General features: G+C 53.8%; 8 protein-coding genes, 1 non-coding gene and 1 pseudogene across 26 annotated transcripts in view; 7 read left to right on the forward strand and 3 right to left on the reverse strand.

Annotated features, from left to right (window-relative positions):
* The first annotated feature begins 4,118 nt into the window (after positions 1 to 4,118).
* On the forward strand, positions 4,119 to 15,601 carry SLC1A5 (solute carrier family 1 member 5). Its single transcript, XM_022585280.3, has 8 exons — positions 4,119 to 5,322; positions 7,664 to 7,706; positions 8,149 to 8,196; positions 9,410 to 9,576; positions 11,435 to 11,668; positions 12,454 to 12,648; positions 12,812 to 12,946; positions 14,719 to 15,601. Exons 1-8 carry the CDS (start codon positions 4,754 to 4,756, stop codon positions 14,951 to 14,953), a joined length of 1,626 nt encoding a protein of 541 aa, XP_022440988.2. The 5' UTR covers positions 4,119 to 4,753; the 3' UTR covers positions 14,954 to 15,601.
* Positions 15,602 to 16,779: 1,178 nt separating this feature from the next.
* On the reverse strand, positions 16,780 to 30,187 carry FKRP (fukutin related protein). 8 transcript variants are annotated; one of them, XM_089902672.1, is made up of 4 exons: positions 29,427 to 30,187; positions 29,015 to 29,076; positions 28,555 to 28,616; positions 16,780 to 28,445 (listed from the first exon to the last, which is right to left on the reverse strand). In XM_089902672.1, the coding sequence occupies exon 4, from the start codon at positions 24,378 to 24,380 to the stop codon at positions 22,893 to 22,895; it is 1,488 nt and encodes a 495-aa protein (XP_089758798.1). In that variant the 5' UTR covers positions 24,381 to 28,445; positions 28,555 to 28,616; positions 29,015 to 29,076; positions 29,427 to 30,187; the 3' UTR covers positions 16,780 to 22,892. The 8 variants fall into 8 exon arrangements, with proteins under 8 accessions (XP_089758798.1, XP_089758797.1, XP_022441001.1 ...); XM_089902671.1 differs by having other exon boundaries at positions 29,015 to 29,118; XM_022585293.2 differs by having other exon boundaries at positions 16,780 to 24,420; positions 28,376 to 28,445; positions 29,015 to 30,187.
* On the reverse strand, positions 18,011 to 18,114 carry LOC115802606 (U6 spliceosomal RNA). The gene has a single exon (XR_004023108.1). It is a non-coding gene; the product is annotated as a U6 spliceosomal RNA (small nuclear RNA).
* Positions 29,832 to 58,133, forward strand: STRN4 (striatin 4). Of its 8 annotated transcripts, XR_016390908.1 has the most exons (19): positions 29,832 to 30,143; positions 36,922 to 37,025; positions 37,526 to 37,599; positions 38,551 to 38,629; positions 40,473 to 40,670; positions 42,671 to 42,812; positions 46,355 to 46,514; positions 47,100 to 47,213; positions 47,554 to 47,669; positions 49,510 to 49,685; positions 49,792 to 49,839; positions 50,202 to 50,323; positions 51,510 to 51,680; positions 51,837 to 51,977; positions 52,431 to 52,529; positions 52,712 to 52,798; positions 54,124 to 54,359; positions 54,466 to 54,517; positions 54,630 to 55,398. XR_016390908.1 is itself a non-coding variant. In XM_022585284.3 (17 exons), the coding sequence occupies exons 1-17, from the start codon at positions 29,862 to 29,864 to the stop codon at positions 54,291 to 54,293; spliced, it is 2,283 nt and encodes a 760-aa protein (XP_022440992.1). In that variant the 5' UTR covers positions 29,832 to 29,861; the 3' UTR covers positions 54,294 to 55,398. The 8 variants fall into 8 exon arrangements, 2 of the variants coding, with proteins under 2 accessions (XP_022440992.1, XP_089758793.1); XR_002646264.3 differs by lacking the exons at positions 54,466 to 54,517; positions 54,630 to 55,398 and adding an exon at positions 58,022 to 58,133; XR_016390907.1 differs by having other exon boundaries at positions 54,124 to 54,517.
* A 10-nt stretch (positions 58,134 to 58,143) lies between these two features.
* Positions 58,144 to 89,817, forward strand: PRKD2 (protein kinase D2). 3 transcript variants are annotated; one of them, XM_089902668.1, is made up of 19 exons: positions 58,144 to 58,212; positions 58,681 to 59,100; positions 61,303 to 61,441; positions 64,786 to 64,917; positions 68,011 to 68,165; positions 68,280 to 68,502; positions 70,165 to 70,242; positions 70,318 to 70,471; positions 73,067 to 73,184; positions 73,486 to 73,563; positions 74,984 to 75,242; positions 76,715 to 76,767; positions 76,913 to 76,985; positions 77,454 to 77,560; positions 78,435 to 78,596; positions 82,632 to 82,730; positions 86,279 to 86,546; positions 87,950 to 88,035; positions 88,370 to 89,797. In XM_089902668.1, the coding sequence occupies exons 2-19, from the start codon at positions 58,861 to 58,863 to the stop codon at positions 88,580 to 88,582; spliced, it is 2,637 nt and encodes an 878-aa protein (XP_089758794.1). In that variant the 5' UTR covers positions 58,144 to 58,212; positions 58,681 to 58,860; the 3' UTR covers positions 88,583 to 89,797. The 3 variants fall into 3 exon arrangements, with proteins under 3 accessions (XP_089758794.1, XP_022440990.1, XP_089758795.1); XM_022585282.3 differs by lacking the exon at positions 58,144 to 58,212 and adding an exon at positions 58,221 to 58,393; XM_089902669.1 differs by lacking the exons at positions 58,144 to 58,212; positions 58,681 to 59,100; positions 61,303 to 61,441; positions 64,786 to 64,917 and adding an exon at positions 65,205 to 67,367 and having other exon boundaries at positions 88,370 to 89,817.
* Positions 89,818 to 95,796: 5,979 nt separating this feature from the next.
* On the forward strand, positions 95,797 to 106,065 carry DACT3 (dishevelled binding antagonist of beta catenin 3). Its single transcript, XM_022585296.3, has 4 exons — positions 95,797 to 96,101; positions 101,477 to 101,573; positions 101,741 to 101,893; positions 102,880 to 106,065. Exons 1-4 carry the CDS (start codon positions 95,853 to 95,855, stop codon positions 104,265 to 104,267), a joined length of 1,887 nt encoding a protein of 628 aa, XP_022441004.2. The 5' UTR covers positions 95,797 to 95,852; the 3' UTR covers positions 104,268 to 106,065.
* Positions 106,066 to 112,092: 6,027 nt separating this feature from the next.
* LOC149744584 (uncharacterized) lies at positions 112,093 to 115,002 on the forward strand (annotated as a pseudogene).
* Positions 114,882 to 116,514, forward strand: GNG8 (G protein subunit gamma 8). The gene is made up of 2 exons (XM_022585300.3): positions 114,882 to 115,505; positions 115,820 to 116,514. The coding sequence occupies exons 1-2, from the start codon at positions 115,422 to 115,424 to the stop codon at positions 115,946 to 115,948; spliced, it is 213 nt and encodes a 70-aa protein (XP_022441008.2). The 5' UTR covers positions 114,882 to 115,421; the 3' UTR covers positions 115,949 to 116,514.
* A 5,319-nt stretch (positions 116,515 to 121,833) lies between these two features.
* PTGIR (prostaglandin I2 receptor) lies at positions 121,834 to 130,323 on the forward strand. Its single transcript, XM_022585303.2, has 2 exons — positions 121,834 to 123,696; positions 124,740 to 130,323. The coding sequence occupies exons 1-2, from the start codon at positions 122,929 to 122,931 to the stop codon at positions 125,124 to 125,126; spliced, it is 1,155 nt and encodes a 384-aa protein (XP_022441011.1). The 5' UTR covers positions 121,834 to 122,928; the 3' UTR covers positions 125,127 to 130,323.
* A 1,420-nt stretch (positions 130,324 to 131,743) lies between these two features.
* The window catches only part of CALM3 (calmodulin 3), a 9,368-nt gene continuing 4,232 nt past the window's right edge, over positions 131,744 to 136,879 (reverse strand). The window contains exons 1-6 of one of the 2 annotated variants that reach the window (XM_089902674.1): positions 136,746 to 136,879; positions 136,617 to 136,647; positions 134,235 to 134,378; positions 133,964 to 134,070; positions 133,560 to 133,695; positions 131,744 to 133,427 (exon numbers count right to left, since the gene is read on the reverse strand). The exon at positions 136,746 to 136,879 is cut by the window's right edge and continues 1,162 nt beyond it. In XM_089902674.1, the coding sequence (XP_089758800.1) occupies positions 133,399 to 133,427; positions 133,560 to 133,695; positions 133,964 to 134,070; positions 134,235 to 134,378; positions 136,617 to 136,647; positions 136,746 to 136,763 (465 nt within the window). In that variant the 5' untranslated portion in view covers positions 136,764 to 136,879 and the 3' untranslated portion in view covers positions 131,744 to 133,398. The remainder of the gene's footprint in view (positions 133,428 to 133,559; positions 133,696 to 133,963; positions 134,071 to 134,234; positions 134,379 to 136,616; positions 136,648 to 136,745) is intronic. The other variant, XM_022585304.3, reaches the window with a different exon arrangement.

Below are 136,879 nucleotides of genomic sequence, written 5' to 3' on the forward strand. Positions count from 1 at the left end.
TGATAGGGTGCCCTGTCCTATATTCCCCCCAACCCCGTATCCTGCCTTTACCTCCTTAGCAATATTTCTTAATTAATTAATTACTTTTTGGCTGCATTGGGTCTTTGTTGTTGCACTCGGGCTTTCTCCAGTTGTGGCGAGCTGGGGCCACTCTTCACTGCGGTGCGCTGGCTTCCCATTGCAGTAGCCTCTCCCATTGCAGAGCACAGGCTCTAGGCGCGCGGGCTTCAGCAGTTGTGGCTCTCAGGCTCTAGAGCGCAGGCCCAATAGTTGTGGCACACGGGCCCAGTTGCTCCACGGCATGTGGGACCCTCCCGGACCAGGGCTCAAACCCATGTCCCTTACATTGGCAGGTGGATTCTTAACCACTGCGCCACCAGGGAAGTCCCTTAGCAATATTTCTTGACCACCTGATTTGGTACTGAAACCTGCTCTCCACCCATTTCCCCATCTGTCTCATTCTATTTGATGCCTCTCAGCATTCCGTTCACTAGACGTGGTTTGTTGAATGATTGAAGGAATGTAGTACTGAATAGACAGATGCCTGGCTAAAGAGTTTGGACTTTATCCCCAGGGAAGTCACTGGGGTTACTAGATTAGATCTGTGCTTTCAAACATTCCAGGCCCTTCTCAACTCTGAGGCTGTGCATGTACTTGTCCCTTTACTTGGAATAATACTCTTTCCCTGGGCTTGTCCAAACCCTCCCTATCCCAACTGGGATTTCTCCTCTTCCAGGAAGCCCTCCCAGTTCTGGTCAAGCATCCCTTCTGGGCCCCCTCTGGACTGTGCTTCCCTGGAGGATAGGGCCAGGACTGTCTTGATCGTTGCTGGGTCCCTGGCACCTCCCAACATAGGACCCAACACTGATCAGAATAAATTATGGTCCCTTGAAGGAAATGTCCCTGCTTGGGGAGGAGTCAATTGCAGGGTAGCTGGCGTGTCAGATAAGAGTTGAGGACGCAGAGACACCTGAGGTCAAATCCCTGCCCAGGTTGGGGTTAGGCCGCAACAAACCTCATTATCCCCTCTGCTTCCAAGTCACTAAAACAGGATTGATCGCAAAGATTAGTGAAGATAATGATAACTTTTTTTTTTTTTTTTGTGGTACGCGGGCCTCTCACTCTTGTGGCCTCTCCCGTTGCGGAGCACAGGCTCCAGACACGCAGGCTCAGCGGCCATGGCTCACAGGCCCAGCCACTCTGCGGCATGTGGGATCTTCCCGGACCGGGGCACGACCCCGCATCCCCTACATCGGCAGGCAGACCCTCAACCACTGCGCCACCAGGGAAGCCCAGATATGATAACTTTTGACATTACTTCAGACAGGGTCAGAAGCCTCTCCTGCTGCCTTAGAGCTTTGCACCTGATCTTCCCTTTGACTAGAAAGTTCTTCCCAGATTGTCCCGGGGGCTTCTTCTTGCCATTCTGGTCTCATCGCAAATGTCACCTCCTCAGAGTGGTCCATCCTGACTGCTCCCTCTCTCTCTTCTGTGCAACGGTTTCCTTTTCTCCAGCTCCTATTCCACCTGACAGCCCAAGTTCATTTCCTTGTCTCTCTTCACTAGAATGCTGGCAAGGCGTTTTGTCTGAGCTTTTATTTTTTTATTTTACTAAAAAAATTTTTGTATTGAAGTATAGTTGACTTAACAATGTCGTGTTTGTTTCCAGTGTACAGCAAAGTGATTCAGATACACACACACACACACACACACACACACACATTCTTTTTCATATTCTTTTCCATTATAGGTTATTATAAGATATTGAGGGAATTCCCTGGTGGTCCAGTGGTTAGGACTTGGCGCTTTCACTGCCAGGGCCCGGGTTCAATCCCTGGTCGGGGAACTAAGATCCCGCAAGCCACGGCAGCATGGCCAAAAAATAAAAGATAATGACTATAGTTCCTGGGTTTTTATTTTTAATTTTTTTCTCACTGTGGAATCCCTAGAAACTTAAACAGCAGTTGGCCCTTAGTAAGGGCCCGAGGAATATTTGTGGAGTGAATAGAGTGCTCAGCAATTGTCCCCTCGTGTTTTGATCAAGGGTCACCGTGTGCACCATCAAATTTACGCTCACACTGACTCTAGGACAAATGAAGAACCTGATGCTTAGCTGGTAAGTGGTGGCGCAAGGATTCGAACCCATGTCTGTGTGGCTTTAGTGCCCATGTTCCCGGTGTCTAGCACAGAGCCGAGCACGTGGGAGTTTAACATGAGTTTGTTGAATGAATATGACTTCAGACTTGGAGGGTGGAATGGGGAATGGGGGCTTTCTGAAGTAGGTGGCGTGGAAGCTGGGAGAATTTGGGAGGGGAGAGCGTCCAGGAGACACAGCAAGGAGGTCTGCAAGGCCACTGGTGCCTGGGTGGTAGGTCCATCAGATCCTGTGCAAATTCTCAGCCTGGCTTGGCCCCTCAGATCCTGCAGGATGCAATCACAAGCTCTCAAAGCTCTTTCCCAAGCAGGGCTAGGGCTAGGGCTGGCAGTGACCAAGTGACCAATGCCCAGCAGTGTCTGGAGCTGGTTGGGGCCCAAACCATGTTCTTCAATAATAACGACAATAACAACAACAGTAGTAGTAGTAGTTAACTTTATTAAGGGCTAACCTATACCTTGTCTAAATGCTTTGAACATGGGATCTCATTTGCTCTTCAGCACCCAAGGAGGTCTGAGCTACTATTATTCTTCCCATTTTACAGATGTGGAAACAGGCTCATAGAGGCAGTGACTTGCCTAAGGCCCCACAGCTGCTTCAGAAGGAAGCCTCTGATGATCACTATCGATCTTCTTTGAGCAAGTGTGAACACCTGATATGTTATCAGAGAACAGGCCAGGTGGGGAAGGAATTAGGATTTCAATATTGCCAGGAGGAGTAGCCAATCACAGCTGATTCCCTTTAAGGTTAGGGCCTTGAGAGGCAGGCTTGCAACTCCCAGCCTCCCCAGGTGTGGCCTCAAGGCGAGTGACTTCCTCTTGCCATAAGCCCCAGTTTTGCCCATCTGGAGAATGGGTAGAAGAGTGGGCCCAACCTCACCAAGCAGTTACGAAGATTCCAGTGAAATCAGGCATATCATCTGTCAAAAACCAGCAGATGTCACTTACGGTTTGTGCATTTTGTGAAAAAGAGGACTGCAGACAGGGAATTCCCCGGCGGTCCAGTGGTTAGGAGTCCGTGCTTTCACTGCCCAGGGCATGGGTTCAATCCCTGGTCAGGGAACTAAGAAGACCACGTAGAAATATTGAACTGTGATTAATAAATGCATACATACTGAAGTGTTTAGAGGGAAAGTGCGCTGGTATCTGCAACTTTGACATGCATCAAAAGGAGGTAAATGGGTGGATGGCTAGAGAGGTAGATGAATGGTTAGAAATTTTATATAGAAGTACCGTGAAATAATTGTAGACGCTAGGTGGTGGGTATATGGATGTTCACTCTAAAATCCTTTAAACTTTTTTGTAGGTTTGAAAATTTTAATTAATTTTTAATAATTAAAAAAGGGGAAAATATCTGGTGAAAGCAAAAACATTAGCACAGTCATTAAACTGAATTATAATTTTTAATGGATGAATTGCAAATTGCGTACCTAGGGGGAAGTGGATTACAGTCCTAATATAATAACTGCCATTAATTGATACGTGTGGGGCTCTGAACTGAGAACTTTTATTTTGAAAATTATTAACATTATTAAATAAATCACTCCATCTCATTTAACTCTTACACCGATCACGTGAGGGATCTGTATTTTACATTCGAGGAATTGACGAGAAGGGACAAAAGACCGGAATTTAGGGCGGAAGAGGAGTTTCAGGCTAAATTGATTTGCAGACCCGCGGATCACCTGGCACTTTCTAGAGACCCTCGCGCCAGGCACTTTTGTGGCTTAAAGGCCCCCAACCCAATACCCTCCTCCCAACGCCCCGCCCCCTTCGGACCCTCCACCCCCACCCCACCCGGACCCCGCCCCTGAGTGTAACCATTGTTTTTCTGCCTTCTGTATGGGTGACTTGGCCCTACTCCAGACAAAGCCCCGCCCTGGAGGGCCCTGAACCCGACCGAGCCAATCGGCACCGGTGGGTTTGTCCCCGTTCTCTCAAGCCTCGCCCCGGGTGCTTAATCCGGGCAGCTTCCGCCAAACAGTCTCAGAGCCACGCGGCGAGCCCGGGTGGTCCGGTCTCGGCTAACAGCTGATTCTTCCCGGGATCCCGGGCCGCCGCCTTCGGCACCCAGGGGACCGGATCTTCCCTCCTGGACCCGAGAGCCTGGCCCCCCCCTCTTCCCGGAGCTCTGTTTTCCGGCCCCCAGACTCAGGCTCCCCAGCTCTCCGTTTCCAGGACCCAGGCACCCCAGGTCCCCGCCTCCCGGATCTGCGCCACCAGGACCTAGCCTCTTGAAGACCTCTGCCGCCTGGGCGCCTTCAGCCTTCCGGAGCCAAGGACCCCAGGTCCCAGCTTGAGAAACTCCCGTATTCCTAACCCCCAGGGTAAAGAACCCCAGGTGCTCCCGCCTCCCAGCTTTCAGCGCCGGGCGCAAACGAAGAGCAGAGGAGCCTCAGCGCCCAGCCTAGGGAATCTCAAACACTCCAGCTTCCAAGAGACAAGGAACTTAAGCGCTGTGAACTCACAACTCCAGGGAACCCTCCAAAGTTCCAGCCTCCAGGCTCTGTTAACAAAGTTTTAAGGAACGAGAGCGTCCTGGGAAGGAGCCCCAAGCGCTCCCAGCTTCCAGGCTCTGAGGAACCCCGGGGCGTTCATCATGGTGGCCGATCTGCCTAAGGGAGACCCCAAGGGGTACGCGGCGGCGGAACCCACCGCCAACGGTGTCTCGGCGTTGGTCCCCCTAGAGGACCTCGGCTCGGCAAAAGGCGGCTGTTGCGGCTCCGGGGACCAGGTGCGCCGCTGCCTTCGCGCCAACCTGCTGGTGCTGCTGACGGTGGTGGCAGTGGTGGCGGGCGTGGCTCTGGGCCTGGGGGTGTCAGGGGCCGGCGGCGCGCTAGCGCTGGGCCCAGCGCGCCTGGAGGCCTTTGCCTTCCCGGGCGAGCTGCTGCTGCGCCTGCTAAAGATGATTATCTTGCCGCTGGTGGTGTGCAGCCTGATCGGCGGCGCGGCCAGCCTGGACCCGAGCGCGCTCGGCCGCCTGGGCGCCTGGGCGCTGCTCTTTTTCCTGGTTACTACACTGCTAGCGTCGGCGCTCGGCGTGGGCTTGGCGCTCGCACTGCAGCCGGGCGCCGCCTTCGCCGCCATCAACAGCTCCGTCGGGGCCACGGGCTCCGTGGAAGAGGCCCCCAGCAAGGAGGTGCTCGATTCGTTCCTGGATCTTGTGAGGTCAGACCCCGCCCGCCCGGTGGAGGGGTTGGGGGAAGGGGGTGGGTGCTTCAGCCTCGTGGGGAGGGACGCGTGTTAGGGTTGGCCGGAGTCGCCACGTGGACGGAAGAGGGGTTTTGGGTCCTCCGTGACCGGGACATCCCCAGGGCCTCAGGAAAACAGGATGGGATAGTTGGGGGGAGCTCTGGCCTCTTGAGGGTCAGGGCACGGAGGGTGAGAACAGACTCCTGGAGATTTCTAAATATGGGGGCCTGCGTACATAAGCGGGACCCCACAGGAGGGTGATAGGGGCGTGGAAGTCTTATAGAGGGAGAAGTGATGCTTGGTGGGGTTGAGGGGGACATAAGAGGGTCTCTGCTGTGAGGGGGGAGGATCCTGTGGGGAACTTGGAGGGGGATCTTTGGGTGGCCAAGGGCCCCAGGATGGGGCTTCTGGATAAAGGTTTAAGTCCCGTGTCTGGATAAAAGTTCTGGGAGCCCTGGGTAGGGGGCCCCTGCAGGACCTGAAGAGATCAGAATGACCCCCCCACCAGGCCCTCTTCCCACATGGTTCCCCACACCACGTGTCCCCCAGACAAAGCCAGGTCCTTTTTTCAGCCTCTTTTCTCCACCCAGTTCAGCTGGGCAGGACCCTGGCTTCCCCTTTATATGTTCCTGGTAGGTAAGTCCTGCCACCTCCACAAACTTTCCATCCCATTTCCTACTCTGTCTGGTACCCGGCCGCCCTCCCCTCGCACTAGGCTGCCCAGAAAGGGGGCAGATTCTTTTCTTTTGGGCCTCTGCTCCCCTCCCCTCAAGAATGGCTCTTTCCCCCCTTTTAAGGAGGGCAGACTGCTGGATCCACATGGCCTTGCCTTTGAGGCCTGCTGATTCATTGTCGCCAGGTTGGTTGGGGACTTCCTGGAAGTGGGGGAAGGAAATGATGAGTCACGGAACAGGGTTCCCCTCAGTCTCTCGGGGCATCAGTGCAGGCTGATATTGCGGGGAGGCTTGGTGTCCAGAAATTACAGCAGATGGGCCCCTTCTGGCTGGGGGAGATTAGCTGTGTCCTGAACCCAGCCCTGGCTGGCCTGGGTGGGTACAGGCCGACCTGCAGACGGGCACACCCACTTGAAGTTTGTTTATGTGTGCAAGCTTCCCCGTTGTGCCCAAATCCACGTAACTCATCTGGCCAGCCACTCGGCGACTTAGCTGGAACATCTCAGAGCCACCCGACTTTATGAGCCACTGACACACAACTGGACACGGGCACGCAGACGCTCACTGATGCCACTGACCACACCAACATGTGGAACACTGCCTAAACACAGCTCAGGAGCACATGCACACTCCCATACGTGCCTCCAGGGCCTCACACCAACAGGGTCACACATATCTGAACACTTAACCTGCGCCCCCCAACCGGATACCAACACCCGATAGACTACCGACCACCGCCAGCAGCTGTGCACCCACGTCTTTGGTGAGAGGGAAGATCCGAGGTTGCCGAGTGGTTGGGACTGTGGCACCAGCTGGCTGGTTTCAAATCCCAGTTTTGCCACTTCCTAACGGCAAGTTTCTTCACCTGTCAGTGCCTCGGCTTCCTTTTCTGTGAAATGCGGATAATAGTGCAGGGCCCTGAGGGCTGTCAGGAGAATTAAATGAGTTGATTTATGTAAAGCACTTAGTACAGCGCCCATAGTCACCTTGGCTGTTAGTTTTGTCTTGCCCTGAGGCACACGGGGCCACTGTCCGACTTCTTAACATGCTCAGTGGGGTTTAATGCACGCTGCTGCACGCTTAATCACACCCAGACACCCTCACACGAGAGTGGCTGCATAAACACAAAGGCGCATTCACAACAACACAGTCAATCCTTGTCGCTTTCTCACCACCTCTTCCCTAACACACCCAGATCTTCCCCACAGCCTGCAAGCCCCCAGGCAGCCCCCAGGGCCAGCCCTTTCCTCAGCCCTCCCAGGCCTCTAGGAGGAAGTGGCTGATGCAAGATGTCCAGAGTATTGAGGGTGCTGAGTGTGGGATGGAGCCAGGCCCCGTAACCCTGCCCCAGCCTGCCTTGGGAAGCGGGCATTCCTCACCCTCAATCCACATTCCCTCTGGGCTAGAACACCAGCCTCCTGGGCCCCAGGATTCCAGCTGAGACTCTGCACACCCTGGAAAGATGTGCAGGCCCAGGTCCATCTCTGCCTGTCTGAACCTGGCTGAGGCATGGGTGAGGACCACATTTGGGTAGAGGTGGGGCCTCCAAGGTTCCCCTCACCCCAAGAGGCCAACCCAGTTCCCCTGACCTCCTCCTGTGGTATCTAATACTCCCCCCCCCCCCACCATGTTTATCTCTGCAGAAATATCTTCCCCTCCAACCTGGTGTCCGCAGCCTTCCGCTCAGTGAGTCCTCTGGGGTGTCCCTCAGGGTTGGGGGGTGGGCAGGGAGGGAGACAGCCAGTTCCAGCCCCTTGGTGCCTGATTTTGGGTGGTGCCTGGAAAAACGCACGTGCCCACATATTTACAGGCCATATTGCAGGGCTCCTGGGTGATTTCTGAATGAAACCCATCCACGGCCCTCATGAGAATATGGGTTCTGAGCCCCCTCTGGGTTCTAATTCTAGCTGTGTGACCCTGAGCAAGTGCCTTTACCTCTCTGAGCCTCAGTTTCCGCCTCTGGAAAATGGGGGTATGAATAGTCCTACTGCAGCAGGGTTGCTGGTGGGATGGAATGAGATCACGTTTAAGGGAAGCTTAGGGCGGGCTTTGAGTATTGTCAGTGCCAGGATGGGGTGGGGGAGCCTCGATGACAATTGATGCTGACTCTTCCCAACCCCACCTGCAGTACGCTACCTCCTATAAGGAGAGATTGTTCAACGGAACCCAGGTGAAGGTAAGAGCTGGGAAGGTGGTGGGGGGCCCTGCACCTTGGTTTTTCCATTTTGTTCTTACCCTGGCCTCGTCTGCCTTCTGGGTCTTCTTTTTTATTTATTATTTTTATTTTTGGCTGTGTTGGGTCTTCATTGCTGCGCTCTCTAGTTGCGGCGAACGGGGGCTACTCTTTGTTGCGGTGCGCGGGCTTCTCATTGTGGTGGCTTCTCTTCTTGTGGAGCACGGGCTCTAGGTGCGTGGACTTCGGTAGTTGTGGCACGCGGGCTCAGTAGTTGTGGCTCGCGGGCTCTAGAGCACAGCCTCAGTAGCTGTGGTGCACGGACTTAGTTGCTCTGCAGCACGTGGGATCTTCCCGGACCAGGGCTCGAACCCGTGTCCCCTGCATTGGCAGACGATTCTGAACCACTGCGCCACCAGGGAAGTCCCCTGGGTCCTCTAACATTTGGGCGCAATTTGTTTTAAACTCTCTGAAGCCCCTCCCCAATTTCTGTCTTTTCTGCCTTTCTGGAATCTCCATTTTGTCCTCTCTTCTCCCTCCCCACAGCCACACTCAGGTCCAGGCTCCTCTTTTCCCCTCCCTTCCCACCCCCTCCCGCCCACCTTCAGCCTGGCAGCTGGAGAATTCTTTCCAAAGCACAAACCTGACCCAGCCTCTTTCCTGCCTAAAGCCCTGTCATATTCCCTAGTGCCCTCAGAAGAAAGCCTAAGCTCCTCGCCGTAGTCCCCGGGGCCCCTGTGAGGTCCTGCCCCTGCCCATCCACCCACCCAGCCTCATCTTGTGACTCTGCCTGGCCCATTCTGCTCCAGCCACAGTGAATTTCTTTCTGTTCTTTGAATGCCTAAGTTAGAGTCATTTCAAGGTTGTTGCATATTGTTAACTCTCTCTAGAAGAGGTAACAATACCCCTCCCCTCCCTTTACCTTGTTCACCCCCGGTCTCCGGGTCTTAGCCCCTTCCTCTAGGAAGCCCTCCCTGATTCCCCTCCTCCAAGCTTGGCAGCACAACCTTCCTTGGTTCCCATACTCCCCTGGGTTCCCCCGTCCCAGCCCTGTCCACTCTGGGTGGTCCCTGGACCTGGACTGTGAGCCTTGGGAGGATGGGGCCTGGGGAATGGTCTTGTCTCTGCTGGGTCCCAGCAGTGCGCAGGACAGGCCCTCAGTCACTGTGCAGGTTGACTGAATGGCCCCGCCATCCCCATGTGTTCTTGCCCAAAGGTGCCCGTGGGGGTTGAGGTAGAGGGTATGAACATCCTGGGCCTGGTGGTGTTTGCCATCGTCTTTGGCGTGGCCCTGCGGAAGCTGGGGCCTGAGGGAGAGCTGCTCATCCGCTTCTTCAACTCCTTCAACGATGCCACCATGGTGCTCGTCTCCTGGATCATGTGGTAAGTGGTGGGAGAGGGGGCTGGTGAGGCGGGGTGGGGCGATCCTCTATCTGCTCCTTCGAACCAGACGGCCTAGATTCAAATCCAGCATCGACTATTCCCTGGCTATGTGACTTCAGGCAAGTGACTTACTCTCTCTCTGTGCCTCAGTTTCCTCATCTATAAGGTGAGGACAGTACTGTATGCCGTGAGAGCTAATACTGATCCTGGAACCTTCTTGATCCTATTGGAAGGTGACAAAGAGACCGCCAAGCTGTGGCCGCAGCCTGGCTAATGCATCTCGGTTTCTGAGATTTCACTGTCATCAAATGTTTGCCTTTGGATCAATAATGGAGAATAGCGCCTGCTTCATAGGTTTATAATTAAGATGACATGAGTGACTGAGGTGTAAGTAAAGCACTTAGAAAGTGTTTTAAATGTCTAACACCTACTGAGCATTCAGTTAATGTCAGCTACGATTATCACCATTATGTATGAGCTTTTGTTAAATGGCCTCAGATAATGAGGGAAAAAAACATGTGCAGAGGCCTTCAGCTTCACCCTTGCCACCTCCCCTGTCTCATCTCCACATGGTGTCACACTGATTCTCAGGACCCATCCTGGGTCAGAAGGTCAGAAATCAGGAGGTTGGTTAGGGCTGCTGCATTTTTACCAAATCTCCCCCAACCCCAACCCTGATTCCAGGGTAGCTGACATCTAAGAATCTGCTGTGTGGAACTAATAGAAACACTTGGTGTGTGGGTAAGAGCAGGCTCTGCAGCTGGGCAGCCTGAGTTCCTATCCCGGCGCTACTACTTCCCAGCTGTGCGCCCTACGACAAGTTACTTATCCCGCCGTGCCTCAGTTTCCCCATCTGGAAAACGGCGTTGATAGTACCAGGCGTGAGTGAGTTAATACGTGTAAAGTTCTTGGGACAGTGCCTGACCTATAGCGTGCCTACAGTAAACAAGCTTAGTTAATATTTGTCAAGTACTTGTATAATTTCTGGGCACATCTCACTGGCTAGAACTTGGGCATTTGGCCAAACCTAGGTGCACAGGTGGCTGGGAAATGGTGCTTTTCTTCTGTAACTAAAGAGGAGAAGGGGTTTGGAGACAAGTAGCCATAGCGATCAGGCAATCAGGGAAGTGATGTTGGGAGCCCTCCTGGCTGGGAGACACATGCAACCCCTGGGATCTTCCCTCCAGGAGAGGGTGATAATAAATCCCAGCGAAGTCTATAGACTTCACTTACTGTGTACAAAAAGCTTTCAACTCATTTCAACTGGCATCTCATTTCATCCTCCCAAGATTCCTATGAGGTTGGTAGCATTATGGCCCCTATTTTACAGACCTATTTGATTTTAATTCAATGATAGCGGCAAGAGATTCAAAATAGGAGCTCCCTTGTGGGGTTGTGGTGAAGATTCAATCCCGTTCAAGGGCTCAGCACATCATAAATGCTTCATACCTGGGAGTTGTCATTAAGACATGAGCCACGGTTTTTATTTTTCATGGTGAGAGAGTGTATTGGTTTATGTCATATTAGCTGCTGTAACAAACAAACCCAGAATATGAAAATGATATGCATGGTGGGTGTTTCTTTCCCGGTCATGTGTTAAGTCCAAATCTGGTGGGTGACTCTACTCCAAGTGATTGATAGAACCACCCAAACTTCTTTTATCTCCCAGTGGCGCTATGTTCAAGGGGAGAGAATGGAGGATGGCAGGGGAGGTGCCGGAACATCAGCCCACATTGCTGTGGGCGCTTCCTGACTTTGAGGGAGGCTGAGAAGTGTGGTCAGGCCATGTGCCCAGCACAATGCCTGGCCCTGGGTGGGCACATGGTCAGAGGTGGTGATCTGTCTCCTGGGTAATTAGGTATGCCCCTGTGGGCATCTTGTTCCTGGTGGCCGGCAAGATCGTGGAGATGGAGGACGTGGGGATGCTCTTCGCCAGTCTCGGCAAATACACCCTGTGCTGCTTGCTTGGCCACGCCATCCACGGGCTTCTGGTGCTGCCATTCATCTACTTCTTCTTCACCCGCAAGAACCCCTACCGGTTCCTGTGGGGCATCGTGACGCCGCTGGCCACTGCCTTTGGGACCTCTTCCAGGTGTGACCTTGGGGCAGACCAGGGCGGGGTTTTTAAGCTTAAGGGGCCTGGAGCAGGCATCAGATGTCTAAAGACCCCTGAAATTTTGTCTAGGGACATGGGATCTGGGTAGAGGGAACCGCGCCCCCCCCCCCGCATTAGGAAACTACTGCCTTGGAGATTTATTTCTTCCTTCCTGAGAACCCCTCCCCATCCCAAGGCCTGGCCTTGGGGGACTCTAGTGCTTTACCCTGGATCCAACCTCTAAAAGCTCCTTCCACCTCTCCTGAGTAGTTTGTCCATCTCTGCTGGCCCTGTCCCCTCAGGATCCAACCCTCCCTATAGCAGCATCCCCAAGAGTATAGTAATTCTTAGTCGAGGTCTGTTATTGGTAGAGATGGGGAAGGGGTGTGAGTCAGTGAGCGCTCAGACATTCTAGAATTTAGTTATGAATTTTTATGTGTATTTTAAGGAGTCGCCGTTGGTAATCTCCCAGGGGTCCAAGATTCCCTATATTTTGGAATGCTTCCATTCTGTGGGATCCCTAGTGCCTTCTGGCTCTGAGAAGAGAAGGGCGTGGCGAGCCGGGACAGGCTAAGGGGTGTGGGTGGAGGCCCCGGGTTCGTGGGAAGCAGAGGTCTAGGCCGGTGGGCAGAGCTTGCGCCTGAGATGAGGTGCTGTGTGGGTGGGGCCTGGTCCAGGGGAGGGTCAGGGGAGGTGGGTGGGCGTGGCTTGGGCGGTGGGCGGGGCGCGGTCGGGCTGGCCAGGTGAGCTGGCGCCAACTCAGATCTGCGGTCCCCTCGCAGCTCCGCCACGCTGCCGCTGATGATGAAGTGCGTGGAGGAGAAGAACGGCGTGGCCAAGCACATCAGCCGCTTCATTCTGCCCATCGGTGCCACTGTCAACATGGACGGTGCCGCGCTCTTCCAGTGTGTGGCTGCAGTGTTTATTGCACAGCTCAATCAGCGATCCTTGGACTTCGTGAAGATTATCACTATCCTGTGAGTGCGCGGGGGGGGGGGGGGGGGGCGGGCTGCGGCTAGGACCCCCAAGGCACCTGACCCCTCCCTTGAGAACGGACACGAGCTGGGAGGAGCAGCCCCACCCCCACAGCTTCTCCCATTACCGAGCGGCCTCTCCCTGACCTCTCCTCTCCTCCCCCAGGGTCACCGCCACAGCATCCAGTGTGGGCGCCGCGGGCATCCCCGCCGGCGGTGTCCTCACTTTGGCCATCATCCTCGAGGCGGTCAGCCTGCCGGTTCACGACATCTCCTTGATCTTGGCTGTGGACTGGCTAGTGTGAGTGTGGTTCGAGGGTTCGGGGGGCTCAGGGGTACTCCTGAGAAAGGGGACGAGCAAGAGGGTCATTGAGAGCCTCTGAGCAGAAGAGAGGAAGGAAGGGGTTCTAGAAGAAAGGGGAGGGGACCTTACCTTGAGTGTTCCAATCAGAGGGAAGAAAGGGATCTTTGGGGTTCCAAGAGGAACCCCAGAAAGGTAGCATGTCCCAGTGGTTAATAGAGCAGACTCTTAGACCAGGCTCCCAGAGCCACTGTTGCTAGCTATAATGACCTTGGGCAAGTACTTAATCTCCCTGTGTCTCAGTTTCTCCATCTGTAAAATGGAGAGAATAGTTCCTCCTGGAGGATTAGATGACTTAATACACACAGCTTTCTTAGAACTACTTAGAACAGTAAGTAGAAAATGCTACGTAATTGTTAACTATCATGATTAAGCTGTTAAGAATGTAAAAGATTAGAAGACAGTCTGGCTTCAAAAGTTAGAGAGTTACCATGTGTCTTAGCAATACCACTCCTAGGTTTAAACCCAAGAGAATTGAAAACATGTCCACAAAAACTTGTACGTGAATGTTCACAGCAGCACTTTTTTTTTTTTAATTCAACACCTTTTTAAAAAAATTAATTTACTTATTTGGCTGAGTCAGGTCTCAGTTGTGGCAGGCGGGCTCTCTAATGGTGCATGGGTTCTAGAGCACAGGCTCAGTAGTTGCGGCACATGGGCTTAGTTGCCCCGAGGCATGTGGGATCTTAGTTCCCCGACCAGGCATCGAACCTGCGTCCCCTGCATTGGAAGGCAGAGTCTTAACCGCTGGACCACCAGGGAAATCCTCATAGCAGCACTATTCATAATAGTGAACAGGTAGAAACAACCCAAATACCTATCAATTGATGAATGGATAAACAAAGTGTCATATGTCCACACAATGGAATATTATTCAGCAATAAAATGGAATGAAGCAGTGATACAAACGTACATGCTACGACATATGACCCTTGAAAATATTATGCTAAGTGAAAGAAGCCAGACAAAAAGGACCACATTGTATATGATTCCATTTATATGAACTGTTCAGAATAGGCAAATCTATAGACAGAAAGTAGATTAGTGGTTGCCTAGAGCTGGGGGATGGGAGGAAATGGGGGATAACTGCTTAATGGATACGAGGGTTTCTTTCTGGAGTGATGAAAATATTCTGGAATTAAATAGTGGTGATTGTTGCACAACCCTGAATAAACTAAAAACCACTGGGTTGTATTCTTTTAAAGGGTGAATTTTATGATATGTGAATTGTATCTCAGTTTTTTTAAATGGGAGGAGAAGGATCTGAGGGAGAACTTAGTATTTCAGAAGAAGAAAGAGGCATTGATGGGTCCTCTGGGGCCCCAAGGAAAGGGAGGCATGATTTTTTGAGGTTCCAGAAGGAACAAATCTTGTATTTGATTGGAAGAAGGATCTTTGGGGATCCAGGGAGGATGGAGGAGATCTTTGGGGTCCTAAGGCAGAGAAAGCCTGATGGGACACTTGGGATTGTAGGGGAAGGAAGGTGGGTAGGAGGCTTCTGGGGTTCTAGAGGAAAAGATCTTTAAGGTTCTAGAGGAAGGGATATTTGGGATCCTGGGAGGATGGAGGGATGAGCTCCTAAGAGGAATAGAACAGGGTTCTGTGAAGGAGGGCATGATGGGGACTTGAAGGTAACAGGCAGGGAGAGGGGAGAGAGTTGGGCCCTAACCCTTCCCCTCCCACTCACTTCCCCCTCACTGTTCCCCCTTCAGCGACCGGTCCTGTACTGTCCTCAACGTGGAAGGTGACGCCTTTGGGGCAGGACTCCTCCAAAATTACGTGGATCGCACAGAGTCCCGCAGTTCAGTGCCCGAGCTGATCCATGTGAAGAGTGAGGCGCCCTTGGCTGCGCTGCCGGACCACACCGAGGAAGGGAACCCTCTCCTCAAACGCTGTCCAGGACCTGCTGGGGACGCTGACACCTGTGAGAAGGAATCAGTCATGTAAATCCCAGTAGGGACCCTCCCTGCCCCAGTCGGGGGGTGGGGTGCTTTGGACATTGGAATCATGTGGCATGGATGAACGGACAAACAGGGCCTCTTGGAGAGTCCCACCCACACACTCGGGGAGCCACAGGCCTCAGCTTCCCTCCCTGCCATGAGATCTGGGAGGCCTCACTGCTGGGGTATATGCGTTTGCTTGTGTGTGTGTGACTGTCTGTCCCCAAATCTCCCCAGTCGTCAACTCCTGTCCTCACCCAAGGCTAGGAAACAGCAAGATGGAGAAGTAGCGGCCTCCACACCCCATCCTGGGAGCCTGCATGGCCTCGTGTCTCAGGGCACAGGGCACCATGGGAAATTCTTCCCTCTTCGAGCAGAAGGATGTTCTGACAGGTTGCTGGCTCCTTTGATGGCTATTTTGGTGGCTGTAGCTCTAGCTGTGTGTGTGTATGTGTGTGTGTGTGTGTGTGTGGGTGTGGGTGTGTGTGTGTGTTTTCTGTGACTCTCCACGAAACAATCCCACCCTGTCCCCAGGCCCTCTGTTCCCTTCACAGTAACAGAAACACTCCCGGGAACCCTGAGGGGAGACTGAGGACACACACTGCTGTTACTCCAGAGGATGCTTTTCAGCAATAAAATTGTCAAGTATATCTAATCAGATGTTTTCAAGAGTTTGACTAAAAGTGCTAGCCACACAGAAAACAACAACAACAAAATGATAAATTGGACTTCATTGAAATAAAATATCTGTTCGTCAAAAAACACGCAGCCAAAAAATAAAAAAATATATATACACACACAGCACTGTTGGAAACCACAGTGAGATACCACTACACACACTTATTGGCATGGCAACAAACAAAAGCAATACCAAGTGCTGATGAGAATGTGGAACTGGACAGAGCCTATGCATTGCTGGTGGGAATGCAAAATGGTCCAGTCACTTTGGAAAATCACTGGGCACTTTAGGGCTTCCCTGGTGGCACAGTGGTTAAGAGTCCGCCTGCCGATGCAGGGGACATGGGTTCGTGCCCCGGTCCGGGAGGATCCCACATGCCGCGGAGCCGCTGGGCCCGTGAGCCATGGCCGCTGAGCCTGCGCGTCCGGAGCCTGTGCTCCGCAACAGGAGAGGCCACAGCAGTGAGAGGCCCGCGTACCACAAAAAAACGCCCCAAAAAACTGGGCACTTTAATATCAAAGTGTATTTTAAAATATCTACTTACCATGGGGCTCATGAGTCCTGCTCCTGGGGATTTACCCAAGAGAAATGAAAGCTCCTATTCACACAAAAGCTGGTACACAAATGTTACAGCTGCTCTCTGTAATTGCCAAAATTTAGAAACAAATCAATTGGATTAGCTGGTACACTCATTCGATGGAAGCCTGCTGGGCAGAAAAAGTATTGATACACTTAACACGATGCATCCCAGATAACATTTTGAGTGAAAGGAACCAGAAATAGCACATGCCTTATAATTCCATCTATAAATGAAAGTCTAGAACAGGCTAAACTGGTCTATGGTGAGAGAAATCGGAACAATGGTGACCTACGAGGATCTATATAGAGATCAGGAGAGGGCACAAGGGAACTTTCTGTGACACAGCAAATGTCCTGTATCTTGATATGACTGATGCTTATACAGGTGTAAACGTTTGGAAAAATAAACTAACCGGTACACTTAAGACGTGCGCATTACGTACCCTAGGAATGTTAGCTTCCAGTTAAAAATTTTGTCCCACCTGTGGTAAATTCATTTCCGACTATAACCACCTCCATAGGAATGCAGTTACCCCTTGATAACTCACTATCCTAATAGTCCCAATAATGACTCGTTCTTTCTTTTTTTTTTTTAAACCCCCAATTTGCTGTGAATCAAAAACCTGTTCTGCAACTGTTTTCAGTTCTATCTGAGTCCCGGACGCAGATGACACCAGTCGAGACTCACCTGTTCTAACAGGATCCTGTCTTGTGCATTGTTGAAGCACGTTACTCGTGACCGATATTCTCTCCCCCTTCCTAGGTCCCTGTGTAGACTTCTGCCAGGTGCCTGGAGGCACCACCAATTACAGATGTTACAGCTTTAGCACCTTTTTTGGGTTTATGTAGTTACTTCTGATCATTGCTGTGTGGCAGGGAAATGTCATTCATATCTGATTCTGTGCAAAATTGTGTATTGCACACAAACATAGCCACTAATGAGTTCATTAAGTGTTGAATAAATTAAGTAGTTGTTTTCAATGATTTCTATTATGCCAGAAACCTTAGTGGGTTGTTACAGAAGTGTTTAATAAGAGTGTTAAATGATATTTGGGGAAATCAGTTGGGGTTTTTGGATGGAGCTAGGAGTGCATTATTTTCCTCACTTGAAATAGCTGTTTACTGCCCAATTTTCTATTTCATGCTTTTGGGAGAATGGATGAGATTTAGATGATGAGGGATGCCTATTTAAAGAGATACACACCTACATATGTAATATTTTGCATGTACAATCTATGTAGAAAATATATGTACATACAACTGGGCCATATTTCACCAAACAGTACTTACCCATTTTTTAATTTTCTTAAAAATTTTTTTAATTAAAAAAATTTTTTTTATTTTGGCCACGCTGTGCGGCTTGCAGGATCTTAGTTCCTCGACCAGTGATTGAACCCAGGCCATGGCAGTGAAAGCGCAGAGTCCCAACCACTGGACCGCCAGGGAATTCCCACTTACCAAATTTTTTCTATTCCATTTTTAAAAATTGAAGTATAGTTGATTTACAATGTTGTGTTAATTTCTGATATACAGCAGAGTGATTCAGTTACACACACACGTATACATACATATATACATTCTTTTTCATATTCTTTTCCATTATGGTTTATCTCAGGATATTGAACATAGTTCCCCATGCTATACAGTAGGACCTTGTTTATCCATTCTGTATATACCAGTTTGCATCTGCTAATCCCAAACTCCCACCCATCTCTCCCACACCCCCTGCCCCCTTGGTAACCACAAGTCTGTTCTCTATGTTTGTGAGTGTGCTTCGTAGATAGGTTCATTTGTGTCATATTTTAGAAAGATATGGAACGCTTCGCGAATTTGCGTGTCATCCCTGTGCAGTGGCCAAGCTAATCTCTGTATCACTCCAATTTTAGTGTATGTGCTGTCAAAGCAAGCACTCTATTCCATTTTTTTAAAGTGCTGAGCACATGCCATTAGTTTGCCTAAAATGCTGATCTAGGTCATATAGAAAGACTGGAGCCATGTCAAGCCTCCTCGGTATTGATAGGGTCTCAGGTGACTCCCAGACCCTGTTCCCCACTAGAACGTGCACTCCAGGAGGAAGCCACCTTTGTCCTGCTCGCGGCTGCATGTCCAGAGCACAGCAGAGGTCCTGGCACATAGTAGGTACTCAATATTTGCAGAAGGAATGAATTGGGCTCCAGCTACAGAGCCTCCTCGCTACAAGAGGCTGTTGCCCTGGTGCAGACCCCGCTTCTGCTACCTACCAGCTATGTGACTTTGGGCAAGCACTGCCAGGTGTCACCATCTGGTGACAATGGCTCTGTTACGCCTCACCCAAAGGCCGCTGATGAAGGTTACATAAGAGCAGAAGAAAAAGCCCTGGAGAGCCACTCTCTGGGGCCTAGCCTCCATCTCCTCCCCACCCTTTCTCCCCTGCTCCACCCACTCCTATTATTGGGACACCCCTCTTGCTTTTTCCCAAGGAGCCTGGCATGGGAGGAAGGGCTCGGGCTGGCCTTGGACTGGTCTTGGGCCCGGGTTCAAGCTCAGAGTGACAGTCTGGCGGGCAGGCAGCGTCATGACTCAGCTTTGTCTTCTAGTGACAGATCAGTGTTTCTAGGCCATTTGGCCCCTCTCCGCCATCTGCTTTTTGGGGGTCAACCCTTATTGAGGTATAATTTACATACAATAAATTGCATCCCTCAAAGCAGACAACGGGATGGGTTTTGACAGATACATACACGCTTGAAAATCCACCACCACAATCAAAACACACAGCATTCCTACCTGCCCCCAGACTTCCTCGTGCTCCTTTGTTGTCTTTCCCTCCATCCCCTCCCAGGCCCAGGCCACAACTGATCTGCTTTCGGTCCCTAAGGATTCGTTTGGACGCTTCTAGAATTTCACATTGGTGGAATCATATGGTATATGACTTTTTGCATTGGCTTCTTTGACTCAGCATAATGCTTTTGAGGGTTAGCCCTATTTTTACACGTATCAGTAGTTCATTCCTCCCCCCCCCCGTGGCCCCCCAACCCATCTTAATCACTGAGTATTCCATTGTCTGGATGTACAGTTTGTCTCATGTGTTCACGGACATTGGGTAGTTTCCAGTTTGAGTTAACGTGCATAAAGGCGCATTTGTAAACGTGTCTTTGAGTGCCATTCACTTTTCAGAGCAAATATTTTGTAATGTCCAGGGGCGATACCCGGAAGATTTGTTACTTGGTAAATGCGTTGGCTCATCCCACAGTCCCTGGGACCCCCTTTCCTCCCACTGTGCCTAGTGTTAACCCCTGGGCTGCTGGGTCAGGGGGAGACCCAGGGGGTCCCCAGGGAGAGCCAGGAGGGTAATAGTAGGGGACTCTTGGCAGTGACCATTTACCAATGGATTAATAACCCACCATTTAATGCTTCTGTGTTTAAGTTCACAGATGATATAACCCACGGGCACGTGATATTAAAAATGATTCCAATAAACAACAAGGTCCTACTGTACAGCACAGAGAACTAGATTCAATATCCTATGATAAACCGTAATGGAAAAGAATATAAAAGAAAAGAATGTATATATATATATATATATATACAACTGAATCACTTTGCTGTACAGCAGTAATTAACACATTGTAAATCCACTATATTTCAATAAAAAATAAAAATAAAATAAAAGCAAATACTTCACACACACACACACAAAATGATCCCATTGCCCCAACTGTAAGAAAAAGGAGAAATAAAAGGATAGGAATTTAAAATATGCATTTCAATATGCAAATGTGCGGGGCCACCTTCCTAGAACCCGAGGAGGGAGACAAACATTTACACCTGAAACATAGGCAGCTCCTAACGCGGCTGTAAACATGCGGTTTAGGTGTTGAATTACCAAGAACCAGGTGGAACGTGGTTTTCTGATATTGTTGACAATCCTTGGCCAAGTTTCGAACAAAACACAAGCTTCCCTCATCTTACGTGGTAGTTGCACTTCCTGGAAAAGTCAGAACCTATGAAAACCATCTAAAAAGACTTTGTGTTTGCCTAAGGAGAGTTAGGTTCTAGGCTCAGATCATTCTTAACCAGGTTTTTCCAAGTAAGGCTAAAATTTCATTAGTTTGCACTAGTATGGATGGGCTGGTTGTTAAAGTATTGAAATACTTCTGGCTGGTGAACAGTATAAGAGTGAGTGAGAAAGTGTAAAATCCAATAATACATATTGCGATAAATTAGTTCAAGTTAGTTGTTGTGATGGGTTTTCTGTCATCCCATTACTTAGTTGGTAATAAACATATTGAATAGACAAAACTATTCGACAATATTTTAAGGGCTAGGAAAGTTTCAGATGTAATTGCTGTTAGTTCAGGAACAGCAAAGAGAGGAGAAAAACACCAAGACACCGCAGTTGCTGCTAAGAGAAATTCTCTATCTATTGAGATCTCAAGTCCTAAGGAGTCTCGATTTAATGGGAAGTTGCTAAAAGCATTTGATGCAGTTCCCTTATCAAACCACAGCTAAGACAAGGTTATTTTAAATATACATATGTACATATATAACATGTTATTTTATGTATATATAGCGGTGCCAATCAAGAAATCACACCAACAATTTCTAAATGAAACAAAACCATTACAATAATTTACGAGTGATTTGAGCTTCAACTTACGTTCTTGGCAACACCTTAAAGAAATATGTATATATAGATAGCTAATATTGATTATTTTGAGAATTAAAAAATATTTTAAGATGTGACACGGATATTGATTTATGTATTTATATTACCATGCCAGTTGCAAAATATTTTGAACATCATCGCCTTTCATGAATGCCCAATGGGACATTTTAAAATAAATAGTATGTGACAAGGGACCCTGCTTCATTGTGTGGAGGTGCCCCACATATATTATAAGACATCTCCATCCCTGGGCCGTGCCTTCCAACAGCCAAGAGCACGGTCCGATCACAGCAATAACCCAAATCATCCCCATATGTTTCCAGAATGCTCCCTGGGAACCCAACAGACTGCGAGCCGTTGGCAGGTTCAGTGGTTAAAAACAGAGGCTGCGTTGTAAGTCAGGCTTCGTATGTCTGAGCCTCAGGAGTCTGGGCCAAATCGGCATTTATCTTCTCTTGCTGGTGTGTGAAGCCCCCTCCTCCAAGGGTTTCACGCTTCTGCAATATCACCAATCCCTGTCACCCATTCAGTGAAGCAGTGACTTGCCTAAGGTCACAAAGAAAGTAAGTAGCCAAGCCAGGAGCCACACCCAGCCCTGACTCCCGACCCCTTTACCACCCAAGTGCCTCACAGCACTCCTGTGGGGCGAGGGTCACCATTAGCCCTGTTTCCCAGGTGCAAAGCCAAGGTGAAGAGAGTCAGAGTCACTGGTGGCCCAAGTTCACAGTGGGATTTGGATTTGAAGCACTTGGATTTGAACCCAGGCCTCTCCCACTTCAGAGCCCGCGGTCTCAAAGCCAGGTGCATACACCCAAGGGATGTGCGCGACAAGTCACTGGGATGAGGCTGGTAATCAAAACCCTCTCTATTTATTTTTAATTTTAAAATGGAATAATTTAAGCCTTATTACTAATATACAGAATGCTAGTAGTACCTGGATATAATTTATAAATAAATCTACCTATTGGAGGTACATGCCCAAACAGTATTTCCTCTTAGGTGCACGATCAAGAGGAAGGCTGCTGTCGCTTTACCTGCTAAGCCGTGTGGCTTCCCAAAGCCCCCCTTGGGTACTATCACCAGAGAGGGGCATAGCAGGCAACGGCAATGCAGGCTACAGACGGACAGCCTGGGTTCAAGTCCCCTCTCTGACACTTCCCAAGCTGTCTGACTTCGGACAAGTGGCTTTACCATTCTGGCCTGTTTCCTCATCTGTGAAATCAAAATAACAGCAGCTCTCACCTCAGAGGGGCAAGGTGAGGGATAAGCCGGTTACTCCGTGTGAAATACTGAGAACGATGCCTGACACACACTAAGTGCTCAGTAAATGTGAGCTATGATTATTGTTTACCCCGCCTTGCGAGTGGCTAACAGGTGCAGAGAGCTAAAATAATGAGGTAACAGTTAAATGGAGGGGGCCGGGATCCAGAACCCGGTTCTTAACCACAGCCACACCTCAGAGCCTGTTTGCTTCTCTGCAAGATGGGGTTACGAGCAGCATGCACCTCACAGCGCTCTCCCAGGAGGGAAGGAGGTCGTTTTCAGAAAGAAGGGGATTTAGTCATCCTGTCCTGCCAGGCACGGGAGGCTAGAGGGAAGACCAAAGGCTCAAGAGACGTGAAAGCCGCGGAACAGAGGTCCCGGGCGTACATTCGCCTTGGCCCCAAGGTAGGACAAGGGCGCCCTCTAGTGGCAGAAGCAACCCCAATGGCCAAGTGTCCTGGGGCTCTTTGTGTGCTAGACCCTGAAGGCACACACTGAATCCCGGAGGAAACCGAGGCGCAGAGAAATTGGGACACAGCAGTCTGGCCCCAGAACCTACACTCTTTCTCCCTCTCTTTCCAAAACTTTGCCCCAGCCCTGGAGCCCCGGTTCTGGAAATTTGGGGCAGGGCACACCTTTGAGGTCCCGGGCTGTGCTGGGCCCAGCAAGGTGGCTTGGCATCCCTGGCTTGCCCACCAAACGCCAGCAGCACCAAGACAAAGGACAATGAATGCCCTGTGCCTGAATGTGCTCCTGACTCCAAGATCAGGCGCTGGAGCTTCAGCTGCTTCCTGCCAAACTCAGGAGTGCTGGGTTGGGGTATTCGGGGTTCTCGATGACCCCGGGGCCGAACTTGAGCTCCAGGAAGCGGCGGTAGTTGTTAGGTGCCTGCGCCACGAAGCCGGCAAAGGGCAGGGGCACGAGAGGCTGCAGGAAGTGTTCGGGGAACTCGACATCCTGCCGGTGGTCCAGCCACGTGTCCTTCGTCATGACCCCGTTTCGAGGGTAGAAGGGCCACAGGTCCACATGCAGGTGGTTGCTCTCGCTGTACTGCACGCGGAAGAAGTCGCCCTCCACAGCCTTCTCCCACACGAAGCCGCGCTCATCCACCACCGAGCCCGCCTCGGCACCCCGCAGCTGCTCGCAGTTGCCCACGTCCTCCAGGTAGATGCCCAGGTCCACGTCGTAGTCCCACGGGATAATGTCCCCGTGGCGGGCCGCCCCCAGCAGCGAGCCACCCTCCAGCCAGTAGCGCACGCCGGCTGCCTCCAGCACGCCCACCACGTAGCGGGCCGTCTCGCGCAGCGCACGCAGGCAGCACGGGGGTGTCCAGCGCTCCTCGTACAGGTAGGCCGGCGTGTCGCCCACCACTGTCCCGAAGCAGCGCGGGGTCTCCTTGTTGCATCCGAACCACTCGAGCCGCCCGCCCTCCCAGCTCACCAGGCGGATGCCCAGCGCCCGCAGCAGCGCCGCCCGCCGCGCCCGCCCCTCGCGCTCCGCCTTCCAGCGCGCGTGGGCCGTGGTCAGCGGGGGCTGGCGCGCCCTGGCGAAGGGCAGGTCCAGCAGCTGCACCGTCCAGCCGCGGAGGGCGGTCTGCAGGAAGAGGCCGGTGCCCACGGGCCGGGCCAGGGGCGCCGAGAGGTTGAAGAGGTCGCGGGCGCGCAGGAGAACCACGGCGTCCCCGTCCAGGGCGTCGCAGCGGGGTGCGGAGGGTGCCGGGCCGTAGCGCGCCGTCCACTCCCGCAGGCTGACGTTCAGGGCCACGCACCGGGCAGGGTTGGCCGAAGCAACGGGAGCGGCCACCAGGCGTGCGCCTCCTGCTTGCAGCACCTCAGCCATGCGCTTCAGCTGGCCCGGTGCCTCGGCCCTCGCCCCGTCAGGCACCAGGGCCACGTACTCGGTGGCCACGTAGGTCTCAGGGCGCGAGGCTGCAGCGGGCCGGTCCAGGGCGGGCTGGAGCAGTGCCAGGCGAACGCTGGGGATGCGGGGCAGGGCGAGAGGCGGGTAGGGGAGCGTGTCGGCTGCCACCACCACCGGCTGGGCTGGGTCCTGCTGCAGGAAGGAGTCCACCAGCTCTGGCACCGCGTTGTCAAAGGCCTCGAACTCCCGCACCAAGATGGTGACCCGGGGGCCGGAGGCAGATCCACGGCGGGAGCCCCTGGCCGGGGAGTACCTGGGCTGGTGCTGCAGCCACGAGACATAGAACAGGACCAAGAGGTTGAGGGTGATCGCGGCTGCCAGAGCAGCCTGGCAGCGGGTGAGCCGCATGGGGCTGAAGTCAGGCCCTTAGCTGGGCTTCCCGGGTATCCTGGGGAGCGGGGATGAAAGGGGAGACTGGAGCTGGTTGTCAGAAACCCCCCCACCCATCCTCAGCCTTGTCTTCCTGTCCCAGCCTTTTCCTTATTTGGTTTCACTTCCGACATTTCCTCCTCCAGGAAGCCCTCCCTGATCCCAGGCTGGGTCATGCAACCCCCTCTGGGCTCCTTCAGACCCCTGGGTTCCCCGGCTCTAGCCTACCACTCTATTTCATTAGTGAGTAGGGCCCAGTCTGTGTGAGGGCAGGTCCTGAGCCTGTCTTGGTCACTGTTGGGTCCCCAAGGCTACTCAGCACAGAGCCAGGTACGCATTAGATGCTCAGGAAGTTTTTAACCAATGAATCACCTTCCCTTCTTCCTTGTTCAGTCTCATCCTTTTATTCACTGTCAACTTCTCATTCAGATTTGGGTTCAGTTATAAATGCCCCGACCCCATTCATTCCCTGCTCTCACCCCTGATCTCTTCTTCACTTCCCCGCGCCCCCCCCCACCCCGGCCCCAGGGTCAGAGCCTTGGCCACCAAGCCCCTCCCCTGCTGCCTCCTTCTCACTTCCTCAAATCCTCTGCCATCTGGCCATCTCTTTCCTGATGGTCAGCCAGATGTTTTTGGTTTTGCAAGGAAAGCTAGAAATGTTTTCTTAAATCATAGAATTATTCCAGTTTGTAATGTTGGCCACTAATTAATTTTTTTTTTAATGGAATGGGTCAAACTCATACAAACAGGAAGTAGATGGTGGTTGCCAGGGGCTGTGAGGAGGCAGAAACGGGGAGCTGTTTTTTAATGGGTATAGAGTTCCAGTTTTGCAAGATGAAAAAGTTCTGGAGATTGTTTGCACAATAATATGAATATACTTAACACTACTGAGCTATACACTTGAAAACTGTTAAGATGACAAATTTTGTTATGTGTATTTTATCACAATTAAAAAATCTTTTTTTTTTTTTTTTTTAAAGTAGAGTGGGCTGCATCCAAAGAGGCTGTGCTCCCTCCATAGGGCACCTCCACCTCTATTCATGGGCCACATTCCTAAGCAACCCCCAGGTGGCGCTGTCTCCATGTCCCCATCACAACTTGAAGATGTGGCTGGTCTCCAGCACAGAAGGAATAACTAACTCTCTCTTCTGAGCAGATACTAAAGTTTCCCCATGAAGGATCTTCACAGGTTCTGCCCCTCCTGGAGAGGGGGACGTCAGAGACCCCGCTAATCTTCCTACCTCCTAAATACTTCTGACCCCCTCCTCCCCATTCCCACAGCTCTCCCTTCAACCCTGGTTCACCCAGATCCCCACCCAGCCTCCCACGGTCTCCTAAGTCCCCTCCTCGTGGCAGCCAGAGGGGTCTGCATAAAGCACAAATCTGACCTCTCCCTCTCTCGCTCAGAATCTGCCATGGCTCCCTAGTGCCCTGGGGAGAAAGTCTAAGTTTCTTACAAAGTCCCACCAGGCCTCGTATGACCTGGCCCTTGCCTGCCACCATTCCAGCCCCATCTCCTGCCATGCATCCTCGAACTCTGTGCCTAAGCCATCTTGGACTTTTCTTCAAACAGATCTTATTTCTAAACCTTTGTGTATCCTGTTCCTCCTGCCTAGAAGAGTCTCCTCTCGATCACCCCTTCTCCCCGTGCCTCTTTTCTCCTGGAGAACTCACTTATGCTCAGGCTTTAGCTCAGATGGCCCCTCCTCCAGGAAGCCCTCCCTGAACCACAGTCTGAGTCAGAAGTCCCCTCTGGGCTCCCGGAACCCCTGGGCTGCCTGTTCTGGTTTGGCACTGTCTGGGGATGGCTCTGTCTGCCCCACTAGACTGTGAGCCCCAGGAGGGTAGAGCCAGGACTGTCTCAATCACCACTGTGTTCCTCCCACACGACTGGGCACTGAAAATACACTTGGTGAAAAGGTGATGACTGGGGGCAGGGGTTTTGTGTGTCTGTAAAGCCCACTCAGGTCCCCAGGGCCAAATTCTGCACTGCGGCCATGCACCTGGGGCCCTGCCCTGGTCTCCCTGTCTCCTCTCTCTCTCTCTCTCCCTCCAGAAACGCCCTCTCATCCCTCTTCACCCATCCCAGGCCTGCTTGCCCTTCTCTGACCCAACTCAGATGGCACTTAAGAGTCTGAGTTGCACTTTCGGAGCGACTTGTTATTCTTCAGAACCTTGGAACTGCCTTCTGGACCTGCGATCAATCCCTCCTTCCTTCCATCGTTCCAGGTTGTGGAACTCCTACAACATACCACGCACTGTCCTAGGCCCCGGGGAAACAGCCGTGGACACATAACACACAGAGACAGACAATACCACTGAGCTTAGGCAACTCACATTACTGTGGGGGGGAGGAACCATGGGGACCACAGAATCTTCGGGGTCTTAAAAATCTTAGAATTTTAGCACTCAGGTACACAGAAACAGAGGAGAGACCTTTAGATGGTTTCAGAATCTTCTAACAATTCTAAAGAGACCTTCCTCCTGCTTCGGCCTTGTCTCCTATGGTCTGTGCCCCACTCAGAGCCCAGAAGGATCCTGTTCAATCTTCAGTTAGATTCTGTCCTGCGTCTGCTCAAGCCTCCTGTGGCTCGAGACTCACTCAAAGGAAAAGCCGAAGTCTTCGCTGGGACCCACAAGGCTCCACGTGATCCCCCCACCCTCTCCCACTTGTCCGCTCAGCTGCAGCCACGTGGGCCACCAAACACCATTCTCCAAATACACCCAGGAGACCCCAGCTGTGGCACTGGCTGTCCCCTCTGCCTGGATGCTCTCCCCCAGGTAGCAGCTGCATGCCTTCTCCCCTGGCTTTCAGGTCTTTGCTCAAATATCACCTATCCAGTGATCCCTTCCTTTGGCCACCCTACTTAAAAATGCCTCTCCCTATCACCCACATACTTCCTATGTCCCATCCCTGGGCTATTTTCCTCCCTAGTAGTTCTCATGTAGATTTTACTTATCTTGTCTCTTGTTTTGTCTGTTTTGTTCCCTGCTGTACACCCAGAACATGGCTCAGTACCTGGCACACAGCAGGTGCTCAATAAATGTGTGTGGAATGAATGACTGACTCCTGTTATTCAGACGGGGAACCTGCGGCACAGAGAGAGGAAGGCCAGAGGGAGCGGAACCCAGGTCTCCGCCCCCGGAACCTGGTTCTCACCACGCGCTATCTGGCTGACTCTGGGCCAGGAGGTGCCCAAAAGGACAGAGGACAGAAGCCAGTTTCTCAGAGACCAGCAGGTATGACAGCCAGCTGAGGAGGTGAGGGAACCAGAGTAGAGAGAGAGAGGAATCACCTAGTACCCTGACAAGGTCAGTCTTGGCTTCCCCAGCTGTAAGGACTCAAAACTCCTTCACTGGGGCAAAGTGGATGAAACGATGGTTTTGAAGGATCATAATAATATCAACAATTCTAGCTGCCCTTGATGTGCCAGTTCCTGTTCTAAGCATTTTACCGATCTTAACTTGTTTAATCTTCACATTATGATCACATTTAAAGATGAGGAAACTGAGGCACAGACAGGTGAAGTCACTTGCCCAAGGTCACACAGCTGGGAAGTGGTGGACCTGGGATTTGACCGGGAAGCTGGCTCCAGTGTTGTGATTCTAGCCAATAAACTCTGCTGTCTCTTTTGGGTCCACAAAGACAGTCCAACTTTCAACCCATCTTCAGTGAGATAACCCCTTTCCCTTGCCCTCACTTGACAGGTGTTTCAAAGCTGAATATGGCACATTAATTAATTAATTCAACTCATTAACTCAACAAACATATATCTGTTGAGTGCCCTCTGTGTTCTGGGGACACGGGGTGAACCAGGCAGTGGTTGGGCAGGCCCTCCAGAGGTAGGAAGACAGACAAAATCCCTGCAAACAACTTACAGATAGAGCAGGAAACCATCAGGGAGCATGAGAGAGAAAAGGTGGTCAGGGGAGGAGAGACAGTTAAGCTGAGACTTTGTCCCTCCATTACCCACAAAACAAGGTAAGTGGATCCACATTCACTTCAGGCTAGACTTCACCTGGCCCGAGCCTCAGTTGCTGCATCTGTAGAATGGGAATGTGATGGATAGAGAAAATGAGTGATGTGTGGAAAAACCTTTGGGGACAAGGGCAGTTCCCACGCGAGTGCAGGTGACACTGAGGGGCTTCTTACCTCCTAGGTTGCAGGCTGAGGGAGCTCCAGGGGGGCAGTTCCAGCCCAGCTCAGCTGCACTGCTGAGGGAAGGAGAAACCAGAAAACCCCAAATCAGCCAATTTCACACAATAGAGCACAATTTCATTTTACCTAAAAAAGTGGCAACGAGAAGGTCAAGGAATCATTTCTCTTGAAATCTCATAAGCTCAGGGACCACCTGAAGCATCTGTGAAGGGAAGGAGTGAAGGGAAGGATGTCATAGCAACCTATAACCATCCCTTCTTTCATAAATGTGTCCAGAAAGGTAAGGCTAGAAGTGACAGGTGTTACCATGACAACCCCTTTCCTAGACACACTCCATCCTGAGAGACAATCCTAAAATGTCCTGTACCTTGGTGGGCCTGGTTCCTAGGGTCACTGGAAGGGGGACTGCCCCCATTACCATAGTAACCAGGACTTGGCTTTGCTTTTTTCTTACCTCCCTGGGGATGGTCCGGGCCTTGTAACCATAGCGACTACTCCTCAGCAGAGCATCTTCCTCTAAATAAAAACACCTGGTTGGTTTGGTCCACAGACCTCCCACTGATGGGAAAGGGGGAGATGGATGGTTACCATGGTAATGCCAACTGGGTGGCTGGACGGAGGGATCGGGAAGATGTTTCCCTCAGCAGTGTCCTTGGGGCTGGGGTCCTTTCTACCTGAGTGCTAGGTGAGGTTGCCATAGTAACCAATGAGGGTAGGGGTATAAGAACCACCAGGGACTTGGGTTACCTTAGCAACCTCTTCCTGGTGCAGGGCCAGGACAGGTTTGGAGCTCCATAGCCACAAAGGTGGAGGGGAGGGGAGGCTAAGGGTGTTCCCGACTGGGAAGAGTTACCATGACAACGGACCTGGGCCAGGAATCAGGATGGGGCCATTGCTGAAACCACCGTTGGTGGTCGCTCTGTCTCTGAAAGAATGACAGTGATTGTCGAGGAGAATGGTGTTTGGGTATGGAGAGGACTAGAGTCTTTCTTTGGGGTGAAGCATGAGGAGGGGGGCAGAAAGCGGCCCCTCCTTAAGTCCCGCGCTTCCCAAAGGCAACCCTCGCGCTGGGCCTGGGTCGCGTTTGCCCTCCTTCGGGCGCGCGCCCCGCCCCGCCCCGCCCCGCCCCTTCCCCCCCACGCGCGCGCCTTCGGGGTCGACCCGGGTGGGCGAGGCGCGCGTCCGACTTCGTTCCCGTCACCGGCTCCCCCGGCCCCCACCAAGCGCGCGCGCGAGACTGTTGGCGCGGCCGCGCAGGCGCGCGAGGCACAGCGGGCGCGCGGGCCGGCCCCGGGGCCTCCATGATGGAGGAGCGAGCGGCCGCTGCGGTCGCCGCCGCCGCCTCCTCCTGCCGCCCGCTCGGCTCCGGCGCGGGCCCCGGCCCGACGGGGGCGGCCCCGGTTTCTGCCCCCGCCCCTGGTCCCGGCCCGGCTGCTAAGGGAGGCGGCGGTGGAGGGAGCCCCGGCCCCACGGCGGGACCGGAGCCCCTGAGCCTGCCCGGGATCCTACACTTTATCCAGCACGAGTGGGCGCGCTTCGAAGCGGAGAAGGCCCGCTGGGAGGCCGAGCGCGCCGAGTTGCAGGTGAGTACCGCCCCGGGACCCCCGACCCCCCGCCCGGCCCAGCCCGGCCCGGCCTCACCCGCCGCCGCCGCCGCCGCCATCTTGGAGCAATGGCCGCCGGGACGGCCGGGGGGGCGGGTAGGGGGCCGCGACCGGCCCCGAGACGGAGTGAGGGGCCGTCCGAGGGGGATCCTAAGGGCACCCGGGCAGCTGGAGGCGGGAGGGGGGCCCAGGGCCGGGAGGGCCCGACCGCCGCCGCCGAGAGAAGGGGCGCAGGGGAGCAGAACCGGCTGTAAGTGGGAGTGGGAGTGAACGGACCGGCAGAAGGGTTCCTGAGAGAGTGGCCTCGGGGCCCCGAGGGGACCCCAAGAGAACTCAGCAAAGGGTGATGAGAGGGGATGGAGGAGTCTTGTATGCGAGTGAGCAAAAAGCTCCAAGGGTGCCGAGGGACTCCCACTCCGTCCCCGACCGGGTGCGCGTTGGAGGTGGAGCCCGCTGGGCCCCGGGTGGGAGAGAGGGGGAGTCGGGGGAACTTGGGATCCGTTGGGGGCGAGAGCGGGTCGGGGCGGGTAACTCGGGTGAGTCGGAAGAGGAAGTCAGGGAGCTCGGGACGGGTGTGTTTCGGAGCGTTTGGACAGGAGGGACTGAAAGACGGCTGTGTTGAGGACTTGGGGGATGAGAGCAAGGTGTCGGGGGGGTCCCCGATGAAGATGTGTGCCCTCCCCTCTGAGGAGGAAACTTTGGGGAGCCCTGGCAGGCGTGGCTTCGGAGGGCACGGGAGGGGGTCCCTGGGTCGGAAGCACGGACGGGGCCAGGACGTGCCCCAAGAACCTGTGTTGGAAGAGCCTGAGAGCCGAAACTCTTTGGGGGTGTGGAGGAGCGGGGACCCCCGCCCTGAGATGGGAAGTGTGTAGGAAGTCGGATGGAGACCCCCGAACTGGAGTGGGGTAGGGTCAAACATGTCCAGCTGTGGAGATGGGAGGCGGGATGGAGAATGTGAGGAGGAATCCGGGGGACCTGAGGGATGGCGGGGGGAGCATTTTGTAGAGCAGGAAGGCAGCCAGAGGAAGCATCTCAGAAGGATCCTGGGGGGAGGTGTTTGTGGAAGTTTCTGGGAAAGGACCCTATGGTTTGTCGAGTAGCTTGGGGGAGGGATGTGCCCTCGGATGATGATTGGAAGAGGCTGGGTTTTGTGACCTTGAGAAGTGTGGGTCGATTGGCAGAGTGTCATGAGCCTGGGTATCAGAGTTGTGAGGATTTGAAGGGTCCCTGGGCTGGGGCGTTATTAACAGAAGTCAGTACCTGCTTCTAGCAGCTCGTCTTTCCCCTTCCGATTTGCTATTTCCTATCTAGTTGAGGTGGGGACCCAAGTAAATATCGGATTAGAATTTTGTCCTTAGGATGAATAAAGAGAGCATCCCGCAATTCTCCCACCCCAATAGGGATCTTAGCTGTGTGGTGGCAGAGGCTTGGGGTTGGGGTGGGAGAGAAATCCTTATGTAAGTACCCCCTTGCTTTGGTGTCCCATGGTGTCGCATCTCAACTTACAGAACTCTTCCCCAGGGTACATCTTATTAGATCTTCTCAGTACCCCGTTATGGAGGCAGAGCCAATGGCATTGCCCTCACTTAGCAATCATGATAGCAGCTGCTGTTTGTTGAGCACATATTATGTGCCAGGCACTGTATTAGGCACTTCAGATACATGGTATCATTTAATCCTTGCAACATTCTGGGAGGGTAAGTGATATTATTCCCCCTCCACCACCACCCCCTTTTTTTTTTAATAATCAGAAGAGGAAATGGAGGCATTGAGAAGGTCAGTGATTTATCTAGGGTCACAGCCTGTGGGTGGCAGGGGTGGTCTGTGGGCTTTCAAGCCCATGTATTATTACCTCTCTGACGCCCAGGACAGATGAGAAGCCTCTTCCAAGGAAACCCAGTGGCCTCCCCAGGATCATCCAGCACTCATAACAGACCAGTGTACCCTACAGCACTCACCACCCCGCTTCCTCATCTTTGAGACAAACAAGAGAAAAGATGTGTCTGTTCCCGCATTTGGTGGTCCTTCCTGGCGTTTGAGAGGAAGTTGTGGATAGCACCCAGTTAGGCTCTCCTTTGTCTAGGCTCCAGCATTTCTTACTTTGTACCTTTATTTTCTTTTGTTCTGTTACATTAGTAAAAATTCAAAGATCTCAGAAGCGTCAGAGCGTATAGATGTGTACATGCGCGCGTGCGCGCGCAAGTGAAAAGGGAAAGTCCCCCCCAACTGTTATTGCTATGAAAATAATTCACCTCTGTGTGTAATATATGAGATCATACTACATGTGTCATTCGGTGACTTTTTTATCCCACATACTCATGTGTCTTTGTGTTCCTTTCATATCAGCAGAGAGAGGTCTTATTATTTTTGAAAACTTCATTCCACCGATGTCTGTACTGTAGCTCATTTAGTTTGAGCCCTCTTGCTGAACTTTTAGGTTGTTTCCCGTTTCTGCCCGTGGGAAATGGCTGCAGTGAATGTCCCTGTGTTCCCCTGTGAGTATACAGCAGAATAGATGGGTGGAATGGTAGAATAGATGTGTTTATAACGGGGTGATTAGTTGTGCCAAGTCGCCCCATGTTTACACTCCCAGCAGCAGCACCCCTTTTTATACACTTCTGCTCGAGCCCTTATCACTTAGGGAGGTGTGACTTCTCCTGTGAGATCCTTTAAGGCCTGGACTGCGTCAGATTTTTCTGATAAACTCTGAATACCTTTTCTCCAAGTAGCTGCGTGCAGCTGCTCCTGGCACAGCACCCACGTGCAGTCAGCATGTGGGGAGCGGCAGAAAAGGCAGCCTCTCGTGAGGTCCTGCCAGGAGGCGCCCGAAGATGGGAGCAGGGAGGTGGCATCGACGTGGTCTGATAATAAGCAGGACTTTGCCAGGTAGGGGAATTCCCAGAAGGAGGTGGTGTGGTTTCTGCCCTTCAGAAACTTCCAGGCTAATAAGAGAAGGCTGGTTTGTGCAGGAGGTTACAGAGAACTGTACACACGACGCAGTTGAGTCTTTGATTGCGTGGCTCTGCCCACGATCTCTGGTACTTCTGCAAAGGGGAGCAAGCCCTTTGAGTATGAGAGGGACCTTGGGGGCGGGGCCTGAACTGGACATTCATGTAGGAGCAGCTGGTGGAGAAGGTATGGAGCTGGCCAGTCTCTACTGCCAGCCTCACAAGGGGCTCTGGGGGATCCATGGGGACTCAACCCTGCCAGGGGCCCCCAGACCCTGGGGAGGACGAGTGGAGTGCAGGAGATGCAGGGCCAGATGGGACTGAGCTGGGATGGGGAGTGGGCTGGGACAGAAAGGTTGGGGTACAGAGAGTCATCAGCGGCCCCTCGGAGGACTGAGATGCTCAGGCCCCTCCGGAAGCTTTTTCCATGCCGCCTGGGTGGAAAGGGAACAGCCGGAGGAGAGGCGGCGGCCCTGTCTCAGAGTGGCAGTGGGTGGATGTGGTGGGTAGAAAACTTCCAGATCCCAGCCTTACCTGCCAACAGATCAGACAGCCGCAGCTGCTGGTGTTTGCGGGGTGGGAGGGACTGGCCACCAGCACTTCCCCTCTCCGTGGTATTCCACCAACTCGGGACACTTCAGCCACATGTTTCTGGTTCTCTTTTTTCCCTTCTTTGCCAGAGGAACTGGGAAGAGGCCCACATAGCAAAGTGAGATTATTTTTGACCGCGGCACATGGCATGCAGGATCTTAGTTCCCCAATCGATCAGGGATCAAACCCGTGTCCCATGCAGTGGAAGCACAGAGTCCTGATCACTGGACTGCCAGGGAAGTCCCCCAGAGTGAGATTCTTGCATCATCATTAGGAGAAGGGAAATCAGGGCTTGCTATGGGGCAAGGGGGGTGCGGGAGGCTGAGCAGGTGTGAGGTCTGACCCTGCTTTCTGCCCCTCGACTCCACTTTCTTCCCCCACAGGTGAGGGCCACCTCCTTATTAACTTAAATCCACTCGTTGCCCCCCCTGCCTGATCCTAGCCTGGGCCCCTGTCATTTCTCCCTGGGATTCCTGGGATTGCTTCCTTCTGTGACTGGTCTCTCGGCCTTTAGCTTTGCCCTCCCCTCGCCCCCTGCAGCTATCATTTCTCCACATTCTAGCTTGCGGAATTACCTTTGTAAGATGTAAATCTGATTATATCTCTTCTCTGCTTAAAATACCCTTCCATAGCTTCCCCTGTGCTCTTAGGATGAATTTCGGACTTGCTCACATGGTCTGTGATCCTTTGTCAGGCCTGCAGGCTTCTCTGATTTTCCTCACTAACCCTTTTACACGTTCGGATGCAGGCATACTGGCCTTTGTAGAGTTCCTTAAGCCCACCTTGCCACCCTTATCTCTGGCCAGCCCCTGGCCGACTGCTAATCAGCCTTCAGATCTTAGCTGAACTGTCACTTCTTCACTCCAGAAGCGGGTTGGGTGTCCCTCCCATAACCGCCTCTGCTCCCTCCCTGGGGTCCTAGTCATATCCTGTGTTAGTTGTGGCTGCTCATGTCTGTCGCCTGAGCCAGACTGAGGGCTCTGCGGGGACAGGAGGCACTCTTCTTCTCCGTTCCTTCTCCAGCACCTCACATAGAACCTGGCCCGTCACAGGCGGTCACCAGTGTCAGATACTGAATGCGTGTGGGCTCAGCAGGCCGCACAGGCACTGGGAACAGAAGCGCATGGACGGAAGCCCAGAAGGGTGAGGGTACAGGGAGGCCGTGACCCCGGACTTGTATTTGGTGATCGACCTTTTCTTCTCCACCGCTCCCCCACCTTCTAACAACTCATGGACAGAGTAGACCTCAGGGTGACTGAGAAGGTATACAAAGGACAGAAATTCAAACTTCCAAGACATTGATCACGTATGAGTCCGCCTGTCTGGCCTTAGGTGTTTATGTACATATATGTTGATTTAAAGTGTAGAAAGAAAAAAAGGATTGGGGGGAGTCCCTTTCTCTCAATGGACAGATGAGGTTTCTTTTCCATAGCGTACCTGTGACGTGTATTTATTTGTTCGTTGTTTTTTCCACATCCTCTTCTAAAATATAAACCTCATGTTGTTCAGTGCTGTATCCTCTGTCTACAACTGTATCTGATACATAGTTGGGACTCAATAAATACTTGTGGAGTGAATAAATGAATGAATGATACTTTTGTCATACACTAGTATACATATATGCCTTTTTATTTCTTCAAAAGGAAGTCTACCATTGCAGTTATGCCTGTGGGGTAAATTCCTTAGAAGTGGAACTGCTAGGACGAAAGGCATGTGCATTTAACATGTTTGTGGATATAGCCAGATTGCCCTCCCGGAAGGGTTTGTCAATTTATGGCGCCACCAGTGGTGTCTGAGTGTGCCTGTTTCCCTGGCCCCCGGCGCACATTTGGTTCTCTACTAACCTGTGGGAGAGACCTGGCCCCTGGAGCAGGACAGGGGTGATAGGAGGCCTGTGGGCACAGGGCTGTGCTGTGCTCCAAGTGCTGGGGGCAGATAGGTCAGGGTCCTTTGAGCCCCAAGGCGAGGAAGAGGTGTGTTCATGGGCGTCTGAGAGGCCGCCAACAATGGACAGTCCTTGAACGCGAGGGTTTGGGAACGTTCACCGCCTGGAAAAGGTGTCTGGGGCGACTGGGGGCTTCTGGGGGAGCTGCTGAAGTTCTTCCATAAGCATTTGATGTGTGAGGATTGGCTTCAGGAAGATGCAGCTGCCTGTGGGGCAGGAGGCCTGTAAGCCACAGCCAGCTCTGCCCGATGGGCCTTAGGTCTCAGAGGGATCCTAGCCCTCTCAAAGAACTGGGCCCATTTCAAGACTCTAGAAGAACAGACAGGGAGAATAAAAATAATAAGAGGTAGGGGCTGGCATTTGTTAGCCTTTCTTCTGTGCCAGGCTTTGGACTGAGAAGAACTTAACACGTGAGGGGAAACAGGCTCAGAGAGGGCCAGTGACCTGCCTAAGCTCATGCAGCGAGTAAGTGGCCGAGCCAAGCCTAGAGCTCAGGCGGTCCTAGCCTGGAACAGAGGAGCCTTGGGGAGAAGCCAGGGAGGAGCCCTGCGCTCAGGGCTTTGGCACTGGGCTTCCGGAACCTGGTCAGGGGCCAAGATCCCGCCTCGAAGGCCGTTGACTCGGTGTCTCCAAAAGACCTGTTGACAGACCAGAGCAGACTGGGGCAGCCCATGCCAGCAGACAGTGTGAAGTGGTTGGCAGGGGCCCTGGGTCGTGGCTGTAGCACGTCTCCCTCACCCTGGGCAGACTCCAGTGGAAAGGTTGGTCCCCACCATGGGGGTCGGGTGGGGAAGCTTTCGCGCTGCAGCGGGAGCTGAGCCGAGCCGCCCACTCTTGTCCCTAAACGCCAGAAGTAGCTTCCCACGCCTCCCAGAGACAGATGCTCTGGTAGGAGTAGTGGCACGCCACCTCCACCAGCAACCTTAGGGACAGCACCTGCCTGAGTGGGGAGAGGAGGCGCCCAGGGATGTTAATACCTCCCTGGCCCACCTCCTCCCCAGAGGTGGGGATCAAGTTAGGCCCAGGCTGTCCCTATTTAATTTCAGGGGTTAAGGGCTTCGCTTCAGTTGTTTCATTGCGGGTGACATGGAGACAGATCCAGCCGCCCTTTCACTGCTCCATGGAACCCTGGCTCAGGGTCTTCACGCCTGAAGAAGTGGCTGCTGTGTGTTGCTCTGGGGGCAGGGCTGGAGCTGATTGTCCCTGAGTGAGTGACACATGTCAGTGAGCCTGAGCCCTGCTGTCTTCCTGTCTCCCTCTCTCCCCCCCGCAGGCTCAGGTGGCCTTCCTCCAGGGAGAAAGGAAGGGGCAAGAGAATCTCAAGACAGACCTGGTGCGGCGGATCAAGATGTTAGAATATGCGCTGAAGCAGGAAAGGTGAGCCCAGCTGTCCCCCGTCCTGCCGTCAGGGATCAAGCCTTTGGGGTCAAGCGTTCTCTTCCCCATCACCCAGTCCTGCATGGTTCCAGGAGAGGGGGACAGAACAGGAAATAGTGGGTGGGATTCGGGGTAAACAACTGATAACAGTATTCATAATGGTGGTGGCCCGCTGCGTGCCAAACACCATATATTCATTGTCTCATTTATCCCTTCCAGTGGCCTAATGGGTACAGGTGAGGCTTCCGGAGGGTGAGGACTTCTTCAAGGACTCTGGAGCTGGGATAGCAACCCAGTTTGCCTGACTCCAAAGAGTGGGCTCTTCACAGTGCCATCCGTGATGCCTCCTCCGCCCGGGCTGCTTCCTAATCGGGCAGCTCAGCTTCAGAGGGAGGAGAGCTGATTAGAGAGGATCTGGGATCTGGGATTCCTGAGGTGGGGGCTGGCCCTGTCTACTCTTCCGTGTCTCTCACTCACTGGTTAATCGCTTGATCTTTTAGGGCCAAATATCATAAATTGAAATTCGGGACAGACCTGAACCAGGGGGAGAAGAAACCAGAACTGTCGGAACAAGGTACCCACCCCCGATCCTCCCCTCTTGCCCCCTCCCAGCAAAACCGAATGTGACAGGAAAGCTGAGATGGGCCACATCTCTCACCGTGCTCCACAGAAAGCAGGCTCGGCCGGGGCCGGGAGGGCTTGGGTCTCACTCTCAGCGTCCCTGCCCCGTAGGCTGCTCTGCCAGGTCCTGTGCTGGGCGCTGGGCGAGTGCGGGCAGGGGCTGAAGAAGGCTGGGAGTCCTGCCTGCTGTCCCTGTGTGAGGTAGACAGACGCACAAGGCCCGACAGCCTGCGCTCCCGGAAGGAGGCATCAGTTCATCGTCAGGGAAGGAGGGAAGGCACTCCAGGTGGAGGGAGGAGTGTACTGGAGCACGGAGACCTGAAAGAGTGGTGTGTTCACGGGGTCGGGGCCTTCGAGGCCAGGCTGACAGTGATCGTTGTTCTTCATGTCAGACTCCTCCGACCAGAGTGTGAGTTCCACCAGGGCAGGGGTTTTTGTCGACTGATGTAGTCCAGGCACCTAGCCGGGCACATAGTAGATGCCCGATAAATATTTGATGAATAAAACAAACAGATTGTCTCACTTAATCCTCACAACAATCCCAAGAGGTAGGTGCTGAGATTATTAACTTCGTTTCTTAGAAGAGGAAACTGAGGCTCAGGTAAACTAACCTGCTCAAGGCCACACAGCCGGGAAGCGGCAGAGCCAGGCTGGGACGCGGTCGAGTCCGCCCGTTCGCTCAGAGCTGAGCCCATTTCCCGTGTGGGAAAATAACATAAGTAGAGTCTGAGGATGGTCTGGGAATGGCTGGGGAAGTGACCCAGAGACTAGAGAGGAGGAGCACAGGGGCAGAGGGAGGCTTCAGACTCTCTCAGGAAGGGGCTCCAAGGACGATGGAGGAGGTGATGGGTGCATGGTGGTGCCCTGACCAAGACAGCCCACCTCCCTTCTCTCCACCCTCCAGTCTCCAATGGCCCGGTGGAGTCGGTCACCCTGGAGAACAGCCCGCTGGTGTGGAAAGAGGGGCGGCAGCTTCTCCGACAGTGAGTGTGTGGAGGGCAGGGTGGAGGCTAGGGGGCGAGAACACGTTTGGCTTGGGAGATAAGCCCGAAGACTCCGCAGTCCTTCCTGTCCCCCTGGGGACCCTGAGCTGTCAGGATCCCTGCTGGCCACAGCTGTCACCCCGTCGGGGAGAGCAAGGGAAGACTCCCTGCAGGAGGCACATGTGGAAAGCGACCCCAAGTGCCTCTGTGCCTTTTTTTCCCCTAGGGTAATGTTAAATTGTTTTTTATTAAAGAGATGTGTGTGTTTTAGAAAACTTGGGAAACATAGGGAAACAGAAAGAAAAGGATAAAAATCACTCATCATTCCACCACCCAAGGAATTTCATGCCCCTGTAAACATTTTGGCACATATGCTTTCTCTTCCGTGGATATGTATTTGTCTCTGTGTGTGTGTGTGTGTGTGTGTGTGTTTTATAAAAGCCGGGGCTCCCCCTTCGCAGTGTTTCATAATGCATTGCTTTTGCTAAGCGTTGTGAACATCTTCCCACTAAATTACTTACGTTGCATCATTTCAAGACCTGTATAGTAGTCTGTCACGTGGATAATCATAACTTCCTATGGCCAGTCTCTTCTTGTGTATTTCGTTGAAGGTGTTTTTTTCAGTAGACAGTGTGACAAACACCAGGAAGTTATTTGTCCATATCCTTGATTTCCTTAAGCTGAATATCTGGGAGTGCAATTGCTAGCTTAAAGGGTGTGCAAACAGTGACAACAGAAAGATCATCACAGGCGACGCTTGCCAGGGACCTGTTATGAGCCTGACACCGCGCTAAACGCTTTGCACCCAAGGATTCCTCACATAAACCCCCGTGTAGTGTAACTGCTAGCATTCCCCTCGTTTTCACAGATGAAAAAACCAAGGGGCAGAGAGGGTATCTGTTTATGGAAAGTCACAGCTAATCAGCGGAGGGTCTGAGGTGTGATCTCGGGCAGCCTGTCCCCAGAGCCCAACTCCTTCCGCACCACACTTTCCTGCCCCTCCACTGGTGGGGAGGGGAAGCGTCAGACACACACAGGCACCCGAGGTGAGATAGCAGGCCAGACAGCAGGCTGAGGCAGGCGCTGTCTGATGTTCCCAAAGGGACAGGGTCAGGCTCAACAGAAGAGGCTCTGGAGGCGCCTCCTAAGGACCAGCATGGGACTCTTTGTCTCCAGTCTTTTGAAGCCACAGATATTTTCAGCTTTTAGACCAGTCCCAGCTGGCTTCAGTTCTCGTAATTGCAGAAGTAATAAATGCTCATTCATAGAAGTGAGTAGAGTAAATGCTAGAAGTTCCTATTAATATCCCCAATCTCGCTCTCCAGAGGTCACTGCTCTTAAGTTTAGTGTGTTTCTCTCTAGGCCTAGCGAGGGGCGTGATAAAATGTGTGTTTGTGTGTGGTCTATACTTATATGCACATTCTTTTTTTCCCACAAACACTTGAATTGTAAGGAACACCTAACTTACAGTTTTTGTTGCACTGTTCATCATGGCCTCTTTCCTTGGCACTCTGCTCTGTTTATCTTGTGCGTAGTGTCCCAGCAGTCATTTGCTCCCACAGTCCTCAGCAGCGGACGTGTAGTTTGGCCCCTGCGTTTTGGTTCACCCATATGTGCAGTGTCTCCGCGAGCATCTGTGACAGCACAGTGCCCGTGTAGAAAGGCTTCCACTGGAAGTAGTCTCAAAGGGGAAATGGTAAGGTCAGGGGTATGCTTCTTTGAAATTTTGATGTATAGTCTGAAGTTGCTCCTCCAAAAAGCCTGGCCTAATTTGCATCGGCCCCCCGCAGCATATGAAGAAGCCACAAGGCGCCTGACCCGCCCTGGTTCTGCCTCCCCGCAGGTACCTGGAAGAGGTGGGCTACACCGACACCATCCTGGACATGCGGTCCAAGCGCGTGCGCTCTTTACTGGGCCGCTCGTTGGAGCTCAACGGGGCCATGGAGCCCAGCGAAGGGGGCCCCAGGGCCACGCCGGGCCCCGGGGGACTCAGCGGCGGCGAGTCGCTGCTGGTGAAACAGATCGAGGAGCAGATCAAGAGGTGAGCCCTTGGGTCTGGCGGGTGCATCCCTGTGTGCCTTCTGCGTCCTGAGGAAGTCCACCGTGCTCTGGGGGCCGCTTCCTTCCTGGAGTGTATCGTGGGCTCCTCTGCCCCTTCCTTGTGCGGTGTCCAGGCTCTGTCTTGGGTTCCCCTGGGTTCCCCTCCCCTGGCGTTGCCTTGCTGCTGTTGTGCATCACAGCTCCCGCTGGCCCGGCCCCCCCGAGGCTCAGGCCTGTGTGCTCCCCAGGAAACACCAAGCCCCTGCTGAAGGCAGCCCCCGGGCCACACGCCAGGACCGGGGGGTGAGGGGGGCACAACATGCGGTCTCCGACCCCAGGAAGCTCTCACTCGTTCATTCTCTCATCAGTAATTGTAATTTGTCAAAGTAAATAACTTAATGGGTGGTGACGTGAGGTGCTATGTAAAAGGCAGTGAGAAAGAGTCATGGGAGAAGTAGTACTGCTTCGGATGGGGTGACATTTGGGAAGAGAACTGCATGGAGTGGAGGCTAAGCCACCCAAGCAGCTGGAATGAGAATGTTCTAGGCGGAGGGAACAGCAAGTGTAAAGGTTCCGGGTTGGGAAGGGCCTGGAGCGTTCGGGAGCAGCCACAGAAGCTGGTGTGGCTGCAGTGGTGTGAGCACGTGGGGGCTGTGGTCTGCGGTGCGCTGAGATCTCAGGAGTCAGATCAGAAGGAGCTTGGAGGCTGGTGTTGTGGGAAGCCAGTGGTTTCGAGCAGGGGTGTGACATCATCTGATATACTTGGTCTGCTTGGAGAAGGAGAGGCTGACGGAGGGTCGGGCTGGGAGCCGGGAGGCCGGGTAGGAGATTCCTGCAGACGTCCAGGTAAGAAATGATGGACATTAGTAGTGGAGGGGTGAGAAGGGGTCCGCTTCTCGGTGGGTTTTTAGGGTGAGCCGACACTATTTAAAGGACTGCCTGTGGGGGGAGAGGAAAAGAAATTAGGGGTGACTGAAGGGTGTGGTCTGAGAGCTGGGAGCAGCGCTGACCCAGATGGGGGAGACAAAGGGTTGGGGGGCTTCAAGGGGGCCGTTCAGGATGAGTGGAGTTTGAGGTGCCTGTTTGACCCCCAGCACGAGGGGTGGGGGCGCTTGACTCCTAAACGTACCTCCAGTTCACCAGCACACGGGCGGGTTTGGAAGCCACGGGACTCGGCGGTCACTGAGGCAGAGGGCGTCGATGGTGCCGAGAGGAGGTCCGAGGACCGAGCCCTGGGGGCGGCCTAGCAGAGGAGGCCGGGCCGAGGTAGCTAGTGAGCGGGAGGAGAGCCTGGGCGCAGCGTCCCGGCGGAGTGGCAGCCATCCACCCAGGCAGTCGACAAGAACTCTCTGGGGCATCAGTCCAGTGGCAGAAAAGGAGGCTGTTGGCATTTATCTGAACTTCAGATTCTACCCTCCTTTCTGCCCTGGAGTCAGGTTTGGAAAATAACCTCCTTCGCTAAAACTTGTCATCCCGATGGAGCCGTTAAACAGCGGGCCGGGGTGGACAGCGGAGCGCCGTCTGTCAGTGGGGAGGGTGCAGGCTGTGAGGGCCCGAGCGACCGTGGAGTGACCGGTTCCTCTTTCTTGCTGGGTCTGTCCCCGCCACTCACCTGCTCTGTGCTCGTGGTTGGAGCGGCCGTGGGAACGGGAGCTGCTGAGTCAGTGGCGCTTGGTTGTCCAGCTCTCCTTCTGACTCAGCATATGCCAGGGCCGAGCCGTCAGGGTTGGGGGCTAGTCTGGGACTCAGGGAGGGTCAGAGCTCAGTGAGGGGTTGGGCCTGGTCTGTGGTCCCAGTGAGGGTTCCAGCTGGGGTGTGTCAGGCAGAGGCTGGGCTTGAAGCCCTGCGTGTGATCAGAGTCAAGGTTCCTCTGGGGTCAGGGTGGGCTTGGCACTCCTGAGAGCCGGGTCCAGGCTCTGACCCCCGAGCCTCGGCGCTCTCCCATCTGAGCTTTGTCGCCTGGCAGGACTAATGCCCCCTCTGCCCCCCTGTCGTGGGCAGGAATGCGGCCGGCAAAGACGGCAAAGAGCGCTTGGGTGGCTCAGTGCTGGAGCAGATTCCCTTCCTGCAGAGCTGCGAGGATGAGGACAGCGATGAGGACGATGAGCTGGACAGCGTGCAGCACAAGAAGCAGCGCGTGAAGGTGAGCATGGGAGCTCAAGGGGTGCCCCTCCCCCTTTCTGCAAGGGGGCCCTTGCTGTGTGTGCAGAGCAGAGCGCCTCTGTGAGTGCTTTGGGGCTGCCTCTGAGGACTGGTCTGTGTCCTGATCACGTCCCTTCCCTGGGTCCCCATCTCCTGTCCCGCCGTGCCATTGCCTCAGGTACCTTGGGAGGCGCCTAGGTCTGTTCTGTCAGGGCCGGCCCCTTCTCCACCTGCACCCCCGTCATTCTCTCCACCCTCCTTCCTTGGGCTCAGATGTTCCCGAGAGGCCTTTCCTGAATCTCCAGGTTAGGCCAGCTCTGAGACGCCCTCTCTTCTGTGCCCTCCTTCTGGCCAGCCTGGCCACAGTCGGACTGAGAAATGTTTCGGTGAGACTGCGTCTGTCTCCTGCAGTAGAATGTGCGCTCCGCGAGGCAGGGACTGTGCGAGTCTTTTACTGTTCCCTCCCCAGCACCCTGAGGGAATGTGGTCGGGCCCAGGGCTCAGCCTGGAGCCAGGTCGGGGGACTCCAGGGGGGACTTCATAGGATGTGAGTGTCCAGTCTGCTGTTGGTGGCAGGACCGAGGCCCAGGGACACTGCCCGCATGGTAGAGTCCACATCTCAGCTTGGCCTGGAGATACAGCTCCCACCGCATTTCCCCCCACTCCTTAACTGCCAGAGCCCCATGCTCCCGCCATCCTGACGGCGCTGTCCTTACACGGGGCCGGCTCTCATCTGTCCAGTAGACATCCACGTGGGCCTCCATGGGCCAAGCTCTGTGCTGGCCGTGAGAACATGGAGACGCCGAGGTCCGGTCCCGGCGTGGAGGAGCTTAGGGCCAGTGCGGGCTTCTAGGTAGTCACAGGCAGAGGGACGTGCCACAGTGGATGCAGGGACACATGCCCAGGAAGGGGAGCCTGTGGGAGACGGCCTCAGGGGCTTTCCTTGACCCGGCCTTCCCACCCGAACTCTAGCTCCCTCCTCAGACTCACCTCAGACACCCCCCTCCTCCAGGAAGCCTTGTCTGACTCGCCCTTGCTCCCCTTCCCCCCACAGGGTCAGGAGGCTCCTGTGGGCTCCCCCGTCCTGACCGGGATCATTCTGGGTCCTCCCTGTCTGGTGTCAGGTCTGTTCTGGCCTCAGCTCTATGCCCAGTGTCCCCGGCGTGGCTCAGCGCAGGGTCCTGCGCAGGTCAGGCACTCAGTGAATGCACTGAGGGGAATGGAATGCACAGAGCCGGCACACTGGCACTGGGGTTGCAGGAAAAGCAGGGTGTCACTGAGTCCGGGGTCTCTAAGCTTCTCCCCTGGTCCAGAACGCCTGGTCCCTCCTGCCCCCTGTTGGGATTTTCACTCCTTTTGCAGGTCTCGCCTCAGCCTCCTCTGGGAAACCTTCCCACTCCTCTCCGCTCCTCCCACCAGAAATGATCGCGTATTCCCTTCAGCCTTTGCGTCAGTCACCGCATCTGTCCCACATGCCCTGTCAGGTGGCTCATTATGTAGGGGTCCCATGCTTCCCCAAGGCCTCTGTCTCCACACAGCAGCCCTTCAGTGACCAGACCCTGATTCAGAAGACCTGCCCGTGACTCCCAGAGTGGCCGTGGCCTGGCTCTGTAACTGTGGGCACATGATTCTCTTTGTCTTGGCTTCAGTCTCAGGGACTAATAGTCCCTGTCGGGCTACCCTGGTGGTGCAGTGGTTGAGAGTCCGCCTGCCAATGCAGGGGACACGGGTTCGTGCCCCGGTCCGGGAAGATCCCACATGCCGCGGAGCGGCTGCGCCCGTGAGCCATGGCCGCTGAGCCTGCGCGTCCGGAGCCTGTGCTCCGCAACGGGAGAGGCCACAACAGTGAGAGGCCCACGTACTGCAAAAAAAAAAAAATTAGTACCTGTCTCTGGGTTGTTGAGGAATTAGTTAAAATGAGTTCATGCGTACAAAGCCCTTGGCTGCACGGTGACTGCCAGGCCAGGTGCTCGGCGGCAGCAGTATTAGCAGTGCTTGGCAGGGGCCTGGCACTAACAGTCCCAGGCAGTGATGGCAGGATGTAACTGCATAGGGCCCTTCTCGTGGACTGACCCCTGCCATTATCTCTCTGGGCAGGCTGTCTGAACCTTGACCCTGGGTCTTCTCCCAGGACGGAAGAGGAAGGCACCCACGTCCCATCCCCCTCCTCCCACACAGGCCAGAGGCTGGCCCTCCACGGTGCCTGAGCCTGAGCATAGCTGCTCCAAATTCATACCCTCCAGACCCAGCTCAGGATGCTGAGCCTCTGGGAGGAGGGGCATCAGCCTTGCCCTCGAGGAATTCATAGTCTGACTGAGGCTGGGCCCAGGCAGGGAACACTTAGGAGGGAGAAGCCTTCCTGGCAGAGGTGGTGTTTGGAGCCAGTGGTCTCCGAAGCACTTAAAGCAGAACTCGGATTCAAAACTGTATTTGAAAATTCTGAAACTCCCTTAAGCCGTTTAAGCGCAGCCTTTGAAGTGCCAGGCACACAGCTCCCGGATGGCACTTTATGTAAAACACAGTGATGCTTACGCCACAAGAGGGTGAAGAATCGCGCGCAAGATGTCACTTCATGAGGCTGCATCTCAGAGGTGTCCGTGTGGGGAGACACAGGTGTGATGCTGCTCCTAAATTCACAAGCCTGGGGTTTGGTCCAAGCTCGTGAATTGAGGAGAACAGGATGATTTGGTTCTTGCTCCTGGTTAAGGCCGATTGTGGGAAATAGCAAACTCAGTGTTCACTCGCCCAGCATTCTGTTTCTCAAAATGGAGGAATTGGGGTGTTTTCTCTCATTCTAAAAGTAGCTCCTGCTTGTTATGTAAGAAAACAAAAATTCAGCCAGTGTAGAAAATTATAAGGAAGACTTGGAGAACCTCAGGTAATCTCACACCCCAGAGCCGTCTTAGTGTATAAGGAATGGCTTGGAGCTGGTGACCTGGGCAAGGGGCTTCACTCTGCTTAGTCTCAGTTTTCCTTATCTGTAATATGGGGATAATAATTACAATAGTAGTTATTCATGGGGCTGTGAAATCATATATGTGAAGCTTATTCAGTGCACTGAATAACCCAGAGAGGCTGGCCCAGTAAGTGTTCATTATTATTACTATTGTACCCATGGATCTGTTCTCACTTTGATTGAGCGCCTCCTTCCACTCACACCCATAGAAACACATATATCTTCCCTCGCCCCCGAAACAGGCTGTCATATTATCCGACGTTTTTTCATGAGAAGTACTGTGCTGGGGGGCGGGGCATGGGGGAGTAGGAACAGCCTGAGTGAAGGCCAGGAGGGGGGCCCTGTGCGGGGATCACTGCTGGAGGCAGCAGGAGCGGAAGGGGTCTCCAGAGCCAGGCTGGGGGAGCAGCTCCTCCAGTGAGGAACAGCCCTGGATTCTCCCAGCAGGGGGAGCACAGCATCAAAGTGTGGGGCTGGGGCGGACCCTGCGGGCCGAGGCCAGGAGCCTTGGTTTCTCTGTTCCTGGAGACTGGGTGGGCTTGGGCCCATGCAGGAGCCCCTGACCCCTGGTTGTCTCCATGTCCCAGCTGCCATCCAAGGCCCTGGTTCCTGAAATGGAGGATGAAGACGAGGAGGACGACTCAGAGGATGCCATCAACGAATTTGATTTCCTGGGCTCAGGAGAGGACGGAGAGGGCTCTCCAGACCCCCGGCGATGCGCCGGAGAGGGGACCCACCACGAACTGGGTGAGTTGGGGGTTTTCTGGCCCACCTTCCTCACTGCGGGCACACACAGCCGCCTGCAGCTGCTTCCTGCCCCAGGGTCTCCACCGGACGGATACACTTCCTGAGAGGAGGGTGGCCAAGGAGAGCGGGAGGCCTGCACCACGATGGCCAGGCCTTCACTCCTTCCCTGGAAAACCCCTGTGGGGACACAGGCAGGCCCGGCTCTTCCTGCAGCAGGGCCTCCGGCCCTCCACTCGAGCAGCCAGTTGTTGGCGGACCTCGGAGGGGGCGGGGTGGACAGGATGCAGACCCGGAGTGGAGAAGGCAGAGGGGCAGTGCAGCTGCTGCTTCCTGTCCTGTGACTCCAGGCTGCGCGGCCCTCGGGGGTCATGTAGGATGGCTGGGGACTGAGGCCCCAGCAAGGGCAGCCCATTGAGGGTCCCATCTCAGTCTGTCTCCTCTGCCTGTCCGCCATCCCCACCCGGAGCCCAGGGCTTCCTGGCCTCCCCACAGCTGCAGGAGAGCTCTCGGTGGTGGGGAAGGCATCGCCTGCACGTGGCTGAGTGAACCAGTCAGTGACTCCTGCCCTGTGCCTTGTCCCTGCAGAAACCCGGCGGGTCAAACTCCAGGGAATTTTGGCCGACCTTCGGGATGTGGATGGGCTGCCACCCAAAGTGACCGGCCCACCTCCCGGCACACCCCAGCCCCGGCCCCACGAAGGTAAGAGGCCCCTCCACCCTGGCTTAGTCCTGAGGGCCCACGGCAGAGGGAGGCTGCAGAGCTAAGCCCAGGGCTTCTGTGTCCTCAGGGTCGAGGCCCAGCCTCTAGTCTGCAGCCTCCCTGTCCCAAAAGTTCGTCTGTCTGTCTCTGTCTCCCTCTCTTTTTGTCTGTCCTGCCCTGTCTGTCTGTCTCTCCCTGTCTCTTTCTTTCCAGCTGTGATTCTTGATCTTGTCCTCTCCCTGTCTCTCTTTCTCACTCCTTATCTCTCTCTCTGCCTCTCTCTGTCTTTCTCTCTTTCTCCTTGCCCCTCTCTGCGCCCTCCCTCCCCTCCCCCTACCAGGTTCCTTTGGCTTCTCCTCAGACGTTTTCATCATGGACACTATCGGGGGCGGGGAGGTGAGCCTGGGGGACTTGGCAGATCTCACCGTCACCAACGACAACGACCTCAGCTGTGATGTAAGTTCTCAGGGTGCCCACCCCCCACAGGCCCCCACGGGGCGTCGGTCGGCGCAGTGCCGGGACTGGCTGAGCTCTGACCGTGTGCCCGACCTGTGCCCAGCCCCTCACACACGAGGACGATGTGAGCTCATTCGCCAGCTCCCTGTTTCACAGAGGTGCCGACACAGACAGGCGGTGGGACTTGACTGGGGTCACCGAGGTTTCTGGCCTAAAAGGCTCTGGCGCCTATGTTTCAGTCATGCTGCCAGGCTTCTTCTCCCGGCGCTGCTCCCTCACACCCTGGGCTTCCGTGCACCTCAAGTCCAGGACCCACCGCAGACAGGAGGCAAGGGTGAAGGGGGTGCTGAGTCAAAATACAGCATTAGAGGAAGGGGGCTTTGGGCTGGCGGCAATTCGGGGAAGAAAGTCTGCGCAGGAGGTGAGAATTGAGCTGACTTTGGAAGGGAAGGTGACTTTAAGCCACAAAACAAAAAATCAGGCCGATCTGGTATGTTGGGCTGGAATGAAGGGAGACCTTAGGGCCAATGTCCTGAGATGTGTGGCCGGGCCTCTGGCTATCTGGGCATCTCTGAAACGGGCGTGTGTGAGCAAGTTCCTGTAGCAGGACATTTACCACAGCTTCTAGCAAGATTTCAAGTGATCCCAGCAAGGATAGGACACTGCTGTGGGGTGTTGGGAAGCGAGACTGGAGCGGAGGGTTTGAGCAGGGAGCACGCTGCAGGGCTCCTCTGCCCTCCCCGAGGTGAGACCCATCCCCACGGGGCAGCGTGCATGGGAGGGGGTAGACCCTCCGGCCTAAACCTCTGTGGCAGAAGTGGTGACCTTGGGGGGCAGAGCCCAGATGAAGGGGTTCATCGGGGGTACACCTCATCTTGGGGCAGGGCACTGAGGCTTGACTGACAATCTGCTCGTCTCCTTTCCCGAGTGGCCCTCCCCAGGTACCCCACCTGGAGAGCGACACCATCGTCCGCCAGGACCTGTGGGGTGTCTCTGGGACTGTCCCTCAGAGGCCTATTGATTCGGCTTCCCAGTCTCTCCCCACTGTGTGCTTGTCCCCATCTCCACTCCGCAGCGTCTGGTCTGCCTCACGTCTCCCTGGGAGACTTCCCTCGGGACCTCTTCACCTCTCTCTCTACAGGCACTCTTGTCTTCCCAAGTCGAGCCCCCCCACGGGGCGGCCGGAAGAAGCTGTGTCACTTCCTTGCTCTAAACCCTTCTGTGGCTCCCCTGTTGCTTGGGATGAGCTGCACATTCCTGAGCGTGGGCCACTATTGTGGCTCTGGCCACCCCTCCTGGCCTCATCTCCTGCCGCTCTCTCCCTTGCTTTCTGCATCCCAGCCCTCCTCTCAGGCTCAGGATCCGCCCTTGCTGCCTCTGCCTCAGGGACTTTGCACATGCAGTTTCCATCCTCTGTCCCCTCCCCTTATCTGGCTACGTCCTGATGGCTTGTCAGTTCCTCAGGAAAGCCTTACTGACCCCCCACAGAGGAGGACAGGCTGCCCCATACCTCCTCTCAGTGCATTTGTAATTCGTGGCACTGCTCGCAGTTCATAATCCTCTGCGCTGTGGAGACGATCTGATCGTCTCCCCCAGGCTCCCTCTGAATGGTGAGATTCCCCAGGGTTTGGGCTTCCCTTTGCCTCCCCAGAAGCCAGCCCAGGCCCTGCACACTGCAGGCACTTGCTGAGTGAGTGAGGGGACACTGCGGGCAAGGAGGAAGTGGGAGAGGGCCGGGCTGGAGGCCAGTCTGTGAGGTGCCCCGTGTGGGGCTGGGAGTTGGTGTCTGCGGGACAGCTGAGATGGACGAGCAGACACTGAGGCAGCTCCCCCACCCCAGCTGTCTGACAGCAAGGATGCCTTTAAGAAGACCTGGAACCCCAAATTCACCCTCCGCTCCCACTATGACGGCATCCGCTCCCTGGCTTTCCATCACAGCCAGTCGGCTTTGCTCACTGCTTCCGAGGACGGCACGCTCAAGCTCTGGAACCTGCAGAAGGCGGTCACGGCCAAGAAGTGAGAGCAGCAGCCCCAGGGTGGGGGGGTGGGGAGGGCACCTGGGCGCAGGGGACAGGGTGATGAGGGGCTCCCAGCGACATCCAGCTCCTCTGTCTCCCCCCAGGAATGCTGCGCTAGACGTGGAACCTATCCATGCCTTCCGGGCTCACAGGTAGGGAAGTGCCCCCAAAGGCAGCCTGCCCCTTGGCCCACTCACTGCCATCCTGGGGGCTGAGGCAGGGTGGCAGGAGGGCTCAGAGTCCCTGTGACCCTCTGCAGACACCCCACCTCGTTCCTGGCGCTCTGCAGACTTTCAGTGCCCCCGTAGCTGGTTCTCAGCACAGCCTTCGGAGGAGGAAACAGACACGGGGAGTGGGACAGGCACCTTGCCTGGATGGCACCACCAGAGGTCCAGATGCTGGATTCCTTTTTGCCAGCCTTGAAAAATGCTAGTGGAGCACTTCAGGGTCCCGTGGGGGAGGGGGAGCCTGGAGTTTTTCATCTCCCCGCTTCACCCAACTTGGTATCTTTCAGGGGCCCCGTGTTGGCAGTAGCCATGGGCAGCCACAGTGAATACTGTTACAGCGGTGGGGCAGATGCCCGCATCCATAGCTGGAAGATTCCAGACCTCAACATGGACCCGTACGACGGTTACGGTGAGGACAGCTCCCTCCCCTGCCTTCCTTTCCCCCACCCACCTGCCACCGGGGCCTCTTGGTTCCCGCAGCCCCCAGGCTTCACACTGGGTACTGGGGGTCGGCATTGCCAAGGGCTCCCGGTCTGGTGAAACACGGGCCAGGGCGATTCAGCACGTGCCCGAGGGTGGGACAAGAAGAGGCAGCAGCGGGGGCGGTGGGGGAGCGTTTCGCAGAGGAGCTGATTGGGGTTGAGCTTTGGGGCCGGGGACCAGCCCGGGCGAAGGCGTGGTGGGCCTTGGCAGCTCTCTGCGCTCAGCTCTGCCCACGTCTGCATGGTCAAGCGGAGGGAGCCAGCGAGGAGCAGGTAGAGCAGGTGAGACGGAGACTAGCTGGGCCGGGCTGTAGGGAGTTTGGCTGTATCCTTGGGCCACCTTTAAGACTAAGTGGAGAAGCGACCAGACTGTCAACATCTGTTCCGTGTCCCTGCCCTGTGACGCCTCTTCTCATAACCCTTTTGATCGCACACGTGGCTCCGTACAACAGGCTGTCATGGCAGAGTTTAGAGGTCTGTGTCTCCTCTCAGAGAATGTATACTGTTTTCTGAAGAATGGTCTCACCCTTTCAGAGGTCAAGGGTCAGTCCCAGGCAGTATCTGCTCTAGGCTAAGCAAGTTGTCACACATCGGCTGTCAGCAGGACCCAGCCAGAGCACCCTGTGTGGACTCGAGTGACCAGGGAGGCAATGGTGGGAATGACCAGAGGGCTTTGGAGAGACCAGACAAGGCTGTGCTCTTGGGCAGAAAACACCGCAGGGACCGAGGGTGGGGCTGACCCACAGCGGCCAGGCTGCAAAGGGTCCCAGGGCCACAGAGCCACCCTTGTCCCTCGTCCCCTTAACTAAGTCCTAAAAGGTATCTCGAGCAGCGGCTTTGTGCCAGGCACTATCGCGGGCCTGCGGGGACGGCAGGGAACAAGGAAATCCCCACCTTCTGGAGTTTCCACTCTGCGGCACCTTCAGGGCCCTGAAAGCTTCACAGAACAGCTAGCGGTCAGAGCAGGCGTGAGGATTTGGAGACGAAGCCGGACGAAAGGGCAGCTCGAGCTCAGTGCCTGCGTCTCGGCAGAACTGGTGCTCCAGGGCTGTCGCGGCTGGGGCCGAGGCCGGCGGCCCTGACGCAGCCCTTCTCTCCCTCTGGCGGGTCCAGACCCGAGCGTGTTGAGCCACGTCCTGGAGGGCCACAGGGATGCAGTGTGGGGCCTGGCCTTCAGTCCCACCTCCCAGCGCCTGGCCTCCTGCTCTGCCGACGGCACCGTCCGCATCTGGGACCCCAGCAGCAGCAGCCCAACCTGCCTCTGTACCTTCCCCACAGCGAGCGGTGAGTGGGGGGGACATGGGGGCGTGCGGGACCCTGACAGGTGGCACAGGAGCCGTACAGAGCCAGAGGCCCCCAGAGGAGGGGCGCCTCCTGCGCCCCCCGCGCCCAGGGAAGAGCGGGGCCGTTAGGCAGCCTTCTCTTCCCCTCCGCCTTCAGATCACGGGACCCCCACCTCAGTGGCCTTCACCAGCACCGAGCCTGCCCACATTGTGGCCTCCTTCCGCTCTGGCGACACCGTCCTGTATGACCTGGAGGCTGGCAGTGCCCTCCTCACACTGGACTCCCGGGGGAACAGCGGTAAGGGAGGCCCCAGGAAGGCCTCCAGGGCCCCAGTTTCTCCTGTGGCTTTGGTGACCTGCTGCCCAGTCAGTGGAAAGTGGCTGCCCTGCCCCCTTGGGGGTTCTGAGAGGGACGGAGATCAGGTTCCGGTCACTGCCATTATGGAGGGCACAGTGTGCTCAGGAGGGCTGACTGGAGAGACATCACGAGGGACTCGCCCATGGGCCACTTGGTGGAGCAGAAGGACCGTCTTCGTGTTTGTCATCCCTCCTGCTCGCCCCGAGGCCATGCAGTGTCCATTGCACAGATGAAGCACGGGGCCCAGGAGGGAGCGGCCGGAGTGCCCGGCCCTGCTCGTTGTCTAAGCAGAGGATGGGCATGGGATGGTGGTTCTCCTCTTATCTTTGTCCCGGTCTCCCTGATTGCCTCCCACCCTTGACCTGTTCTCCTCTCCCTCGTTTTTCCTGTCAGGCCCAACCCAGATCAACCAGGTGGTGAGTCATCCAAGCCAGCCCCTCACCATCACCGCCCATGACGACAGAGGCATCCGCTTCCTGGACAACCGGACAGGTGAGGCCCAACCTTCCTGGCCCCCCTTCACGTTTGCTCAGGGGGAGCAGGGGTCGACCAGGCTCAGATGGCAGACCTCCTGGTGTCCACGTTGAAGGCTCAGTGTCCCTTCTAGCCCCTTCAGCTTCCTAGGCAAGGCGCAGAGTGGAAAGTAACCTGCTGCCCACCCTCTCTCCCTTCAGGGAGATCCGTGCACTCCATGGTTGCCCACCTGGATGCAGTCACCTGCCTAGCTGTGGACCCCAATGGCGTATTCCTGATGTCAGGAAGTAAGTCGGGAGCCTCCTGGCTCCTAAGGAGTGAGGGCGTGTGCCTTTTCTGGCAGGCTGGGGAGAGGAAGAGGAAGAGACCCAGGCTCTGGTCCCGAGGGAGTACTCTGGGGGCTCCCTGAGGGTGGGGAGCTGGTGGGAGTGCTGTCCGAGCAGGGGCCTGGAGCCCCTCTGTGGCTGGAATGACAGTGGTCACAAGGGTGGGGACAGCAAAGCACTGTGCACCGGAGCCCACCGTAGGCCCTCTCCCACATCATCTCGTTGGATTTGAATGAGGTTGGTACTGTTATTCCCACTCCGCGGATGTGGTGACTGGGGCTAGAGAAGTCATTTCACTTGGTCACAGCCCACAGGGTTGCAGGAATTGAAGTTCAGGTTTATCTGACTCTCGGTCCCCACGAGAAATTTTAGCATTTGGTGCACCTGCTGTCTGTGGATAAAGGCACTGAGCCCCAGTGAGTGTGGAGATGCACCTCAACGGGATGGGCTGGGACTTGGGCGGATGGAGAAGGGGCTGAAGCTCCCCAGGGGGTGAAGGGTGTGCGCTGGCGGTTACGGAGGCCTGACCAGACCGAGCCTGCCCCGGGGTGTCAGCGAGCGAGTGCACACACAGGCGTGAGCAGTGGCGGTGGAGGGTGGGGGTGGCCCAGGACGGTGCTACAGCTGTCTCCAGGGAGGACGCCGGTTGAGGGAACAGTCAGTGAGATCAGGCCCAGGCAAAAATTCAGTACAGGGCCCAGGTCCCCCCACCGCAGCCCACCAGATCCCGGTAATGCCTAAGTCCGGCGGTCTCCCCGCAGTGGCTCATGGCCCCAAGGCCTGGCGCAGTCTACTCCCCCCACCCCCCGCCTGCCTGCTCAGGCTGTCAGTCTTCAGGACCTGCCCCTGGCTGTCCCCGCTGCCTGGAAGGTTCTTCCCCCTGCCCTACCCCCTGGGCCACACGGTCCTCAGACTGACTGACTTGTGCTCACAGCACTTGTGACCATCTGGCCTCGTTTATCCTGTTCTCTTGTTTACTGTCTCTCACACACTGGGACGCAGCACCACGGGGGCAGGGAGATTTGCCTGTTTTGTTCACCACGCCCCCGAGTGCAGGACACAGTAGGTGCTCAGTGAACACTCCGTGCCTAGATGGCTGGATGATAGGCTGGTCAGAAGGGCAGTCCTTCACACTGGGCATCTGGAGGCAACTGGGCAGAGGAGCGAGCCCCACCCAACTCCCAGGCCTTCGGATGAGGCCAGGTTCGGGGAGCAGGTCTGGGCAAGGAGGCAGGGGGACCCGGAGCTGCTGGGTGATGGCCACGACTGCTCCCACATCTGCACAGGCCACGACTGCTCCCTGCGTCTGTGGAGCCTGGACAATAAGACATGCGTTCAGGAGATCACGGCCCACCGCAAGAAGCATGAGGAGGCCATCCATGCTGTCGCCTGCCACCCCAGCAAGGCCCTAATCGCCAGCGCGGGCGCCGACGCCCTGGCCAAGGTCTTCGTATGATGCCCACCTGGCCCCGCCCAGGCCGCCACGCAGGCTGGGGAGCGGGGCTGGGCAGGTGGGACTGAGGTGAGGGGCCAGATGGGAGGGAGGCTTGGCTTGGGAGGGCAGAAGCCCCCTGCATCCTCACTCCCGATGGGGCCCTCACAAACACCCCTTTGCCTGGCATTTCCAGAGGGTGCCAAGACCCGAAATCCTAGTCGGGATGCCCTGTGAGAATTGCCAAGGTAGCCCCTGGGCATTCAGAGGAGGGGCTGGGGTGTAGAGGGGCTGGAGCTGCCTGGCCTCTTGCACCCTGGAGGTCGTGGTCCAGTCTCCCCTCCCTTCTGCCCCCCATAGGTGACTCCAGCCTTGGTCTGGAGGCCCCAAGGCCTGGCTTCTTCCTGCCTGCCTTGGAGCCTGGTGGTGCTAACTGGCCCTTTCCCCAGGAGGCCCTCCCCTCGGCCCGTCCTTCCCCCGGGCATCCCGCCGGGGCGTGGCCTCCTTCAGGAATCGCCCTCCAGGATGGTCTCTGGGAATTTTCTCTTCACCCTGACACCCACTCCAGGTCTCTGAGCTGCCTTCTCAGGGGCTGTACAGCCAGGGCTGGGTGTCCTTAGGGATTAGCTTTTCCAAGACGCCAGAAGGTGCCAGGTTCTCTCTTTGAACCCCTGACCCCTCCTTTCCACCTCCCTGGACCCGGGTGGGAGCTGTGCCGGGAGGAACCCCCGATGCCCCTGCTCTGGGTCTGCCGGGGCCCTGGAGCCAGCTGTAGGCTGGGCTGTCCTCCGTGGAGGTGCGGGCCTGGCCCGCCCCAGAGTGCGCCCAGTAAACCCCTCCCCTCCAGTTCCCTCAGCACAGCTCTCCAGACACTACCCAACGCTGCCAGGGCCAGTAACTGCCTGGGGAGCTGGTGATGCCCTCGGGGGAGGTGCCCGCCCCTACCTCCCCCCAACAGTCCTCCAAGGGCAGCCCCCCAAACCCCCGTGGGGTCACCCATGGGGAGAGGTGGCCTTCTCTTGCCCCTCTGTGGCGCATGGAGGGTGGAGTGGGGTCCCTCGGGTCCCCCGTAACTCCCTGTATATCTGTATAAATAAATGGGATTTTAATGGAGCCCCACCCCCACCCATGTTGTTATCACTGTGTGATAGTCTGTCCGTCTCCTCTCCTGACCCTCCACTCTCTTCCTCTATTTATTTCACTCTCGTTTTTGGGTTCCACCCTGTGCCCTCAGGCCCCCTTCCAGGTTCCTGTTTATAAGCCCCATTCCCTCTGCCCTGGTCTTGCCTGTGAACCTTGTCTCAATAAACCCTTTGGAGTAAGATGGGCGGCGGTGCTGACTACTGAGGGGACCGGGGACTCGCGGGGAGGAGTAACTGGCTCTGCCAGGGGTGGGTGGAGCTTGGCGAGGGGATGTGATGGGTTGGGGTTTCGTGGTAGGGCGGGGGTGCAGAGAGGGGCCCAGATCTTGGGTGGGGTGTGGGTGGTGGGACGGAAGTGGGGGCAAGGACCGAATCTCCCTGTGCCCCTCCTCTCTGTCCCTAAGCGCTCCCTCCCCAGGGGCTACAGCAGAGCCCTGACGAGCAGATGAAACAGTGTGACGGTTCAGCTCCTCATCCCCCCTGCCCCCTGTGTGATGGTTGGTAGTGAGGCCAAAGTGCTAATCCAGAGTACTGAACGCCCCCCTTCTCTCCCTGCCCCACGCCTGGGCCTACATGGAGTGGGAAGGAAGGGAGACCCTGGGACGTGCCATTCCCTTCTCCCTTCTCTGCGGTGGCTGAATCACAGTAATCGGCTGTGCCCTCGGAGCTCTTCACGTGCCATTTCACTAGGTCCCCACAACCTCAAAAAGGGGAGCGGAGCATTATGCACACGTTACAAAGGACGAGAGATGGAGGCGGGGGCTCGAGGAGCTTGCTCAGGGCCCAGCAGGATACGAATCAGAATTTGTATCCAGTCCCTTGTGACTCCCTCTGCTTGCTATGAGGGCTCTTTGCCTACCAGCCAGGGGTCCTTGGGCAAGTCCTGGCACCTCCCTGGGCCTCAGCCTCCCCTGTAAAGTGAGCCTTTCAGTAGTGCCCACCTCCTGGCTTATCAAGGGCTGCACCCCAGTGCCCAGAACAGGGCCTGGCTCCTGTCAGGGCCCCATGAACACTTGAGGAAGGAGGAAGGCCTGAGAAGTGCACACTCATGTTAGGATTTCACCATGGTGGTCGTCTGCTGGTCTGGACAAAGGGCACAGGTGGGCAGATGGCCATCAGGTGAGGCTGACAGGAGCCCAGCTATGGGTACCATGTGGCCTCATTGCCCCCTCATCCCTCTGGGCTCTGTGCAGCTTCCCCAGGTGGTGGTTTAGGGTTTCGCTCCAGCCTCAGACTTCCTTCCCCAGCCCCAGCCAGCCCCCGGATGTGGTGACAGATTTGCTACTGTGCCGACCTCAGCTACCCCCAACAGCCCTTTACCAGGAATGTGGGCTCATCGTGAGTTCCTCATCCCCCCTACCCAGTCCTGCTGGTCGGGAGTCTAGGCGGCGGTGGCCCATCTCTATTGGGATGCCTCTGGGGCTCAGCCAGGCCTTGGCCCCTCAGTGAAGCCAGTGGGTGGTAGCTACTCGCTTGGCAATCTTGGACAAGTCATTTTGCCTCTCTGAGGGTTCAGCTTCCTGTATGTAAACTAAATGGTAGCCACTCATTATTAGCTAGGGAGGAGAAATCAAGTCGGAATTGGTCCTGGAAGAGGTGTTTTATGACAGGCCTGGCACATATTAGGGCCTCAATCCATACTTGCTGAAAGACTAAATGAACAAACCCACCCACAAACACCTGAGTGCCTGAGATGCCCACCTCTTTATCTCAGCGCATTATAGCCACAGTCACCATTACTGAGCTTCTGCTGTGTTGTAGGCACCCTTAAACCATCTCATTAATCCCCACAAAGACCCTCTGGGGTCAGTCCTATTATTGTCCCATCTAAAAGACAGAGAAACAGGCTCAGAGGGGGGAGGTCACCAACCTAAAGTCACACAGAGACAGACATGTGCACACTTCCCCAGGAGAACTATGTGCTCTCCATCTATGAAGTGGTGTGGATGTGTGGTCCTCCCTGGTCGCTATGGTCCTTCCAGGCACCCCCAGGCTTTTCTTTGGCTCTTCACCCTCCTAAACACTGGGGTGGAGTGGGGAGCTGATGGAAGGAAACTACACCCCTTCTCCACCTGCCCTGTGCCTGACACTCTCCGCGCGCGGGTAACCCAGCCCTGGCCCCTGCAGTTTGCTCCTGGCACTTTGGCCAAGGTCGCTGGAGACAGACCTGAGGCAAGGACCTCTGCCCATCTGGAGGTCTCTCGGTCTTCCCACCTGTGTAATGGGCTCGGGAGTGGGGGGAGGGGGCGGGCGTGGTGACGCCCTGGGAAGAGGCAGGCCCGGCCCGGAGAGCGGGCCAGACCTGACACCGCCTCCCACCCTTTCCCCAGCGGTGGGCGCCGGATGCAGGCCCGGCGAGACGGCCCCCTTCCTTAAAGGGCCAGACGCCTCCTCAGCCCCGGCCTCGCGACCTGTGGTGGGAGTGAGGGTGGCTTGCCCCTCCCTCTCCAGCTCAGGGAAAAGTCAGTTTTCCAGACTTGGGTGTGAGGTGGGAAGGAATCAGTCTCGCCTCCCTTCCCCGCATCTCCCACCCCAGGTCCCCAGACCCGGGAGCGGGAGGTGCCGCCCCAACCCGGACGCGCTAAGCCCGCCCTCCTCTTCCGCCCGCAGGCCCTCGTCAGGCTCCGCCCTCTCGACGTCACCGAGGCCGGCACCGATTGGCCGACTGAACTGTCACTCCGGACACTTCCTCCTGGGCCGCAGCCGCCGAATTAAACTTTGGAGTGGGAAAAAGAGCCACCGGCGCCCGGCGCCGGACGACCCTCCCTTCCCTCCCACCCCCCGCCACCCCACTGCCGCCGGTAACACCCCCTTCTCCGCGGCCCCCGACCGAATTTTTCTCCAACTTCCGAGACCCGTGAGATTCCCGCCTTAGCACCCCAGCCCTCGGAATCCCTCTGCCCATTCCCAGGCCCGCCGTCGGATCCCTGGGATCCATTCGATCCCCGACTCAGAGACTCCTGCTCTCCACCCCAAGATCTGGTGAATCCCTCGAGCTCCCTTCTTATATGGATCCTCTTCTTACAGCCACTGGATTCTTGGCCCCACCTGCTCCTTTTCCAATCCCTTCTTTCTTCAGGGAGCCTTTGGATCCTGGGCTCTTCTGATCCCTGTGACCCCGGCCTACTAGATTTTCTTTTTTGATTTCTTGGAATTTCCCAATCGCTGGGCCGCCCAAACCATTAGATTTCTCCTTTCTGATCGTCTGTGATCCCTTAATCTCCGGGCGGGCGTCTGATCCACGAGATTCCTTTTCTCTAACTTCCCAGGGTCCCACCTCCTCGAGTTCCCTCAACCTGCCAGGATTCTCTTCTCGGATCCCCGGGATCCCCGCGCTCCTACCACCAGCTAACAAGATACCTCGGATCCAGGGACCTGAGCCTCCCTGCTCAGGCTCCTGCAGCCGGATCCCGGGTGGGCGCCGGGCGGCGGGTCCCGGGCCTCGCCCTATGGCCACCGCACCCTCCCATACCGCCGGGCTCCCGGGCTCTCCCGGGCCGGGGTCTCCTCCGCCCTCTGGCAGCTTGGAACTTCAGGCTCCGCCACCGCTGCTGCCCCATGTCCCGGCGCCGGGCTCGGGGGTGTCCTTCCACATCCAGATCGGGCTGACCCGCGAGTTCGTGCTGTTGCCCACCGCCTCCGAGCTGGCCCACGTGAAGCAGCTGGCTTGCTCCATCGTTGACCAGAAGGTGAGGGCACAGGGTTCCCCTCATCTAGCTTGAGGAGAGGTCTGGAAGAGTGGGGAGGTGCTGGCAGAGGCGATCTCCAGCCCAGTATATAAGGAAGAGGGAGAGAAGGGGGATAAGCCTTGGGGGACTGAGGGGTGGGGGTGGGGCATTGGCCCCCAGTTGCCTCCTCACCCCACCACTCCTTTGAGAGAGGCCTGGTCAGGGGTGGGGTGCCCCAGAGGCCTCCCCAAATTGCATGTCCCTGGATGTTGTTGTTTGCTGCAGACAGCATGGAGGAAGAGAGGGACGGGTGAGGTGTAGGAGCCGAGAGGAAGGGGCAGGTGGGAGCAGCAGATGTCGGGGGACCTCCCTGTCCAGGCCTATCCCCGGCCTCCCATTTGGTGGAAACAGTAGAAACTGAAGCCAGGCTGGCCGTGGCGATCAAGTGACATGTGTGGGTGCGGGTGCCCGCAGTAGCTGCCAGGGGCAAGTGAGGTCTCAGAGTCCAATCTCTGCCCTCCCCCAGGCTTGAGCGTGTGTGGAGGGGCAGGTGCGCCTCTTCACAGTCCAGAGGCTCTGAGGCGTCTGTCCCCTCTCCTGATCAGTGTCCCCCCCACCCCCCGGCTCTAATGCTAGTCTGTTAAAACGAACCTTCCCCAGTCCCACCCCACTCTTCGCTTTGGACACGAGGGTCACTGGGGTTGGGGCCTGGGGGAGCACGGCAAGGGGAAATCAGGTGGGACGCACTGCTTGGATTCTAGAATGTTAAAAGTTAGAATTTAAAAAAAAATTGGAATAGTGGGCTACTCTACTGTTGGAATTTTGGACTGTAAAAGTGTTAAAATGTTAGAATTCTAAATTGTTGGAATATGCAACTGCTAGGTAACTGAACTCCTCTGATATTAAAGTGTTCAAACATTAGAACCCGAGGTTGTTGAAATACTAAAACATTAAAATGTTGGAATATTTGATTCCATCGTTGTTAGACTCCTAGAGCATAAAAATGTTAGAATTCTGGAATGCTGGGTCGCTGAAATCCTTTCATGCTAAGATATTCAAATATTAGAATCCTAGTTTGGCAGATTCCTAGAACTTTAAAATATTAGACTACTACTAATCTAGGTTATTAAAATTCTAAAACTTATCATGATAATTTGTTGGAATCTAGAATGTATAATCCTATAATGTGAGCATGCTGGAATCCCAAAATACCTAAATTGTAGAATCTTCTTAGATTCCTGGGAATGAATTCTTTGGGCTGCAGACAAAACATTAGGAACTGGGCCAACTCCCCCATTTTACAGAAGAGGAAACTGAAGCTTAGAGAAAGCCCTCCAAGGCAGTCAGGACCCTGGCAGTCCTGGCCACCTGTGGACCCTCTCCCAGCAACAAGAACAGATAGAGCTTCCTTTGCCACCTACCCCAAACCCCAAAACTAGCAGGCCCAGCTCGCACACTCAGCCTGCTCCTTGGGAAAACAGGCTGGGGAGAGGGCGTGATTGTCCCCTGGGTGAAGCTCTTTATCCGATGCTCAAGTCCTCAGCCTACCCCCTCAGGCCTCACCGCAGTTTTATTTTCTGCCCCCCACCCCACCCTGTCCAGGTGTGGTAGGGCCCCTTTCCTTCCTTCCAGTGGCTCCACCTGGGCGGTTTCACTTTCTGTTCTACCAGGTTTCATTTCCTGCCCCGCCTCCCCAAGCTAGGGACCGGGACACCTGGGTCCTTGAGGCATTGGGTGGGGGACACCGTGCCAGTTTCCAACTCCCTTGAGCCCTAGCCTTTCCACACCCCCCTCCCCCCCAAACTAGGAGTCCTAAATCCCCTCCTTCCAGATCGCCTAGCCCCAGTGCTGGGCCTGGAGCCAGGTAACAGGGACAACAATAGTTCCAGGAAGGAAGCTGAGGGTGAGGGGGAGCGGGAGGTGGTAGGGAGATAAGGGAAGGGGTGCTCACTCAGCCCTACCCCCCTCCATCTCCAGAAGATTCTAGGTGCCCACGCTCCCAGAGCCACTCTCTCAAACTCTGGCCAGCGCTCGCTCCCAGCACACCTGGGGCCCTGGCACCCTGCCCGGCTCAGCTCGAGCTGGGCTTGGGAGGGAGCGGGCAGGAAGCGAGGGGCTGCGGGGTCTCTGAGTTTCCGGGGGAAACAGCCGGCCCTGCCCTGGGAGGGTTCCAGACCGCTGCTTTGAGCTTTTCCGTCACCACCTCCTTCTCCCGCTCCTCAGTTCCCCGAGTGTGGCTTCTATGGCCTTTACGACAAGATCCTGCTCTTCAAACATGACCCCACGTCGGCCAACCTCCTGCAGTTGGTGCGCTCTGCCGGAGACATCCAGGAGGGCGACCTGGTGGAGGTGGTACTGTCGGGTGAGAGGCCGAGGCAGGCCTAGGGGCGGAGCCTCGAGCGGGGGCGGGGCATCGGGAGGAGGGGGAGGGGAGGTGGGCCCAGAAACTTAGTTCTTAAAGTTAGGGACCAGCGGTTCTAAGCCTTGGCTGCAAATTAGAATCACTGCGGGAGTTTTTACAAACCACCGCTACGGAATGGGTAGGTGTGGTGCCTGCACATTGTGGAATTCGCACCGCACTGAACATAAACCATCCACGGCAACGCGGATGAATCTCACACCTAATGCTGAGGGACAGAAGCTAGACATCAGACTACATATTGTATCATTCCATTTACGAAGCACAAAGACAATTACGCTATTTTGTTAGAAGCCAAGAGAGTGGGTACCTTTCTGGCAGCTGGAGTTGGGTGGGGGGGGCACAATGGTTTAAACTTCCATTTATCCATCAGGATGCTGGTGACATGGGCGTGTACAGTTTGACAATTCACTGAGCTGTGCATTTCTGATATGTCCTTTCCTAGACCTACGTTACACTTTGATGTAAAGTTAAAAATGTTTTGCTGCCTGTGCCTCCTCCCAATGAAATGCTAAATTAAATCAGACTCTGCAGCGTGAGATGAAACCCGGATACCTGTATTTTCAGCCAAAATCTAGTCCACCCACTGGCCATTCCCATTTGATGGGTGGGCAAGCTCTCAGCACTTAGAGGACTCTTTAGCCCTTGGTTCCTTCAGGAGGGTAGGGTAGGGGGGTAGGAGGTACCTTACTCATGGCTGTATGCCCTCCCCTGCCCCCCACCCCCACCCGGAGTACTGCAATGCTCCGTGAAATTTGTTGGATGGATGGATGGATGACAATTAGAAGTTTGGATTAACGGGACTTCCCTGGTGGCGCAGTGGTTAAGAATCCTCCTGCCAATGCAGGGGACACCGGTTCGATCCCTGGTCCGGGAAGATCCCACATGCCGCAGAGCAACTAAGCCCATGCGTCACAACTACTGAGCCTGCGCTCTAGAGCCCGCGAGCCATAACTACTGAGCCCACGTGCCGCAACTACTGAAACCTGGGTGCCTAGAGCCCGTGCTCCACAACAAGGAAACCACCGCAATGAGAAGCCCGCGCACCGCAACAAAGAGTAGCCCCCTCTTGCCGCAACTAGAGGAAGCCCACGCGCAGCAACGAAGGCCCAACGCAGCCAAAAAATAAATTATAAATAAATAAAGAGCATAAATCATTAAAAAAAGAAGAAGTTTGGATTTATGTCCCTCGTATAGGCTTGCCACCCTTGGATTTTTATCTTCATCCTGGTCTCTCCCCAAATCCAAGTCTTGTTCGTGCAGCTGTCTCCCTGACGCTTTTACTCGGCAGCTCCAGGCCTCTCAGATACAGCCTGTCCAAGACAGAAATCTTGATTTCGCCCTTCTAAACCTGCTCTTCCCACAGTATTCTCCAGCTTGGTGAAGGGTATCACCATTCACCCAGGTGCTCATGCCCCAAACTTTGGGCCATCCCTGGCTCCTCTTTTTCTCTCACCCCTTCACTTGGTCCATCCTCAAACCTACTGGTCTCACCCATCCTGAATCTATTTCTTTCCTCCCTCCACTGATCCAAGCCGCCATCACCTCCTGCCTAGACTATTGCAGTAGCACCTAAGTCAGCTCATGACACTCCACTGCTCAGAATCCTCCCCTTACTCTGCATTACCCTCGGAACAAAATGCAAACTCCTCAACGTGGCCTCAAGGCTGTCCATGACCTGGGCCCTGCCAATTCCCGAAATTCATCTCTTAACACTGTCCTTCTTACTTTCTTTGTTCCAACCATCTTGTCTGCCCTCTGTCCCTTGAAGAAATCAAGCTCCCTCCCACCTCAGGGCCTTTGCACTTGCTGTCCTTCTCCCCCACCCCCGACCCTGTCCTGTCTTCTCATAGCTAGCACCTTCTTGTTATTTGGATCTCAGCTTAAATGCCATTTCCTCATTGTCAGAAATATCCTTGTTTGTTTGTTTTATGTATCTTTTCCCTCTCCTCAAAAGAATGTCAGATCTCTGAGAGTGGTGAAACTCTCTTGTTCAGAGCTTTATCCTGCGTGTGTAAACAGTGCTTGGCACATAGAACAGAGTCCCCTCTCCACTGCATAATACTAAGAAAAATAGCTTAATATTAGACAGAAATTGGGGGGGATGGGGGTGGGGAGAGGAACAAGATTTAGTCCAAAAATGAAACTTTAAAATAATAGCTAACATTTATTGAGCATTTCCTCTGAGCCAGGTACTGTTTTAAGAGCTTTCCGGGAATTCCCTGATGGTTCAGTGGTTAAGACTCCGTGCTCTCACTGCTGAGGGCCCCGTTTCGATCCCTGGCCGGGGAACTAAAATCCCATAAGCCGCGTCGCGTGGCCAAAAAAAAAAAAAGCTTTCCGTATATTCATTTAACCCATAAAAAAGAACCATAGGGACTTCCCTGATGGTGCAGTGGTTAAGAATCCGCCTGCCAAAGCAGGGGACACGGGTTCGAGCCCTGGTCCGGGAAGATCCCACATGCTGCAGAGCAACTGAGCCCTCGAGCCACAACTGTTGAGCCCGCGGGCCTAAAGCCCTTCCTCCGCAAAAAGAGAAGTCACTGCAATGAGAAGCCCGCGCACTGCAACGAAGAGTAGCCCCCGCTCGCCGCAACTAGAGAAAGCCCGCGTGCAGCAATGAAGACCCAACTCAGCCAAAAATTAAAATAAATTAATTAGTTTTCAAAAATAGAAATAAAAAAAAGTGTAAGCGGAACATTCATCAAAATAAATTTTAAAAAAAAAGAACTGTAAGGCGATACTATTATGATACTGGGCGTGTTCTTCCCTAGACACCTGCATGGTCCAGACCCTTACCTTTTTCAGGTCTTTTATCTTTTTTTTTTTTTTTTTTTGGCAGGCGGATTCTTAACCACTGTGCCACCAGAGAAGCCCTATCTGTGTTTTTTTGATTAAAAAATTTTTAATTGTGATAAAATATATGCAACATAAAATTACCATCTTAACCATATTCAAAGTCTAGTGTTCAGTAGTGTTAATTACATTCACAATGTTGTGTAACCGACCTCCAGAACTGTTTTCATCTTGCAAAACTGGAAATCTGTGCCCATTAAACAATTCCCCATTCCCCCTCCCCTGTCCCTGGCATAGGCACACAGGTGTTTTGGCCAATGGTGGAGCTGGGATTTGAACCCAGGTCGAATGAAATGTAGGATGCGAGTAAATGATTGAAGGAAAGATCAAACATTGCAGTTGAGAGGGCTGTGTGAAACCTGGGAATGCGGAGGGTGAAATGGCCACCGCTGGTCCCGACTCAACCATCCGCCCCTCCCTGCTGCCTGCAGCTTCGGCCACCTTCGAGGACTTCCAGATCCGCCCGCACGCCCTCACGGTGCACTCCTACCGAGCGCCTGCCTTCTGCGACCACTGCGGAGAGATGCTCTTCGGCCTAGTGCGCCAGGGCCTCAAGTGTGAAGGTGAGAGGCGGAGGGGCTGGAGGCGGGGCCAGGAGGTAGGGTGTGGGCGTGAGGGCGGGGCCGGGATGGAGCTCAGGGCCAGGAGGTGGGGCCTAAGAGGTGGGGCTCGGAGGGAGAGGTGAGCGCCCAGAGGCAGGGCTTGGGGGAGGAACTGGAGGTGGGAGCAGGAGGCGGAGCTTGGGTGGAGGGCGGGGTCTGGGCGGGGCTCCATTTGGGGGTGGGGACTGGGAGGTGGAGCTCCGAGGGAGTGGTAAGGGGCAGAGCTTTGGGGGAGAACAGGGGTGATGGGGAAGAGGGCGGAGCCTATATCAGTCAGGGATCAACAGGAGAAACGGAGCCTGTAGGGAGGCATATGTTAAGGGATTTTTGGAAGGAATTGGCTTACAGGATTGTGGGCGCTGGCCACTCTGAAATCCGCAGGGCGGGTCGTCAGGGAGAACAGGCAGGAGATGAAGCTGCTCTCCAGCTCAGAAATCTCAGCTCGGCTCTTTAAGCCTTTCAACTGACTGAAACAGGCCCACCCAGATTAACTAGGATGATCTCCGTCACTTAAAGTCAACTGATTGTGGACTTGAATCACATCTCCAGATACCTTCGCAGCAACACGCAGATTATCGTTTGAATAACTGGGGATGTGACACATAAAGCTGACTATCAGAGTCCACCTGTTGGCAACTTGGCACTTCCGTCTGCTAGGGCTGTCCTAACAAAAGATCACGGGCTGGGTGGCGTAAACAAGATCTGGGTTCTGACAAGATATGGTTCCTGGTGAGGGCTCTCTTCCTAGGTTGCGGATGGCCACCATCTCCTCCTCTGCTCACATAGCACGTGGAGAGAGAGTGATTTTTCATGTCTCTTCCGTTTATAAGGACCCCAATCCCACCGATCAGGGCCCCATCCTTATGGCCTCATTTAACCTTAATTACCTCCTTAAAGGCCCCATCTCCAAATACAGTCACATTGAAGATTAGGGCTTCAACATATGAATTTGGGGAGAACACAAACATTCAGTCTATAACAGGCACCCATACACGTCTCCCTAAATCATACTTTAAAAAAATAAAGGAACACAGTGTGTTCCTTTGAGACAAGATGTCTCAAGGTTAAGCCCAAGTGTCAGGATCCGCAGGTTCACTGTTCCCGTCTTTGATGCTTCTGAGGGGGAATGCTGAGATCACGCCTCCCCTGCAGAGGAAGGCCGCACACCCGTCTTGGCTCTGCTCTACACACAGCAGATGAAGACCATCCATTATATGACGACGACCTGCATCTCCATTGTTGTTCAGTGTGCTCCACTATTAGAGGCGTATTCTCAGATGTTCCATTGCCTAAGGATCTCCAGCTTTGTGGCTATCATGCTCCTGTAGAAATCCGGAGTCCCTGATACCTTGTGTTCCAGATGACCCACAGCATCGACTAGGATTGTTATCATGCAGCCCTAAATATACTTGTGGAGGACTTCCCTGGTGGTCCAGTGGTTAAGACTTTGTGCTTCCACTGCAGGGGGTGCGGGTTCAATCCCTGGTCAGGGAACTAAGATCCCCACATGCCGCACGGCACGGAAAAAAAAAAAAGTTAAATATACTTGTGGCATTATTTAAGGACTCTAGGGATAATAGCTGTATCAGGCCTGCAAAACACCAATTTACTGCATTCAAAGCTGCTATCAATATTGCCATCGTCCACATGCCATATCCAACTCTTGAAGTCTTGGTTTATGTAACTGTTGTCATGGAGCAACCCTGGTATCACCAAGTTCTAATGGCCACTCTCCGAATGGACTTCATCGGCCCAGCATCACAGATGATGGTCCAAGTTCATAGGGTTCCAATACTTTATGCCTGTACTCTATGCCATTGACGCCTTCCTACGGGAGTTTGATTCTACCTTGATACTCATAATAGGAACCATAGATGAGATTCTGAAATTCCGTGAAGCATGTGAGTGATTAAAGGCCAAAACCGGGATATGGTTCCTGTGTGCAATTTGCCATCCTGAAACTCTCCTTGTAGCACCAACAGCAGTCCCCAATCTTGCCTCCGCAGCATGACGTTGTGCATTTGAGACAGTGCCTATGATGAGGAATTACTGTGCAGGAAAGTCTATGAGAGGCTGGCTGCCAGAAGACAATCTTCATAAAATGTCCGAAGGAAGCTTCCAAAGGCTGGAGGAACATTCTTTACTCCAGAAAGAGATCCTGGAATCATTTGGAATCACCAGAGATGTATGGAGAAGCGTTCAGGAAGTCCAGTAGGAAATGACAAGCTGAGCCTGACTCTTTCGTGGTCAAGGATTAAAAATAGAAAAGAAAAGAAAGAACAAAGTCACACTTCCACATGATATGATACAACCATCCTGAGTACAACTGAAAAATGCTCTCTTTCCCCATAAGACGATGTCCTTGTGTGATATTCCGTCTTCTCCTTTGATATCCCGTAACAAATATCACGGTATAAAGTTAATTATTATTAATATCTTATGTTAGATGATAAGGGGGTAGAAGAGGGAAGAAAACAAAAATATTTGGTGTATGCACATATTCATAACAAAGTAAGGAAGAAATACTATGACTGTCCTCACGGCTGCAACTGGTCACGTGGCTGTGGCTTCCTTCTCTTCCTTCTCCACTGCCTGGTCCATATTCCCTTTGCCCTCAGCCAGCACCTCACCTGCTCATGTATTTTGTCTGTTGGGGTGGCCCAAAACTTTATTCCTGTTTTTTTTTTTTTGTTTTTTTTTTTTTGCCTCACCGAGTGGCTTGTGGGATCTCAATTCCCCGACCAGAGATTATTGAACCCGCGCCCTAGGCAGTGAAAGCGCGGGGTCTTAACCACTGGACCGTCAGGGAGTTCCCCAAACCTTTATTCCTGAAGGCTCTCAGCCATTAGCAGTTCTGCCTGAATTGGGTTTTGTAGTTTTCCGCTGACGTTAATTACACTAGGAAGAGGCATCCTGAGGGACCTGCTGTGTTCCAGATCCTCAGAAAAGAAGAAGGTGGCGAAGGGGGGGGAGGGGCGCGTGGTGGTGGGAGCTGAGCTTTAGTGCCCAGGTCAGGTGGAGGCTATGTCTCTGACCGTCGGGCGCCCCACACAGGCTGCGGACTGAACTACCACAAACGCTGCGCCTTCAGCATCCCCAACAACTGCAGTGGGGCCCGCAAGCGACGCCTATCGTCCACGTCTCTGGCCAGTGGCCATTCGGTGCGCCTCGGCACCTCTGAGTCCCTGCTCAGCATGGCTGATGAGCTGGTGAGCAGCTGGGGGAGTGGGGAGGGGTGGGGAGGGGTGGTGGTTGGGGGTTGATGAGGTCCAGGCGCAGGGACGATGCGCTGAGGTGTCCCTTTCCACCTTGCCATCTGATAGAGCCGTAGCACCACCGAGCTCATCCCTCGCCGCCCCCCGTCCTCGTCCTCCTCATCTTCTGTCTCATCCTACACCGGTCGCCCGATCGAGCTGGACAAGATGCTGCTGTCCAAGGTCAAGGTGCCACACACCTTCCTCATCCACAGCTACACGCGGCCCACCGTCTGCCAGGCTTGCAAGAAACTGCTCAAGGGCCTCTTTCGCCAGGGCCTGCAGTGCAAAGGTCAGCGGGGGCCCCCCACGTTGGGGGGTGGCGAGGGACAGAGTCAGAACACCCCCCATCACACAGACACACTGAGGCTTAGGATCTCAGCTGGGCTTGTGGCAGGAAACAAAAATCTCTGTTCTGATCCCTAGAAGCACAGGGCCTTGGAAAGGGAGTGCCCTGAATCCTGAAGTTCTAGAACCTTTGGAATTCTGGAATCCTAGAACCTCAGTCATTAGAAACTTGGAATCCTAGCACCTAAGAAATCTAGATTCATATGATACTTAGCATGGAATTCTAAAACCTTAGAACTTGAGAATTCTTGAATCAGAGAACCTTAGAAACATAAGTTTCAAGAATTCTAGATCATAGGATTCAGCAAAAAGAATCATAGAACTTTAGACTCATAAATATTAGAACTATCAAATTATAGATTCGCAGAATGTTAGAACATTAAAACCATAGGAATTGAGAAGAACAGAAACCTAGAAGCAAAACATTTGAGTCTTAGAAGTCTAGAATCATATAGCCTTGGAACCATCAAATTCTGGAGTCCTAGAAATCTAAGATCCCAGAACTTTGAATGATCAAATTCTGAAATACCAGAAGTCTAGATCCATAAAAAGGTTAGAGCCATCCAATTCTAGAATTCATCAGAACAATCAAATTCTAGAATCTTAGATGTCTACAGCTAAAGAACCATAGAAACATTAAGTTCTAGATTCCTGGGTGTACAGAACCCAAGAACTTTGGAACTATCAGATTCTACAGGCTTAGAAGTCTAGAATCATAGAAATGTAGAGTCACCGAATTCTAGAGTTTAGATACATAAAACTTAAAACCTCAGACATCAAAGAATCTTAGCAGTCTAGAACTGTAGAAGCACAGATGTATAGAGTTCTAGAAACTTGGACATCAAAGAATCTTAGCAGTCTAGAACTGTAGAACTGTAGAAGCATAGATGTGTAGAATTCTAGAAACTTGGACATCAAACTCTGCAGTCTTAGAAATCTAGAATCATAAGGACCTTAGCAAAATAAGTTTTCATAGAATTCCAGGATTTTTGATGTATAGCAGCCCAGAACCTCGGAGTCTTCAAACTTCTCAACCAAACAATGGTTCTCAACCAAGGACAGTTTTGCCCAAGGGGGGATGTTTGGCAATGTCTGGAAACATTTTTGTTTGTCATATGGGGCCGGTGCTACTGGCATCAGATGGGTAGAGATCAGGGATGCTGCTAAAAATCCTATGATGTTCAGAACAACCTGCCACAACAAGGAATTTTCCAGCCCAAAATGTTCATAGTGCCAAAGGTTGAGAAACCCCGCCCTCAAAAGCCTGAAGTCTAGAATCATAGAATGTTACATGCGATTAAACTCTATAATTGTAGAAATCTAGGGTGACGGATATCTACACTGTTAGAACTTTAGACCCTTAGAGTGCTAGGGCTATCAAGCCACGGACACTTCATCTGGCCCTGTTCTATTTAATCAAGCCTCTCCATAGTTGGGGACTGTGGCTTAAAGGAGGGATGACCAGGGAAGGGTCATTTAGCTTTCCTGCCCCAAAAAGCAATAGCAAACTCTTTTGAGACTGGGGGCTAGGGGTCAAGGGTCAACCCTTAGAGGTGACCTCTCTTCCCCCTCCCACCCGACCCCATGTTCCCTGTCCTCCTACCAGATTGCAAGTTCAACTGTCACAAACGCTGCGCCACCCGAGTCCCTAATGACTGTTTGGGGGAGGCACTCATCAACGGAGGTAAGAGGCTGGGGGCTGAGAGGGAAAGGGCAGCAGGACTGTGTGGAGGTCCCTCTGATGCCCCTGTCCTCCCAGATGTGCCGATGGAGGAGGCCACTGATTTCAGCGAGGCTGACAAGAGCTCCCTCATGGATGAGTCAGATGACTCGGGTTTCGTCCCGGGCTCCCACTCAGAAAATGCTCTCCATGCCAGCGAGGAGGAGGAAGGCGAGGGAGGCAAGGCCCAGAGGTACCCAGGGCCCTCTCCAGCGAAGGCCGTTCTCCGTCCCTACAGTGGGTTGACATCACCCCATTCTTATAAATTTCCCAGGTTCCTGAGGCGAACTTTTTCAAGCATCCGAACTTTATTTTTTTAACCTAACCTTTTTTCCTGATTTACATTTTTAACAAGTTTTAATGGAAGCCTATTTTAACTTAAATTGTTTTTCTTTTATTGGAACTGGTAATACAGTCACTCAAAACGTATATAGTCAACCCCTCCCACTTCCCTGCCTCTCAGCTGCCCAGCCCCTCTGCCCAGAGGATGCCACTGGGATTAGGTTCTGGTGGGTCCTTCCAGAAACAGTCCATATGGCAAAGTGACAGTACAAAGAGTGAGTGAGAATATGGACTCTGGAACCAGACTGCTGTATGGCCTTAGGCAAGAGATTAACCTCTCTGGGCCTCAGTTTTCTCATCAGTAAAATGGGGATAAAGTAGTACCTACTGTATAAGGTTGTTGCGAGAATGAAATGAATTAATGTAAATCAAGTATGTAAAACAGTACCTGGTATACAGTGTTAGTTTAACTCTTATCCCAGAGCCCTAAATCTTAAAAAGGAAGGGAAAATATCCATTTTCTTTCAACCATTTTGGCCTTAGATTGATTTGTATGGCCTTAAACAAGTCCCTTCTCCTTTTGGTGCCTCAGTCTTCCCATCTGTAAAATGGGGAAAGGAAAATATCCCCAACGAACTGACAAGCAGTGGCTTTCTTCTGGCATGGAAGCTCTGAAAAATAATAACTTTTACTTAATTACACATTTTAAATTAGAAATGGAATTAATCTTCAGCTTCACTAGAATGTGAGTTCAAGTGCTCGAGGGCAAGGATATTTATCCGCCTCCCAAGTGCCTAGGACAAGGCCTGGCTTCCTCCATGGATGACTGTTTATTGAGGTGGCAGGAAAGCAGCAGGGCTAAAAGCACAGGGTACTGGAGGCTGAGAGATGGATCCCAGCTCCATCACTTAAACTGCTGGTCCTTTCTCTGCCTGCCTCAGTTTCCTCCTGGGGACTGGGGACGTGCCTTACAGATTGTGCAAATTCTATTTGATCATGCAGGGAAAGTGCTTGCCAGGTTATAAGTGCTCAGAAAATGGAAAAGGAGTTCTCCCTAGTATTTGAATCTTGAATCTCTAAAGTGGGAAGGGTGAGAGATGATCCATTTGGAGGTATGAGAAGAAAATATTTGCATTTCCATTTCTCTATTTTTAATCTCATCCTTTGAACCTTTTCACTTTTTTTCATATGTTTTAGAAAAAAAATTTTTTAATTGAAGTATGGTTGATTTACAGTGTTGTGTTAGTTTCAAGTGTACAGCAAAGTGATTCAGTATATATATATATATATATATATATATAGAGAGAGAGAGAGAGAGAGAGAGAGAGAGAGGGAATAATATATGTATTCTTTTTCAGATTCTTTTCCGTTATAGGTTATTATAAGATACTGATAACTGCTATCAAAAATAAAATTAAGAAGGAAATGAGAGGGGATAGAAAATGGGGACATGCTATCTTACTTAGGGTCGTTAAAGGGGTCCTCTGTGAGGAAATGTTGTAGCTTTAAAGAGATCTGAGGGAGGGGAGGGAAGGAGTGGTGTGGAAGATATCTGGGGGAAGAGGCTACCAAGCAGAGGGAACAGCAAGTGCAAAGGCCCTGAGGTAGAATCAAGAATGTTGCAGGAGTAGCAAGGAACCTGGGATGGCTGAAGCAGGGAGGGTGATGATAAGGGGAGGGGAAGTGAAGCCAGAGGGGGGACGGGTATTCAGGCCACAGTGGTCACTGAGAGTTTCTTACTAGTGCCACCCGGCCCTAGCCACCTGGAACCTCAGAATCCCTTTCTCCCAGGTCTTTCCTGGGAGTGTTTAGTAACAGAATCATAGGCTATCAGAGTTGGACCTTGAAGGACTTGGGAGGGGAGGGCTGTTGGGAGAGGCAGCCTATTTCACAGATGAGGAAACCGAGTCTCAGAGAGGCAAAGAGAAGTGGCCAAGGCCTCTCAAGTCCAGGTCTAGCGCAGGGATCAAGAGGATGTTGGTTCTGAAGTTGGGCAAGTCAATTTCTCTCAGCCTTCATTTCCTCACTGTCATAATAGCACGTGCACAGATGAGAGAAATGAGGCACAGAGAGGTTGAGTCACTTGCCCAATGTCACACAGCTGGCTCCACAATCAATGGGCTCAGTACTAATTAGCACTTATTGGAGGCCCACTGTGTGCCAAGTACTATGCTAAACTCCTAAGAAAGGCTTCACTTCTCACAGCAACCCCTTTGGGTGGAGAAACTGAGGCACGAAGTGGTTAGGTAATTTGCCAGGCAGCCTGGCTTCAGAAAGCAGCCTCTTAATGTGGGCTTCTCAAGAGTCCCCTTCCTCATTATGGGAAATCTGGAAACCACAAAGGAAAAAAGTGTGGCCAAAAAACCCCCTGGCTGCCCAGAGATGCACCCCCCCCCCCCCCCACCCCCGGCCCCGAACAGGCCCCTACCACCACCCGCCGCGGCCCCAGGCACTACTGCTATTTTCTGCTTGTAACCTCTCATCCCTTCCTCTCCCCCACCCTCAGTTCCCTGGGGTACATCCCCCTAATGAGGGTGGTGCAGTCAGTGCGACACACAACACGGAAATCCAGCACGACGCTACGTGAGGGTTGGGTGGTTCATTACAGCAACAAGGACACGCTGGTGAGTGGGTTGGGCGGGGTCAGGTGGGTGGGGCTAGAGTTGGGGAGAGCGGGGATTTGAGGGGGCGGAGCCGGTTGGGGTTTGGAGTGGGCGGGGTCATGCTGAAGGCTGAGATAGAATTAGAGGGGTGGCTATAGGGATGAAGGGGGAGGGACAGGATTTAGGGGAGGGGCGGGACTAAGGCAAGGTCAGGGGCGGGGCGGGGCTAGAATTAGGGGCGGGGGTTGGCTGGGATTAGAGTCAGAGCCCTAGCGGCATGTGGGGCAGACAACCTCAGTCTCTCAAGCACCTCTCCCAACAGAGGAAGCGGCACTATTGGCGCCTGGATTGCAAGTGCATCACGCTCTTCCAGAACAACACGACCAACAGATACTACAAGGTGGGCCTTCTGGCTCCCAGATCCCCCAGACCTCTCCTCTTTGTCCACTATCTTCTCCCCTCCTCTCCCAGTTGCTTCAGGCAAGCACCTGCGAATCACACTCTCTGCCCACCCCTGCTTGCCCGCTTCCATCCCATCAGCAAGTGTCGCCCACCTGGATGCCCTTCCCCGTGTTTGATCTCAGCTCCATCACTTTCCAGCTGGGGGATCCAAGCAAGTTACCTCACCTCTCTGCGCCCCACGTGTCTCACCTGTAAAAGGCCTCAAAGAATAGTCCTCGCCTCAGGGCTGATGCCAGAATTCAAAGAGATAATCTAGGTGGAGCAATTAGTTTAGGGCCAGGCGTGTGTTAAGCTCCGTTAAACTCCCAGTAACTATAAGTGTGTTATCATTATAGCTTTATAATTAATTTATTGAATTCTTTCTTTGTGTTCATTCATTGTGTGCCTCCCATGCCTGCGCTGCATTCCAGCCAGTCTCCTCCACGGTCCTTCTTCTGCCCTTGTCCTCAGTCTTTTCCCACGCAGCAGCCAGAGGAGTCCATTAAAACCATCACAAGCTTCCAATGGCTCCCACTGCCCTTGGAATAAAACCCAGACACCTCGCTGTTTACCTGCTCTGGAGCATCTTCCTTACGCTTCCCATGGCTGCTTCCTTCTTATCCTTCCCGTCTTCCTCAAGCCACTTTATCTAAAATACCATCCCCACCACAACGTCTCTGTCTCCTGGTTTTATTGGCTACATAAGTCTGTCTCTCTTTCTCACTCTTTCCTTCTTTTCTTCCTCCCTTCCTTTGTCTTTCAACACTTTTCAAAGCACACTCTTTTTCCTCCCCATAGACACTGCACCCTCTCTCCTCCCAGGGTCCCCTCTGCCTCCTTCCTGGTCTCCTATGTCAGTCCCATCCTCTCCCATCCACCCTCCACACACAGCCAGAGAGAACTACTCCCCACCTTGCACTAAACCCTTCTGTGGCTCCCCAAGGCCCTGGAGACAAAGCTCAGGCTCCTCCCTGTGGCCCATGAGGCCCATGAGGCCTGGCCCTAGCCTGATTTCATTTATTTATTTATTTATTTATTTATTTATTTTATTTTTATCCTTTATTAGTTCATCAAACATGGCATGCCTACTGTGTGCCAGGCACCATCCATGTAATGGGGATACGACATGTTTCTTGAACACAAGCCTTTTCTACCTCAGGGCCTTTGCACATGCTCCACCCACTCCTCCACCAGCTGGCCTCTTCTTACCTTTCCGATCTCTGCTTCAATGTAACTTCCACCAGGAGGCCTTTCCTGACCCCTCCATGCAAACCAGCCCCTTCTGCAATGACACTGGGTTCTGTGTGCTCATCTGAGTAAGTGGAGAGCCCCAGGGTCAGCCTGGAGCCCTCACGGGTGCTGGCTCTGTGTCCTGCCAGGAAATTCCACTGTCTGAAATCCTCGCCGTGGAGCCTGCCCAGAACTTCAGCCTTGTGCCACCAGGCACCAACCCACACTGCTTCGAGATTGTCACTGCCAACACCACCTACTTTGTGGGCGAAACCCCTGGCGGGGCCCCAGGGGGGCCCAGCGGGCAGGGGGCCGAGACTGCCCGGGGCTGGGAAACAGCCATCCGCCAGGCCCTGATGCCTGTCATCCTCCAGGATGCACCCAGTGCCCCAGGCCATGTGCCCCACAGTAAGTCCCCCACCCTGGGTCCCTGGGAGGATGGGTCTTGGAGGGCTTGGGTGGGATCCTGGAGAAGGGAAGAGCCAGGGAATGTCAGAGTGGAGAATGTGGCTTCTGGATTCAGCAGGCCTGGGTCTAAATCATTAAGCCCTAGACCTAACGCACAGCCTTGGGCACGTTACTTTCCCTTTCTGAGTCTTTTCCCAGGGGTGCCGACTCCACCAAACTGTGAGTTCAGACTTTTTGATTCATGCTCCTTCGTGCCTGGCCTGTGCTGGATAATGCTGGGGGCACCGCTATGACCAAGACAGCTCAGGACCTGCCTTCCTGGTCCAGTAGGGAAGACAGACCTGTTCCCAGACAGTGATGACTCAGAGTGGGCAGGGCTGGGATAGGGGAGCCAGAGGGCTGTGGGAGCTCAGAGGGGGTGACTAACCCAGCCTGGGTGTCCCGGAGGGCTTCCTGAAGGAGGCAACATCTGAGCTAAGACCTGGAAGTTGAAGAGGGGTGAAATGAAGGGAAAGGAAGTGGGAGATCCTTTCACGCAGAGGCAAAGGATGATCAGGGAGTCCCAGGTTCCCGCCTTATGGAGCTCATAGTCGAGGGTGAGTAACAGACATTCATCAAGTCATCCTGGATGAAAGACAAGTGGGACGTAGAACATGTGCTAAAGGAATCTGACATGGCCCCAGGAGTAACATTTGAGCTGAGACTGAGAGATGAGGAGGATTTAACTAAGTCCACAATGAGGGAAAGACCATTCCTGGCAGAGGAAACAGCAAATGCAAAGGCCCAGAGATAGGAGAGAACTTGCTGTATCGGAGGCCCAGCAAGGAGGCCAGCATGTCGGGAATACACACAAACTCTGCTTGTTTTAAGGGCCTCGGCCTTCCTCCTCAGGGCACTGGGGGCCCATGGCAGGGTTTTGAGCAGGCGAAGGATGGAGTCAGGTTTGTGCTTCAGCAAGATCCCTCTGGCTTCCTTATGGAGGGAGAATAGGAGAGGGCAGAACAGGGCAGGGAGACCAGGGAGGAGGCTGAGGGGCGAGGGCCAAATGTTCCTCAGGGAGGGGACAGATGTTCAAATGGCAGAAGGATCAAGACTTTGGAAATGTCTGACCTTGGTTGGATCAGTAGTGGGGCAAATGCAGGGGAAGATGCTGGAGTCAGTTTGGAGTTTCCCACTGAGCCTCAGTTTCCTCCTCTGTAAAATGGGATCATCGCTTGGTGCTGAGATCACAGAGTGAAATGCTCTGTGAACTCATTCATGGCCTCACTTTCTGAGCTCCTGTCTCATTTCCTCCTCTCACTGGCCCTAGGAGAGAGGTCTTTTTATGGTTTCCATTCTTCCAGAGGAGGAAACTGAGGTTCTTAGTGGACAAGTCAGTCAGTAGCCTGACTACTGGCTCCAGAGGGTGGAGTTATGGGTGAACGTGATCTTGAGCCTGGGGTCCCCTCACCTCCGCCTCCCCCTCTCCCCAGGACAAGCTTCTCTGAGCATCTCTGTGTCTAACAGCCAGATCCAAGAGAATGTGGTGAGACCCTGCCCGCATCCCACAGCCCCGAGGATGTGTTCCCCCTCCCACTCCCAAACAGCCTCCAAGCTCTCCCACCCTCCTAGTCTCCTTGACCTCCCCATCTCCATTTGCACCCCTGACCCTCCCTGTCCCCACCCTGCAGGACATTGCCACTGTCTACCAGATCTTCCCGGATGAGGTGCTGGGCTCGGGCCAGTTTGGAGTGGTCTATGGCGGTAAGGATGCCTCAAGAGCTGACCCAGAAAGGGGTCTTGAGCCCAGACCTTCCCTGTGATTGCCTGCATGCTCACCACTTTTTCTAGCTGATTAGAAACCTAGATCCTGGGGGCAGATGGTTGCAGGCTTGCCTTTTCTCACTGGGAAAGGCCAATGACTTTTCTCCCGTTATTAATAGGGAAGGTAAATTCTATGCTGATTGGCCACAGAGCTAGATGCTAGATTCTGATTGGTTATATATCTAGTTTCCCATGTTATAGATTCCCCTCCTCGGAGCTCTGTCTTTGCTTTCCACCTTTATTCCCAGGACCCCTCGCATCTCTCCTGGGAACCCCTCAGAGCCCCCATGATGGCCTTTCATCCACCTCTGCCCAATTCCGGCTGTGTCCCTCTGGTGGGGCCTTCCTCTTGCCAGGACTGGAAGGTCCTGCTCCCTTCATCCCCCATCTCCCCTACCCCCTGCCCAGGAAAGCACCGGAAGACAGGCCGGGACGTGGCAGTAAAGGTCATCGACAAACTGCGTTTCCCCACCAAACAGGAGAGCCAACTCCGGAACGAAGTAGCCATTCTGCAGGTGACCCCTGAGATCTGTGGTCCAACTCTGCCCCCCCTCCCCACCCAGGAAGGGCCTTCCCTTCCCACTTCCTCCTTTGCCCCCTTGCCACTTCCTCCAGTCTGGGGATAGTCAGGGAAGGCTTCCTAGCGGAGGCACCATGCATGTTGAGACTGAAGGGGTAGAGAAGGTATTCTGAGCAGAGGAACCAACCCGTGCAAAGGTCCAGAGGTGAGAGGGAACACGAAGTCTTCTAGGAACTAGAAGGAGTTCAAGGTTACTAGATGGTTTATGTGAAGAAAGGTGGTGGGTGGTGAGGCTGGGGGTCACACCCTATGGGCTTTCTCCTGAGGGTGCTGGGGAGCCATGGAAGGATTTTGAGCAAGGAAGGGACAGGGTCAGATGTGAACTTTTGAAAGATCCCTCTGGCTGCTATTGGAGGGTAGGGGGAAAAGGTGTGGGGCTGGAACCTGGACCCCAGAGAGGAGGCTGGGTGGGGACCTGGGTGGGAGAGATGGGGTTCAGCTAGGCAAGGGCTGGGGAAGGGAAGGAGGGCAGGGATTTAAAAGATACAGATGTACAAAGCTCCTTCCCATTTCTCCACGCTCCCCTTCTCTTGTTCCCACAACCCTGGACCTTCACCAGAATTTCATGATGTAAAGATCCTTCTGGACACTTGGTGGCGCTGGAGGGGTGGTTCTGTCTGGGGCTGTGGAAGCCCTTTCCCCTCCCCCAATGGCACCCCCAGGGAAGGAACAGCTGACCCTCCGGGGATATCTGTCTTGTTTGTCGCCTGCCTGCTCCTATGGCTTGCCCTCTAGGGTCTCAAGTTTGCGGGTGACCTGGGTTCTGACCCCCGCCCCCCCTCCCACCCCACCCACCCCACCCACCCTAGAGTCTGCGGCACCCGGGGATTGTCAACCTGGAGTGTATGTTCGAGACCCCGGAGAAGGTATTTGTGGTGATGGAGAAGCTGCACGGGGACATGCTGGAGATGATCCTCTCCAGCGAGAAGGGCCGGCTGCCTGAGCGCCTCACCAAGTTCCTCATCACCCAGGTGCGCCTGCCCCGCCCACTGCCCCGCCCAACGCCAGCCTCCCCGCCCAGGCTCCCCACCTGCCCTGCAAGACGCGCATGTGCCGTGTGCCCCCGAAGGGCAGGCAGACCTTGGGTGGGAGTCATAATAGCGAGTAATAGAAAACGTAATAATAGAGTAATAATAACAATCATAGAAAAAGTAATAGAGTGATACTTTTTAAATTATAATAGATTATAATAGAACAGTTAATAGAATAATAATAGAGTAATAACAATAGAAACATAATAGGATAATAAGTAGAAAATAATAGAGTAGTAATAATAACTATTATTATAGAAAAATAATAAATGATTATCATTTTATATTTTTTATTACTTTATATAATGAGTCAGGTTCACTGGGCCTGACTTTATTCATGAAGAAACAAGGAAGGGGAGAGAGGCCTTTCTCTGAGGAGCTCATTCATTCATTCATTTATTAAATGGTTCAACAAACACTGCCTGAACCACTGTGCCTGGCCATACTGGGCAGTGTGAGGACACAGCGGTGACCAAAATAGCCCCAGCCCTGGACAGTGATCCCCCAGAGTGGGCGGGGCTGGGAGGGGGGATGCTGATAATGAGGATGATAAATAATGTGGTCACTAAACTTTATTGAGCACTTACTCTATGCCAGGCACTGTTTTAGTTCATTTAATCTTCATAGCAACCTATGTGGTAGTGGTTATTATTACTCCCATTTTACTGAGGCTCAGGGACCTTATAAGTAACTTGCCCAGGGTCACACAGCTGGTGGGATTTAAACCTGGGAGCTGTGCTTTTACTGAGTAAAGTCAAACTAATTTGTGTTATTTGTGTGTGTGTGCACGTGCACAAGTGCATGCATTTTAATTGATTTCACATATATAACGCTACGTTGTTCTGCTTCTTACTTTCACTTTAACAGTGCTTCTGGAAGACTGTTCTATTTCAGTGTGTAGTTAGCAGAACTGCCTTTTTTTCTTAATTGCGCCCCATGACGGATATCACCAAATTCCCCAGTTGCTGAGCATGTAGTTGGTTTCACTATTCCACTACTGCAAACAACATCCTGTGAACATTTGTCTACAAACATCGACAGGTTCTGGTGGCAGAATTTCAATAGAATACATTTCGAAGAGTAGACTCCCGAGCCCAGGGAAATGTGCTTTAAATTTTTAAAAAAGATGTTGCCTGGTTATTCTCTAAAACCTCTTTCTTTTTTTTTAAATAAATTTATTTATTTTTGGCTGCGTTGGGTCTTCATTGCTGCGCGCAGGCTTCTCATTGCGGTGGCTTCTCTTGTTGCGGAGCTCTGGCTCTAGGCGCACGGGCTTCAGTAGTTGTGGCGAATGGGCTTAGTTGCACCGTGGCATAGAGGATCTTCCTGGACCAGGGATCGAACCCACGTTCCCTGCATTGGCAGGCAGATTCTTAACCACTGTGCCACCAGGGAAGTCCTCTAAAACCTCCTTCAATCTTTGTTCTCACCAACAAAGTTTGAGGGTGTCTATTTTCTCACTCCTGACTAACTCTGGATAATATAATCACCAGGCTTTTTGTTTGTTTGTTTGCCATGCTGCATGGCTTGCAGGATCTTAGTTCCCCAACCAGGGATTGAACCCAGGCCACAGCAGTAAAAACACCTAGTCCTAACCACTGGACAGCCAGGGAATTCCCAATATAATCACCAGTCTTTTTTTTTTTTTTTAATGTTATTTATTTATTTTTGGCTGCATTGGGTCTTCATTGCCGCGGGTGGGCTTTCTCTAGTTGTGGCGAGTGGGGGCTACTCTTCCTGGCGGTACGTGGGCTTATCATTGCAGTGGCTTCTCTTGTTGCTGAGCACGGGCTCTAGGTATGCAGGCGTCAGTTGTTGTGGCACGTGAGCTCAGTAGTTGTGGCTCGTGGGCTCTAGAGTGCAGGCCCAGTAGTTGTGGTGCACTGGCTTAGTTGCTCTGCGGCATGTGGGATCATCCTGGATCGGGGCTCGAACCCATGTCCCCTGCATTGGCAGGCAGACTCATAACCACTGTGCCACCAGGGAAGCCCAATCCCCAGTTTTAAAGGTGGAAAAATAATACTACATGTGGCTTCATTTGCTGGTTTAAAAATTATGGGTGAAGTTGAGCATATGTTCACATGTTTATTGGCCTGTGCTTTATGCACTCTTTGCCCATTTTTCAATTGGATTATTCTTATTGAATTGTAAGAGCTCTTTGTATATGAAGGACCCTGGATCTTTGCTGCTTGTGTTGTACCCATCTCTAAACCCAGTATTTCTTTTCCTCTTTATTTTGTTCATGGTTTACTTTCATTTTCTGGGTTTCACAGCCTTCCTAGAAGGATCTTCCCACCTGGCTGGTTCCACACCTGATTCTGGGACATGTTCTCTGTTGGTTGCAAAGTCCCCTGTGCTGGCTTCCTTTCTCCAGGCCCAGCACCCTTGTTCTCCCAAGCTGTGTGCCTTTGTCAGGCTGACTTGCAGGGTGGGGTTAGAAACCCACTGAGGCAGGCTCATCCAGACTTCAGGTGGGGAGAGGAAACGGCCTGCCTTCAGCAACTGAGGCAGTTTCTCTTTCTGGTCTTTCATCTCTTCCTCTCTTTTTGCCCGTGCTCTTCTCTCTCTTTCTCTTTCCCTTTGCAGATTTCTGCTTTTTGCCTCTTGCCTGCCCCACCCCAAGTCCTGTGCTAAGCCCTATACCTCATGAACTTATAGGCTTCACAACCACCTTTGAGGTAGGTATTACTATAATCCACATCTTACAGATGAGGAAACTGAGGTGGAGGGAGGTTCCTAGGTCTTGCCCAGGGTCACACAGCTACAAGGTCACATCGCTAGGTAGCAATCTGGCCAAGGTTTGAACCTGGGTCTGTCTAGCTTCCAATCTGCCCTTTCTGTTCACCACATTTACTAGGGGTTGGAAAAATAAAAAAACTGAAGATCTGTAGAAGAGAATGTCCATATACGTCTTTGGATCTCAGTCTCCCTGTCTGTAGAATGAGGAGCTTGGACCTCAGCAGTAGCTTTCAAATAGCATTTCCTTCTCGAAAATCATCCAGCAAAAACAATGAGAAAGTACAAATACTTCAGTTCTAAGACATAGATTACAACTTCATGCTTATATCACTCTGTACTTCCGGTGTATTTGGCATTTTGTTTGGGTTACCTAGAATCAAGGAAAATCATGGCTCCCACAGATTGATGGTAACAGTTTTTTGGTTTTGTTTTTTTTTAAGTCAGCTCACCTTGCCATCATAGAATACTCTTGAATTAATAGATACAGCAGGAAAAGTTTTATTTGAAACACTCACAGGAATATGTCTGCTAACAGACCACCACAAGAATAATAACTAAAAACAGCAACAATAATAATAGCTCACATGGAGTGCTTGCTCTCTGCCAGACACTGCCCTAAGCACTCTATATGCCTCAACTCACTTAAAGCTCACAGCAACCCATGAGGATGGGTACTGCTATTACTCCCATTTTACAGGTGAGAAAACTGAGACCCGGAGAGGTTAAGAGACTTGCCCTAGGCAACAGGCTAGTAAGTGTGGAGCCAGGTTTGCTACCTTAGTAGGCTGGCTCTACAATCCCCCCACCTCTTAAAGGTGTTACGTTTAATTTATAACACGTCATGTTGGTATTGTTTGTATTGTTTCCATTTTTTTTATGGCTGAAAAATATTTTTTAAAAAATGGAATCACACAATAGTACCTCCTTGAAAGCCACTGCTTTATTCATAGCACTTTTTCATCATGATCCACATGCCAAAGTGTCTCAGGAGCTTCCCAAATCTCTGCTCCAGTTCAGCCTTCCTAGAATTGTATGTCCAACTCCTGTCTCTGATGGAAATGGTTCTGGAGTTTTGAAATTCTTCATTGGTGCTCCAGTGCCTCCCCTAGTGCTGGGGGGCATCTTTAGGGGTACAGAGTGGGGCATGGATGGGGTGTGGAGGGCTGGCTGCTGAGGGCAGAATCTTGGGGCAGGGACCTTTCTAACTTTCTTACTGGCTCCATTGCCTCCCCTCAGATCCTGGTGGCTTTGAGACACCTTCACTTCAAGAATATCGTCCACTGTGACTTGAAACCGGAAAATGTGTTGCTGGCGTCAGCCGACCCATTTCCTCAGGTCAGACATGTCTCCTCCTGATTTGGGGAAGTCCATCCAGTACTGGTGGTGGGTGGGGATTGTATTAATCAAGATAATTAATCAGACACAGAGACCCAAGATAATGGCCTAAATGAGATAGAGGCTTGTCTCTCGCTCGTGTAGGGTCCAGCATAAGCATTTTGAGGGTGAAAAAGCAGTTCCATGGTGTTGGGACCACAGCTCCTGCTGTCTTGTTCTGGCCTCTCTATGATGTTGCCTGGTCTTCATGGTCCATGATGTGCTGCTGCCGCGCCCCCAATTGTAAAAAGATAATGGGGGTGGGAGGAAGGGAGGAAAGAAACGGGGTAGAAGAAATGGATACACCCTTTACCTTCCCTAAGGCAATACTTTGAAGTTGCATGGGGCACTTCTCACATCCCATTGACTGGAACTTTATCACGTGGTCATGGCTGGCTGCAAAGGGAACTGGGAAATGTAGTTTTCTTTCTGGGGGACCATGTGGCTCATTAAAAATTCAGGATTTTTATGAAGGGGAGAAGCAGAGAACAGATATCAGAGGGGGGCCACTGGTAATGTCTTCTGTGGGTCTCTTAGGAAAACAGTTTTGATGAGCCTCCGACTAGTCGATGAGGACCCCCTTGGGGCAGAACCAGATTAAGCAAGAGTGATGGTGGTAACAGCTACAGTTGATTGTGTGCCTACTGTGTTTATGGGCCTTTAGTTACAGGTTCTCATTCAGCCCTTCCACATCCCTGTGAAGTTTTTGCTTTATTATCTATGTTTTGTGATTATTTCATTTCATTTTAAAAGTTCATTTTGGTCACCAGCTAAAAATTACTGTGTGCCTGCTTTGTGCCAGGCTCCATGCTGGGGCATTAGGAACTGTGGTAAGTAGAGACATCCCCGTCTCTATGCTCACTGGTTTACAGCGGGGGGGGGGCGGGGGGGGGTGATTTTGCCCCCCGGGGGACATTTGACAATGTTGGAGACATTTTTGGTTGTCACAACTGTTTGGGCGGGGGCAGTTGCTACGGGCATCTAAACACCCTACTGTGCACAGGACAGCCCCATAACAAAGGATTATCTTTCCCTCATGTCAATAGTGCAGTGAATGAGAAACTCTAGCTTCGAGCAGTAATATCCGCTAGAAATATAATGTGAACCATATGTGTAATTTTACATTTTCTAGTAGGCACATTTTAAACAGTGAAAAGAAACTGGTGAAATTAACTTTAATAATTATTTAGTATATCTAAATATGACAATTTCAACATGCAATCAGCATAAACATTATTGAGTTTTTTTTAATTAAAAAAAGTATATTTATTTATTGGTTTGTTTGGCTGCGCCGGATCTTAGTTGCAACATGCAGTATCTTTAGTTGCGGCATGTGAACTCTCTGCTGCAGCATGTGGGATCTAGTTCCCTGACCAGGGATCGAACCTACGCCCCCTGCACTGGGTGCATGGAGTCTTAGCCACTGGACCACCAGGGAAGTCCCAGCATAAACATTATTAATGAAATATTCTTTCTTTTCATACTGTGTTCCAAATCCGGTGTGTATTTTACACTTACAGCACATCTCAATTCAGATATTAAATTTCTATCAGAAATACTCAGTTTTGTACTTAGATTTCATAAAATTAACCGTTGGGAAAGTAGATGACACACCCAAGTTGTCCCAAGCATATTTAAAAGTTTTCCAATAACAAAATCTAGAATCCCTTTTTATTTTTATTTTATTTTTTATTTTTGACCGTACCGCACGGCACGTGGGATCTTAGTTCCCCAGCCAGGGATCAGACCCATGACCCCTGCAGTGGAAGTGCGGATTCTTGACCACTGGACTGCCAGGGAAGTCCCTAGGATCCCTTTTTAAATATAAATTAATTAAAATTAAATAGAAAGTAGTTCCTCAGTTGCACTTGCCACATTCATGTGCTCAGCAGCCACATGTGGCCAGTGGCCACCATATTGGACAGCAAAGATCATAGAGGGAAGAGCAAATGTTGATCACATTGTCCCAAAAATGTAATTATATCTGTGATGAGTTCCGTGACACAGTTCTATGAGCTCACGTAACTGTATAGCCCAGTGGAGAGTCAGAGAAAACCTATCTGAAGAAGGAGTAGTTTTCTGGGGGGACAAGTGTTCTAGGCAGCTGGAACAGCCTGTGCAAAGGCCCTGTGGTGGAAAGATCTGTACTTTTGGTTTTTTAACAGCTTTATTGAGATATAATGCATATACTATACAATTCAGCGATTTAAAGTATACAATTCAGTGGCTTTTAATGTATTCAGAGCTGTGCAACCATCACCACGATCAATTTTGGAATATTTTCACCACCACAAAAGAAACCTCATACCTCTTAGCCAACATCCTCCAGTCCCATCATCCCCCCAACCCACAACCACTAATCTGCTTTCCATGGATTTGTCTGTTCTGAGCATTGCATATAAATGGAATTAAATATATGGAATATACAATAATATAATATGTGGTCTTTGTGACTGGCTTCTTTCACTTAGTTAATGTTTTCAGGGTTCATTTATGTTGTAGCATGTGTCAGTACTTCACTTCTTTTTATGGCCATATAATATTCCATTGTAAGATAGGTAGAAAAGGGTGGATCTTAGAAAAGGAAAAGACTATAAGGTCTGTCAAAAGGGCAAAGGATCTTAGGAAAGGGTGGTTTGGCTGTCACATTGAGATTTGGGTCAGGGGTTGGGGTGTGGCTGTTTTTGAAGGCAACAGAGGCTCAGGGCAATAGTCAGCCAGAGGAGGGTTTTGTGTAGGGGAGGGACAGTATGTGAATAGAGGTAGCAGCTGCCCATGGACTGGTAAGCAGCAGACAGGGCCTTGAACCCAGATATTGCTGACTCTAAAGCCTGTCCATGACCCTAGACTGCCCCCAACAAGGGCAAGGTAAGTTCTCACCTGTTACCGTCTGGATACCATCGTCAGAGATTTACATGTTAATCCCCAGGGAAGCCTGAGCGGCAGCTGCCGTTAACATTCCCAAGCCAGAAGAGCAAACCCGTGCTGGGAGAAGTTAGGTCCCTCCGCTGAGATCACCGAGGATCGCTCTATGCCTGCCGCTGCTCCTGACATCTTCCATATATTTCAATTCATACACCCTACCCTTTAAGTAGGAACTGTTAGCATCTCCGCTGTGCAAAAGAGGAAGCAGAGGCACGAGGAAGTTGAGACCTGCTCGATGTGACAGAGGTCAAGTGGCAGGGAGCCTTTACGGACCCCTCACTGCATGCCGGGCATTTATTGTCCTGTGAGCTTTAGATGGATCAACTCAGGGAATCCTCGCGGCCGCCCTCTGATACAGGCGTTGGTACGCTCCCCCTCGTCCTCCTCCTCCTCGTACAGATGAGGAAACTGAGGCACAGAGAGAGGAAGTCACTTGCCCAGGGTCACCCAGCTAGTGAACAGAGGAATCTGGATTCGAACCAGCGTTCGAGTTTGTCTGGAATACCGTGGTGGGGTACACTTGCGGAGGGGCGGGAAGCACGACCTCCACACACCCTCAGACCCTCTACCCTTCGCCTCCGCAGGTGAAGCTGTGTGACTTCGGCTTCGCGCGTATCATCGGCGAGAAGTCGTTCCGGCGCTCGGTGGTGGGCACGCCGGCCTACCTGGCGCCCGAGGTGCTGCTCAACCAGGGCTACAACCGCTCGCTGGACATGTGGTCAGTGGGCGTGATCATGTACGTCAGCCTCAGTGGCACGTTTCCCTTCAACGAGGACGAGGACATCAAAGACCAGATTCAGAACGCTGCCTTCATGTACCCAGCCTGCCCTTGGAGCTGCATCTCAGCGGGAGGTGTGGGACTCACCTGACCCCTGGGCCGAGGAGAGGGCAGAGGCCCCCTGGTGGGGGCATGGTGGGAAGAATGGGCGGGGCCGCAGGAGGGTTGGGCCCTAAGATCAGCCTGGTGTCATGAGGGTGGAGCCTAGTGATGGGGCAAGGGCATGGGGAGGGCCGTCTTTTAAACAGGGAGGCACCAGGACCTGGGACGTTGGGGTAGGGACTCAAGAGGGTGTATGGAACCAGGGTCCCTAGACTCAGGCCTAGACTAGGTCATGTGATTTGGAAAGGAAGTGTCCTAGCAGCGCAAAGACAGACCCTTGCCGCCTTGGGGGCTAAGACTTGGCTTGTCTAGGGTGGGACCAGGAGAGGGACTAGACCTGAGAAAGCCAACGGGCTGGGGTGGCCAAGAGAAGGAACCGATCCTCCCAAGGCACTGGCTGGGACCTGGAGTCTTTGGGGTTATGGCCCCAAAAGGGTTAGTCCTGCAGAAGCGGTGGGACCATGGGGCAAGGTTAAGAAACACGGGCTTGGCTAATTTGCTGGGTATTGGGTCTGTGACTGGGATGGAGATGGGCCTGGGGCCCTGGTGTTGGATCCAGTGATGGAGGGAGCTGGTTTAGGGGCATGGCTAGAGGAGGGGCAGGGCCATGGAAGGTTTCTGAAGCTGTCCAGGAGAAGGACTGACCGGCCCTGAGACCAAAGTCACACCTGGAACCTGGGAGCAGGTGGAGCTCAGAGAAGCATATGGTGGCAGGGGTTGGGGGCCGGGATGGAGGCAGATCTTGGGATCTCTGCATATAGGGGCTGTGGCGTTGTGACCTGCTAGTGTGATGCGCCTGCCGACTTCAAGATGGGCCTGGGAAAATTAAGTCCTGAGGCCGTGGCTCTGGGGCAAAGCCAAGTATGAGGGTGAGCTAAGGGCAGGGCTAAGATACTGGGGTGCATCAAGAAGCCTTAGATAAGTTAGAACAAGGGGCAGGTCCTGAAGCCAGAAGCTCAGGAGGACAGGAAGTGTGGGAGGGAGGTTAGTTAAGACAGTCATTTGGGAGCTCCCTGCTGGTCTAGAGGTTAGGACTCTGCGCTTTCACTGCTGTGGCCCAGGCTCAATCCCTGGTCGGGGAACTGAGATCCTGCAAGCCAAGATCCTGTATGTACTTGTGTATGACAAAACTTATGAAGGTGACATAGGAATGGGGAAAGTGAGGTAGAGACTTGGAGAAGAGATGGAGGATCTGGTGCGTGCCCCGTGAGGGGTGGGGTAAATGTGTAATTTAATGAGGAAATGGGCGGGTGAGGCCTTCATGCCAGGGAGGGAGGAAGGCCCGGGTGGTAGGCTAGGAGGCTGGGATTCCTGTTGGAGGAGGGACGGCCCCACACCCCGCAGGGCTTGAGCCGTCTCTCTCCTTCCCGTGCAGCCATAGACCTCATCAACAACCTACTGCAGGTGAAGATGCGCAAGCGCTACAGCGTGGACAAGTCTCTCAGCCACCCCTGGTTACAGGTGATGCAGGGGCGGGGCTGAGAGCGAAGTGGGAGGGGCTGGCCCATTGGCTGGGTTAGAGGAGGGGGTGGAGCCGTATCTCTTACTGGCTGCTAAGGTAGTGAAGGGGGTAGGTACGTTTTTCAGGGACGTGGAACGTGGCTGAGCCTCCCATTGGCTGGGCTGTAGAAGGGGGTGGAGCTAATTGGCTGGGTAGGTTGTGAAGGGTGTGCCTTCACCTTCCCTCGTACCCGGCTTCTCACTGGCAGGGCGGGTCATATGGGGGCGAAGCTCTGGCCGCTATTGCCTGCCCTTGGTGCAGCACCCAAACTAACCCCTGTTCTCCTCCGCCCAGGAGTACCAGACGTGGCTGGACCTCCGAGAGCTGGAGGGGAAGATGGGCGAGCGGTACATCACACACGAGAGTGATGATGCGCGCTGGGAGCAGTTCGTGGCAGAGCACCCGCTGCCCGGGCCGGGGCTGCCAGCCGACGGGGAGCTCGGCGGAAGCCTCCCACCCCGGGACCACGAGATGCAGGGGCTGGCCGAGCGCATCAGTGTCCTCTGAGGCCTCGTGCTCCCGCCCTGGCTGCCTCTTGATGCTCTTCTCCTGTCTTCGGAGAGGGGTCCTCCACGCCTTCCCAGCGATGAACTGTTCTAGGGGAAGCAGCTTCCAGCCCAAACTGGACACGCCCCGGGGGAGGGGCATGGCGGGGCTGGAGGCAGGGGCCGGGGTTATTTACAAAGCTAATTCCCCAGCAATTAAAACGGACTCATCCCTGGCCCAATGGCCTTGATCTTTGGCCACACCGCACTCTCCTATCATTAGTTTGTTGTTCACCCAGATGGAGTTCACCTGGAAAGAAGATGGGATGGAGGAGGGATGGGGGAGGAGCATTGAAGGGAGAGGAGTTTTGGAAGGAGAACTAACTGGGGTAAAAAATATACACAGGGGGCTTCCCTGGTGGCGCAGTGGTTGAGAATCCGCCTGCCAATGCAGGGGTCAGGGGTTCCAGCCCTGGTCCGGGAAGATCCCACAGGCTGCGGAGCAACTAAGCCCGTGCACCACAACTACTGAGCCTGCGCTCTAGAGCCCGCGCGAGCCACAACTACTGAGCCCACGTGCTACAACTACTGAAGCCCGCGTGCCTAGAGCCCATGATCTGCAGCAAGAGAAGCCACAGCAATGAGAAGCCCGCGTGCCTCAACGAAGAGTAGCCCCGGCTCGCCGCAACTAAAGAAAGCCCGCACACAGCAACAAAGACCCAACGCAGGCAAAAATAAATTAATTAATTAAAAAAAAAATATATATATATATACAGAGGGAGCACTGCCAGGAGGGAGGACTAGAAGGGGAACTGTGGAGGAGCATAGAGAGGAGAGGGAAGAGTAATGGAGGAGAGATGGAAGGAATGTGATCGGAAGGGGGAAGGATTTATAGAAAATCAAGCAATCTCATGGCTTAACGGTTTAATTTTTTATTTGGTGTTATTGCTACTAATCACAACTATTAATAACAATGACGTTAGCACAAGTCTGGTCCATGGTAGAAAGCTGATACACAATAGTTGGTATTTTCTTTTAAATTGATGCGATGACTTGTCTACACACTGAATGTGCTCATTCGTTGGTTCATCCATTTCTCACACTGTGCTGGATGATGCTGGGGACACGGTGGTGACTGAGACAGCCCAGGTCCTGCCTTCAGGGGGGTTCACCATCCAGTGGGGGAGACAGACCTGTTCCCTGTGAGTGATGACCCAGAGTGGGGAGGGCTGGAATGGGAGAGCCCAAGACGGTGGGGCAGCCTAGAGGGAGCCTGGGGGTCTGTGGGGCAGCTCTTCTGAGCTGACTTTTTTTTTTTTTTTAATATTTGGCTGCACCAGGTGTTAGTTGCGTTATGCGCGATCTTCATTGCGGTATGCGGATCTTTAGTTGCGGCATGCGGGATCTAGTTCCCTGACCGAGGGTCGAACCTGTGCCCCCTGCATTGGGAGCGTGGAGTCTTAACCACTGGGCCACCAGCGAAGTCCCTGAGCTGACTTCTTAAGGTTCACCTTGGCCCTGAGGTTGTAGACAGAGGGAACCTCTCTCTTCCTTTGACCCCTGCCCTTCAGCTCCCTAGCTCCCCATTGTTCACTCAGATTTTTGGCCCTACAGCTGAAGGCAAGCAATCAGAGCATGCATGCACTTAGACAAGTTCTCTTTACACCTTGGTCACGCTTGGAGTTACACGCCATAGTTAGAGGTTTTCCCGAGCCCCATAAAAACAGGGTGGTATTTAGCAGCCAATTTAGGCTAGTACCCAGAGCTTACGCTCCAAGTCTTTCCAATTTATATCAATTAGTCCATCTGCTGGTCGGTTCCGGAGTTGCACCTCTTTAGTTTGAAAAAGCTAAATGAACTTCAGTCAATGAGGATCTCCAAATGAGCCAGAACACCTCCGAGGCATAATCCAAGCCAGTACTATGGGGGAATAAATGTCTCTTAGACTCCATCCTGAATGCTTCTCCTAAAACTGACTGGTCTAAAATCCAGGAGTGTAGACAACAGAGACCCAAATCCATCTGCAATGATACAGCCAGTCCAGGAAATGTATGGAAAGGCCTGGTCCTTGACAGTCACACCGCTTCTATCGTGGCCACGAGTTTTGTCAACATTCTGAGACCAAAAATTAGAGACATGATGAAAAACACCATGTTAGCTGGAGAAATGCCTTGATTCCAGAACTCCAAGAGAGCCCAACATGAAGATGCAGGGAAAAAAAAAAAATCCACACAGTCCAGTTTAAGACTCTGCTACTTAAACAACGGGAGAGGAAAAGAAAAAAAAGGTCCATCCTATCAGGGCCATCACAAAACACTAAACCAAATCTTGACAGAGACAGCTATAGGTACTGTAAAGAAAAGGGACGTTGGATTTGAGACTGTCCAGCTTTAAAATACAAAACGGAATTGGATTCAGTCTCCTCAGGGACTCCCAGCAGATTTTTTCCTCTGTGTCCACAAACACCCTTCAACCCACAGAGGGAAATGACCATTCTCATTAATGGATGTGCTAGCCCCGGCTTTGTAGATACAGGGGCCACCCCACCCCCTTAAGTATTTCATAGTCCCCCCCCCACCCCTTACCCTCCCTTGGTGCCCAGCAATGATTTTTAAATTGATTTATTTGATTTATTTATTCATGGCTGCATTGGGTCTTCGTTGCTTCTTAGTGGCTTGCTTCTTGCGGGCTACTCTCCGTTGCGGTGCATGGGCTTCTCACTGCAGTGGCTTCTCTTGTTGCAGAGCACGGGCTCTAGGCGCGTGGGCTTCAGTAGTTGTGGCGCATGGGCTTAACTGCTTCGCGGCATGTGGGATCTTCCCAGACCAGGGCTCGAACCCGTGTTCCCTGCATTGGCAGGCAGATGCTTAACCACTGCGCCACCAGAGAAGCACCCTGCCCAGCAATGATTGCCATGAGATGCCACAATTTGCCACACCGTTGTCTAAGCCACTCTCCGTCCGTCTTGTTAGGCCCCTTACTACCCAGCACAGTTTCTTAGATTATTCCAATAAGTCTTTCAGGAAGGGATGTTTTATCATTTGGGAACATTAACATTTCATGTTCACAAGAGAGCCTCTTTTTCCCAGTCCCTGACTGCCACTGTCCATCTTAGATCACTAATCTCCCTCACCCCCCAGAAAAAAACCCATCAACCTCTCCCTGAGGCCCACAGAGTCAAGATATGCTGACCCCAACCCGTGATTCTCTTTGGGCCTCCAACTCAGCAAACATAGGATGCATCTCAGAGGCTGAGCCTCTTAAAGTGGAAATAGATTTTTTTCATGTCCCTCCTGAAACCACCTTCACATGCTCTGACACACTCAACCCATCATTCAAGGCCTCCTCATACCCACCTCCAGCCCCTGCAACACCCCCATCTTGACTGTCAAGAACCCCAATGTTGGAAATTCCCTCGCGGTCCAGTGGTTAGGACTCTGCGCTTTTACTGCCGAGGGCCTGGGTTCAATCCCTGGTCAGGGAACCAAGAAGAACCCCAGTGTTTCCATTGGGATACTGGCTAGTCCAAGACCTCTAGGCCATAAATAAAATAGTCAAACCTTGGTTCCCGAGAGCTCCCGATCCATATACCTTCCTGGCCAGCCTCTATTCCTTCCAACACCCCCCAATTCACAGTCTCTCTTTGTTTTCACCTGGGAACGTCAACAATATACACGGACAGGTATGTCTCAAGGACTCACTGAAGTTCCTACTTACTTTTCTCAGACGCTGAGTGTAAATTTGAAGGATCTGGTTTTCCCTTGCAGTTCCTCTCTAATCCAAAACGTGGATCATCTTCTCGTCTGTTCTGTTCATTTCAACAGCTCGCTCACTGCCACTCAATATCTACCCCGTGCCCTTGCCCATAGGGACGCGAGGTATCTGGGGACAAATTACAACTATGTAAGCCGCAAGTATACTATTTAGTACGTGACCTTGCACCTGAAGGTAAAACCTTATCCACAGAACGCATTTATCCCATCGTTAATTTCATCTTCACCCAAGACTGAAAAGGCAACTCCAGTGGTTTCTGGGTCTGTTACGGGTTGAATTGTGTCCCCCCAAATACATGTGAAAGTCTTATCCCCCAGTATCCGAGAATGTGACCTGATTTGGAAAATAGGATCGTTGCAGATGGATTGAGCATTGTCCCACATGCTCCCTTCCAAGACCCCTCCCAACTCAGTGCTCGATTGTTACAGGAAGTTCTCCCTGCCCCCACCATCTATGAATCAGGATTCATGTCCTCCTTTTATTCAGTACAACTTCCCTAATGGCCCCTTCATGGGACTCAGTTTCTGTAATCACTGAACTTTAAATGATGCCATAAAACCATAATGGCGGGAACCACCTCCTCATTGAACTCACCTGGGTTTTCCAGCTATCACAGTATTACTAATCCCGAGTCAACTGATGTCACTGACAATGTCTCTTGGTGTCAGTGGCATCGCGCCTCTTGTGACTCATCTCATGGTCCCAGTCCTGTCCCTGCACCTTCTCCTTGGTTTTCCACCTTTAATCGACATTTGTTTTCTGACCACTCAAATAAATAAGGCAATTATTTCCACGAGTCTTGGATTGCCCCCCAGTGATTCATAATTTACTCGTAGCGACTTCGCAGCCCTTATCAGCGTTTCAATTTCCCTTCATTCTATCAATACCTCAGAATTCATTCTTTCTCCTGTCAAACCGCCAACTCCTCACAAACATGAGAGATCCGCCAAATCCTGTGGAGGCTGACAATCATGCAGATCCAGGATGTCTGTAATCTCCTTTTTCATCAGGACCCAAAGAAACCTTGGGATAAGAAACCAAATGCTTGGGAGTAAACTCCAAGGATTTCATCCGGCCTCTGACCATGTTTGGACAACTCTTCAGGGGTTTCCAGGGCAGGGACTTGTGTGCTGCGGTTGGAAGTAACCCCAGGAACTTCCTGGAACCAGGAAGTTCCAGGTTCATCCCCAGGAACTCTGCAGACATCATCGTCATCAACATCAAAAGGCCAACAAGGAAATCCACAAAATTGCTACCGCTGTTCTGACTCCACCAACCAAGGATCTCTCTTCACCTCCTTCTTGGAACCCTCTCAAATGGCTGCCCTCTGGTCTCAAATCTTGGTTTTACTCCCTTATTCAACCATGAATAATTCTCTTTTTATTTGTCTTCCTAGGAATACCCATCTTCAAATGGCCAGAACCCCTAAGTCAGCTCCAGATCCAACATTTTACACAGCAAATGGTTCAACTGGTCTTGCACAAACAGCGGAGATGAAGACCAATCCTGACATCACCCCAGATCCTTACTACTAAGAAAATCTTGTTTGAGAGAGAGTTTTCCATATCCCTCTCTCATCAGCCTGATCATCTCCCCATTGTTGGTAAATTAAGGTAATGTAAGGACAGTCTACATCTGTCTTAAACGAGAGGCAGGGGGGACTTCCCTGGTGGTCCAGTGGGTAAGACTCCATGCTCCCAATGCAGGGGGCCCGGGTTCGATCCCTGGCCAAGGAACTAGATCCCGCATGCATGCCACGACTAAGATCCCGCGTGAGGCAACTAAGACCCAGCACAGCCAAAATAAGTAAGTAAATAATAATAATAATAATAAAACAAGAGGGGGATTAAATAAAGTTCATCTCTACTAAAACCCAGACTCATTTTTTCTCCTTGGGACTCACTAGATTATTTTTAACTTATTTATCAGACCCTTCTGTGGCTCTTTATACATGGAAGGCACTACTCCAAGCACCTGACAAACATCTCCCTTAATCCTCCTAACAACTCTATGAGGTAGACAGTGTTACAACTCCGATTATACAACTAAGGAAATCGAGGCACAGAGAGGTTAAGCATGTTTCCCAAGGTCACACAGCTAGAAAGTGGCAGAGCTAGGGCTCACCCTAGGCAGTCTGGTTCTGGAGTCTTTGCTCTCAGTCACCAACATTGTCTCTTCAGTTCAGGACCAGAAGGTAACCTGGGATCATAAAAGAGGGAGGGTTTTACATGATCTTCTGGGCCCTGGCTTTTAGGGAGTGAAGGTCTGTCTGAGAAATGGGTATGAATTTTGAAGCTAAATCTTGAAGGTTGTAGGGACGCACACTCGGCGTAGTGACACTGGCTGGCCGCCTGAGGGGGCGCCAGCCCCGCTCGCGGAGCCAGGGGAGGGAGGAGGGAACCTTGGAAACGAACGTCAGGCTCAGACTTATGAACCACAGAACGTTGAGAACAGAGCATCTTAGAAGGCTGAGAACAAAGCCTCTTAGAACGTAGAACAAAGGCCCCTGGAATCGTAGAATGGTGAGCGCAAAGCCTCACAGCATCTGGGAGACAAAAGACGCTTAGATTCTGTTAGGGTGGAATCATAGAATCTTACAGCCAGGGTCTTATAATTCCAGAATTTGGGACATGACCGATCTTAAACTCTTAGACGTAAGACTGGCTACCGAATTTGAAAGGCTCAGTGCAAAATGAAAATGCGAGGCCCGTTTTCAAAAAATAAGAATTTCAAGACAGTAACAGCAGAATATTAAACCAAGCTCGGGGCCCTTCTAAGCCGGTCGTATGCCCGTGAAGCCGGTCTCGCTCAGAAGCACAATTTTATGGGAGGATTACCAATTTTTAGTGGTTTGGCCCTCTACTTTTACAGCTGAACGTCTGGGAAGGCTTCCTGGAAGAGCAGGCAAAATCAGCACTCGACTCTCAAACCCTTTCCGACCCCCCGCTTAGCCTCAGAAGCTGAAGGTTACGAGGGGTGGGGGGAGAGAAGCAGCTGCCAAAATGTCACGGGGACAGATTCTCTATTTATAGATCACCCCTGCCCCTCTCGCGGGACAGTCCAATGGTAGCCAGACCTCTCCTGCAAGGGGGCGGAACCAGCTGCAGGGGAGACAAGGACCAATGACATCGGGGCAAGGGGCAGACTTGTTTCATTGTGACGCGTGGGGGCATGGCCACGGCCCAAAGGGAGGTGAGAAGGGGGGCGTGGCGAAGAGGCCAGTAAGCAGAGCGAGTAGGCAGCTGCGAGCATGCGTCGCGTTGGGGGGCGCGGGTGCACAGCCGAGCATCTTCGTAAGGAAAGGTACCAGCCAATAAGCGATGGCTGCTCTGTCGCCGGGGGCGTGGCCATGCAGATAAGGCGCGGGTGGGCGGCCCAATGGGCGGGCGCCTATGCAGATGAGACGGTGACAGCCGGGCCAGCGGGCGGGCGGGCAGGCGGGCTCTTGGGGCGGGGAGGTGGGACCGGGAGAGGGGTGGCCGCGGGGCCCGGCCGGGCTGGGGCGGGGGGCCGCAGCCATGATCCGGGCCTTCTCCTTCCCGGTGAGCCCCGAGAGGGGTCGGCTGCGGGGCTGGCTGGAGGGCAGCCTGGCCGGGCTCTGCGAGTTACACTGGCTCCGGGAGAGGCAGGAGTACCGCGTGCAGCAGGCGCTGCGGCTGGCCCAGCCCGGAATGGGGGGCGCCGAGGCCGAGGACGAGGAGGACGCCGACGAGGACGAAGATGCGGCGGCGGCGCGCCGGGCCGCAGCGGCCCTGGAAGAGCAGCTGGTGAGGGGCCGCCTGTCCGTCCGTCCCTCTGACCCCGTCTGTGTCTGTCTGTCCGCCTGCCTCGGCTGGATGCTCAGACACCCGTCCGGGTGGGGGAGGGAGGAGGGGGAAAGGAGAGGGGGGTGGGGCTGGAGGGTCGGGGCGGCGGGCGGGATCAGTCCTCCCCGCCCCCAAACTGGGGAAGGGGGCTGCATTGCCTCCGCCGGACCCTCAGGCCCATTCCCTACACCCCTTCCCCAAAGAAAATCCATCTGGGCACCAAGTATGTGTCAAGCCCAGGATGAGTATTTGGCGAGCGTTGTCTTCTTGCAGCTTGGGGGGCAGGGGGTGATAGTTCCCACTTCACAGAGAAAAAAACCCTGAGTCTCAGAGAAGGCAAACGACTCACCCAAGGTCACACAGCAGGATCCAAACATGCCTCTCTCCCGGCCTCCATACCGGGGCCCCGACTTCCCTAAGTCCTGGTGTGCTTGGAGATCTCCGGAGGGGGGGGGAGGGGGGGAGGGGATCCTCGGGCCTCCAGAGGGAGGGATTGCTGCTGAGAGGAAGTTCACAGTCCCTTAGGATCCCACGGTGATCTTGACCCTCTGTGACACTTTCCCTCCTTTCCTACCTGGCCACAGCCCTGGTTAAGCCAAGAGGTGGCAGATTGAGGCAGCATTGGTGTCTGACTTCTAGATTCCCTGGGTGCTCTGATAGTGGAAGATGAGCCAGAGGTCTCCAGAATTACTTAAGGAGCATCACCCCTCTTTCCCTCTCTATGCCATTTCTTAATTCTCCTGACCTCTTCCTGGGCTTCTTGCACTCTTTTCCCAACTGCCCCATCTCTGTGACTTTGTGTCTATTTCTCCGTCTTTCTCAATCCTCTGTCTCTCTATCTCTGTCTCCCTGGCCTTCCCTTCTCGCATTTCTGCACCTCTCTCTCTTCCTGCCCCACATCCTTGTCCCTCTCTCTCTTCCCCTCCCCCCAGCCCGCCAGGCCCCAGACCCGGGCTTCACTTGCTGATCCCATCCCCAAGCCTGTGTGTGGTCAGAGCTTCCCGTTTGGGGAAACCTGAGCCGAGGTAGTGGGGGGAGGGGGCTCTCCCTGCTACTGACCTCGACTGCCCCCTCCCCAGATGGAGAATGGGGAGGAATACTGAAGCCAGACTCTGGGGCTGCAAGCCCAGTCCCTCCCCCCCAGCCCCCCCACCCCCGGCGGGGAGAGGGACCCTGCACATTCTTCTCTGGAAACAGAAACAGCTGTGGGAGGCCTCACCCCCTCCCAAAGTTAGAGACGCGTTGTAGGGGCCTTCAGCAGCTCACCCCACCCCGAGCTGGCTGGGCTTGGGAAGGCACCTCCCACCCCTCCAAGGAAAGGGAGAAGGCATGCGGATGGGCCAGCTGTGTCCTGCCTCCCTGTCCCTCATCCTCTGCCTCTCTCTGCCTCAGTCTCCCCCTTCTCTGCCCCTCTGTCTACCCCCCAGCCCTCAGTATCTCCCCCACGAGGTGGTAGTGGAGGGGCCTCTTCCCCCCACAATCTCCAGGCAAAGCTCCGTCCCAGCGTCAGGGAGGAGGCGGTGGCAGGCAACGGGAAGGAGACAGCGCCACTGAGGGAGGAGCAGAGAAGCGCTAAATATAAACTCCTCTGGTGTTGGGGGTTCCTGGGTCCTTCCAAAGAGGGGGTGGGAGCCTCCTCTGGTCCCTGAGTCTCTGTTTTATGAAGCTTACCCCTCCACCCCCCTCCCAGGAATACACTCCCTTTGAAGCAAGAAAGATGGAAGCCAGAGTTGGTTCGTTTCTAATAGGAATGATGGGGATGAAGGGAAAGATTAGGGGTATCTCAGAGAAAAGAGGCAAGAATCCTGAATGGGGGCAGGAGTCCTCTTCTCTCCCACCAAGGAAAATGGTCCCCTTTCAGCAAGAAGGATTAAAGTTAGACTTGCAGAAGGACTTCCTAACAGAGATAAAGGGAATTGGACACAGATTGGGGGCATGTGAGTGGGGGCAGCCAAGGTCTGGGAAAGTTTGGGCAAAGGGGTCTCCAGGGGTCCGAACCACATTGATGTTAAACCTGCCTGAGCTGGAGAGCCTCAGGCCCACTTGCTGAAGGGCTTGCAAAAAAAGGATGAGGGGCATTGTGGGTAGGCAGGGAGCCAGATTCAGGCCAAGGACCTTCTGGTCTTTTAAAGATTTGTCCCTTTGCAGCTGGAAGAAATGAGGTCAGACTTACAAATGGGGTGGGGGTGTATAGACTACAGGGGTGCTGGGGGGTCCAGGCACAGGGGAAGAGGAGGCCTCTGCAGTTTATCTTCCAAACTCCTACTCTTCCCTGCAGTGGAAGAAGTGAAATTAGACCTGCAGAACTTACCGAAAAAAAAAAAATCTTTTTTCTCTTATTTCTAATTACACAAGTAAAACGTGATTTTATATTTTCCTTGTTAGAAATTCATAGCTTTCATGTAATAATAAAAGCCAGCATTTATTAAGTGCCTAAAAGGAACTGCTGTTTAAACTCACTTAATCCTCACAACAACCTCATAGGAGAGGGAGTCGAATGATGCCCATGTTACAGATGAGGAAACTAAGGCCCAGAGAGGTGAAGTAACCTGCTTAAGGTCACACAGCTGGGAAGTGGCAGAGCTGAATTTGAACCCTGGCAATCTGGCTCCCAGCCATGCCTCCATAAACACTTCATCCTACCATCCAGTCCCCTCATCCCTCCCTTGACCCCCTAAATGCACCCTCTCCCCTGTGATCACCACCACTGTCACCCTGGTGTGAGTTCTGCATCTATGCGCAGAAACAGCTTACATACCAAGATACGTAGAGTTCGCTTTGCTTTTTTTCAAATTCCAGTTTCTTGGATGAGGTGTCAGACACTATGGACAGTGGTTCTCAAAGTATGGCCCGCTGGACCACTAGCAGCGTCACTGGGGAACTTGTTCGAAATGCAAATTCTCAGGCTTCTGCCTGGAATCAGAAGCTCTGGAGGTCAGACCCAGTAATTTAGGTTTTAACACGACCCCCCTGGTAGTTCTGACTCACCCTTATACTATACATTCTGCATTTTTCTTTTTCCACTCCATGGTAGGTCTTGGAGATGGTTCTATATAGAAATTGCCTCATTCCATTTTAACAGCTGTATAGTATTCTGTGGTATTCATTCATTCCTTCCCCAAATATTTCCTGAGCACCTACTTTGTGCCAGGAGCTGTTCTAGACACTGGGGCGGGTTGGGGGGGTGCGTGTGGAGGTGGGGGAAGGCACAGCAGTATATAAAACAGACAAAAATCTCTGCCCTCCTGGGGCTGGGGCTGACAATCTAGGGAGAAGGACAATAAACAAATAGCCTGATATGTCACTTTAAGTCAGGAGGTCATTACTGCTATGGTGGAAAAAAGGCAGGGCAACCCAGGTGCAGAATGATCAGGAGCTATTTTGGAAAGAGTGGTCAGAGAAGGGAGCCTGTAACAATCTGAATGAAGCAAGGGAGAGAGCCAGGAGGGTATGCTGGGGAAACACATCCCACCGAGGTAGGAGCATGTGTGATATGTTCAGGGAGCAGCGAGGAGGCCAGTGTGGCTCCAGCAGAGTGAGCAAGGGCATGATTAGTGGGGGACAGGTTATGGGGTATAGGGGCGGTCCTTGATGTTTTTTAGCCACCCCTGAGGCTGCACAGTTCGGCTGCATTCCTGGCTTCTGCTCAAAGATGACACCACCCTGAGCATCTCTTTACACGCAGGGCAGGAGCCCAAAGTGGAACGATTTGTTGACTTTCCTCCCATAAACAAGCCCAGATGGGGGCTTCTGTTCTAGGGGGGAGGGGTGGGGACTGGGGCCCAGGAGAGCAGCCGAAGGAGTAGGAAGCTGCGGGGCGGGGGTGGGGGGGGGCGTTGTCTGCGGGGGAGCCGGCCAGTTTTTCTGCCCTAAATAGGCAAGGCTGGGCGTCTGCCCTCTCAGCCCCTCCTCCCTCCTTCCCTCCCTCCTGCCGCCTGCCGTCCAGACAAGCCGCTTTTGTCTGAGGGTCAACCGTCTGCCTGAGGCTGCCACCACCTCTGGCCTCACCCAGATCCGCGTGAGACTCTTCCTGGCTCTGGCCCTGTTTTCCAAAATAGGGTTAAGTCCTAGTGTCTTGGAGACCCCATCTGTGTTGCTTCAGCCCCTACCCCCACCGCGTCATAGTCACTCCCCTTTTAAAGGGTTTTCACCTTCATTTATCCACATCTGATAGGAAATGGTCTTTTCCTGCAGCAAGGATCCAGGGTAGACTCCATCGAAATTTCCCATGGGGATGCGGAGCTGCAGCAGACAATGGGGGCTTCTGGGTGGGAATGGAGCAAGGGCAGGAGGAGGATGTGGTCCCTGCTGGGGACAAAGGAACCCTCTGGGGTTCACCGCTGTAGTACAATACCACTAAGGCTAGATTCACAGAAGGACTTTCCAGTAGGCATGGGGGGGATTCTTTCTGAGAGGAGAAGCAAAGATTTATGAGTCATGGTCAGCCTATGTCATCCAAATGAGGGAAAGAGTCAGTCTGCAGCAGGGAACTTCCCTGGTGGTGCAGTGGTTAAGAATCCGCCTGCCAATGCAGGGGACACTGTGTTCGAGCCCTGGTCCAGGAAGATCCCACAAGCTGCGGAGCAACTAAGCCCTTGAGCCACAACTACTGAGCCTATGCTCTAGAGCTTACGTGCCACAACTGCTGAAGCCCGTGCGCCTAGACCCCATGCTCTGCAATGAGAAGACCCCAGTCGCCACAACTAGAGAAAGCCCGTGCACAGCAACAAAGACCCAACTCAGCCAAAAATAAATAAATAAATTTATTTTTTTTTAAATCTGCAGCAGGAAGGACTTAAGGAAGACTTGCAGAAGGACCTTCCATTGGTTATAAGGAGCAGTGGGGGAAGATAGGAGCATCTGAGAAAGGAGAGTCAAAGTCTGGGAGAAGGCAGACGAATGGATGGCTAAGAGATCTGCTAGGTCCTCAACACCAACTTTTAGCGGTGAACTGCCCTTACAGCAAGAAGACCTGAAGTTACACTCAAAGAGGGACATTCTAATAAGGTTAAGGGGCCATGAGCACCAGATAGAGGGAAGAGCTGATAGGGAGGGGACAAGGGATGGGGACTTCTGAAGACTTATCACTCACACTTAAGAGGGAACGAGGTGACTGCAGCATGAGGGACTAGAGTTAGACAACCAGAGGACTTTCTAATGGGATGTAGGGACAGAGATCTTGAGGGGGATCCTGGAACTTGGGTACTCTTTTACCTTTCTGAAATCACAGCCTCCCTGTCAAAGTGAAACCCTGCCCATGAGCTCCTAGAATAGGGGACCAGTTGGCAGAGGGCTCGGGGGTACTTCTGACCATCTTGCTTTTCCCACCTCCTCAGGAAGCCTTGCCCGGGCTCATCTGGGACCTGGGCCAGCAGCTGGGAGACCTGAGCCTGGAGTCTGGGGGCCTGGAACAGGAGAGTGGGCGCAGCTCAGGTAAGCATGGCTAGAGGTAGTGGGGTCTGCCTGGGACACTCCACCTCACTGTCTCCTGTTTCTCAGGCTCCCCATTCTATGCCTCTTGATCTCCTCCTTTCCTCCCCACCCCTGGTTTCCCCTTTCAGGACCCCCTGATTGTCTCTCCCCTTCTTTTTGGAATCCAGGCTTCTATGAAGACCCCAGCTCCACAGGAGGTCCGGACTCACCACCCTCGACCTTTTGTGGGGACAGTGGCTTCTCTGGATCTGGCTCCTATGGACGCCTGGGTCCCTCTGAACCCCGGGGCATCTATGCCAGCGAGAGGCCCAAGTCCCTAGGTAAGGTGGGTGGGGTTGGCCCCCCGAGAGCCAGGGAATGGACAATAAGAGGATGCTTTTAAACACAAGCGTCTGAGTCAGACCAACCTGGATTCGAATTCTGGCTGTGACAGTCCCTTTTTGTGTGATTTTGAGCATGTTGCTTCTTTCTGGCCCTCTGTTTCTCCATCTGTTAAAATGGGATTAATGACAGCACCTACTTCATAGGGAATTTTTGACTATTCAGTGAGCCTCTGCCCTAAGACATTGAACTTGGCACATGGTAGCCATTAGGTAAACAAAAATTGCTGTTCATTTATTCAAGTAAGTTTCTGAGTCCCTACTATGTGCATTCCTAGCACATATCCTAGGGGTGAGGGATACAGCAGTAAAATCACTGTCTTCATGAAGCTGACATTCTAGTGGGAGAAATAATATACAAGCTAAATAAGTAAAATATCTGGGATATTAGATATTGACATGTACCATGAAAAGAAAATTAGGGAAGGGGACGACAGCGTGTCCCTTGGAGTTGGGGAGGAAACTCCAATTTTAGAAAATATGGCCGGAGAGGAGGTCACTGAGACTGTGACATCTGAGTGGCACCCTAAAGTAAGTGAGGGAGTGGGCCAAGCAGATACCCTGAGGGAGGAGTAGTTCAGGCAGCAGGAACAGCAAGTACAAAGGCCCTGAGGCTGGAGCGTGACTGGCCCCTTCATCCAGGCCAGTGTAGCTGAAAACCTATAAATGTAGAGGAGTTGGAGGTCAGAGACACAGATGCAGGACAGACCATTCAAGGTCTTCTAGGCCACTGTGAAGATTTTGTTATCAACCTAGTGTGCGAGAAGGGGTGAGAGCAGGTTTTGTGTGTGTGTGTGTGTGTGTGTGTGTGTTTTGTTTTTAATGGGAGTGGGAGAGTAGGAGAGGCGGTGGGCAATTTGCCCCTCCTAGGCTCATTGGGAAAGGGCTTTGAAAGCCTCTCTTCCTTTTTTGCCTCCCTCCCCTAGGAGACGCCAGTCCCAGTGCACACGAGGCGGTGGGCGCCCGGGCAGCCGTGCCCCGGTCCTTCTCGGCGCCCTACCCGACGGCTGCGGTCCCGGAGGCCTGCTCCTCCGCGGAGCGACGAGCCCGCGCGGGGCCCTTCCTGACGCCCAGCCCCCTGCACGCCGTGGCGCTGCGCAGCCCGCGGCCGTGCAGCCGTCCTCCCCCGGACTCGCCAGACGCCGCGGGCTCCGGGCTGCCCCTGGACGGCTACATCTCGGCGCTCTTGCGCAGGCGCCGCCGCCGGGGGGCGGGCCAGCCCCGGACCAGTCCCGGGGGCGCGGACGGGGGCCTGCGGCGCCAGAACAGCGTGCGCCAGCGGCCGCCCGACGCGTCCCCGCCCCCCGGAGGCGCGCGGTCCGCGCCGGAGCCCCCGGTGGAGCGCGCGGTGGGCCGTCCCGCCAGCCCGGCCCCCTTGGGCCGCGGCTGGGCTTCGCCATGGGAGTCGGAGGCGGCCCCCGAGCCCGCCGCACCGCCCGTTGCCCCCTCGCCCCCCGATAGCCCGGCCGAGGGCCGCCTGGTGAAGGCACAGTACATCCCAGGCGCGCAGGCCGCCACCCGCGGCCTCCCCGGCCGCGCGGCGCGCCGCAAAGCGCCCCCACTAACCCGCGGCCGCAGTGTGGAGCAGTCCCCACCCCGGGAGCGTCCCCGGGCCGCGGGCCGCCGCGGACGCATGACCGAGGCTTCGGGCCGCCGGGGCTCGCCCAGGGCTCGCAAGGCCGCTCGCTCCCAGTCCGAGACCAGCCTTTTGGGCCGCGCCGCCGCGGTTCCTCCGGGCCCCCCCAAGTACCCTACAGCCGAAAGAGAAGAGCCTCGGCCGCCACGGCCCCGCCGTGGTCCAGCGCCCACTCTCGCGGCTCAGGCCGCGGGGTCCTGCCGCCGCTGGCGCTCCACGGCCGAGATCGACGCTGCCGATGGGCGCCGAGGCCGGCCCCGCGGTCCCGCCGCCCGAGGCCCGGGTCCTGGCCCATCCCCGTCAGCTCCTCAGCGCCGTTTGCTCTATGGCTGCGCGGGCAGCGACTCGGAGTGCTCGGCCGGGCGCCTGGGGCCCCTCGGACGCCGGGGCCCGACAGGCGGCGTCGGCGTCGGCTACGGGGAGAGTGAATCTAGCGCCAGCGAGGGGGAGTCGCCTGCCTTCAGCTCCGCATCCAGCGACTCCGATGGCAGCGGTGGCCTCGTGTGGCCGCAGCAGTTGGTGGCAGCCACCGCGGCCTCCGGGCCAGGGGCCGGTGCAGGTGTAGGGGCGCCCGCGGGCCCCGCCAAAGTCTTTGTGAAGATCAAGGCTTCCCACGCGCTCAAGAAGAAGATACTGCGTTTCCGTTCGGGTTCTCTCAAGGTCATGACTACAGTGTGAGTTTAGAGGTTTGCTTGGGCTCCCCCTTCATGGCCTCTGCACCATCACACCCCCAATCACTGACCCTTCTACACCTCCCTTCCAAAGACCACCATTTTCTCTGCTTCCAAAGACCCTTCCTCACTGCCCCATCCACTGCAGTCTTGGTTGAAAAGGCTCCCCCTCCACCACAGGGAGGAATGGGGGAGGAGCCCTGTTTGACCCAGTTCAGCTGCTGGCTCTGCAGCCCTTGGGCAAGAAAGTTCCCTTTCTGTGGGCCTCACTTTCTTCATCTGTACTATGGGTGTACTATGGTATGCAGCAGGGGTAATTCAGTTTGAATTTCCCCATTTTAGTTTAGACACTTAGTCCGTTTGTTCCCCTTCATTCCTCTCACTGAGCCTTCTTATTCCTCCTTTCCATGCCCAGATATGCCCCCCCATTCACAAAGTGCCCCCCTCCATGTCCCTGGACCCTTAGGATACCCCCTTAGCACCCTGGTCAGAGACTCTGTGTCTGACTCAGACGGTGCCTGCAGAGTGCCCAGGGAAGGGAAGGAGCACTGACTTTGGGGTTTTGAGGGTCAAGTAGGAGTTGGTAACACCTAGAAAGAAAGACTCTTTCACCTCCCTCCCCGGACAGATATGGAGGATTGGGGGGTAGAAGAGGGGAAGGAAGATGGCTTCTATCTCGTGGCACCCTCTGTGAGAGGGAGTGGGGGGAGTCCAGGATGACCCTCAGTTGTTCCGATCCAGTATTTTTTTTCTTTTTTTAAACTTACTGTATTTATTATGACGATGGTGACTCCCCAGTGCACAGGGGGGCCAGAATCTGTGTGTTTCTCTAACCTCTTTGTAAATAAATGCACAGTGTTACATACGTGGTGGTGGACTCTCCTTCTGTGGCTAAATGGGCTTTTCCTTTGGACTAATATTTATTGAGCAACTACGGTTTGCTTTGGGTATGTAGTGTCCAGAACCAGATGGCAGATCCCAGGGTAGGTCTCAATAGCATTTTCTTACCATTGAATATTTTACTTTAATGACTCTGACCTTTGGTTGAGTTTTGTTTGGTCATAAATATGGTTTCATAAAAATGGAAATAATAAAGAAATAAAAAAAAATTTTAAATGGAAATAATGTAGGTAAAGGGACAGCCCCAAACGCCTTCTCTCAGAAGTCATCGTAATCAGTTTGATGTGCATCCTTGTATGTTTTCCTTTATGTGTTTGGATACATATATGAATCTTGTAGCTATATAAATATATGTAACTATATATATGCGTATACATATAGTTATACTCTATATAGGTAAAACTATATATTTACATAAATTGAGCCATATGTATGCATTGTTTATCAATTTTTTTTGTTATCTGTGCCTGGAGATTTCTATATGGGAAGGATTTTAATTAATTGAATCTCTGAGGGTTTAGTACTATTTAGCTTTTCTATTTTATTTTATTTGTTTATGCTTTTCTATTTCTTCTTATGTCAGTTTTACTAAGTTGTATTCTAGGGATTTGTTCATTTCATCTAAATTTAGATGACGTATTTTCCTATCACTGTAGTAGCTGCATACGATTCCATGGGGTTGGGGGTACCCATAATCTAACCCTGTTGTCAGCTCCTCAGTTCCTTTGCTATTTTGGACCTTACTGCAGTTATGTCCTTGTACATGCCTCTTTTTTACATATATGTATTTCTGTAGGATCCACTCCTAGAAATAGACTTGCTTGGTCATTACAGTACCATCATTTAAAATTTTTTAATTGACTTGGTCACACTTCCTTCCACTGAGACTGCCCTCAGTTGACATTTCCAACAGCAACTCCTCAGATGCCCATTTTTCCACTCCTTCACCAAACAAGAGATGCTATTAATCATTTTCATTTTGCCAATCTGGGGGGGGGCGGAATGGTGTTCTGTTTTAATTAGCATGTCTCCCTACTTTCTTTTTTTTATATTTATTCATTTATTTGGGCTGTGCTGTGTCTCAGTTGTAGCATGTGGACTTAGTTGTGGCACGTGGGCTTCTTAGTTGAGGCATGCAGGCTTCTTAGCTGCGACATGGGGGCTTCTTAGTTGCAGCATACGGCCTCTTAGTCGCCGTTTGCAGAATCTTAGTTCTCCGACGGGGGATTGAACTGGGGCCACTGCAGTGAAAGTGCTGTGTCCTAACCACTGGACTGCCAAGGAACTCCCAAAGTTATTTTTTAAAGTTTGCGGGAAAAGTCATTGCTTCTCAAGCCCTTGGGAGTATTTGCCCCATCTCTGTTTCATAAAAGGGGCAATTAAAGCCAAAAGGGGAAGGGACTTGTCTAAGGATACACAGGCCACACAGTGGTCAACATGGTTGAAGTACAGATGGCTGACCTTTCTTCCTTTTTAAACTTTTAGTACTTAATCATAAAAAGTAACAGCTGACACTCAATGAGCACTTATTTTATATGCCAGACTCCATTCTCTGACTCATTTAATCCTCTCAGTTTCATGGAGGTAGATATGATTATTATGCCCGTTTTACAGATGGAGAAACCGAGGCACAGATCTCTTGAGTAACTTACCTGAAACCAATAAGTAGCAAAGCCAGAATTTAAGTTCAGACTGCCTAAGAGTCCATGCTGTTAGCCATTGCCCTATAAGCCTATTTCTATATGGTTCATCTCTAGACGGATACACAAGGAACTGCTCACAGGGATAGGGGCGGGAGGGGCAGGAGGGGATGTTGACATAATAAATATATAAATTCTATAATTTTTAAAGGTGATAAGGACTGTGGGGGGAAACTGAGCAGAGATGTGACGGAATTGGGAGGGATGGGGGAGGAGAGGAGTTTGTAATTTTAAGTAGAGTGATCAGAGGTGTCTAATTGAGAGGGTGGCATTTGAACAGAGACCTGAAGGAGGTGGGGGAGTTAGGCTTGTGGATCTCTTGGGGAAGAACCTCCCAGGCAGAGGGGTCAGCCACTGCTGAAGCCAAAACAGTGCCTAGTATGTTGGCAAAATAACCAGGAATCCAGCGTGTCTGGAGCAGTGAGTGAAGGGGAGAAGAGGGGGAGGCGAGGGCAAAGAATGATTGGGACCACTGCATCCCGTGGGGCCTCGTGGGCCATGGTGAGGAACTTGGTTTTTTTACTCCTCCGAAGATGGGAGCCATGGGAGAACTCAGAGCAGAAGAGGGACTTAGGTGTTTGGAGGGGAAGAGGGGGTTAACAGTTTTATGGAAACATAATTCACTACCATAAAATTCACCCATATAAAATATAGAGCTCAATGGCTTTTGTTCCTTTATTTTCCTTTCCTTGTGATGAGAGCCTTTAAGATTGACTCTTAGCAACTTTCAAATGTTCAGTACAGGATTATCAACTACAGTCACCATGTTGTACATTACATCCCATGACATTTATTTTATAACTGGAAATTTGCTTTTGATCCCCTTCGCCCATTGTGCCCATCCCCCCCGCCCCTCTGACAACTACCAGTCTGTTCTCTGTACCTATGAACTTGGTTTTGGTTTTGTTTTTATTTATTTATTTATTTTGCTGAAGGACTGTATTTTATTTAATTATTTTTAATTTTAGTTTTTATTGAAGTATAGTTGATTTGCAATGTTGTGCCTGTTTTTTTTAGATTCCATATATAAGGAGACCATGTGATATTTGTCTTCCTCTGTCTGACTTATGTCACTTGTTGTCCGTCCATGTTGTCGCAAGTGGCATGATTTCCTTCTTTTTTATGGCTGAATAATATTGCATTATATTCAAATTTTCTTTATTCAGGCACCCATCAATGAACGCTTAGGTCGCTTCTATAATCTTGGCTATTGTAAGAAATGCTGCAATGAACACAGGGGTGCATATATCCTTTCAAATTAGTGTTTTCATTTTCTTCAGATAAATACTCAGAAGTGGAATTGCTGGATCATACAGTAGTTCTATTTTTAATTATTTGAGGAAATTCCATACTGATTTCCATAGTGGCTGCACCAATTTACATCCCTAACAATAGTGCACGAGGGTTCCTTTTTCTCCGCATCCTCGAAAACATTTGTTATGGCTTGTCTTTTTGATGATGGCATTCTGATAGGGGTGAGGTGATATCTTATTGTGGCTTTGATTTGCATTTCCCTGGTGATTAGTGATGTTGAGCACCTTTTCATGTACCTGTTGGCCATCTGTATGTCTTCTTTGGAAAAATGTCTATTCAGATCCTCTGCCCATTTTTAAATCAGATTTTTTTTTTTTTTTTTGCTATTGAGTTGTACGAGTTCTTTATATATTTTGGATATTAATCCGTTATCCTGTGCATGGTTTGCAAATATTTTCTCCCTTTCTGTAGGTTGCCCTTTCATTTTGTTGATGACTTCCTTTGCTGTGCAGAAGTTTTTAATTTGATGTAGTCCCACTTGTTTATTTTTGCTTTTGTTGCCTTTGCTTTTCGTGTCAAATCCAAAAAATCATCTCCAAGACTGATGTCAAGGAGCTTACCACCTATGTTTTCTTCTAGGACTTTTGTGGTTTCAGGTCTTAGTTTCAAGTATTTAACCCATTTGAGTTACTTTTTGTGATTCTTCTACATGTAGCTGTTCAGTTTTCAGAACACCATTTATTGAAGAAACTATCTTTTCTCTATTGTATATTCTTGGCTCCTTTGTTGTAAATTAATTGCCCATGTATGCATGGGTTTATTTCTGGGCTCTCTATTCTGGTCTATTGATCTATGTTTCTGTTTTTGTACCAGTACCATATTGTGTTTTTTTTTTAAATTTTTATTGGCGTATAGTTGCTTTACAATGTTGTGTTAGTTTCTACTGTACAACAAAGTGAATCAGCTATACATATACATATATCCCCTCTTTTTTGGATTTCCTTCCCATTTAGGTCACCACAGAGCATGGAGTAGAGTTCCCTGTGCTATACAGTAGGTTCTCATTAATTATATTTTATACATGGTATCAATAGTGTATATATGTCAATTCCAATCTCCCAATTCATCCCATCCCCCCTTTTCCCCCTTGGTATCCATACATTTGTTCTCTACATCTGTGTCTCTGTTTCTGCTTTGTAAATAAGATCGTATATACCAATATTTTTACAGATTCCACATATATGCGTTAATATACGGTATTTGTTTTTCTCTTTCTGACTTACTTCACTCTGTATGACAGTCTCTAGGTCCATCCATGTCTCTACAAATGACCCAATTTCGTTCCTTTTTATGGCTGAGTAATATTCCATTGTATATATGTACCATGTCTTCTTTATCCATGCCTCTGTTGATGAACACTTAGGTTGTTTCTGTGACCTGGCTATTGTAAATAGTGCTGCAATGAACACTGGGGCGCATGAGTCTTTTTGAATTATGGTTTTCTCTGGATATATGCCCAGTAGTGGGATTGCTGGGTCCATATTGTTTTAATTACTATACCTTTGTAATATAGTTTGAAACTAGGGCACATGATGCCTCCAGCTTTGTATTTCTTTCTCAAGATTGCTTTGGCTATTCAGGGTCTTTTGTGATTTCATACACATTTTAGAATTGTTTGTTCTATTTCTGTGAAAAATGCCATTGGAAATTTGATAGAGATTGCATTGAATCTGTAGATTGCTTTGGGTAGTATGGACATTTTAACAATATTAATTCTTCCAATCCATGAACACGGGATGTCTTTCCATTTATTTATGTCTTCTTCAATGTCTTTTATCAATGTCTTATCAATGGCTTTTATTCTAGTCACAGAGTTGTGCTGTGACTATACTATCACCACAGTAAATTTCAGAAAATTTCCATCATCCCAAGTAGAAACTCTGTCCCCCTTACTTGTCATCCTCCAGTCTCCCCAGCCCCTGGCAACCACTAATCTACTTTTGTCTCTATAGAGTTGCCTGTTCTGGACATATAAATGGAATCCTGCAATATGCAGTCTTTTGTAACTGCATCTTTCACTTAGCATAATGTTTTCAAAGTTCATGCATGTTGTAGCATGTGTCGGTGCTTCGTTTCTTTTTATTGTCAAACGATAGTCCACTGTTTGGATGCGCCACATTCGGTTTATCCATTCATCAGTTGAGGCATATTTGGGTTGTTTCCACTTTGGGGCTATTGTGAATAATGCTGCTATGAACATTCATGTACAAGTTTGTGTGTGAACATATGCTTTCATTTCTCTTAGGTAGATACCTAGGAATGGAATTGCTGGGTCATCTGGTAACTCTGTAATCTTTTGAGGAACTGCCAGACTGTTTTCTAAAATGGCAGCTTCATTTTACATTCCCACCAGCAACGTATGAGGGTTCCAGTTTCGCCATTCTCACTAACCCTTGCTATTATTACCTGGGGACTTTGTTAGAGTCCCTCTGGCTGCTCTGTGAGGAACAGGCTGAGGGAGACAGAGTTAGAAGCTGGAAACCCAGTGAGCAGCGACTATAATAGTCCAAGCTGGAGGGCATGATGCCTGGACCAGAGTGGGGGCAGCAGAGGAGGTGAGAAGTGACTGGAGTGTGGACAGACTTTGAAGATGGAGTTAATTGGATCTGTTGCTAGATCAGTTGTGGGGTGTGAGAAGAGGAGGGGAGTCAAGATTGACCCCAAAGATTTACTATCAGCTGAGATAGCTAAGTGTGGTAGGAGTTTGGCGGGTGGAATTAGGAGCTCAGTTTTGGACCACTGAATTTGAGATACTCTAGATATCCGGGTGACAGTGTTCAATAGGGATTGGGTATTTGACACTAGAATTAGTGTTGGAGTTCACTGCACGTTTCTTTCTTTTCTTTTTAATATATTGTTTTGGCAGTGCCAGGCAGCGTGCGGGATCCTAGTTCCCCGACCAGGGATCGAACCCGTGCCCCCTGCGCTGGAAGCGCTGGGTCTTAACCACTGGACGGCCAGGGAAGTGCCACTGCATGTTTCTTGAATAATTAAAGTCAGAACTGAATCCGAATCCAGGGTCTCAGTTTCTCCCTCCAGAAAATGGGGCCAGTAATACCATTGTCATAAGGCTGGGAAATTCCTGGGCAACACAGGGCAGGATTGCACATCTGGAAACTAAGGTTATGCGTAGGGTGGAAAGGTCCGCAACTGGGAAGAGAAATGGAGGTTACGCTCTGTTCAGTTAGTGTCCCCCTGTCCGTCTCCCCCGCCCCCAGCCTCTGGCTGCTGTCGGAGGGAGGGAGGGGAGACTGGGTTGTCACCCTGTCTTTCCCCGCTCTAAGCTGCGTTTCCTCCTCGGGGGCTGCCCGGGCCAGAACTGCTGATGGAAACCAGCTGCGGAAGGCGCCGAGGTTCGGCGTACGCCCAGGCCCCTCCCCGGCGCCGGCCGACCCCGCTAAGGGAGGGGGACGGGGGCGCCCTAACTCCCCTCCGCTCTTCCGCAGCCGGGCCCGGGGCCCTGGCACGTCCGGCGCGCCTGATGCTTTCCAGATGTGAGCCTGGTTCCCTCCCCCATCTGGCCCCGTTGCTCCCGCGGGGTAGGAGGGAGGGGAGTTAGAGTCCGATACCCCGCTATCAAATCGCTACCAGGGACCCCGGCCCGTATCCGCTCCCGGCAGGTCTCGTTTCCCTGTTCAAGCGGTAAAAACCGAATTGGGATGGGCTGAGTGCAGTAGAGACGAGGCTCTCCCCCACCTCCACCTCTTCCCCGGGCTCTGCCTCAGCCCCTCCCGCAGCCCACTTGGGCGGCACGCCGCACCCAGGCCACGCCCCTACCGACCCGCCCTCCGAACACTCCCCTTATAAACCCCGCCCCGAACCACCACGCCCCCTTGGCTGCCCGGAGGTCAGGCCCCGAGGTCAGGTCCCTCGGACGCGCCTCCGCCTTCAGGTCCCCTGCGGAGGGCGCGGTCTGAGTTTTCTGTCTCTCTACCCCGCTCTGTTTTGTGTCTCTGGGTGTCTGTGTTTCTCGGTCACTATTTCTGTCTCTGTACTTTTCTGTGTGTCTCTCCTGTACCCTGTACGTCTCTATGTCTGTCTCTCTCTGCAACCCTCTGCCTGTCTCTTAGTCCCTAGGTCTCTATCTCTCCAAATTTCCGTCTCTGTGTCCCTATCTCTCTTTGCCTCTGTCTCTCCCTGCGTCTCTCTCTCCCTCTCTGAATTTCTGTGTCCCAGTCCATTTTCAATGATCTCCCTCTAGCTCCCTCCACCTTTCTGTGTCTCTTTCCCACGTCTGCATGCCTAGCCGGACAGCGGGGGCGCCTTGCCCTCAGGGTTTCCACAGCCTCCTACGGCTTTGGCGCCGGCAGGGTGGGCAGCTCGGCGGGCCGCGGGCGCCCCCGTGTGGCCCGCAGGGGGCTGTAAGGAGAGGACAGCAGGCAGAGTGCGCGCGCCCGCACGGGTGTGCCTGGTGCAGAACCCTGTGGCCGCCCGTGGGTGACACCGGGAGGTAGTGTGTGACGCCAAGAGACTCACTGTGTGAGTGTGTACTACTTGAGATCGCGCGTGACGCCAGAGGTTGTGTGTGGCTGTGTGACCTTGTGAGATTTTCTGTGACAACCAGAAACTGTGACTGTGAAATCGTGTTACACCGAGACGTTGTGTGTGACAGTGTATGTGAGGTGACCGAGATGACCTATAGGTGACTGCGTGTGACACCGTGAGGTTGGGTGTCCCTGAGACACTATTTGGGGGATGTTTGTGACATCGAGAAACCATATGTGAGCAAGAGATCGTGTGTGACACTGTGCAACATGGTGAGGACAGGAGAGTTGTGTGTGTCACACGGGCAGATGGTGTGTGAGAGAGGGCGAGAATGAATGAGTGTGATCCACCAAGTAATGATGTGAGAAGCAGTGTGAGAGGCCCCGGGGGCGGGGGAGCTGGGTGTGAGAGAGTGACCATGTGAGTGTGAGACAGGATGTTTCAGCCACACTGATGACGTATGAGAAGCTGGGTGGGACTGTGTGTAACACAGATCGTGTGGGACACTGAGACTGGCCCAGTGTCATGACAGTGCATTAGAGAGTGTTCAACCGTCCTGGGCACTCAGATGGGTGTACGAGAGAAACCTCGTGTGTGTAAGTGTACGTGTGTGACACCAGGAGATTGCGGTGTGAGGGCGACAGCTGTGTGTGACACATTGTGTAAGGCTCGGCATGACATCCTGAGAGATTGTGTGCGATCCTGTGCGGAGCCGTGTGTGTATACTTGACACTCTTGAGTTGTGTAAGATGTCACCAGTGAGGATGGGCCGGACTCGGAGAGACTGTGAGGGACCGTGTGACGTTTTGAGAGGCTGTGTGACTGTGGCGCTCTGGGAGGTTGTGTGTTGAGCACAGCTGGTTCAGGAGACCGTGTGCAGCACCGTGTGACACAGCGGGACATTGTGCATTTCTCTGCCAGGGACAGTGAGTGTGAGTCTGCTTGCTGAGAGGGGTCATCTGGGATGGGGTGACACTGAGGTGGGGGATGACAGGGTGGCAGAGCATATGTAATGGAGTGAGAGGCTGTGTGGGACCCACAGGAGAGATTTGTGTGACTGTGGAATAAATGCAGCAGAGCATGAGGCACATCTTGAGAGACTGTCTTTACCTGTGAGTGTGTGTGTGTGTGTGTGTGTGTGAGAGAGAGAGAGAGAGAGAGAGACAGAGATTGAGAGACAGAGACAGAGACAGAGATTGAGAGGGGAGACTGCAAGAGAGATAGAGGGAGAGAGAGAGGCACAGAAACACAAAGACAAAGAGGGGGACGGACAGACATAACAAGAGGACCCAGAGAGACGGAGGCGAGGCAGCGAGGGCGAAGGGGATGGTGGTGGCAGTGGCAGGAGGAGGCGGGTCCTCAGGGACTGTGCCCCAGGAGAGGGGGCGGGGCGGGGCTGAGTGGGGACCCAGACGCTGCTTCCCAGCCTCTGCCACCCGCCGCCATCCCAGCCCTGAGCAGCAACAGGTAGGAGGCTCCGGTCTCGGCCCCGCCAGCTAGTTCCTCTGCCTGGGAATGAATGGATGCGTGAGTGAATGAATGACTTTACACTTCTGCATCTCCATCAGCCCGTCTCTCCCTCTGTCCCTCCATGTGCCCCTCTCTGTCCCCTTTCGTCACTCCATCTCTCCTCCTGCCCTTCCATTTCCTTCTCTCTGTCCCCCTGCCCCTTCTCTCCTCTGTCCCTTTATCTCCTCTGTGCCTCTCTCTCCCTCTCCTCGCTGTCCCTCCCTCTACCGCTCCATTTGTCCCTCTCTCTCCTCTCCCACTCCATCACTCCATCCCTCCCCAACCCTTCCATCTCCCCTTCTCTATCCTCCCTCGGTCCCCTCGTCCCCTCTGTGCTTCCCTCCCCCTGTATCACTCTGTCCCTTTCTTTACCCCTCTATTTGTCTCCCTCTTTCGCTGCTCCCTCCATCACTCCGTCCCTCCCCATCTCTCCATCTTTCTATCCCTCCTCAGTCTCTTTATTCCCCACTGTGCCTCAGACTCTGCCTCGTCATTTTGTCTCTTCCTCTGCCCCTCTGTTTGTCCCTCTTTCCATCCTTTCTACCCCTCTCCCAGTCATGGCTGGGTTGCCCCCCCTCTCCAGCCCTCTCTCCGGCTGCTAATGAGCAAGAGAAGCCTTTGAGGTGGCCAGAGCTGGGGTGAGGGGGGCTCCCCGAGGGGGGCGGAGGGGCCAGCTGCTGCGAAGGCCCTAATGAGGCCCCCTCTGGGCCCCTCCCACCGTGATCTTAATTCCCCCTTCTCCCTGGAGCCACCGCTAATTGGCCTGGGGAGGGACCCCTCCTGGCTCATGCTGTATCCCCGGGAGATGAAGACACCTGGATCCCTGGATCTTGATCCAACACCTGTGGCCCTGTCCTTCTGTCCCTCCCTCCACCTGCCTCTCAGCCTCCCATCTGTGCTTCCCTCCCGGCTTCCCTCTCCTCTCTCTGTTCCTCCCTCCACCTGACTCTAGGTACCCCATCCGTACACCCCTCCATCCCTCCACTTGCCCCTCTCCTCTCTGTTCATCTGTCCCTCTTTCGGCCGACTTCTTGGTCCCCCATCTGCGCAGATCTTCATCTCTCCCCTTTTCTTCTGTTTTCCTGTCCCTTCCTCCACCTTCCTCTGGGCACCCCTTTCGTGCACCCTTCCACGCACGCCCCTGTTACTGGGTCCCATCACCACCGCCATCCCTATCTGGGGACCCAGCTTTGCCCTAGCCTGCCCCTCCGCCCCGACTCCCGCCGGCTTTTAACCCTGTCCCCGCCGCAGCCATGTCCAACAACATGGCCAAGATAGCGGAGGCCCGGAAGACGGTGGAACAGCTGAAGCTGGAGGTGAACATCGACCGTATGAAGGTGCTGGGTCGGGGTGGGGAGGAAGGCGGGGGCTCCGGGGCTGGGGTTTGGACCGGTCATTGTTGGGAGTCGGGCCGGGAGCCGTGTAGAGATCCCCTTCGGAACCGGACAGAACCCGGGGAGGGGGCCTAGGCAAGGGGGCGGAGCCCAATAAGGGACGTGGCCGGAGCTAAGGCGGGGCCCAAGGGCGGGCCCGGGTAATGGGAGCGGTCCGGACAAGGGGGCGGGGCCTGATAAGGGGCGGGCCTGACCCGAGGAGGGGCCCAGGCAAAGGGCGGGGCGGGGCGTGAACATCTCCACCCGGGTGCCCGCAGGTGTCACAGGCGGCGGCCGAACTCCTGGCCTTCTGCGAGACTCACGCCAAAGACGACCCGTTGGTGACGCCGGTACCCGCCGCAGAGAACCCCTTCCGCGACAAGCGCCTCTTCTGCGTCCTGCTCTGAGCCCTCCCGACAGCTTACCTCCCCTGTCAAAGGATGAATCCAATAAACGTGGTGACTGTGGTGGTGCCTGTGCTTTCGGGGAAACTGAGGCACGCGCAGAGCTTGGGGCCACCGTAGGGGAGCCGGTGTCCCGTCTCACCCCTTCTGAGTGTGTGTGGAGTGTCTGGCGGGGCGTGAGGTTATGCGGGGTTTGTGGATGCGGAGGGGTTAGGGGAGGAAATGAGCGCTCCTGGCTCTGGCCTCCACAGAGTGTTCCGCGATCCTGAATTTATTTAATCGACCCAGCAGCCTCAGAAAGCAGCTGGCTACTTGTATGACACCCATTTTACAGATGAGGAAACTGAGCCAAAGGTGGCTAGGAGATAATGGGGTGAAGACTGGACTCCAGCGCTACCTGAACCTCTCAGCTGGCCTCTCTTCTCTCCTCCCTCCTGAGTTGGAGGTTCTTAGAATCCCCAGTGTGCACCTTTCTCATCCCCTGAATGATTCCACCCCCTTTTTCCACATCTGGTTAGTCCCTGACACAGGCCCCGCTCTCCTTAAGCACTGAACTTTTCTCTGTTCATTTATTCATTATTCCAAACACTCCTGGCCCTGTGCTGGTTGAAACTGGGGACACGGTCATGACTGAGACAGTCCTGGCCCTGGGCTTCTGGGGCTCAGAATCCAGTGGGAGAGACAGACCTGTCCCCAGATAGTGATGATTCGGAGTGGGCAAGGCTGGGATGGGGGAATTCAGAGGGAATGCCTGACTCAGCTTGAAGGTCAGGGAGGGCTTCCTGGAGGAGGGAACATCTGAGCTGGGACATGGTGATAATAAAACTTGGGGACCCAGGGAACTTCCCTAGCGGTCCTGTGGTTAGGACTCTGTGCTTCCACTGCAGGGGTCAGGGGTTCGATCCCTCGTCAGGGGAACTAAGATCCCGCATGCCACGGGGTGTGGCCAAAACAACCCCCAAAAAAACAAACACAAAAACTTGGGGACCCAGAGAAGAGAGATGTGTGGCTACGGGAGACAAATTAGTGTATGCATTCCTCCCGATTTCCTTTGTTCTGGGGACACAGGTGACTGTGACAGCCCTGGTTCCTGTCCTGTGTTTACCACTTCACACATTGGTGGTCTGCAGGACCTATATAGCCTGCAGTTAGATAGGAGTACTTCACATAAAAGTCCATATTTCTGGCTTCTTCCATTTGGAAGGGCTGGTGACCTCAGACCTGCACAACCCTGCAGGGTGACCAGAGGCTATGAGATGGGCCCTGGGCCTTCTAGTTTGCCAAAGTCCCCACCACACCCCATTGTCTCCCAGTTAAGGAGGCTGAGAGTCAGTTACTATTTATCACAGAGCCTGTGCCGAGGGCTTCTTACAGAGGAATGAAGAGAAAGGTAAAATATCTTGAGCCCATGTCTCTGTTGAAAATAAAGAAATGCAGACTGGACTTCCCTGGTGGCACGGTGGTTAAGAATCCACCTGCCAATGCAGGGGACATGCATTCCAGCCCTGGTCCAGGAAGATCCCACGTGCCACGGAGCAGCAACTCAGCCCGTGCGCCACAACTACTGAGCCTGCGCTTACTAGAGCCCGCGAGACACAACTACTGAGCCCACGTGCCACTGAAGCCCCCGCGCCTAGAGCCTGTGCTCCGCAACAAGAGGAGTCACCGCAATGAGAAGCCCGTGCACCGCAGCAAAGAGTAGCCCCCGCTCGCCACAACTATAGAAAGCCCAAGTGCAACAACAAAGACCCAACGCAGCCAACAATAAATAAATAAATTTTAAAAAAAGAAGTGCAGACTGGGTGGCCTGTGGGTTTGGTTAATTATTTTACCTGGTTGGTCCAAGGGCCACTGAGTTTGCAACCTCTCCCCTCTCCTCACTCTCTCGTCTTGAGACTGCACCCTGGATCTGGATGAAGATGGCTCACTGGGCCTCCACTCCCCAGAGAGGGACTGTGCCTGTGTCTGGCAAGTGCTCCATTATTCACATTGGATTAGGGTCCCCTGGGTCCCAACTCTGAGCTTCCTGTTGAATTGAGGCAAGAGAAGCTGTAATTATATCTCCCTCCTGTCTCCTACCTCTCAGCCGGCTCCGGTCTGGTTGCATCATGTCTGTGGGAGCCCCGGGGGAGATGGGGGACAGAGAGAGCCAAGGATGAGCTCAGGGTGGGGAGTGGGGGGAGGAGGGATGCTGGGAGGGAAGTTGCCAGAAGGATTCTGGAATTTCACAGACCCAGCATCCTTGCATCTTAGAGCCTGAAATGCAAAGGAATCTAGAATCCCAGGAACTTGGAGGGCTGGAATTCTGGAGTCTTTGACCAGTGCGGGGGCCAGGATGCTGGGGTCCAGCGCCCTTGTCGGGCTAGGATTCCAGAGCTCGGCACTTCATGAGTGTAAGGATTTCTTGAGCCTGGACTGTTGGGATTTAGATCCTTTGAGCCCTGGGATCTTGGAACCTGTCTAGGGGAATGGAAGCTGGGGAGAAGCAAGTGGGGCTGGCTGACCTGGTGGGGGGCAGGGAGTGGGAGGAAATGTCTGCCTGGAGAAGGAGGGGGGCTGGGTGAGCCTGCACCCAGACTGAGGCTGGGAGGGAGGAGAAGCCAGAAGGGAGAAGCCAGAACAGGTCCTGGGTGACCAGCCTGCAAACCAGATAACGTCATTAGCGGGTATGACTCCGTAGCACCCGCTTCTGGTTACCCGCTGCTCTTTCCTGCCACCCCCAGCTCTGAAGTCAGCTCTGGGGTCAGGCCCAGGCTGGAGTCAGAGCCAGGCCAAGAGGCAGAGAGGTGAAGGCCTGGGGTAGTCCTTGCGCCCAGCAGTTCTCTCCCATTTCACCCCAAACCCCAGGGCTGGGGGCTGCCCCACCCAGCTGTCCTCCTTCCACACCCCACCCATGTGCTTGGCACTGAGGGGCCGGGGGTAAGGGGTGGGACAGCCCAGAGCCAGAAGGATCCAGAATCACGGCCATCACTTATTGGGAGTCCGGTTTCACAAGCCCCATCTCCCGTAATTCTCACGGTAGCCCCCAAAAGACTCTGTTTACCCCCATTTTACAGACGTGGAAGAGCGGCATGGAGAAGTGATGTCACCTGGTCAGTCGGGGTTTGAGGATGGAGTGGGAGAGAAGTCGATGGATGACTTCTGGAGGGGCTGGAGGGGTTCAAAGGGGGCCTTGAAGGACAGAAGTAAGGGGACCTCAGGTGAGGTGCACGGCCCAGGCAAAGGTGGGAAAGGAGCGACAGAGCAGGGACACCAGGAGCCGGAGAGGGAAACAGCGGCCAGTAGGTAGGCAAGGACCTACTGGTGGTGGAGAAAAGGGCGGTGGGCAGAGAAAATTGGCCTCTAGCTGGGGCGGCTGGGACCTGCTAAGGAAGGATGGGTCAGGATGGACACACAGCGGCTTCTCACAGCAGTGAGAGCGCACAGGTGACAGGCGGGCCTGGCAGGCGTGAGCAGCTGGTGGCGTGTGGGGGGGGTACGCGGTGAGGCCAGCTTCCTCCCAGGGCAGGACCAGAAGGACGGAAACCAGGGAGCCAGGAGAGGGTCGGGCGCAGGGCGGGCTGGCATCTTAGGTCAGGCAGGCCTGGGCAGGCAGCAGGAGGCGCTGGCCGGCAGGTGTGGAAGAGCCCATCCCGTTCCCATTTCCTGGCCTGGTTGGTGCTTGCCCCCTTGAGCACACCCACCCAGATGGAATGACTCAGCTGAGGGCCTGCCCAGGCTCCAGCTATGACCTTCCTCTCCCATCACTTGTCGCACGCCACTTGGGACCGCGCCCCCATCAGATGGTGCCCTTTGAGGCCCTCTGCGCCCCCAGCCCTTGACACACGGTGAGTGGGTTAGGGTTCGCTGAATGAATAACAACACCAACGGTAGCTGTTTGAGGACTTCCTAGAGGCAGGCAGGGTGGACTCCGTCTCTAACCTTCCAACAACATCCCAAGGGCATGGCAGCCATGTGATGAAGAACATTGAGGCTTAGAGGCCCACGTGGGCCAACACAGCCATAAAGAAACAGGTGGGCCCCAATAAACAGACACGCGTGGACGCACCAGTAGACACAGATGCACAAAGAGACCTTAGAGGAAAGAATGCCCTCCACTGACACACACACACACACACACACACACACACACTCACTATGCTGATACAATGCTCGCTTAGGTCACACAAACCCACACATGAAGTTCACACATCCACAGTCCCTAGCACACCCCCTCCCAGGTACCCATTCTTCCCCCGCTCCCAGTGCTGTGTGTCCATTTCCGGTTGTCTCTGGGCTGTCCTCTCTCTTCTGTGGCGCTGCCCCAGGGTCCCTCTGGGGAGGCCTGACTTGTGGCAGGGGGAGGGCACTGACTCATCCATCCAGAGCAGTTCCTTCCCACAGCTCTTCCCGCCCCTGGAAGTCACGCCACCCCCCAGCCCAGCCCAGCTGGGGTGACCTCTCACCCCAGGGCACCCGGGTGGAAGGGGAACGCTTTGTGCCCTTGTCGTGGGGTGAGCGTGTCCAACACTGGCATGGACCCCAGGGACCCTTAGTCCTCTCCTTAGGAGTGAGTTACAGTTGCCACCTCTCCTGCCTGCTCTGGAGCACAGAACTGATGCCAGGGTCTCCAGGGCTCCCGGCCCCCAGCGGCAAAGGTGGGGAAACTGAGGCCTGGGGGAGGTGCCTGTCTGAGGCCCCGATGGGCATGGGAGCAGCGTGGACTTCCTGAACGCTCGGCAGTGCCTGGTGGGGGCAGGAAGCCAGTAGGAGGGAAGTTCCAGGAACCAGAGCTCCACCCCCACCTCCCCTGGCACTCCTGCAACATCCCTGATGCAGAGACAGGACGGGAGCCTGCCAGGCACCATCCTTCATTAATATGACAGAACTTCCTGAGTTCCCTTGGCTCCGCCTGGGATCACAGAGAGTAAGGGCGGCACCACGTGGCCAGGATGCCTGAGACACACACACACAGACACCCTCAGAGTGGGGCTGAAGGGTCATTCTTGGAGCCCCTGGTGTGGCTGGAGCTGGGGCATCCATCCTGGCGGAAGCTGGGGGTACCAGCTGGGCATGGGTGATAGGGAGATGGAGGAGGGGGAGGGGTGAGGGGATTGCGGTCACGGAAGCAGGGGTGGCATGGCGACGGAGAGGGGAAGTCTGTAGCTGCCCAACGTCCAGTCCTTGGGGTCAGGAGCATCCTTCCTGGCCTTGGATGGGATACGGTATGTACACAGGCTCTCTCCTTGTTACAAAGAGGGGTCTGGGATGGGCCACTGGCCATGGTCGGCCACCAGGCCCATGAAGCCCATTGTACAGATTAGGAAACTGAGGTCCACTGGCTTCTCATCCTGGCCTGGGACTATCCCATAGCAAGGAGGTGGTCGAACTGGGACAGAAACTCCAGTCAAATGGAGTGAGATCTTGAATTTGTCATCTCTGCACTTAAACTGACTCCCTGAAAAATAAGAGGTGTCTGAGAAGGTCTCTGAGGTCCCATCTGGCCCTTATGGGTTGGGAGGCTGCATGGAAAGCCACAGGCTCAGTGGCAACAGGGACTGGTGACCGCTGTGCTGGCGTCTGGGACACACAGGCTGCTCACACTGGCTGGAGGGTGGCGGCTCTGCGGCTGGTGATGTGTTTGTAGAGGAGTGGGAGAAATTAAGGAACAGCAGTGCTGGAGCCCTGGACGGCTGTCTGTGGCTAAAATATTATCTTTGAAGTCAAGGTCACCAGAGCTTGGCCTGAGGCCTGGGAGTGCTAGGGTGAGAGGCAAGAGGGCGGGAGGGTGCTCCCCTTTGATGTTGAGCAGTGGAAATCCTGGCGGGATGGGGTGGGGGCCGGTCCCATACCAGCAGATGCCAAGTCTCTCCTCCCCACCCCCACCCCCCCACGCCCCCCCCCCACGCCAGGGCTCATGGAAGGAGTGAACTGTGTCCAGGGAAAAGCAAGCTCAGTTGTGCCTGGAAAACACTACATCAGGCAGGAATTTCCTGGTCATTTCTCAATCCTTGGGCAATGTTCTAACCCCGTGGGGCCTGAGCCCAGAATAGATGCCAGAAGCCACCCCAGACAGCCTTGCAGACTGGTCAGCTGTGCCCCTCAGGTCCCGCCCGGGTCCCTGCTGGCAAACTCCCAACTCCAGGGTGATGATGACTCAGGTGATCCCCACCCGGCCGACGCTGGGAAGGGAAGAACGCTGGCAGAGTCCTGAGTGTGCGAGGTGGCAGGTGGCTCGGTGATGGGGACCGTGAGGGGACACAGGGAGGGGGAGGGGGAGGCAGGAGATGGATGTCTTGGGGAGAGGGCATGGAGGGAGCGTGCTGGGGAAGGCGGACGGAGGCCAGGGCCCTCTGGGGAAAGCAGAGGCGGGGGAACGTGGGGCAGAGAGAGGAAATGAAAAAGCCGGGGTGAGCAGGCAAGATGAATAGGAAGGGAGGGAGGAGGGAGGGGAGGAGGGAGAAGCTGACACTCGGAGAGGGACCCAGCCAGCACGACCCCGGAGAAGGAGCGAGGGGACAGAGGAGGAGCTGAGAGAGACCGCACGCAGTGAGGAGGGGCTGGGAAAGCAGAAACGCGGAGAAGGGAATAGACGGCTGTCAGGAGAGAGGGAGGGAGGGAGGGAGGCAGAGGGGGTGGACCAGGGAGGAGACAGAGACAGAGACACAGCAAGAGACAGAGACAGAGAAGGAAAGAACTAGGGGCTTGAAGAGGAAAAGACTAGACAGAGAGACAGATGTAGGGAAGGAAAGAAATAGGGGAAAGAGAGAGAGAGAGAGTACCAGAACCTGGGGAAGACAGAGGGGAGAGAAATAGACAGTCGCACAAGAATTGCGGTGGGTTGGCTGGGACCCTCCCTCCCCCCGACCTCCAACTGCAGCGAGGACCACGGGGAGGGGAGCGCGGTGGTGGGCGTCGCAGGGCCGGACCCGGCTCGGCTCCCCTCCGTCGCCACCTCCCACCCCGGGGACCCCTCCGGCCCGGGCGGCCGCCGGAGGCCGGGGATGGCGGATTCGTGCCAGAACCTCACGTACGTGCGGGACTCGGTGGGCCCGGCCACCAGCGCCCTGATGTTCGTGGCGGGCGTGGTGGGCAACGGGCTGGCGCTGGGCATCTTGGGGGCGCGGCGACGGTCACGCCCCTCGGCCTTCGCGGTGCTGGTCACCGGGCTGGCGGTCACCGACCTGCTGGGCACGTGCTTCCTGAGTCCAGCGGTGTTCGCGGCCTACGCCCGCAACAGCTCGCTGCTGGGCCTGGCCCGGGGCCGCCCGGCGCTGTGCGATGCCTTCGCCTTCGCCATGACCTTCTTCGGCCTGGCCTCCACGCTCATCCTCTTCGCCATGGCCGTGGAGCGCTGCCTGGCGCTCAGCCACCCCTACCTCTACGCCCGGCTGGACGGGCCGCGCCGCGCCCGCCTGGCGCTGCCCGCCATCTACGCCTTCTGCGCCGTCTTCTGCTCGCTGCCCCTGCTGGGCCTGGGCCAACACCAGCAGTACTGCCCGGGCAGCTGGTGCTTCATCCGTATGCGCTCGGCCGAGCTGGGCGGCTGCGCATTCTCGCTGGCCTACGCCAGCCTCGTGGCCCTGCTGGTGGCCGCCATCTTCCTCTGCAACGGCTCGGTCACCCTCAGCCTCTGCCGCATGTACCGCCAGCAGAGGCGCCACCACGGCTCGCTGGTCCCCAGCACCCGGGCGGGCGAAGACGAGGTTGACCACCTGATTCTGCTGGCCCTCATGACGGGCATCATGGCCGTGTGCTCCCTGCCTCTCACGGTGAGTCCTCTCGGCAGATCGGGGTGGGCGGTGGGGAGGAAGGCAGAGCCCAGCGCCATCCTCCATCGTTTGTACCCATTTCACACATGGGGAAACTGAGACCCGGAGAGATGAGAGGCTTTGTCCAGGGTCAAACAACTCCCAACTTGCTGGAGAAGTCTCCCCATTTGCTTCTGCCCCATTTGACCCCTTCTGACCCTTGTCTCCCCCTTCCATATCTCTAGCCCCCCAACCCTACCAATTCCACCCCCCACCAACCTTCTCCTACCCCTACAATGATAATAAGATCCGCCATTCATTGCTCTCTGTCCACCCTGTGCTCAGTGGTTTAGAAATCCTTTCTCCGATAATCTCCAAAATGATCTTATGCATCTATTCCACAAGCATTTAGCAAGAAATGTGACGAAGTCTCTGCCCTGTCACCATTTTTACAGAGGACAGGTGATGATGTCTTTTGCCCATGATCACACAGAGGCAGGTCTGCACCCTGGGCTCCTCTGATGCCAGAGTCTGATCTCCCTGCCACCGTGCTCCCCACTTCCCCAGCCCCACCCATGGGTCTGCCCTTGGCATCTCCTGGCCTCGCCCCTTTCCTGCAGGAACTCCTGCCCTGCCCCTCCCAAATTGCAGCGGGGCCAACCCTGGTCCTGTGGCACCCAGTCATCCTGTCTATACTCTGGGCCTCGGTTTCTCTTTTTGTAAAACGCAAGGGCTGGGCTAGATCTGAGGGTCGTCAAACCTTTGGGGGGTTACAGAGGACTCAGAAACTGGACACACACAGACACAGCCCTGGGACCCAGCCCTACCGCCCCATCTCTCTCCCTCTAGGGCTTTGCTGGCTGTCTCCTGGGGCTTTCTCTCCCTCTGCTCCCCAGATGCACTTGTTTGTTAGTTTTCATCTTATCTTATTTCCTTCCCCTTCGGACAGGCCACCCCTCCCTCGTTTCTGCCAGTGAGCAAGTGGGGGGAGGGGATCGAGGGTGGGGTGTGGGTGGGGGCAGAGGACTCGTGGGTGCTGCTTGACACCCTCACTCTGCCCTCAGATCCACGGCTTCACCCAGGCCATCGCCCCGGACAGCAGTGAGATGGGGGACCTCCTCGCTTTCCGTTTCAATGCCTTCAACCCCATCCTGGATCCCTGGGTCTTCATCCTTTTCCGCAAGGCCGTCTTCCAGCGGCTCAAGCTCTGGTTCTGTTGCTTGTGCCTGAGGCCTGGCCAGGGCGACTTGCAGACGTCCCTCTCCCAGCCGGCCTCGGGGAGGAAGGGCTCAAGGGCCCCCACTTCTCTCGGGGGGAAGGATGGGAGCTGGGTGCATTCGTCAGCCTGGGGCGAGGGGCAGGGGGCACCCTTGCCTGTCCTACAGCCATCCAGCAGCACCGTGGGAACACCGTCCAAAGTGGGGTCCGAGACAGCCTGCTCCCTCTGCTGACATCTGCCCCGTGATCTCCTGCCCTGTCTTCCGAGAGCAGCAGCCAGAAATTCAGGGGCTTGACCGGTGGCTGCGGGTGGACAAGCCCAGAGCTGGATCCTGGAGCCCAGCCGGCCAGAATGTTGACCCCCTGGATTCAGGGGGGTGATCAGCTGCTATTTCTCCTCCTTCGGGGTGGCCACGATGGGCTGTGGGAGGAGGGAGAGAGGGAGAGGAAACAATTATCCTGGAGCATAAAAAGAACAGTTCTCTCAAAATATCCGGTGGCCTGGGTGGCCTGGTCTGGCCCTCGCTTTGCCTATCCATCTTGCTGTCTAAATATTTAGAAGGCAGAAAAGTTCCCAGCAGCTTCTGTGCACTCAGGTCTGCTCTGGTTAGGGTTCTGGCTCTGATCCTCATTCATGCAGGGTGCCCTGGATGCCCACCCCAAACCCCCAGCGGACAGTCCTGCCCTCTCCCAGTCCACTCCAAGAGCCACCCTCTCTCTGCCTCATGGGAGCCCAGGATTCTCCGACAAGCTCCCTGCTTCCCTTTACTTCTGATTCCCCATCAGACTTGGGAGGCCTGGTCCCCACAGGGGAGGTGAAGAAGGGGAGACTGTTGCATTGTGGGTGACACCACTGGACAGGTGCCTGGAAACTGCATGGCTTGGTGAGTTGCAAGATGTGGATGGTGGGGCCCTGGGCTGGGGGAGAAGCTGGGGAATGAAGCGGTGGGAGGCACGGAACCCAGGGACGGCCCAAGAACTCAGACCTAAGTCCTGTGCCTGTCCCTATGCCCCCTCTCAGAGCCTCACTTCACCGCCTGTGTCCTGGGAACTGCCACCCAAATGTCATTCATTCATTCATTCATTCATTCAACATAGTGGGCGCTGACTCTACCAAGTGCTGGGGACACAGAGCAGTCTCGGCCCCACCCTGGATTCCTCTGGGGTGATTTCCAGCCTTCAATTCCCCTTCTCATTGCTGGGGTGTTGTCCAGCCATCCACCCCTCCCCCCTTCTCGTTGCCATCCCCTGCCCTCAGGTACAGAATTCAAGGGTTTTCCAGGAGTGAACATGAAAGGAAGTGGTGCTTCTGCTGGTGGGAGGAGGTGAATGGGAAAGCCCCCCCCAGACTCACCCCCAGCCCTGGGTTCCCCTTTCTCACTTGGCTTCAGGGTTAAAACAATAAATCTGCCCCTGGGGAGGGCTGGAGGAGTAGATGAGGCATGAGCTTCCTATAAAGACAATAGCGGCGGCCATGGAACCCGTGCCCCCTGCAGTGGAAGCCCAGAGTCCTAACCACTGGACCACCAGGGAAGTCCCTGGTCTATCTTTTTAGCTTCTTAGCTCAGATCACTGTTGGGCTGAGGAGTTTGCTTTGGTTTCCTTTTGCGCAGAATGGTGATCATAATCTAATACTTAGCTTACAAGGCCGTGCTAAGGATTAAATGATTCCCCCGAAAAGCAGCTTAGCACAGGGCCTGGAGTAAAGCCCACAATACGGGTTACCGTTACTGCCGTTGTTATTGTTGTGGCTACTGTAGTGGTCTTTGGCATCTGGGCAAATGCTGTTTGAAAACAACGCTTTTCTCCATTGCTTTGACTTCTTCCCACCAGACGTTATGTTTCATTTGAAGGGGTGTCTGCGAGAGTTAAAAATAGGTCAAACAACTGCTTAATGCATGTGGGGTTTCCTTTTGGGGTGATGAAAATGTCCTGGAACTAGATAGCGGCGGTGGTTGTACAACGTCATGAATGTACTAAATGTCACTGAATTGTACTTTTTAAGATGGTTAAAATGGTACATTTTGTGTTATGGGTATTTTACCACAATAAAAAAAAATGTAATACTGAAAAAACAAATTGAGGAAGTTTAGAAACTGTTATAGCAGTCTTGCCAGAGAAATATTGTATCGCTTGAATTTATTTTTCATTTATTTTTAGAATATTTTATTTTATTTATTTTTGGCTGCGTTGGGTCTTCGTTGCTGCATGTGGGCTTTCTCTAGTTGCGGCGAGCGGGGGCTACTCTCCGTTGCGGTGCGCGGGCTTCTCATTGCGGTGGCCTCTCTTGTTGCGGAGCATGGGCTCTAGCACGCGGGCTTCAGTAGTTGTGGCTCACAGGCTTAGATGCTCCGCAGCATGTGGGATCTTCCCAGACTAGGGATTGAACCAGTGTCCCCCGCATTGGCAGGCGGATTCTTAACCACTGCGCCACCAGGGAAGTCCTATTGCTTGAATTTAATAGTAAAAATTTGACTTGTACCAAAACAAACCAAAAAACAGTTCAAGAAACATCAGGTGGGGTCCGGCCTTTGTTACCAATCCTGGCCCGGCCTCAGTGGGAACCAGCCCAAAGGTGCCCCTGGAGGAGCGTGCAGAAGGGATGGGATGGAGGGGCTGCGTTTCAGGCAGGAATCGAGGTGGGGCAGGGCTGCCTGTCCAGGCAAGACCCCGGGGATGGGAGGCACGCTTCCCTCCTCTCTCTGTGCCGCCCCTGGAAGGTGGGTCAGTTCTGGCCTCAGCATTCGCTGAATGGCAGGGCAGGGCTGGGCTTTAGAACCCACAGCATCCTCACCCAAGGTGAGTGCCATTATCAGTCCTATTTTTCGGATGTGGATTAAGGGGAGGAGAGGATTAAGTGTTGAAGCTGGTTTTCTGCTGGCTTTTACCCACCAGGCCTAACATCTCAGGAATCTTCCCCCTCCTCTGCATCCCACTGTTTATCTTAGAGCCCCACCAGCTCTGGCCTGGATGTCTACACTGTCTGCCAGGGTGCGGGTTTTCAAACAACTCCCTCGGCCCCTCCAGGATGATTTGGAAGCTCCTCTCTTGGCTGGTTCCTGACCCCTGACTGCCCGGGTAACCTCTCCGCTGGCTGCCATGGTCCTGTCTGGAGGTCCTGTCTGAATGGTTCCTCCCCTGCCTGCCGAGCTCCAAGGGCTCCCACTGTCCGGAGGCCAACTCCCACACTCTCTGCTTGGCCACAGCAGACAACCGAGGTTTCCCCAAAGAGCCCATGACCTTTGGGGCCTCCACCTCTTAGCTCGCTGAGCTCACCCTTCCCATGAGACGTGTTTCCCCTTCTCCATCTGTCAAAAGCTCCCTTGCCCTTCAAGTTCCTGCTTTAGGCTATTCCTCCTCCTTGAAGACTTAATCACTCCTCTCAGGCGCTCTCAGTGCATCTGAGGCTCCACAATGGTCCTCACTGCAGCCTGTTGTAGCACAGACGTCCGTTCATTCATTCAGCAGGCTCTGATTGAGGGCTTACTGTATGTCAGGTTTTGTCCCTATGACGCTGGGGACATGGCAGGGACAGACAGCCTTGGCCCTGCGCTCCTGGAGCTCACAGTTCAGAGGGGGCAGGGCTGGACGTTGTGAAGGGTGGAGTCTTGGGGGACATCAGGGAGGGTTTCTTGGAGGAGGAGATGGCTGAGCCAGGACCTGAGGATTGGAAGAAGGTTAACCAAGTAAAGAAGAGTGTTTTTGTTGTGCTCACAGTTCTGACTCTGGCCTCTGATGCCTCCTTTCCTTCGTCTCATTCATTCATTCAACACACGTTCCCTTGAGCCTGCTCTGGACCCACGGCTGCTCTGTGCCTGCTGGGGAAATAGCAGTGACTGACACCGCCTTGGCTCTACCTCGCTCACAATTCAGTGGTGGTGAGAATTTAATAATCACAGAAATATGTATTACAATAAGCCACAAAAATATAAATTTACAAGCTGTGGAATGTACCGAGAACACAGTGAAAGGGAGGCGCCCGCTCTGGTCTGGCGTTGGGATCAAGAAGTGACACGCTGGGAACAGGCCTGTCTCCCTCAAGGAGACTTTATGCACTTTTAACTTCATTTCTTGATTCATTTCTGACTTTCGGGCACAGATGGAACCTTAAGCATGCACACACACATACACCCTGGCCAGTCCCCGGGAGTAGCTGCTCTTGGGCCTTCTGTGGTCACTGCCCCACCTGCTGGTCACACTGGGAATGACACTTAGAGGTGGTTCCAGAGCCACTGCATTGGAGCTCCCCTCTGGGAGGTGAGGGGAACCTGGATTTCCCTCCAGTGGGCCCCAGTTGGGCACCTCCCGATGTGTCCCCCTGTGTAGTCACTTTCTCAGGACAGGTTTTGAGCTGGCCTAGAGGATCTGTGAGCCTGAGTTGGAAGTGACCCACAGCAGCATCAGCTGGTGCGTGCCCCTCGCTGCCTTAATAACGCAGGCCATGTGGGAGTCAAAGTCAAAACACAGGGCCCAAGGGGGAAATAAACGACGGGGCAGTAGAGAAGTGCAGGCAAAGCAATGCGGTGCTTAAAATCGTGGGCATTTGGGATGCGAATAATCTGGGGTTCAAGTCCCAGCTCACCCACCTCCAAGAAGTGTGGTGCTAGAGGTTTTAGCTGCCCCCCCGACCCCCGCCTCCATTCCTTTCAGTTCTTCTTCTTTTTTTTTTTTTTTTTGGCTACACTTCCCAGAACTTCCCAACCAGGGATTGAACCCACGCCCCTGCAGTGGAGGTGCAGAGTCTTAACCACTGGACCGCCAGGGAAGCCCCCTCCTGTCAGCTCTTGATGATAACTTATCTTGTGCTCATATGCCCACTGGGGAGGATGCATGTCATAAATGCATACTAAATTTTATTAGGACTCAACCTGGCCTGGGTGAGAGGTAAATGAGACGATGTCTAAAAAGCGGCACAATATTTTCTGATCCTCCTTTGAGAGACAATTACTATGCTCCATTTTGCAGACTGGTAAACTGAGGCTCAGAGAAGTGAAGTCACTGCTCCAAGGTTATCAGGTAGGAAGTGACAGAGGTGGGACCTGAGGCTTAGTGAGTATACAGACACTGCAGTGGTGACGCTGGGTTGGAGCCCAATTCTGTGAGTCACCAAAACCTATCTTCTTCACAGCTATAAGACCAGAATTTTCCACAGGTATCCTGGCTGCTAAGAAGGCAGCTCCCATCTCAGACTCCACCGCTGTGACCCCAGCCTCAGCCTAGCCTTCCCACTGGCTGGCTCTGGCCTACCTGAAATCATCTTAAAAAAAAAAAAAAAGACCATTTACTCTAAAGCCAGGCAGCTGAGAGCATGGACTGACTGCTCAGGTCACATCTGCTTCAGATTCCAGCTCTCACTTTCTGCTTAATCACCCTGGACTAGTTCCTGCACTTCTCTGGGCCTCAGTTTCCTAGTCTGCCAAATGGGGACTAACAGCACCCAGTCCAGATGGCTGCTTGAAGGATTCAATGAGATCATGGAGGCAGAGCTTAGAAGACAGCCCGTGGAGTAGAAGGCACCCAATGGAGAGCAGCTCATGCCCCCTGGACGCTCACTGCACCCCAGGCCTGGCTCCTGCGGGCTCACCAATCCTCGGCTGGCCCTGGTCAGTGGGTTTTCTTGGCCACATCACATGGTATGCGGGACTTAGTTCCCTGACCAGGGATCGAACCCACGCCCCCTGCAGTGGAAGCATGGAGTCTGAACCACTGGACCACCAGGGAAGTCCCGAGGTCAGTGTTACCACAGCCCCACTTTCCAAACAGGGACAGAGAGCCGTCTACCCAAGGCCATGCACGCAGTTAAGTGCCCCGGACCCCGAGCCCTTACCCACAACACTCTACCATCTTTACTGCACCAATTTCGAGCCACAACCAGATGGCAGAAAAAGGGGGCAGAGAAACTGGGGCTTTGGAAAAATGTGTCTCCTTTCCGCCACAGGAAGGGCCCTGAGTTTGAACCCTGCCAGGCTTCTTCGTCCTCCCAAGGCCGGGTAAAGGTGAGAAGTCTTTTTACTCCACTGAGCTGTCTCTGCTCGCCTCCTGCCCAGCCCCTGGTTGAGTGAGAGCAGCTCAGATGTTAGATGACGTCTACCGACCAGTGTTTGGTAGTTGGGGGCGGCGCCTCCCCTCCTTTCTTTTTCATCCCCACTTACCTCAGGGAAGCTGAGGAGCTTTCTACGGTTTGCAATTGTTTGGGGCTTTTTCTTTCAAATCTTAGTCGTGTGCCCTCTCCAGGAGCTGACTGAAGCTGTGAGCTCAGGATCACGCCTCTTTTCTCCCCACCGCGTGTTCGAACTTGGCACTCAGGGTTCCCGCTTGACACTGGTCACCTCTTGGCCGGAGCACCCTGTCGAGACGCCCCCCCCCCCCGGCCTAGGCCCCCAGGGCCTGACCCTGCCGCCTTGTTCTCTGGGATGATGCCTTTCCTTCCCCCACCCCCACACAGCCAGGTGACCACTCACCTTTCAGCTTGATGCTGCCCGCCGCCCTCAACCCCCAAACTGGGATGTTCTTGTGACGCAATGGACCTGCCTCAGGCCTTCTCAGGCCTCATCTTGCAGTCATTCGTGTGACTGATACAGGCCCCCACTAAGGCGGGCTCAGTCTCTCTCGCACACGCGTGCAGGTCCCAAGATGTCCAATGGCTGGCACTCAGAGCTGACGGGCTGCGCCGCCAGGATAGAATCCTGCCCTCAACCACCCGGCCGTCTGGTTGGGCTCTGAACTGTGGCTGTGCAGTGCTGAGGCCAAGTCTCTTGAGCGAGCATGGAGGACAGGCTCTTCTGGGGAAGGGCTCCAGGCCCTTGCAGGCAGCAGGCCCATTAACCAAGACAAGAGTAGAAGAGCGGAGTCAGGTAGTCACTGTATTTTATTGGAAAACATTGATATATATTTTTCTTCACAGCTTGAACTGAACACAATATTGCCCGGTTTAAAAAAAACAAACCAAAACACTCCGAAAACATCCACAGCCTAACGCTTACCTGCCCTAACCCTCAGCTCTCGGCTAGGTCTCCCACTATGCCCCATCCCTCCCCTTCCGTCCCCCGGAGGTTGGGTGCCCGAGGGTGAGGATGAGAAGAGATTCTCAAAGCTGGGCAGGTCCCAGGAAAAGCCATTTGATCAACCTGGGGCTGGGGAGGGAGTGGAGGGCAGATGAAATGAACAGGGAAAAAAACAAAAAAAAATCCGGATGACCAAACTGCCCACATTGACTGAATTGTCCCAGAGGCGAAAATCAGAAGCAAGGTCACGGCTCATGCTCTCGGCCAGGGAGTGTGAGGGCAGGCAGGTGGGCAAGGGCAGAGGCGGGCACAGAGACAGCACAAAGGTCGGGGAGCCAGCCAAGTCACCACAGGGGAGCGGGAGGGGCCGGCGGAGGAAGCAGAGCTGCCCGCGGCCGCTGGTCCTCCAGGGCAGCTGGCCGACGGGACTGTTTTATTGCAGGCATGTTCTCTTCAGAGTGTGGTGGGGCACATCTTCCCTCTCTCCACCCCTCAGCTAGCCCAGCACGGTGTTGGACAAAATTAAAGCTTTAAGGGGCATGAAGAAAGAGAAAGGATAACCAGCATATTACAAAGCGGCCATCCCCACGTCCATTCTGATGAGGGGACCTCGATGCGGGGGGGCAGGGGCGTCACGAGGGAGCGGCATGGGATGTTAGCACCAGGTATTTACAGGACAGCTTGAGATCGCGTCAGGAGCACGGGCTGGACAACGTGCAGGAGGGTCTGGGGAGCAGCCCCGCTCAGCCCCACCTCAGGAAGCCGATCAGATGGGTTCAGAAGAGCAGCCAATGGCATCTGAGGCTCGTCCACTCTCTCCGGCCCCTTCTCTGAGCCGGCCTCCTCAAGTGGTAAAGAATGCCGGCTTCCAAGCCTCCCTCGCCCCTTGACCCCGTCCTGGGCCACATCCAGTCAACACCACAACTCTGGAACCCCCCCCGCCCCCCCCGCCCCGTCCTCAGTCCTTCTGCAATGCCTCTCTCGGCACCCCTGCCCCAACAGGCTGCTGGGATCGGCACAGGGAATCACAGGGCTGGTCGCATGCAACAGCGAAAGGCGTGCTCTCCTGCCCGGCCCTCGGAGGGCCTCGGCCCCTCCCCAGCAGGTCCCGGGACAGGGCTGGCAGCCACCCGGCACCCAAAATATAAGAGGACATATGAAAAGAAACAAACCAAGACGGACGAGAGCCACCCGGGCTGGAGAAGGAGGGCAGGGCCCCCCCGACAAGGGGACTAGGGGGCTCATCTTATGAATGCATCAGGCCTTGGAAGATGTGAATGGAAGGGGGAAGGGCAAAAGGAAGAGATGGCAGGGGCATGGAAGGAGACTCGGGAGGAAGAGAAAGAGCAATCATGCAGCTTGGGACAAATCTTTTGTTGCTTTATCAGATTCTCAGTCAATCAATTGGTGTTTGCTAGAACCGGGATACGCAGGGGAGTGTTGAAGACGCGCGCGGGAGGAGAGATCAAGAGAACGGGCATCACCAGCTGCCCGGGGGCCTTCACTTTGCAGTCATCATCTGTACAAACTCTGCGGAGGGAAACAGACAGGGAGGAGGTCAGCCAGCGAGCAGGGCTCAGCCCCAAGCCGCACCCCGCCCCGACCTGGAGGCTTGTTCCAGAAGCTCCTGCTGGCCCAGAGACAGGGGCCGGGTCGGCTCACCTTCGTAATTGACCTGGCCGTCTCCGTCGATGTCAGCCTCTCTGATCATCTCATCCACTTCCTCATCGGTCAGCTTCTCACCCAGGTTCGTCATGACGTGGCGCAGCTCTGCGGCGCTGATGTAGCCATTGCCATCCTGGGTGTCAGGGGACAGACAAAAGCTTTGAGCTCGAGGCATTCGCCCGGCTCTTCCCTGGGGGCCACAGTGCAGGAACTGTCAAGTCACCCACACTCAGCAGGGGCAGGGGGGCTTCCTGAGGTGGCAGAGCAAGTCGGCAGCGGGGATGGCACTGGGGCCTGGGCCTCCTGGAAGTTCTGACTCCCGTTACACAGGGCATCCTGGGACGCCACCTGTTCTGCTCTCTGCCGGAGTCCCAGAGCCACTCTGGGAAAGGCCTGCTCACCTTGTCAAAGACACGGAAGGCCTCTCGGATCTCCTCCTCGCTGTCTGTATCCTTCATCTTTCTGGCCATCATGGTCAGGAACTCCGGGAAGTCAATGGTCCCGTTCCCTGCAAGGTGGGGAAGGGAGCAGGGATGCTCTGGGCCTGGGCCCTGGGAGACGAGCCCGGAGCCCTGGCAGAGGAGACACCGGCTCATCCATCACCGGAGGAAGGTTCCCCGTGGTCGTGAGGGTGACCGGGAGTGGGCTGCCCACCCGCTCCATGGGGCTCACCATCTGCGTCCACCTCATTGATCATGTCCTGCAGCTCGGCCTCAGTGGGGTTCTGTCCCAGGGATCTCATCACTGTCCCCAACTCCTTGGTGGTGATGGTACCATCTCCATCCTTGTCAAAGAGGGAGAAGGCCTCCTTGAATTCTGGGAGAAGAAATACAATGAGTCAGAGGCTGAGGACACAGGGAAGTCCTGACCTTGGGAGACAGGCCGAAAGAGTCAGGCCCACCTAAAGAAACCAGAACAAGACTTCAATTCCAGCCCAAGCCTCTCACCTCTGTACTCAGGGCCGGACCCTTCCTTCTTTCAGTCAACACTTACTGAGCACCTGGCCTGTTTCAGGCAAAGCTGCCTGTCTGTCACCCTAGCTCAGTGGGGACAGAGGGGAAAATGGGTGACAGTGGCCTTAGACCTTCCTACATTTCTTCTTGGTCCCTGGCTTCAGCCTCTCCCTCAAATGATGAAACGGACCAACGTCATGGAGGGGATGAGAGCCGTGGGAAGTCTCTATCTGAAGTATGCCAGCCAAGGTCAACTGGCTGGGAAAGGAAGGGAAGGAGAGGTGCAGGACGCCTCTGGGCGGCACGGCATCCCTCCTGACTGGTACCGCCAGCCCAGTTCCCTGGTTTCCAGAGGAGCCGAGCGCTGTGTATGGTGGAGTCTGGGGGTGGCCGGCAGCAGAGCACGGCTGACGGACGATGCGTGGGGTAGGTGGGGGGACGGAAGGAGAGGGGATGGCTGCCAAGCCAGGAGGATGAGGCGCTAGTGGCACTGAGTGGGAAGGCCACAGCTGGGGACGCATCAGGAGCGGGAGAGAAGCGCGTGGCTCCTGCCCTCCCACTGGGCCCATTTCGGCACCTGGTTCTCCCCACCCCCAAACCCTCAGAGAACAGATGCCTGGCAGCCTATTCCCACAGGGCGTGGGCTGGGGTGAGGTGGTGGACAGTTTGCTAATGGGGACGGGGCGGGGGCATGACGTGGAGCGTGTGTTTGTGTTACCCGAGGGCAGAGCGGGGGTTGAGTGTGGCGGGAGCCACACGTACAGCCGAGAAGCTTTGCCCCCGAGCACCTGGGCCCTGGAGAAGCGTTAAGTGTCTCCCTGGGGATGCTGCCACCGCCCTGTGCTGAGGCCTTGTTGTTCTTTGGGGGAGGGGGTCATGTGGGCACCCTGCGCTCATGATCACTAAACAACAAGGGGGTTCTCTGGCTTTCCTCGGTGGGTCTCCATAGCCACCGGGGGCCAAAGTTTAGAAGCAGAAAGTGTGGGGGGAGGAGGAGGGGTGCGGGGAGGGGAGGAAAGGAGAGAAGGCAAGTCCATCCCTGTCTCCTCCCACTTCAGAAGCTGGACCTTCAGTACCAGTTACGTGGAGCGTGTTGAACGTGACAGCAAAGCTGGGGTTGGGTAGCTGCTGGGGCCCAGGGGCTACTCTGCTCCAGCCCATGGCTGTGGAGCTTAACTGAGAACCGGCCTCTGTCCTCAGGCAGCGCATCGTCTTGGGGCGGGGGGGCAGGGAAACCTGCTCAACACACAGTACTTCCTGCAGCTGTGACTTCCTGGGCTTTAGGGGACAGTGGGGCTACAAAAATGAATTAGACAGGATTCAAGGATTTCTTTTAGCTTACTGGGAAATATGTGATCATTCCTTTGTTCATTCGTTTTAGTTATTTAGCCAACAAAAATTTACAGAGCACCTACTATGTTTTAGGCACCAAAGATACAGCAGGGACTGATAAAGTCCCCAAATAAGGAATTCATCTAGTGACAGGAGATACAGCAGGTAAAGACATCATAAAATAATTTCAGATAGAGAGAAAGGCTGTGAAGGAAACAGAGTGACCTGATGGAGAGTAAAGGAAAGCTGTCTATTTGAGAGGGGAGTCAGGGAAGTCCTTTCCAAGGCGACATTGGAGCCGAGACCCGAAGGATGAGAAGGAGCTGCCCGTCAGTGCAAACCGCCGGGGGGAAGGCACTTCTGGCCCAGGAGAAAGCAAGTGCGAGCGCGTGCAAAGGCGAGTGCGGAGGTGGGAGTGCCGAGCCATCTCCTGGGCGGCTCCTCAAGTGGGCCAGGAGCTCTGCAGCCCCACAGTGAGGCAGGGAGCTCACCTTCTGAGCCTAACCGGCAGGGGTCGGGCTCACCCTGCAGCCACTAATTAAAAGACCCCGAGGAGCCATGGCCAGGAGAGGAACCAGCCCTGCCGTCAGGTGAGTTTCGGGCTCAGGACTGTGAGGTTTGGTATTACTGGGGCAGTGGTGTGCTCTTATACACAATAGGTTTATCTGTCACACGCTCCTCCTGGCCCCTCTGGGCTGGAGTAAGATTTGGCTGGGGATGCAGAGGACTTCCCGCGGCAGCGGGAGGGGAGGGAGGGAGGCAAGCTCACCTGCGATCTGCTCCTCAGTCAGCTGGTCAGCCTGGAAAAGCAGGAAGGAGAAAGTTAGTCACAGGCTGGCACATCCTTGCTCAGCCCGGCCCCCTCTGGTGAGGCTGGTTCCACACGGCACCCACTTACCTGGGCAAGGGAGGTCATGCCAGAGCCAGGGTCTGGGATAAAGTCTGGTGGTCCAGGAAGCTGGGGGCTAAGGTGGGCTGGAAACCCAGACCAGCCTGACGCAGGGCCTGGTTACACCGCCCAGACTCCGAGGT

This window comes from Delphinapterus leucas, chromosome 20 (genome assembly GCF_059928025.1).
Source record: "Delphinapterus leucas isolate spDelLeu-1000000601 "Yukka" chromosome 20, BTC_Dleu_Yukka2, whole genome shotgun sequence".
NCBI classification, from domain to species: domain Eukaryota; kingdom Metazoa; phylum Chordata; class Mammalia; order Artiodactyla; family Monodontidae; genus Delphinapterus; species Delphinapterus leucas.

Bases quoted from the DNA above. Each gene is read 5' to 3' on its own strand.
- FKRP (XM_089902672.1), bottom strand. From the start codon at position 24,380: ATGCGGCTCACCCGCTGCCAGGCTGCTCTGGCAGCCGCGATCACCCTC.
- DACT3 (XM_022585296.3), top strand. From the start codon at position 95,853: ATGATCCGGGCCTTCTCCTTCCCGGTGAGCCCCGAGAGGGGTCGGCTG. The intron at 96,102-101,476 runs GTGAGGGGCCGC...CCACCTCCTCAG, and splicing joins CGGCCCTGGAAGAGCAGCTG to GAAGCCTTGCCCGGGCTCAT. The intron at 101,894-102,879 runs GTAAGGTGGGTG...TCCCTCCCCTAG, and splicing joins CGAGAGGCCCAAGTCCCTAG to GAGACGCCAGTCCCAGTGCA.
- GNG8 (XM_022585300.3), top strand. From the start codon at position 115,422: ATGTCCAACAACATGGCCAAGATAGCGGAGGCCCGGAAGACGGTGGAA. The intron at 115,506-115,819 runs GTGCTGGGTCGG...GGGTGCCCGCAG, and splicing joins TGAACATCGACCGTATGAAG to GTGTCACAGGCGGCGGCCGA.
- STRN4 (XM_022585284.3), top strand. From the start codon at position 29,862: ATGATGGAGGAGCGAGCGGCCGCTGCGGTCGCCGCCGCCGCCTCCTCC. The intron at 30,144-36,921 runs GTGAGTACCGCC...TCCCCCCCGCAG, and splicing joins CCGAGCGCGCCGAGTTGCAG to GCTCAGGTGGCCTTCCTCCA. The intron at 52,530-52,711 runs GTGAGGCCCAAC...CTCTCCCTTCAG, and splicing joins CTTCCTGGACAACCGGACAG to GGAGATCCGTGCACTCCATG.
- PRKD2 (XM_089902668.1), top strand. From the start codon at position 58,861: ATGGCCACCGCACCCTCCCATACCGCCGGGCTCCCGGGCTCTCCCGGG. The intron at 70,243-70,317 runs GTAAGAGGCTGG...CTGTCCTCCCAG, and splicing joins GGAGGCACTCATCAACGGAG to ATGTGCCGATGGAGGAGGCC. The intron at 86,547-87,949 runs GTGTGGGACTCA...CTTCCCGTGCAG, and splicing joins GAGCTGCATCTCAGCGGGAG to CCATAGACCTCATCAACAAC.
- PTGIR (XM_022585303.2), top strand. From the start codon at position 122,929: ATGGCGGATTCGTGCCAGAACCTCACGTACGTGCGGGACTCGGTGGGC. The intron at 123,697-124,739 runs GTGAGTCCTCTC...CTCTGCCCTCAG, and splicing joins TGTGCTCCCTGCCTCTCACG to ATCCACGGCTTCACCCAGGC.
- SLC1A5 (XM_022585280.3), top strand. From the start codon at position 4,754: ATGGTGGCCGATCTGCCTAAGGGAGACCCCAAGGGGTACGCGGCGGCG. The intron at 5,323-7,663 runs GTCAGACCCCGC...TTATCTCTGCAG, and splicing joins TCGTTCCTGGATCTTGTGAG to AAATATCTTCCCCTCCAACC. The intron at 9,577-11,434 runs GTAAGTGGTGGG...CTGGGTAATTAG, and splicing joins CTCGTCTCCTGGATCATGTG to GTATGCCCCTGTGGGCATCT.